The sequence below is a fragment of the Astatotilapia calliptera genome, chromosome 18 (assembly GCF_964374335.1).
Source record: "Astatotilapia calliptera chromosome 18, fAstCal68.1, whole genome shotgun sequence".
Lineage (NCBI taxonomy): Eukaryota > Metazoa > Chordata > Actinopteri > Cichliformes > Cichlidae > Astatotilapia > Astatotilapia calliptera.
In genome coordinates, this window is record NC_137439.1 from 22432270 (window position 1) to 22555815 (window position 123546).

The window sequence follows — 123546 nt, forward strand, 5'->3', positions numbered from 1 at the left end:
TGGACCATCTGGACAAAACCTGCAAGCAGATCGTCCAGTTTTTATTTCTGCAACCCCCCCCCCCCCAAAAAAAACAACAACAACAACAAAACCCAGACAGAAACAAACAAAACAAATTAAAATGAATTAAGTCAAACAAAACATTGAAAAAACAGCAGTGCAACGCTGCCACCACGTGGCTAAACATGAGATTACAAAAAAAACGTTTTAAGGGGATCCGTCTGCTCCTGCTATAGGACACAGACTCAAACACTGCAAAAAGGGAAACTTGGGCATATTTCAGTGACTTATTTAAACATCTGCATCGATATATATATATGGCTCAGATAATTACTGATCCCCCCTCCCTCCCTCTCCCTCTCAGTAGATACCATTCATGAGCAGCTGGTGTGAATGAGGACGGGTTTTCTCCTCCATCTCGCATCATCACCACCATCACCACCACCGTCGTCGTCAGTGCCTGTCACGTGGTGCGTCGGGAGCGGGCGGTGGGTGTGTCTAATCGCGTGTGGCTTCATTCATAACTACAGTCTTTATTTGAAGCCCAAATTAAAGTATGCAGACGGGGCAGGCTGCCGGTGGACCGCTTCAAACGGAGTCTACAGCCGGGTGAGTCCGATCCTTGCGCCTCACACACACACACACTGATCAGGTTACACGGACCTACAGCTGTGCTCACGGTTTAATGTGGTACTATTTCATTATGTAATAGGTGGGATAGGTGACACAGCCGACTCTAGATCGCAGCATCTGATTTATTGGGGCATGTCTGAGGCGCGGGCGGGGGTCCTCAGCTGAGCCCCCACACTCCAGCGTGTCCGGCACATGAAGGCTCCTGGGTGACTAATCGTGATTTATTCCCCGCAGGCTGAGATCAGACGTCGCAGAGATATGGGGCTGTCCTGATCCGCGGGTTTTCGGAGGAGAGGGGAAGATGCTGCCGAGGCTGCTGCTGCTGCTGATGCTGAGGTTGCTGAGCGCCGCCGGCTGCAGCGGATCGCTGTAGTCGGGCCCCACAGAGCGGAGCGAAGCACCGTCAACAACGCCTGTATAGACCGTAAGATGCATCACATCTGGAGCACATCATCGTGCAGTCACACGTCAGACTGACATCCATTACCCGCCCCCCTTCCTCCTTAGTCCGGACAGTATTTATGAAAGTGACACCATCCGCTCCATTACCGTGACATAAAGTACACCAAGACGTCGTCAGAGATGATGTTACATTCTAACATGACTTCAGACCCTGGGACTAACACGCGCACGCACGCACGCACGCACGCGTTGGATTAGGTTATATTTTTTTGCCACCAGTCGGGGTCAGTGTTTTAAACTTCAGCTTCAGTATTTACCGACAAAATGATGGTGAAGCTGATGCACTGCTACTAGGTTACAATTACTAATACTATAGCACCGAAAATTATTTTTTAAAAGATCATGATAATAACGACAATAATGACATTTTCCAAGCCTGACTGGAGATTCACGGTCTGTCCAGCTTCTAAAACTCAAGCAATCCAGTATTTTAATAAATATGTTAATAATTAGACTTGACTTAATTTGTGAAATTAGTTTAAAAGAGCCCCGTGGATTTGTCTGGATGTAATAATTGAATACACAGAGAATGCAAGAGTGCCTTCAAGGATACATTTTAAAACCATCATCCAAAGTTTATGACTGACTGTTACGTGATCAGCAGAAAGAAGACAGATGGTTTCTGAAAAAAAAAAACATCTGGAGTTATAATTAATCTAATTAATTATCTGTTCTGGTTCTGCCTGATCCCAGCGTGGTGGAAACCCTCCAAGACACACACACACACACACACACACACACACACACACACACACACACACACACACACACACACACACACACAGAGACCATTAAATGCTCACTCTAACCTCATTCCATCTCAAAATTGTGTCTTCCTGAGTTGAAATCCTCATGTCTGTTATGGGGATCTGCTTTTTTGCCCACATAAAGAAGACCCGTGTCCCACTCAGTGTACATCTCACCAGTGATTAAGGTCCCCCCACCATACCCCGACTGCTCTCAAGCACATTTTGACAAGTGCCAAGCGTTCACTGAAGATAATTCGACAGCAGAAGAATGGGCCGTGTGTGTCTGTGCGTATTCTCGCCTCAATTCAGAGCTGCGTTCACATCATAGTTACCTCGAGCTTGTTGGTTTGTATGAGCTCTTACATAAAATATGGCTCTCACATGGTGAGGGAATGTGCGGCGGTGTTATCAGCATGCTTGAAGAATGCGGTCTTGAGCCGATGTTACACAAGCTGAACTCTGTGTAAATATTAATGGGGTGTCAGCTCGTCTTCCTTTGCTCGCACCTTTCTGCAGGAGAGGTTAGTTTACCAGATGTGAGCAGATGTTTGGGAGCTTTAGCTGAGAGACATTTGTGAGGGGTTTTGTGCCATTTCGGTGGATGTCAGCTAATCTCAGCAAAGCAGTCGACCCAGTCAACTGTCAGGCTTACATTCTTGGGGATGTTAAAGGGGAATTACTCCAGTTTTGCAATATCCAGCTCAGCTGACTTGTTTTTGGAGGTTATTAAAGTCTGATGAATTCATGTTATCTCCATGATCTGTGGCTGCTGGTATGCAGACAGCCTTCATTACTAACCAGCGTATTTCAAGTTTGAGGGGAGTGGATGAGCTCCAGGAGGAATTCAAAAGAAGATTCTGCTGGAGTGCATTTTCTAGCCTAAAAGTCTGCAGCATCAAGCACCGGAGCCAGGGTTTTTAGCAATATTGAACTCTGTAGATTTCCATATTTTTCATCTTTTCAGTTTCTTCAGAAACCTCGCTTTTGGATTCCTTTGCCGCCTTAAAACCCCACCGTGTGCCATTTATCTATAATTACCACAAAGTCCGGCTCAAATTGTCAAAATGCCAGCTTTCAGAAACAGCTCTGATGGCGTGACGCACCACAAATGCACTGTAGCCGTGGTCTGCATCTTCATCTTATAAAGACATTAAAGCTGAACTATCAGGTTCTCTGCCAAACCATCAGCCCGCACACGCATCCCCAAATTATTTCCAGGCAATGAGTAACAATCATCACCCTAATGATATGAAGATGTAGCTGCACATTGCTGCTGTGCCATTCTCAAATGGTCTTTCATTTGATGTGGACATGACAACAGATAACATCCTGTGGTAAAAATACGGCTGCGAGTACATCTGTGCGTGCAAGTGAGATGTGATGACGCATAAGTTGTGAGTTCTGCGAGACAGAATTACAATAGTGGTTTTAAATGGCCCATTTGTCGGGTACTATTTTCAGCTGTGCATTAATACTCTCTGGGTGCTCTCATTAATATTTTACAGCACTGATGTATGTGGTATTTAAAATAAACTCTGCCATATGCTGACTGTAAAACAAGAGCACATCACGCTGTACAATGCTGTGGCTCTCTCAGGTGTTTTGGATGGTTATAAAGTAGAGTTATGTGGCTCAGAGGCTTATCCTACCGTGCAAAAGTCTTGAGTCACCCTTCATTTCTTTTGGTTTTGGTATGAAAATGGGAAATAGGTGCAGCGATATACTGAAACAGACTGAAGCGGTAGCTGGCGTAGGATCCGACCCCTACTTGCTTTACCTATCTCCCGACCTCCTGCACACTAAGTGACAACAGTTTCCATTCTGATGAAGCTTCAGTGAACAGTAGATGGATCAATTGAAGGATCAGATGCATCTTTGAGGTCTTGTGTCATGTGTTTGCTGGATTTTCTTTCTCATTTCTTAAGGACATGACTTGCAGACATTGTTTATCTGCTGTAGATAGTTTTGCAGTCCTGCAACTTCTTCGTTTGTCCTCCAATTGTCCAGTTTCCTCACATTTTTAATGACACTCTGCAGACCATGCTGAGATACGTCAAGTTTTCAGCTGAAATTGGAACAAACAATGTGTAAAGAAATAAGGCGTTACTCAAGACTTTATGCACTGTTTATTTGTAAACGTTATGATTAGTGAGGGCTTTGACATTTTCATATCCTTAGCATATCTTTAAAACTCCTTTGTCCAACAGGCTAGCCAGTCCCAAATATTTTTATTTTGCAGTCTTGATAACTAACCCGTTTCAGTGTTCAGGGTGTATACCAGTATTATAAAAGTTGCGCGATCAGAGCACCCTGCAGTGGAGTTAAATTCCCAGCCTAGATGATTGTTTCAGCCCAGTCTTGTGGGATCTTTCCACACCGACTTAGTTCTGGATTCGATGAGAAAACGACTGCGCATCTTACCAGTGATCACACTGTTTACACCTAAGACTTTTCAGCATAACTTAACAGGAATTGTGTTGCTGTCTAGTAAGAAGCGTCAGCTCAGTGTGTGACATTCTTCACTTTCTCATCCTCTGCAGGGTTCACTCACACCGACCTTTACCATGAGCAATGATCTGCCTGTTCTGACAACTCTGACTGAGAGCTCCACTGTGAGTACTGTCAACACCTTTGACACAAACTGGTCAGTGCGTCCACTGGTGCTGTGCTCGGCAAATTTCAGTATTGATCTAATAGCAAGTAAACACAGGGCCAATATGACTGACACCAGTGCTTTCAACTTATAAAGACAGCTTATGTAGGGGAGAGCAGTGTGTCATGATTTGATGGATCACTAAAGCATGTCATGCTAGTATCGATCTGATACCAACACTAGCATTGATCTGTATCAATTTAAAGCAATATTTGAACTGAATACAAGCTACTGCTGGACATAGATGGGTAACATCCTCTTGACTTACTGTCACCTGGATCTGGAGCTGTATTGTTAATAAACACTGAAGCCGAATTTGACCAGAATAGGAACTGAAATCTTTAACAAACTGAAGTAATAAAGTAGCTTTTGTTCTTTCCTGGCAACTAGCGAGATACCGGCAGACTAATGGCTCAGACAGGTCGAGCCTCTGTGTGACATAAAGGACGGTTTTCACTCTCTCCTGTCTGCAGTGGACGAGTTGGCAAATATAACATTAGAAGACATTAGAAAATATCACTAAAATACATTATTATTACTACTTTATTACTATAGTTATTTTTAGGCGTTTGGACCCTAAAAGGGTCTAAACTCACATGAATCATCAGCCCTTTCTGGTTTAATAAGCAGATAATGACGTTAGATTGAGCCTGTGATTGAAGCTGACTGAGACTGATTGAGGCTCATACTGAAGAGCCTCTGAGAGCATAGTGGAGGCAGTGAAAATCAGCTGTTTTTGCTCCTTTCAAACGTGCACACGCCGTTTTCTAACAGGCCGTTGCTTTTCTTTGCCTCATGTTCGGAGTAAACTGGATATATTTGGGGGTTGGCTCGCTCTTCTGACAACAACTTTAAATAGGCAGCAGCAGGCTTCGGGTTTGCTTTAATAACCTTGCTGCTGCTCCTATTAAGGTCATCATCTAAAAGTTGGAGCTTCTCCGCCTCACAGTTAACTCTAAAGCTCCATAATGGCCGTATGTCACACTTTCCTGCTGAATTAAAAAACACAAAGACTTGCAGCAGATGAATATTCTGCATGTGATGCGGGGGGGGGAGAGAAACCAATTATTTTTCCTGCTTTTTGAAGCTGACATGGGAAGAAGAGCCAGGAAAGTCTCGGTGCAGTGTGTGGATTGCTCATGTGCGTTGGAATCCTCCTCCTCTTCCTCCTCCGATTTCCATTTTTAGCCTGCTGAGGCCTCATTTCCCCTTCTTTGAGAAGAGCTGGGAAATTGAATTAAGGGTCTCGCTGACGTTTCGATTAGCATCCACGGGCTCACTCAGCCAAGACAGAGTATTAATCAGACGAACGCAGATGTACACAAGTGTGCGTCTGGATAAGAATCACTGTGAGGGACTTAAGAGAGTCTTTTAGTGTTAATTCCACTCATTAAATATTACAGCGCTTAGCTGACCGCCTAATGCCAAAGAGAGAGAGAGAGAGAGATCCCTCAGTGCTGTGAAGCTCTGAACTGTGCAGCCACCAGTTCACTGCAACACAACGTAACAACAGAGATACTGCATGTAAGCTTGTGCCTTATTGTGCTTCTGAAGGAAGGAGTTATGAGCTCCAGCTATGCCATGTGAATACAAGCGGTGCAGATTAATTTGATGTTGCGCAACCCAAATGGGAGAAGAGTACAGAGAGTACCAGTTTGACGGGTTTTTAGTGAGACGCTTTGTGTTCTTAAAAAGGGAGAAATTCAGATTTTTAAACTTGTTACTGTCAGCAGTAACACTTGTTTTTTCTTGAAGTGCAAAAATAGCTTTAGTGTTACTGTTTCATTGGTATTTGATTAACACTGCTTTTCCATTTGCACTTTTCTCTAATATTTGTTAATAAACAATGAGATGAATTAAACTGGTCACTGGATTAAACCACGAGTCGGTAAAGTGACCCCAGCCTTTCTGTGTGCTCTGTCATCTTCTTCAGCCTCAGCTGTAACAGACATGCACACTACTGATGAGTTTCAGTTCAGATTGAGACTAACAAATCAATGGCAAAAAAATGACCCTCTCGTTATGGTGTCATAAGTTGGTTGTTACACTAAAACTTTCAAATGTAAAGCTACTCGTTATGTGGAATGGTCCTTATTAATATTACACTGTGATGTATATAAAGTGGGTCCATGGTGTAAATGTTAACACATTTGCCATACACATGTCAAAGATCCCTCTGAGCTTTTGTGATATGGTGTGTTATCCTGCTGGAAGAAGCCATCAGAAGATGGAAACACTGTGGTCATGAAGAGACGGACTTGATCAGCAACACTCAGGTGCTCATTGGACAAAAATATCCCCCACAGTATTACATCACCAGCAACATGAGCTGTTGAGAAAAGGCTTGAGCTTTCATGTGGTTTGCACCAAATTCTGATCCTACCATCAGGAAGTCCATGTGAGCTGTAGCTTTAGTTTCCCATTCTCAGCAGACAGGAACCTGCTTCTGCTTCTGCGACGTGTTTAGAGATGCTCTTGTGCACAGCTTGGTTGTAAAGAGGGGGGTATTTGAGTTACTGCTGCTTTTATACCAGTTCAAATCAGTCTGGCGATTCTCCTTGGATATTTTCTCTTTTTAGAAACACTTTCTGTAAACTCTAGATCATGTGGGGGAAAAAAATCAGTAGATCAGCAGTCTGGCCCCAGCAGCAACGACGGCCACTTAAAATCACCTTGTTTCTTTATTCTGATGTTCAGTTTGAACTTCATCAGATCGTTTTGACAACATCCACATGCCTAAATGCACTGAGTTGCTTCCATGTGATTGATAATGCAGATATCTAGTCGTCCAAGCAGTTGAACAGGTGTAATTTTCTTTATATTTATTTTATGGAACTTATCCAACTTTGAAAACAAACCTTGATTTATTGATTTAATATTTGATTAATAATTTGATTAATATAAGCAAGATGTTATGGCTGATTGCCCCTCTGAAATGAAAAAAGGTTTGACCAAACGTGCCACCCTCTTTTCACGATTGCCTCCCATCAGGATGTGCCGGTGTCGGCCGGTCAGGTAGAGAACTATGTCCTGCTGTTGGTGCTGCTGAGCGTTTTCGCAGGGGGGATGCTGGTCCTGCTCTCCCTCCTGCTCCTCTTCTGTCACCGGTGCTGCATGGGTGGGAGACGCTACTCCAGGTGAGCGCTACCTTGCAAAGTGACACACTGCGTGGGGACTAGCAGGTCAGGCTTGCCTCGACGGCACTCGGGGATTACAGGGGCCGATGTGATTATGACCGCCGTGGATTAAAGCTGAAAATGAAATGGAAAGCTGCGAGGTGACGCTGTGTTTTTGCTTCCACGAGAGAGATCTGAGTAAAACTCATTTGCCTCTTTCAGAGCGAGCGATGACCCTGAGAAGACAAACACCACTTATGCTGAGGATTCTCAGCCCACGCAAGGTCAGAGCTGTGTAAATGTTTCACGTTCTTGTTTTTTTCTTTCGGTCCGCTGTCGTCAATAACTCCATTATTCCTCTCCCTTGCTGTGTCCTTGTTGTCTTTGTCACTCAGAAATCACCATTCGTCTCGATGAATCGGATGCCCTCTCAGCATCGAGCTGTCACGATGGAGAGCCAGAGCGATTCATCTCCACCGGGTCCACGGGCCGCAGAGTCTCCTTCAATGAGTCTGCACTTTATGAACAGGAGAAAACGACTCAGGACAAAGGACGCAGGTACAGCTCAACTGAGCTTGGGATTTTTTATCATTTAGATAAGCTGTTTGATGCCATGAGCTCAGGCGCTCAATCTTTATGTTCAGGTACACCCTGACCGAAGGAGACTTCCACCACCTGAAAAAGGCCCGGCTGACCCACCTTCACCTGCCTCCGGCACCATGTGACCTAAAAATACTCACCATCATGGAATGCGACTCAACAGAGAGCAGCACCATAAACATCAGTGAGACAGCAGCTCCCAAGCTACCCCTCACCATCTACCAGGTATGCTTGAAATCACACATTGTTCAGTCACTGGAGCAGACTCTCTCAAGGATAACATGCGATTCAATTCTTTCTCTCCAGCCCGCTAAGAAGAGAGTCTCTGACTGGATGGGCCAGAGCCTCAGCGGGGGTCTGCCAGGAGACCGACACCACTCCGTCATCCTGGACGAGGGGCCCAGGCAGTCTTTATCAGCCATGAAACCACAGCACACACGTTCTCAGACAGTGAGTTTGACTTTTATTCACCTCCCACTGAGAATAAAAGAAATAGGTGGGTCTTAATAAGTCTTAAAATTTAAAAATAAGCCTGCATTCAGTAAAAGGCAGGAATACAGTATACAATTAAGTGCAGATTCATCTGCTTTCATCAAACATTAACAGAGCTGTGAAAATCAGCTGCCACGGGCGCTGAAAGCTGCTGATGCGCTTTGACATCAGTCATCACTGCTACTCAGTGACAAAATGACAAACTGCTGTCCCCCGAGGACTTTGCCTCTGCCCATCACAATCCATCTTAGCTCTCCCGCTTCAGCTCCTCCTTAATGTGTCACCACCACCCTCCCCGTCCTCCTCGTCTCTTCTGCCAGATGGAGGCTATTGGCGACAGGGGAGAGGCCGAGAGCGAGACGAGTCAAACTGTGGGCCAAGCTTCAGTTCTGCATTTCTTCTCCAAACTGCGGCGTCACGCCAGTCTGGAGGGGGCAGGGCCTTACTTCAGGAGGTGGAAGTTTGACACCACGCATCGCGCTGCAAGTCTCGATGCCAAAGGTTTGTGTGCATGACAGAAATGGATCACTCAGACATGGTTAGTTCAGCCAGGGCACAAAATCAGTCACAGTTACAATCCTGACAAATACGCTGGACTCTGTTATGATGACTAAAGTTGGTGGTTTGACCCCTGGTTAGTCCAGTCTGCTTGCCAAAGATAGTGAAGCCCGTGTGGCTACAAATGTTATCATTTTAGATAAGGATCTGTTGTCACTGATGCTCTGCTCCGTCTGGGAATCGTGCTCTCATGTATGCATGTGGATGGACAGAAAAGTCCCAGATCAGAGCCATGCTGCCAAATATGTATTACTGCTGATGGGAATATCACGCTTCTTTTGACTTTAGCGGCCCTGACTGAAATAAGACTGAAAGCGTGGGTAAGGGCTAACCTTCTTATCATATGAATTTCTCACAGGGTCCCCCAAGAGAAGGCCCTTTCAGAGACAGAGAGCAGCCAGTGAAACCACTGATCACACTGAAGACGATTCCTCTCCTCTCCGAGATGAGGCCATTGAATCTTTTCCACATACACCCATCCAGACCGGAGGCCTCCAGTCACTCTCTGCAGAGTCTCTCTCTCATCCCCAAACTGCACCCACATCTTCAGTCTTCCTTAGCAGGTACACCTCTGCCTATAATACCATGACTTAACACCATGCAATTTACCGAATTGTCTGACAGTTTTCCCATCATTGCAGGCTTAATCTGGAGCCCATGGTGGAGGTAGGTGGTAGCAGCACCAGGAGAGAAGAGTTCAGTTTGCCACCAGATCGCTGCCTCGCCCAGAGGCAAGAGGAGGTTACAGTTAATGGAACAGGAACACTGAAAGAGGCAGTCGTAGGAACAGCAGCAGGATCGGGAGGAGACGGGCTGGAGTCAGCGGACGAAGATGAGTTGTTTGGGACGCAACAAGAAGCTGTCATTCCGGAAAGGTTTGAAGACATGTTGAGGAAAGACGCAAAAACAGATGGTGCGATGGCAGACGCAAGGAAAAAGAACGAGGTAGAGCCAGATGATGGAGATGAAGTGGTGTTGGGGGCAGAAGCCAGACAAAGGACCGACTCGGGCTCATCGCTTTCCTTCATGCTTCCCCAGGAGAGCCTGGAGGCGCCTCTTTCCTTGTACAGAGAAATTTGGAGCTTGCGAGCCTCTCTGGAGCTGTATGCTTCCTCAGACCAGAGCAGCACAGACCGGGAGTCCATCCGCAGCGATGCGGACAGCGTCTCATCCCTTGGCGGTGCAGGAGCTCGTTCTGGCCTCGACAGTTGCTTGTCCCAAGACCTGGATGATGAGCCTGAAGGAGATGGGGAGGGAGAGGGGTTGGAAGGGGGAACCAGAGGGGCATTGGGTTTAGACAGTGAGATGGGAAGTGGACCTGGGGGAGAGGGTGAGGGGGGGAACAGAAAGCTCCTTCAGATGGACAGTGGTTACGCCTCCATCGAAGCTCCATCCAGGGCCCCTGAGGAGATGCGACTGTTTGGGACTCCCGGTGCCCCACGAGGGAAAACGGCATCAGAGAGGAGGTTGTTTTTCACCAACTCCGGTAGAAAGGGTTCAGTATGTGAGAGCATCGAGGCCAGGCTGTTTCAGGAGGAGCTGGAGGATGAGATGGCAAACAGCACCGAGCCAGAGGAGAAACTAAAGGAGAAACCACAGAGCGGCAGCCAAACTCTCACCCTCCAAGATTCACATCAACCTCTGAAATCTCTTCACCCTCAGAAATCTCCAGAATCGCAAACACAGCTGATGTCTCCACTTGTGAAAACAATCGCACAGCCCACCAGTCCTCACCGAACACGTCTCCGCCGCCGTGACTACAGCATAGATGAGAAGACGGATGCCCTATTTAACGAGTTCCTTCGCCACGACCCACGGTTCGACCAGCAGGACTCCCCGTTACGTTCCAGGCACCGATCCAGAGTTCACCTCCGGAAACAGTGGCAAAGACATAAGCAATACAGCGATCCTGGCTCGAGCTCTGGGGGAAGATACTCCCCGTCTTTGGAGAGGCAGAGGTTCACGCCGCTGAGGAGAGGGGACAGCGCTGGTTACCCTCTGGACACCAGATACCACAGCACCCTCTCGCGCATCGCAAGTGCTGCTGATGAAGAAGCCAGCGAGGTCGCGGCTTCTGAGGAGGCAGCAAAGGAAAGAGCAGAGAGCGCAGATCCATCACACGAAGGCGCGGCAGATGATTCCCCACAAAGCGCTGCCAACAAAACATCCGAAGGAGACGAGGCAACAACAAAGAGCAGCTCTTGTTGTGCAGCTTCAGCTGGTGAGACCGATGGCTGCCAAGCCTCCGCAGAGAGACAGACAGCAGAAAGCACAACTTGCCAGTCTGTAACCACGGTGCCTGCACAAAAGAGCTTCATGGACCCAAGAGTTGACAACAAGAACAACAACAGCAGTCAGGCTATCCTATCAGAGGTCTCCCTGCAGGCACAGAGCAGTCTGACAGACAAGCTAGCTGTGTCAGTGGAAGAGAGGCTTTACAGCGGCCTGCGCAGCACAGAGATCAGCCAGGGGGAACCGGAGCGTGTGCTCACAGTGGCTCGCACAGCCTCACCTGGATTCAGTCCCACGTAACTTGTTAATGTCTGTTTTCCAGTCTGTTGTCTATAGAGCGCACACCCAGATAAACGGGTCCACAACAGTTCAAACATCCTCGTGTTTCAGATGTCTTAAAAAAAAAAGAAAGAAAAAAAAGGACGGAAGTACATTCTCGCTCAAGCATTTCCATTCACACCTCAGCTGTCACTGTGATGCCCATGTGACACGTGATAATCCCTTCCATTGGTAATCATGGGGGAAAAAAAGAAGAAATAAAGAATTGCACTCAACCCATCATAAGGAAACCTACATATTTTCAGACTTAACTGAATTCTTGGCATGCTACCGTAGGTCCGAACATCATCATATGTGAATACTGTACAGTTTACAAAAAAGCACTTTGATGGGAAGACAGACAATGATGGCGTTTGTTCCCCCTCATTTTAAAAACCATATCCTCAAGTGTCCTTCTTGTCTCGACCATCATGAGGTTAAATGTCTGTGTGAGCTGTTGTCAGAACAATGCTGACCATGTTGAAAAAAAGAAAAAAAAAAAAGAAACAGCGTAACAATTCTTCAGTGCTTGCCGCCCTCTCTTTCATGAACATGTCTTAAAAGTAAAAACAGATGGGAAGCACAATCCAGTCAGCAGGCGTTTTTCCATCCTCATATTTTACCCGTTTTTATTCTTGTTAGCCATCTGTCCCCTGTGCATCAATCAGGTTGTGTCCGGGAGGAATGGAGTGAGTGCTGCTGAGGGAAGACTGACAGATGATGCTTAAATAGTGACACAGTAGCCTCTCAGGCTTTTAGACAGATGGTTTGGTGATGGGAGAGCCGATGCTGTGAGGCACGGGAGGTTGGAATAGCTCCTGCGACATTGTCTGTCAGAAAGGCAGTGGGAGTGTGTGCTTCCAAATAAAAGTTTGGTGATTTACTGCATTTCTCAAAATCAGCAATGGAAGTAATCTTACTAAAAAATGAAGGCCGGGTAGGCGAAGTCAGATTCTTTTATGCCACAGAGCTCCATATTTGTTGTCTAAACATTATTACATAAACATCAGTGAGTCACACTGTTGGACTGTTCTGTCATTACAATGAGAGCAGCTACCGAGCCCCGCAGACATCATCCCGCTGCCATAAATACAACGCCGAGCACCAAATGCATCATTCTCCAGCTGAACGCTGCCCTGCCAACGCTCGGGAAAAAAAAGCACTTTTTACACTTGAGAGATACTCGCTTCTTTGCCAGAAAAATCTCAGCCCAATGACTTTAACCTGCATCGCACAACCATCGTAAATCTAAGCAACCCATCCAGCTGGGTAGAAAGTGACGTGCGGCTTAATTATGCAGTCCAGAGTCTCAGAGGCGTCTTCTGGTGGAAGTGGTTTAAGGCAAAATTTAACAGCTAATCTTAAGATGAGAGTCCATGGGAACAAGCGTAATTATCCTCAAAGCTTTAAGAATATTAAATGCTCGCGGATGAACTGTACAGCAAACTCTCTTAGCTGATAACTGGTTTTTATGAGCTCTTCATCCAGCTAAGGGATTTTAAACTAGTCACACAATCCTGATGTTTGGTTTATATAATCTTTGTGTTGTTGTTCTAAATAACTCCTGGGAATTATTTTTTAAATTTCCTGTGAAACTACAATTTGCATCTTTAAGGACACGTTCGTTGTCAATATATCACATTTTGTTTCGTTCAGTCCATGAGTACATCACCTCCCTTAGGAGAACCAGAAGAGACGCTACACCAAGGAATTGATCTAATATGGAAAACTAATTATCAAGTTTTCCTCTCCTGCTTTCAGTTTGTACTCTTTGTTTTGCATTCATGTGAGAAATACTTCATTTTCTAATGCGTGATGAAGACTGTCAACTGGGAAATGAAACGGTAGGTACACAGGTTTTTTTTTAAACTTCTGTTTGAGCTCAAATGTGCATCTCATGAAATTTTTAACCCTCGGTCAGGGTGAAGCGTGTGCTTTAGTGTGCAGAAAATTCAAAACGTCTCGCAGCCTCAACAAAAGCTCGACCTTGTGAGGCGAAAAATCGATTTGCACTTTAAGTTTTTCAGATTTTCCTTTTTAATAAATGAATTTTTGCTGCTGATCTGTCAGCTGACAAGAGTGAGACCAGTAACCTTAAGTGTGCCCTCACGTACAAATCACCCTCCCGTCTTCGGTCTGTTAGCGCGACATCTCTCTTCTTCATTTGTCTCGTCGTACGGAGAGCCTCTCCGTCGACCTTGCTGACGTGGGAAGCGCTCATCTCTCTCTCCCTCCCTCACAGTGGTGACTCACCTGCTCTCTGATCTATTCCCAGTGAGGAGCTGATGATGGGCCTGCCTGCGTAAGAGGGGGGTTGGGGGGGAAAAGGACACCCGCTGAAGTGATCGGCACAGCAAAGAACATCACTGCATGCCGCCCGCAACCGCAGCATCACCCTGACTACCTAATTGCTGCAGACACGAGAGGAAGATGAGTCTAATATTCCTGTCAGAGCTGTGCGCTCTTTAAAGGACACGTGAAATAAAGGGGGAGGAAAAAATAAAAAAAGGTCATAAACCAATGAGCTGTGTTTATGAAAATATGCTGAACTTAAATTCAAACAGAAAGGATCATCCAACAAAACAGCCTGTTTGGGACATGTTTTATATAAATAATAATTAAAAAATATTCATAGGAAAAAAAAAGAAAAAAAACCTAAAAGGGGAGGGACAAAATACAAATCTCAAGGCTTCAGTCCGTCAGTGCATCCACATAAAACCAAGAGCTTTCCCTTTCTTCCAGCTCTGTACAGCATGCAGCTTCTATGTCGGTGGTAGCACTACCATAATTATGCTCAGCAGAGGTTTAAATATAGAATTATTCATAACATGTGTGGGGTTTTTTTTCCTCTTTAATTTTTTTTTTTACACATCACAATGTGTTTTAAAAACTGCCATTAGGGTTCTGTAAAAACAAAAGGTAGTCAAAGAAACAAGGTGGGTTAAGGAGGGATGGGTGGGGTGGGTGGAGAGGAGGAGTGGGTAGGTGGGTGGTGGAGTCTGTAACGTCCGGTGCAACACTTGGCTCTCTGAGGAGGATGACAAGATTGGAGAGGAGGGGGGAGGGTTGGGAGGGGGAAAATGATAAGAGAGAACTGGATGAGTTTAGTTGAAAAGGAGCCCAAAATTTTGGAGAAAATAAACACCGTCTTCACAGCCTCAGTCTCAGAGCAGAAAGAACATTTCATGCTGTCCTCCTCCTCCTCGTCGCTAATACCGCATCTTCAAACGACTCTGGAGGCCAGTGGTCCAAGGAGGTTTGGGGAGGGGGGCAGGTGAAGGTGTTGGGGGGGCTTAATGTCAGCAGGTTTCTCTCACAACTGTGAGGACTCTGGACACAGGAGAACGAGGACAGATCACCCTGAGGGGACACAGACAACAGAATATTAACGGAAGTCTGACGAGGGTATTGAAAGCCCCCCCCCCCCCCCGACTTAAAACTAAACGCTGTGACAGAATTTTTTTACAAGACAAGTACTAATTGGCGCCGTTAACGCGGAAAAGACTCAACCCACAGAGTGAGAAAGAGAGAGACACAAACATCCCACAGCCCACTTTATCTCATCCAAGGATGAGTCATCGCCTGAACAAATTAATACACAGCATCTCTCCTGCACTGCACCCGTGACAAACAGCCTCGCTCCGTGACTGGTTCTGTATGTGCTGAAGACAGAAAGAGCAGCTGTGGGCGGTAACTGGAAAAAGAGAGGAGGACAACTTGTTAAATTTATGTGTACGCTTGTAGCAAAAATCTGCCTCACTCCACGTGAATGAGGGTGACTGATGAACCCTTCAAAGGCAACAGATCCGAACAGAAACAGGAGATGCATCACCGTGGGATAGGTCCGGATGTGGTTTTTTGTCACTGTATAGGAAAGTGCCCGTGTGTTTGCCAGGGGAATGGTGGTGATCCAGAGTGCTGCTTGCTGAATATCAACACAGACTCTCTTCACTCACTCATTTCCTCCCCCTCCTCCTCCCTTCCACTGCACTGTCATTCCTCCTACCTTTTATCTGGATCTGCAGCACCTGCTTTCCATAAGGGCTTCTTTATCTTTTCCCACTTTCTACTGTATAACAAGGGTGTCCTTCAGAAGCACAAATTGAGCCACAATTTTTGTGAAGCAGTCTGCACACTCACCAGGTGGGTTGCTGCTGAGGCAGAAAGGGGGAGAAGGGTCATTGCTGTTTGCAGGTGGAGAGCTTGCGGATTTTGCTGGCTGTGGAGACTCCTTTACGTGAGGGGTTGGACGAGGATGAGGATCGGCGTTCGGCTTTGGCCTTGCTGTTCAGAGACCCCCCTTCTGTCCCATTCACACAAACTGGCTTGGCTACAGCTGGACTGTGGTCTGCGTTCCCCTGATCCTGATCTTCTTCGGCCACTTGTCCTAAAGACACAAACACACACATACGAGGCTCAAAACAAACCCAATACACCAGTGTTGAGTGCTGCTTTGCTAACCAGCTGTGAGTTTGTAGTATGAGCAGACCCCTGTAGACATTTACCTTGTTTTATCCAACATCAAAGCACCAAAAACACTCGGACACTCATGTGCGACAAAAACCTTTGTGTTGCGTCAGGCTCTGAATTTCAGCACAAGGTCCAGGCTTTCTACTCCACGTGTCCAAGGAACCAGGAAGTCAAAAGATTAACTTAATTCTTAATTAGTATGAAAAAGCGACACTAATGCTATCCATTAAGGACAATAAAAACCAACCTTTACTTTTAAACCAGTTTCTAGTTTCTTCTTCTCTTTAGGCCTAAAGATTTTGTAACAGAAGGCATCGAATGTGAATGAGGAGTTTATCAGAGAAGTCAGTTTTGTGATTTTGGCTGCATTCACATGTAAAATCAACACTCTTGCTTGTTGTTAGCAGATATACAGCTGGTTTGAATGTGCTATGCTGAGTACATACTGAACTACCCTTGCTTTGTTTTCAAACCGCCTTAGAGAAAGAAGCTAAAATGGACACAAAGCATGGAAGAAAGACCTGCAGATGCACAATGTAGAATATAAAATTCTGTTTTTTGAACAGAAAAGCTCGCAAACATATTATAGTTCACCCACAGAAGAATTTATGAGTTTGCAAAGAGCCAGTTCACTAGATGATATCAAAAATGCCAAAAATAGAAAACAGCCTACTGCATTTTGTCACACATGACTTATTTTATCCATTAAAAACAAACCAACAAAACTGCACAGTCATCAGAAACCCTCACCAAAACCCCCATGATAACACAAGAAACCTGAAGCTGTGAGAACTGAAGGGGACTTAGGCTCATTTCTAATCAATATTTCTATTCTTAGATTCTACTGAAACACTCGCATGACTCACAGCTCACAAATGATCTGTATTTTTCGTATACTGGATCATACTGCAAGTGTGTATATATTTTGAGAGGGGAACGCTGAAAATCTAGTTTACCAACAGCACCATCAAAATGTCAGGTCAGGTAATGGTGAGAAGTGTGCGACAAACCGAAACCTACAACAACAGGAAATCCACTGGCTGAAAAATAGAAATTAACCTCAGTGTGACCAGTTTATTTCAGTACAGACATGTGTGAGTATCTGTGAGTGCAGCAGGCGCCAAGATAAACTTACAGGTTCCCACACAGCACAAACTGCAAGTCTGAGGAGAACATTAAGAGCAGGGACATATATATTTACTCATTACGAGAGAAGAGGTCAAACGAGTGATTTAATTTACCAAACACACCAACATTTTATTCTTGTGAAGCTTCCTGTGAGTGAGAGAGCGTGTGTGTGTGTGTGTGTGTGTGTGTGTGTGTGTGTATGTATCCTGGAAACCCATTCAGACTCCCACACTGAAACCATTTCAGCAGGATTATTTTTAGATCGCTTCATTCACATTCTGCAGCTCCATTTGGTTTTTTAATGTGGGGCACCAATTCTAGATATCCGACACCGACTACTGCATTTATTATTACCGACTGTTGCCTAGCAACAGATAAAAGATTTTAATTCCGGGGGGGGGGTGTTAAAGGAAGAGTCGGGGTGCAAATTAAATCAAATGAAAAGATGCAGTTAATATCTGCTCTTACCAGAGCCTGTCAACAGTGGGTTAAAGTTTGTACACATATCATTTAAGTGCACCTTGTTCCAGCCCTCTGAACCTTATTTCATGGCAAATCATTATGACTCGGCACAGCCTGGAGAGGAAATGGGGAATTTAAGATGCCTCAGGTTCATACTGGGACAAGCCTGATCCAGACGTCCACATTTCCGCAAAGACCGTGAGGGCAAAGAGCCATCATGCTGTCAGCGTATAAAATGCATGAGAGCAGTCTGACGCAGAGATTTTAAGGCTTTTATAAGAACTTTTCATAAGTCTCACTTCTGCAGGAAAAAGGGAATCACTCACAGCACAAAATGTAGTAATGTTTACTATTCAGGGATTTCACAAACAATGAAAAACAAGAAAAGAAGAAAAAAGGGGGGTAAATTAGCAGACGAGCAATGAACCCTCACATTTAGGTCCTGTCATACGCAGGTATTCTGGTAAACTCAGCTTACATTACATTTAAAAAAAAAAAAAAAAAAAAATGGTGCTTGAGGTCACTTAACACAGAGCTTTGGGAAAACTCGCTCCTACTGGCTCGTAAAATCAACATTTTGTCTTACATCATAGAAGGTGTGCTCCTATATTTGTTTTATTTTTGGCAAACTGGACACCATGATATCATTTGTAGGTCTGGCACACATTTCTACATGCGTAAGTGTGGATGTAGGCTTACAGGAAATCAGAGAATTGCAAGTCTATTAATTTATGATTTTTTTTTTAAACTGCTGCTTTCCTAACTTTGTTAACTTTATGACTAAAATAAGTTAAAAGGATACCAACGAATTACTTCTTCCTCCACTCTACTCAGGATCCTTTAATAGGCAGTTTGTCTACTGAGTTCCTCTGAATAATAATAATAATAATAATTAATAATAATAATATTATCATCAATAACAACAACAGTAATAACAGTAACAACAACAACTTTTAACGAGTATTTAACATGTTTTGTCTTCATCAAGGTCGTGTCAGGTAATTTGTAGTCAAGTCTGGTCCCATTCATATTCATATCATTTTAAAACTACATGAACTCACACTGCACTGCAGCTGCACAGGGCCACAACCACGAGACATGATAGAAAATGTTATAAAACAATGCACACAAATAAAAACCCTGAGACTCACACAATTCCTAAATCGGTGTGGAAATCCTAGGAAATGACAGCAGCTTCCACGATTTGAGTTCACTGATTTGCACAGCCACTCCCAAAAGGAAATCACCAAACATGAGCACGATGTCAGGCTGAATGATTGAAGTGAAATAAATGATGTGTGATTACCAAGCTACATTAAACACCACATATCTGATCATTTGTGCGCTGACCTTCACACTGAACCCAAAGCCTTCAGTTTTAGTAACATTAAGACGTGACTGTTTTATTCTTTGCAATATGGGACGGAAAGATTAGCAGTAAGGCCTTTATCAAAACCAACAGTATCTGATAATTGCAAACTGCTGTAACATACTGAATACTTTAAAAGGGCAAGTACTTAATGTGAACTTCGATTTCTATGTGAATGGGATGGAAACAGCAGCGATGATTAAGTATTAATTATTTAGTCACAGGACATTACCTAATATATTTTATCCATACCATTTTACCATTTCCACACAAATCTTTAAAACAACCCATTCTTTCTGAATGTTTGTAAAGGCACAATGAAAGGCTAGGTGCCCGATTTCATACACATGTGACTATAGGACTGAAAACCCCTGAATGCAAGGAATAAGAGCTCTGGGCCAATACCATTTTCCACATATGGCATTAGCTACTCTGCTTACTTAGCCTCTGGAGGAAACATCCAATGTCTTGTGTATCCTGGATATCGACATTACACAGAAAATTTAAGACTTCCAATGTTATGCAGTTGTTTGGAAATACGAATTTTAAAAAAGCAAACAAAACCCATGGTTTTGATACTGCAGTGTTTCCATTTTCATTAACTGACCTTCAAAGCCAAAGGAAGGAAGAAAAACTCCTTTCTTTCATTAATCATTCACTTTGTGTTATTTATGTGCATTTCTTTAATTTCAGTTCAATGTAAGTATTTATTACATTTGGAAGTTTCCTGATTTCTCTTTGCTGCTCTGTCTGTGTGTGTGTCTGTGTGAGTGAGAGAGAGGAAGGAGTGGTGGAGCACAACACAGAACCCAGCAGCAGAGGAAGAACAGAAGCATCAATTGGGCTGAAGACAACTCCTCATTACCGTACAGCAAGTGCAATAAAAGCTTCCCAACACGTGCTCCAAAGAGAGACAGACGCTAACAAACCCCAGATATCTGTAAGCCCGAGTACTGGCTGACACTCTGTCCTCATGTGAATTTTCAGTAGTTCAGCTGTAATTTTGTGTCAGAGTTTAAATGACACCTCGTAGAGGCAGAGTAACAATTATGAAATGTCCAATTTTCTTCAATACAACAAACTAGAACAATGACACAAAACTAAATGGAGGAGTAAAGCAGTGAACCTCGGGCAAACTGTCTCGGATTTCAGCAAATGCATTTCCCCTTTTTGCTCTTCACATTGACCGTATCCCTGCATGCAACCAAAGCCTGCTCAGACCTGACTGTAAACAGAACTAAGACAACCAAAAACCTTTCCTTGTCGACAGATTCCGCATATAGCATATCTGCTTATGGAGAGTACCCAACTCAAATCATAAGAATTATCTAAGCCCACTCTTACCTGGCACTGTGAAGTCCTGAGTGTATATGATCTCATCCTCCCCATCATAGAGCTCGTCATCATCCTCCTCTGTGTAGCCATGCAGATCTTCTAGATAGGGCACCACCGTCATACTCCGCCAAGGGTCCCTGCTCTCTGCGCTGGCAGGGATGGGTACAGGAGGCTCAGATGGAGGGTGTTTCTTCCGCACCCAGCTGGTAAGGTTATAAGGAGGATGGGATGGTGGGGGGGAAAGGGCATGTAGATAACAGATCAGTCTTTTATTTTTAGTGTAGAGTATAATTTTCCAAACACCTGATAATTCGTATGCTTAGTCACAGTAATACAATCAAAATACTCACTTGTGTTGCCTTATGTTTTGTATGGAAAACCTCTTCACAGGATCATACTCAAGCATGCCTAGATAAGGGGGAGGGGGGAGAGAACAAAACACAAACACGATGTCAAGGTGAATTTAATCACGATGATCCTGAACAATTTCCTCCACTCACATCTGTTTCCATGGAGCATTTAACAAACTGCTGGGAGGCCACAGCAATGTGGGGAAGGTGAACAGCAGCCAGACAGCAACCTCATTCAAGAACATCAATTAATGAAAGTGATAATCTTATTAATCATTGTATGTCAAAGCATCCTGCACAGCTGAAGAAGTCAATTAAGTACAGTAGAGAGAGAGAGGGGGGAAAAAGGACTGAGCAACAGCTGTAACAATGTAAAGAAGATTTTGTATCTCAATTATCACAATGTGGGCTGAATCTGTGGGAAAAGCGCAGTGTCAGTGTGATAAGGTAGAAGTGATGCAGTGCCTCTCCTACTAATGTAATTGTTTCCTAGTAGGCAGAAAACAGGAGTATGCAGGGTGCTGATAGTAGTGCTGCGCTGGCTGAAAGACACCTTTTTGTGGCTTATTTTAGGCGATGTAATTATGGACCGACTATTTCTCAGGTGCTGCGCCATCACACACACAGACGTCATACCGATGACGGGGGACTGAAGCCCAGTATGTTTTTCAGAAGAAACAAATCAGGGAGTTCTTTTTTCTCTTCATTGTTAAACATTTGATTCCTTTTGACAGAAAAAAAAAATGTTTAAATCGCCTCCATTTGACCCAGAATCATTTTACAGGTATAAGCCCCAGCACTTATACCCGGCGCTTTTTTCCATAAAAGGACAAAGAGAGCAAAGCTGGATAATATGCTGAAATACAACTTAGCTTTCAGCCTTCATTGAAGGATTTCATTAGTTAGTAAAAACATAATCTTCCCAACATTGTTCTTGGATTTTATAGGCAGTGGGTTTGGGCTCTTGTAATAGATTCTTTTTCTGTTCCTTGTTTTTTTCCTCCTCCTTAGTTTCTTCTTCTTCTTTTTTTTTAAAAATTTATTTGTTTTTAACTGAAGGACTCTTGCCTTTTTTGTTTTTTTTAAACAAGGGGCAAAAGCAGTGCAGTATTTCACTTGGGAAAAACAATGCCCAACTGTGAAGTGCTTAGTATTCTGCTGCTGGCTCCAGATCAATGGAAACTACGTCAACAGCTGGAGGGATTTCTACAGTTTGGTGGAAGCCTGGCATGCTGAGAAGCCACAGTGACTTCCAGTGTCACAGCACCACCTACTGGGTGCACACAGAAAAGATCACAGTGAAACTGCTTGACATTTGAGTGATTTATTACCCACTAGACTGCTGGTTTTTCTATCCTATATTCTCCTGTTCACCAATCCTAGCAGTCTAGAGGATGTTTTCAGATATGATTAATAAGCATGACAAAAACATCTACTGTTAACGCTATGATCTTTAATGGATTCATTGTGCCCTAAACTGTAAATCCACTGCCTTTTATTTCAGCCTACACCTAAAGACTGACAGGCATAAAGGACTGAAAATAAATGTCAGTTTTTTTAAGTGTGACTCATTTTGCATTTCATGAAAATTGAGCTAAATCTAGGATAATGTATAGAAAACAAACACTGTAGTTTTGGATAAGGAGGGAAGCAACCTAAGAAACAAAATAATATATAAACCTGATGCATGCCTCATCTTGCAAACCATCTGGTGTACCGTCCTCAGTGGACAGCGGTTACAGCAAAACACCTGACTGCTAGGTGGTTAGTTTTGTGATGACGTTCAACAGCTGCAAGTAATTTTAATTTTAGAAGGGGGCACACCATCTGAGATTTTAAATAAACATCTATAGCAAACTTAATGTGTCACAAGTAACAGCCTGTTTTGTATCTTTACTTCGCAGCTCCTCCTACATGTCTCAAATGGTCAAAAATGGTTGGATCCATGCATTGGATTTGGCACCGTTTTTACACTGGATGCTCTTCCTAAAGCAATCCTATTAATCCGGTCTTGGGTCTGGCACAGAGAGTACACTGGTCTGCGTCTCCTTTTGAGCTCAAATAAGGGATCTTTCATGTGTTAACCACTTCATCGTAAAGCCACAGATTGAGAATAAGAGGGTCTTCATAGGAATCAGTAAACAAGGTACATCAAAAAGGTTTTTTTTTTCCCTCCAATTATATCTACCGGTATATATCTATATCTATATCTCTAACCGCATCTGTAACCGGAAGGTCGCCGATTCGATCCCTGGGCTCTCTGTCCTGGTCGTTGTGTCCTTGGGCAAGACACTTTACCCTACCGCCTACTGGTGTTGGCCAGAGGGGCCGATGGCGCGATATGGCAGCCTCGCTTCTGTCAGTCTGCCCCAGGGCATCTCTGGCTACAACTGTAGCTGCCTCCACCAGTGTGTGAATGTGAGAGTGAATGAATAGTGGTATTGTAAAGCGCTTTGAGTGCCTTGAAAAGCGCTATATAAATCCAATCCATTATTATTATTATCTATATCTCTATATCTATCTATCTATATATATATATTTTTTTTTTTTTGAAGTACATGTACATAGAAGCTTCCCGTGCACTCGGCACATATACATATGATGGTCAAATTCGTCCCATACTTTTGCAAGCATATTGGAGTCACTGCAGCCACTGTTGCTGTTATGCTACCTGCAGGTGAACAAGTGAAACTTACAAACCCAAATCTTTCTAACAGTACATGTTTCGATTGTTACCGGTGAAAAGCTGCAGAATTAAAGCACCTCGAAATCAATTATTCTTTTTGATAGGCACTGTATATTGACACCTCTAAAATACTAAGAACACCTATCAATAGCTGTGAATATGGTAATATTTCCAGTCCAACAAACACTCAATGCTGACTTTTCACTTTAAATCTGTGTGCACACAGGGAATGAAACACCACTCTCAGGTGCTGTTCAGCATTTGCAAGGAGGCGACAGACCACTGAATTGGCAAAACAAAATGCCAAAATTCATGCAGAAAATATAAACACTTTGGCTTCGAACAACACCAACCTCGCAGCAGGTCCGACAGGAGAGGTCCACACTCCTCAGGAATAGTGTACTCTCCTTTTCCAATGTTCTCAAATAGCTTATAGATGTTGTCCCCCTCAAATGGATACAGACTTGTTGTAATGTTATATCTGATTGAAAGGAAGCAAGAGTCAGAAAGAGTCAAGGACAGAATTTAGAGCTTTATGTGGATAAATGCATGACAAGTACGCAGAGTGCCGCTCACAGTGTTACTCCAGCAGACCAAATGTCCACTTTAAACCCTGAAAAGGTGTCCAGTCCATTGGCAATTTCTGGAGGCTGAAAGGCTGGAGAGCCCTGACTAGTACGACACGTGTCATCCTCTGCAAATGGGTGAAGGGCCTGAGGAAAAACAGCAAGAAAGAAATAGATTATTTTTTGTTCCTGTATACATTTCAATGCAAATAATTATAAACTTAACACCTTTAAAGCACCAACATAAGGAACAAACACAAGCACAAGGAATTAAAGTCATACACAAAGTCTATACAAAGAAATGCCAGCCCTTTTCTTCTAATCAAGAGTAAGAATTCAGAGAGTTTACGGAACTCTGGCAGGCGATGCTTACCTCTGCTACTCCCAGGTCGGAGATTTTAAGCGAGCCATCTGTGGTCAGCAGCAGATTCCCTGGTTTAATGTCTTTGTGAACTATTCCCTGGCTGTGCAAATATTCAAGGCCATCTAAGAGTTGGCAAAAGTACCTACAAGAAGCATCAACCAGAGGGAATTTATGGACACATTTAAAACCAGCCAAAGTCAATCACAGTAGAAGAAACTTATTATTTCTGTGGTTAGATAAAGCTGCATCACATTTTGCTTCAGCGGCTTTCCAGCAGTGACCCGACATTCACACAGTCTACGGTCAGCAATTTTAACGGTAGAGGCCCTGTAGTCTCCGATCTAAACTTAGGTTTGGAGCAGCGGCTGCAGAGAGGCTCAGACTAAATATAGCAGAGAGACTCAGGGATAGAGGAAGCAGAGAGGAGAAGTAAGAGGAAGACTTACCCGTGAGCTTGAAATACTGGAAACCTTTTCTCTGGGACGCTATCCAGCATTTCTTGCATCCCACAAACGCAATACTCCATCACCATATACGTAAGTCAGGAGTCAAGAGAATTTACCAAACCAAACAAACACATTTTTTACAATTATGAACCAACTATAAAATCGGGAAAAGTGCAGAACATAAATAGAACTTGGGTACAGAAATAACCAACTGTAAAATAGACCGTCTATAATAATTAATGTCAAAAATCAACATATGCTTATTCAGTAGGTAAAAGATATATTTTCTGCTTCTCTTCATTGTAAAGAACGTCCACCAACTGAATCACATTCTTGTGTTGGAGTCTTCTTAGCAGCTGAATCTCCCTATAAATGAACATACAGAGAAAAGACATGAAAATGCATCCACTTGCTTACTTAATGAGAGAAATTTTCTATTAGTATCATTTTCTACTGGGCCATGTTAGCTGCATAATGTAGGTTAAAGGCTGGGTACCGTACATCTGCACACTGGCTTCAGTGAGTGACTGTACAGCATGGCCACAACTGTATTATTAGTTTCATTACTTTCTAATAACCTGCTAAACAATGCGAGAACTGGTGAAAAATCTAGTTGTTTCACTACATAATGCGTAACAGGTTTATGATTTACTCTATACAGACAGTCAAATTTAAATTCATCATGTGATTTAGTTCTTAATGAAAAACATTGAATTAAGAGAAAACACATTTAAGACCGACTAATAGAAGAGGATGAGCAGAGTTGCAAGGACACCATGTTATCAGCTGAAACTGGCTTCTGATGGCCATGGGTAACAGTGCTGTCTGACATTTGCTGCTACTAACTTTAACAGAACACCATGCAGAAAAAGACACTTGGTGAAATATAGAGTTGCTGTCATCACAGTTTGCCCAGCAGAGCGGCTAAAGCCCTGACATTTACAATGCTCAGTATAGGCTAAAGCACCAGCAGCAGAGCAGATACAGTTAGGCTTTTTTTGGACAGTGGCACATTTTTCTTTGTAGCTATGACTATGTAACTGGGATTATGAATAAAATGAATAATAAAAATAATGAAAATTTCTATAATTTCTAAACTATTAGTGCCTGCTAAACAATGGATTGTTAAATTCTGACATGTGTCATACTGTTCGATTGTTTGTTAATGAGACCCTAACAAATATGCACCCACCAAAAACAGTGCAGCAGTAGCAACTCCATTCTTACTATAAAGACAGATAACCTGACAGTTTACTTTGCTGCCCAAAGAGGAGATGTTCAAATCACCGGCATGGCAAAACCCCTGGAGACTGAACATTAATCAGCGAGCCATGAAAGGGAACGCTAATGAATCTGGATCGTAAGAGGGGGGAGAAAAAAAAAGAAAAAAAAAGCACAAACCACAGACTTTCCAGGGGTAATATCCAGATGCTCCCACAGGAAATATTGAGGGCTTGCTTTACAATTACAGGAAGGAATCTAAAATCAAGTATCATTTTGTATTTTTGCACATTTCGCTGAGCATCATGATATATTATTTGCACTCATAACAAGACAACTTGTATTGGTCATAATTCAAAGCAGTTAGCATAACTATGAATGAAATGCTGCTTACTTCTCTGTAATATTTTTTCATATATAGTGAAGACCGGTTTGTTTAACTGCCATTTATGTTACATAATGCAGTAGAGGTAAACAGGGTAAAAAAACCCCAACAACAACATTTTTTTGATTGTTGAATAAGATTCTCCGCCTGCTTCTCTTGATACTACATCACACAATAACAAGTCAAAGCCATAAAGGAGGGCTGCCTAAAATAAATAACACTCTTCAGTCCCTTCAGAGCTGAGACATCATCTGTGCTCTCACAAAATACACACTTCAGAGCTTTTCTGGCCGTCGTCACCCTGCAGTGTATGAGCTGCGTCAATCCTTCGTCTTAAACACAACCCCCCCTACTGACAAATGGATATTCAGGGGCTAGTCAGCCTCTCGCTTTCACACACAGACACACAAGCGGTTACTGCTGCATCACTGCACTGGCAGAAAGACTAAAAAGCTCACCCACATGTAGAACAGAGCAACATTAAAATATCGAGTCTGAAACTGGCTACTAAATGATGTACAGATGTGTGAACTGTAGGAAATCACAGTGCATTAATAACAGAGCTCATTTCCATAAAAAGTGAATCATGAAATGGAGGCAGGGCTGTTGCTTAAGGCACACTGACTGCTGCAGTCCATCCACAGTCTGAGTTCAAATGTGCACCGATGGACCTCGTGCTTTCGAGGCCTGCAATCCGCAGAGCTTAGTGATATGGCAGTGACTCAGGCACACAGCACCAACATAAACAGCTGATCAAAATCTGCATCTCCACTGTGCCTACCCGTGTGTGTGTGTGAGCCTGTCATTCCAAATGTGGGAAGGGCATTCTTGGCGTGTTACCATAGGAACAGAAGTAGCATTGCTCAATCAAAGCAAGCATAAGCATGCTTGTCCCTATAGCAACACTTTAAAAGCAGGAAGTGTTAGGCACACAGGAATGCTCAACAGTGGCTGAATAGAGAGGCTGGGGGCTACTATGACACCCAAGCACAGACAGGCATTCACAGGCTCGGGAATACAGCTTCCTCAGGCTGGAAAACGTAAGGCAAACACCAAGTGGGAGGGGTGTACAAGAAGAAAAAGTACAAGGGGGAAAAAAGCAAAGGGAAAACAATTTCACACATCAAGAGACACTGCTATGGCCCCATTAACAAAGTGACAGAACCATGTACTATTGCAGCCTATAAATATAACCAAAGAAATCTAAAATAAGAAAGTGAGAACTGGCTTTAGATGAGCTACATTGTAACTCAGGAAAAGATACACCAGCATGCAAAGAAAGCAGTTGAGGCTGATGAAGACCTGCTTCGTGAAGCTGTGTGATATTCTAACACACCTGTTCAATCTGAAGCTCTCAAGGCTGCGGAAAATGCCTTGCTTGGTTCCCGTTCCAAAAAGTCATCTCACCAACCACAATGACTACAGACCTGCAATGGTCCCCTCACATGTCATTAAGGGTGTTTTCACACCTATAGCTTGTTTACTCTGGTCTCAAACAGTTGATGCTTGTAAACTGTAGCTTTTCCTTGTGGTTTGATTTCACACACAGAAAAAATTCTGTGTGAACCAAACTGCATAACTACAAACCCTTTATAAGGAATTCACATCGTTTAGCTGTTGGATGTATAGTCTTAGGTTTGTGTAGAAGCTGCTGTGTAATTTCCTGCAAATAATTAATAAAGGATCTAACTATTTATCTAAAAAAGAATGTGGTGCAAGAGTTTAGGCATTTTAACAGATCTTAGCTCTTGGATAACTTTTACCAGGGTCTATGAGCTTAATTAGCATGCCAGGGGTATTACTTGTTCACATTTAGGTCCAGAATATACTCTATTCCGGACACAGACAGTTGAAGACCTGACGGCTGGTGGCTCATACTTCTTTTTAAGTTTCCTTTAAGTCCACTGCTTGGGGTGCTCGTGGCTCAAGAGTTGGGAGTCCGCCTTGTAATCGGAAGGTTGCCAGTTCGAGCCCCGGCTTGGACAGTCTTGGTCGTTGTGTCCTTGGGCAAGACACTTCACCCGTTGCCTACTGGTGGTGGTCAGAGGGCCCGGTGCCGCCAGTGTCCGGCAGCCTCGCCTCTGTCAGTGCGCCCCAGGGTGGCTGTGGCTACACTGTAGCTTGCCATCACCAGTGTGTGAATGTGTGTGTGGATGACTGGATGTGTAAAGCGCTTTGGGGTCCTTAGGGACTAGTAAAGCGCTATACAAATACAGGCCATTTACCATTTAGTCTGTGCATTGTAATGAAAATTCCCAGCTGACAAGTCTGCATGGTCACAAAACAAACACCTCAGAAAGAGGAAAGATCTGAAAGACCAAGAAAACGCTAAAAAACAACTTATTGTAGGATTGCTAGTTAGGCTAGCAAAAGCTGCGTTAGACCTTCAGAAAACCTAGATAAAGTAGTGGTGTACTTGAACAAATGTGACCTTCATGGAAGAGTCAATAAAAAAAAAAAAAAGAAAAACATTTCCTGTGACCTCAACATGAAACTCAGCAGAAGTTTGAAAATGAAATAAACAAGCCTGATGTATTTTGGAAACAAGTCCTGTGAACTGATGAAGTTAAACCAGACCGTTTGTAGTGCAAAGGGCAAAAGGTACATGTGGAGGAAAAGCGCTGAACATTTTTATGGCACGAACCCTTCACCCACTGCTTAGTTTGGTGGCAGACGATGGCCATGGAGAAGATTTTTCTGGCAATAAAAAAACCCCCAATGAATTCTATGAAATACCACCAAACTTCTAGAAGGAAACAACACACCATGTATAAGGCAGCTGAAGATGAATAGGGGAGACCTTAAAATACACCGTGGATTACAACAGGAACTGCAAGATTAAGGTTTGGACATGGTGCTCACAGATGCCCGATATAAAAAACAAAACAAAACAAAACAAAAACAAACCCCCCAAAACAAAACAAGCATGGATATTAAACGAACTCTGCATGCAAGAAAGCTCATAAATTTCACATAACTGGAAGCCTTTTGCAGGAAAATTTTGCAAAATTCTCTCTAACAGCATTCTAAACACTCAAAAAAACAAACAAAAAAACCCCAAAACCCTTTAAGTTGTAATACTAGCCTGAGAAGATGTTACAAAGTACTGACTGTGTATCTATTTTTATAAGATTTGCACATGTGGACAAACCGGTTTTCACCATTCTGCTTTGAACAAACTTTTCAAAGTTTATCAGGGGAGACAGGCTACAGACTTGGGACTGGACTCAGGCCTGGACGTGACCACTCAAAAATAAAACTTAAAAAAGGAAAATGAGTCAGTGTCTTAATAGAAAATAAATGTCTCACAAGTTACATTTATTTTGCCAACAGTTGGTTTTCTAAGGATTTCAAATTTTGCATTTTCATTTTAACCTCTACCATCACTTCTGGTCAGCTTGTGCGTTTTGTTTTGTTTTGTTTTTTCCCCCAGCCATCATTGACTTAGTGACCTTTACACAAGGACTTACCCTAGTGAGATACTGAAACTCTAAAAACGCTCTTGTAACATTTTCCTTATCGGGACTTTTACGTAACACTGAAGATTTGCACAAAATACTTTTTTATAATGATTTTCTTCCTCCAGAAAATCAACACCAGTAACTGGACTTTGCATTTGTAGGTGTATTTAATTTGTTGTACTTTGATTACAAGTCACAAGTGATAATTACCAACACTACACCCCAGAGCCAGTAATGGGGTAGGGAATGCTAATTTATTGTTTTCTGGTTCTCTGCTGACATTAAAACAGACTTTGTCTTAGTGGTGTTGTTAAATATTCCCACTCATATCATCGAAGACTCAACAGTGCAAAATAATAAATAAAAATCGAGCAGAAATAAATAAGTATTAACAACATTGAGGTGAACAGTGATAAATGGTGAATTGAGCCGACTGCATTCTCAAACTGCATCGTAGTGCAAAGGCAGCACTATGGGTGAACAGAGCCAGTGAAGATACTAACAGCTGAGACTACAGCTGCTGCAAGGCTCTTTTATTCCCAGCAAACTAAAATGCAGCTTTAGATTATAAAGCACAGTTTTCTAGGACAAAATTTGTTTAAGTTAGATAAAACACGCCATTGCAATACCAACAAAATGATTCTAACTGAGCTTACGGGCTTTTTCATTGCTCTGCTGCTGTTGTGACTGTGGCCTAAAAAACCCCCCAAACAAACAAACAAAAAACCCCCACATTATCTTGCAGCTTCTTTCTGTCTGGGTGAACTTGCTCTGACAGTTTTCTAAGGCTTACTCTATAATTAGCACAGGCCCAAGGCGAAAGGCTGGAGTGATATTTAATAATACTGCTGTGATTAAAACTACCGATGCTCATCAAGAAATGTGGGATGCAAAAAATGAAAGAAAAGAAAAAAAAGAACACACAGACATGACAGCTAAATCACAGAGGCAGTGAGACAAAGGAAACAGAGCCCCAAGAACAGAAAACAATTACACAGTTACTAGAAATCCATCTACTACTCACAAACAAAAACAAAACACGTTACTGGTTTGTATAAGTAATATTTGATGACTAGGGGTGCAACGATACACAAAATTCACGGTTCGGTTCGGTTCGATACTTTGGTGTCATGGTTCGATATTTTTTCGATACAAAAAAAATTGTTCATGCCTTTTTAATTTGTCATTTATTAAAATTATAAATATATATTTTAACTCAAAAGTACAGTTTTTAAATTTAACCCTAACCCTTGTGCGTGTTTTTTATTTTGACAGCGAATGCGCACCTGCGGACCACTTATGTGCAGCCCTGGTTATTTAGCTCGTCATATTGCAGCCACAGAAATTCTTTTGTCCATGAAACCATAAAGCTGCACTTTCTTTTTGCCTTATAGTCTGATTTGTCATAACTTCTCCTGCTGCTTTTACACACGCACTCACATAAGCTCAGCGATTCTCTGCGCGATCAACCTCTCACATGTTTAAGCTTGCTGCGGGAGATTTCACTTGTCATGTTTGCATAGTAAGCTAACGATTAATAAGACGATGTCAGAGGAATTGGTGCACAAATTATCATCACTCAGAGATCAGTACTGTCGCTCTCTATACACAGTTCGCACGATTGCAAAGTGAAAGCAAAAAAACAAGCGCAAATTCAAACGCGACTTCAATATGTCACATATTGACAGTGGCTCACCGATGCCAATGACATAATTACCCAGCTACATTTCCGAAAGAATGCAAAAGCATTGACATATATTTTTCCTACAATAGCCCGACGGGCAGGGAAGAGATAGATTTTGGTAGCCCGACTGAAAAAAATCGCTAGCTCCGGGACGTCGGGCTAGCGATATTGCAAGCCCTGTATCTGATTGAGGAATCACTCATCTTTGGAAAAGAGAGTTTATTACAGAGAAATGTCTCTTTCCAAAATAAAAGCTATACTATCCGCTTCTTCTGGGCTATATTCTCAGCAGCATAAGGAGAATCATGTGCTAACAGCTGTCTAAATGACTCGGCTAAAGTTAGTAGCATGCTTGTTGTTTTTGTCTTTGCACTAGGATGATGTCGGCGTAAATGTGCAGTCTTATTCGTTGTGTTCCCACTAGTGCTTTCAGGTTAATCTCGTTGAAATGACCTTAACGCCACAACACGGCAAATCTCCGTTAACGAGCTACCGCCGATCGCTCCGTGCATGGGGCTAGACGGCCAACACGTTAACGAGCTAACTGCGCTAACACACTAGTTCACACCAATGTAATTGAGCATTGCATGGCACATCCAACATACTGTTTTACTTTAGTCCATGACTCGCTTACCTTCAGGGTCATACGTCACATGAAAACCAAAATAATTCCAAACGCCAGATCTGAATGAGAGTGGGGGAGGTCCATGTTGCTGAGAGCTTAACTTCTGTCTCGCTAGCTTGCCCTGTGCTCTTCCTCCTGACTATGCTGTCTGTGTGGAGCGCTCAGTGGATCTGCGCTCGACAGTGCAGCCTAGGCGGAGTAGTCGAACACAGATTCACTGAGCGCTCAACACAGACAGCATCGTCAGAAGGAAAATTGATAAAATAAATTACAAATGTTGTATTGTTCGATACATATGCGTACCGAACCGAAAGCACTGTATCGAACGGTTCAATATCGATACGAATATCGTTGCACCCCTATTGATGACATATTTTTTTTCCTCTGTGCATGTTGTGTAGATGCACTGGAATTAAATAACCGCTTTATCAAATGGATAAGTGAAGATCTGAGCTGAAGACACCGTTTTTTTCCCCCCATCACAGGGGGGATTGCGAACAAAAAACTAAGCATTAACAGAGTACGTTGATGAAAGTAATCAGGTTTCATGTTTATGTGACTACTGCAAAAAGCTGACAATGACCTATTGATGTGCATCTAAAAATCGCTGAATGCAGCATCCTCATGCAGCCTTTCGCTGTCTCCTTCACATTTTAGCAAAAATACACAACCATTTCCTGCAGTTTTTTTTCCCCCTATTAGATAAAAACAGATCCACACATTTGTGCATCGCTAATAAATCACTCTTCTCTTTTTTATGGCTAGGTGTAGAAAGTCATCATTTAGGCCAGATCTGCAAGTTGGCCTTGCATCTACGGATGGTGTTTGGCATATGTGTGTGCGAGCCAGCTTTGACTGGGAGGTACCATTAGTGCAGCGACACAAATGCTATTGATATTACTGATATAATTCTACTATTATTGACTTTGTTCATATAAATGACAGATGGATTACCCACCGCAATGATCAACGACTCTTACATTTTAATGGCTGCACAAGCACAACCTCACTCTCAGGATTCAAGAGTGATGCTGACTATGTAAAATTATCTTTGCTATGTCAATTGCTGGACAGGTTTGGCTTTGTTAAGTGAGAAAAATAACTGTGTATTGAAATTAAATGTCTCAAACATATTACAGTATTCTGGTGTTTGGATTGAAACTAAGGCTTTGTGTCTGCCTTTTTCCCTTATCAGTTATGATCGGTAGGTTTCAAGTACAGTATCAGGTTTTTCATTTTAAAAATACAAATTAGGAGTTGTACACGTTTCGGAAAGGGAGCTGCATTTTTTTAAAGGCTATGGCACACATTAAAACTCATAAGAAACTGATTTTACTGTTGGCAGGCTAAATTAATTTTCTGTGTAGTGACTAAAATTAATTATATTTTGATCATACACTGCAGGCATGCCACCTAGTTTTACCTAGTACAACCAACTAAAAAGACCTTTCAAGAGGCATGTGTGAAACAAGATAAAACACAAATTGGGAAACACTCACTTTTTCACATTGGCTTCTCCATTGGGAATCCTCCTAAGCTTCTTCTTCTTCAGTATCTTGACAGCCCTACGACAAAGAGTCTCTGAGTCCAGCATTTCTTTCACCTTGCCATAAGATCCTTCCCCGAGTAGATCCCCCATCAAGTACTTTCCTATCAGCTTTGCCCTCTTCCTCCGAGGCTGGTAGATCACCTCTGTAGAGTCAATGCGGTGAATAAAAGTATCCATCTCCATCAGTTCATTTTCATTTAGATAGTCAGACAGGTGAGGCAACTCGCTGGCACTCATGATTGACAGCTTGTACTTCCAGGGAAGGAAACGGTTTGCTGCTGTGAAGTAACCCACTGGTAACCTTTCAGCACGGAGGTGAGTATTTTAATTCTGCAGGATGAGTTACAAAATACTGAACATTGGAGAGGGAGTAATCAGGCCTGAGAGTTAAGGGGAGGAGGTGGGTGATCAGGCCCAATTTGTAAACTTTTTCACTCAAGAGGGGCAAAAAGGGGCAAAAAACCCTTGGAGTCCAGTACCGAGTTAGTGCTTTATACTGTGCATTTTAACTACATCTACAACAAGTGCGGTTGAACAGAAAACTGGAAAAAAAAGCGATACTACAACGTTTTTCTTCTCTTTCACCAATCACCTCAGAATTAATACCATACAGTCTTAAGCAGAGGCAACCAGTCTTGATTCAAGGCCACGCAGCATGGCATTTCTGTCAAGGGTCCATGCTGGATATCAGAGTTTTCTCAGGGTACATAAGTGTTTATAGCTGGATTGGATCCAAGCACAGATCTACAGCCAGAGCATGCAGCAGTATCAGTCCAATCTCTGCTATCAGTGGGGCTCCTGGAGATCGACTCCAATGTCCAATGTGTTGAACTGTCCTCAGGTGTCCTCCATGTCACCGCGGTTTTTACTGCCCGGTGCCTGAAAATATGAGTAATTTAAACATTAATAAAAACATAAGCATAAGTTAGCCATCTTTGGTAAACAATCGACAACACATCAACACCTAACCACCTTGAAATCCCGTGGTCAAAAAACAAAACAAAAGTCACCAGGTTATTCTTTCTATATGCAAACATAACAACCTCATATATATGTAAGGATTGTAGTTTACAAGTTCTTAAGCCGGAATAAATATTTTAAGTGTCAACTGTTGGCTAGCTGATAAGCTAGTGCAGCAAGTCTGCTTGAATGAACTAGCCTGAAATGCCACTTTGCGGTCCGTCGGTAAGCACACATTCAGCAAGCACAGTAGGTTTCATCTCAGAGACATGCTTAAAAACAACAAATAGCAATTTAATTTGACAGTGAACTGACAGAGAACAGCTGGTAGGTGAGGGGGTAACCGAAACGTCGTCATCCAACTGGAGCTAACGGTGGCTGTGCACCTCCAGTACTAGCTAGCCAACTTTGCCTGACGTTTGTATTTAGCGTTAGCCAACTTCACCTCCTTTACCGGTGGAAGCGGAGGCAATAATGGGGACACACATTGTTCTCTAAAGACAAGGCATTACGCTTAGCCGACAACAGAGACACCATCTTCAACATCTTCTACACTCAGAAGAAACGCACCAGATAAATTCAGCTAACGCAAGCTAACCGGAGTTGCGTTGGATGCCAATGTAAATAGCGAGCTAGCTGGTTAACAAGCTAACTAACTCCCGGTACTGGGTCTCACCTAGATCCAAATGAACCTCCTTTTCGCTGCAAGGTTTGTCCTCTGTTGTGAGTCCGTCCCCAATGAATAAATTATTTAACTTTAGTCTGACAAAATCTCAGTGATATATTTTTTCCCCTGACTCTTCGTGTTACTCTTGCTTCTCAGGTTGTCGCCATCTTGTTTACCTACCCACCCCCCCCCTACTCGCAGGGACAGCCCATAGGTTAATGCGTCAAATCAAAGTTTTTTCTCCCCCCCAAACAATGTAGAGGAATGTCAACAACAGGGGAGTTTAATACAACAACTGTAATCTTTCTCATTTCACTTTTAATAAGGGATTTTACCCCATTGTTATCTGTGATCATTTATATTTCCCAGGAGGAGAGTATATTCTCGGCAACTGTAGTTCATTTTTCTCAAGCACTGATTACAAGAAAGAGAAATTGTTAACTGAGACAATTAATTAACCAATTAAATATCCAATTATTCCAACTAAAAAATGTCAATCATTACTTGTTTCATCTTCTCAAATGTCAGGATTTATTTGCCTTCAAGATAAATAATTTAAGTATATTGTCAAAAGCTATTTTACATCCCTATCACAATTCTCATAAATTTTAAGAGATCAAAAGATTAATGGATTATAATAATTGCACCCACTAATATCTGTCTTAAGAAATTTAATCCATCAAGAAACCCTCATGCCATTAACCAGCAACTCTCGATTTACTTTCTACTTTCACTTAAGTTGCCTCTGAGGAGCAGCTCTTGCTTAGCTGGGATTTCTGAGTTATATTTATCCTGTCTAAACCTCTCTGGAGAATGGCAAACTGAAGGTCTGGTTTCACTGATTTGTCACTCCTCACTACTGGCTGCTTGAGCCCGGTCAAGCCTGCTTAATGACTCACTGCTGTACAGAGCCATGGCAGAATGATTACCGATCAAACTATCAAATATGATTACACGACTGCCTACACTTGGCACACAGGTATGTCATAAACTGAAAGTAAGATACTCTTGACCCCTGCATGTCCTCTAATAAATAGATTATAAACAAATAGGTATAAGCAGGTGAAAAGATAACTGCACATTTCAGGTGGCTGTTTTATTGCAGAAACTGTAGCATATAGTGAAAATAATCAAAATTGTTACAGAACACAGTAAACAAAACTATACAGAAAATTGTGTGCTAAAGCAGAAGTGAGTTTATTAGATGGTAAAGCAAAAAGATGTAATGAGTTTACTTATTATAGAAGTTGGGTGAGGACAGTATTTGTTACAATCTGTAATTGAAATATAACACAGATGATCAAATACTGAAAACTGTGTGTAATTACACCAAACAAACTAGAGAATCTACAGAGCTTTATTCCATTTTCAAACTTCGTCATCCTCTTGGGCACGGGCACACACACACACACACACACACACACACACACACACAAAAAAGCTTTTTATTAAGTTACAATAAAGAAGAATAAGTATACACATAAACAGCTGTCTACATTAGTAATATGGTCTCCGTGGATTATTCTGTAAGAAGACAAAAGAAAAAGCAGATTAAATTCAAGCACAACAAAGGACTGTGTGTGGCTGTGCAGCAGAAATCTTCTTTAAAAAGTCAACAGATCATAACACGGAAACAATGTGTGGCTTTCTTTATGCAAATCCAAATTATGTAAACAGTTTAAATAAATTGGTGAAATTTTATAGATTACTTTTACAATGTTAGAAAACATAAAAGATATGTTACCAGTGGGTTGGGCCTGAAGCGGTAGGCGAGCATCATCCTCTTTCTAAAAGCGTCATATTCATCATCACCTTTCGAGAGCTCAGCTGGGCGGTCAATTCCAAATCCTGCTCCATTCATAGCCGTAGTTCCCCTGGAGTGAGACAGAGAGATCATAAAACAAGACTTTTTTGTGTCTCTCTGATACGAGTGTTACAGTCTCTAATAAAAACAACTGCTCTTCCAAATCAGAGGTGTAAATAATGAAAGTATTAATGAATGGCTACCGTGCACGTTGGCTCACTGTCAAACTCATGGCCCCCTGAGACAGCTGAATATAAACAGAGCCAGTGGTAATAATGGCTGTGTTTATATTCAGCTATTTATACCTAAATAGGTCTGCTAAGTCCTATTTAGGTATAAACGCCCACAAGATTTACAAGCACACACTGTAAACTGACTGCTAAGTAATACATTCCTGACACTGTCATTACCGGGTCATTTAACGACACCAAATTACACTTTTATATACTTACTGCACTAAATGTTGAACTAATAATTCCTGCAATGTATGTACCAAAGTACTGAAGTAGTAAATCAGGTGTAGTTTACTTACACTCATCATGGGCATGGATTTCATGGTTATTTAGAATTTTTGCAACCGTTCATCTTCCAGGATGGAGTGATTATACAGCATATATTACTCTCTATCGACTTAAAAAACAAAAACAAAAAAACAAAACAAGAAATGGTGCACAAGTTGGAATCTTTTTATAACTGCCAAAACTCAAGAACTGGAAACTGCTGGAGTGTCACTGTCCACACTGAAGCGAGTTTCACGTTGACATGGAGTGAGAGGGTACTGACCAATAAAGACGATCCTGCTCTAAAAACACCTTCAAGATTATCCAAACCAAATTTCAGTCAAAGCAGGTTAACATTAAGCCGATGGAATGGCCTTCCCAAAGCCCCGACCTCAACCTTATTGAAAATCTGTAGACTATGTTTAAAAGCTGGGTTTAAATGAACTGGTTTGCCAATACCAAAAGTGTCTGGTTGAGGTGCAACTTGATAAGAGACATTTAACCAAATATTACAATCAATCCATCCTGGAAAATTAACAGTTAAAAGAAATCATTTAAAGCCCCAATTTACCACGGCATTCATGCCCATGATTAGTATATGCAAACTTTTGCCCACAACTGTAAACACCAGAAATCCAACATGATAAAATTACGGCACTGAGTTCGGTTTAATTTAAATATTAGAAGGATGATATAAGTAGAAATGCTCACTTGTTGACAGGAGCCTTTATTCCTTGTCCTTCACTGCCGAGGCCTTCGCCTTCTTTCCAGCCCATCTTCATGAGCATTCGGAAACCGAGATTCTCCACCGTCAACTTAAACTCTTTGTATTCTGAGTAGTCAGGGTCCCGACCCTCCTGTGAATCCAGGAAAAAAAGTTGAGCATTCATAACAAACAGAAGCAGCATTGTGTTTTGATTCCACACATTTTTTATGACTGTGAGGAATCATAATTCAGTTTTATTAGAAACACTCAAAAAAATCCTAAAGATATCGCACAAACATGGAGCCAATGGGACATGGAAACAGCTAAAATAAAGCAATAATGTTTATCATCCTTGGGAAGTGCACATGTACAGAAACAGGGAGTGTATATAGTTGATTATTAGATTTGTACTGTTAAGTCATAGGTGTCCTTCTATTTTTTAGTTGTTTTAAATGTTGAGAACATTATAGATGATGTATCTCAATAACACTCAGCCTTCAGGCCTTCATCAAATACAGCCTGCAAAAACATATGTACTATAATAACCCAACAGTTATATTACATTTTCCTCAAAGACACTTGTCTGTGTTTATATGTGCTTAGACTCAAACTGTATGCCGTTTGCCATTTAAAAAGCCACATCCTGGAGCTGACTTTCTAACAACTTCCCATGCCTCTGGGAGACAAATTACATTCATAGTGCTCATTTTTTCAGCTTTGATACTTTTTGATGAGATAATAACAGTGTCAAATCACACAGATTTCTTTTTAAAGTAGCAATTACAGTCTGTTCCTAGGGGACTTTCAGAAAGGGACGAGGAATGTGCTGGGAAATGGGCAGTCTGGGTTCAACTGCTGAGGCATTTCAGAAAAACTTTAGCTCTACTAAAGATATGTATGCATTTGTTGTGGAAAAGACACTAAATATATATATATATATATATATATATATATGAAAAAACTGATTTACAAGGGCCTACTTTTGCAATCCTTTCTTTTCCCCAGAAATAACATGCGTGATGCATTAAACAAATCCTGATATTTCCTTCCCAATTTGGGGAAGTGTTGAATTGAAATGAAAACTGACCTTTAGTGCCTTGAAAGTCTCCATAAACTTCTCCAGCTCCTCTGGGGGCAGGAAGTCACCAATAAAGTGCTTCCCTTTACCCATTTCTGTCAGAGATTCAGCCCATTCTGGAATAGACATTTACATTAAAAACAAAACAAAACTAAGTCTTCAAAATCCTATAGAGTTAAAGTGTAAATGAATGATTTTCCAGGCTGCTGGTAAAACTCACCGCGAGTCTTCTCCATTTCCATCTTTCGGAGCCGATGTTCCCAGGTCCCCGCTTGCTGGTCAACCTCTTCATCGCTGTCATACTCGTGCTGATGCTCTCTTATGGCCTTCTCCCACATCACTTGCATGTCTGCCATTGCACGCTTGTGCTTCATGATCATGTCATACATCTCTTGCATCTGCAAAAAACCCCAAAAACAACACCTGCTCAGTTAGCAACACATATGTTGTTAAGAACTTCCAGGAAATTATAATCTTGTATGATCTGAAAGAAATTTAAAAGACTAAAGCAACAACACTATGTATTCTTTTTTAATACTTCCATACCTCTTGTTGTTCTTTCAATTGTCTCTTCTGGTCCTCAGATAATTCTGTCACTCCAACCAGACCAAGAGGTTTCCCTTTTTTATAACCCAGACCTCTCAGCTCCTGGACTAAAACGGGGAATATCCATTAGTATGTATAATGCTAGCAATCTCAATTTCTCATTAATTGTCAAACTATCTTGCTGGGCTCAATGTTCAGATGACTTTATGAAATATGGCTATGAGCATTAGCATGCATAAGTTGGAAAATATTTAATAATATTTGTTGTCAGCTGCAAAACACATAATACCGTCTTACGAAAGAATTGCACAAGAAAAAGGTTTGGGGTTAAATTAATATTCATCCCCTACAAATAAACACATGAACAGTACTTGCACATTTGTAAAGTAAATACCAGAAAGTGATGGTGCGTTAGGGTCTGGAAGACTGTTCTCATGAGGAACAACAATGAGAGGAATAGGCAGGTCGACTTTGTCTTCTTCAGACCCCCATCTGCTCTTCCTCTTTCGTTTCACAGGTGGGGTTTCTGACTCCTTAAAGTGAAGTGCAGATGGTTGGCTCTGTTGTGGAGAGATTTCTGGTACTGGAAAAGCAGCTGGTGGCTTAACAGCTGTCCTGGAATCTCCTGTTAAATCTGCAGAGTTCTGAGAGTTTGCAGCACGATACTCCTTTACTTTCTCTTTGTAGAAACGGTGGGCTGGACTTTGTTCATCATATAAAAAACTGAAGGACAGAAGATTCATACAGTTCAGACGAACTATCAAAAAAGAAAATGTGAGACATGCAGGACACAGGAACAGATATGGCCACTTACCTGAAGGCTGGGTTGTCTCGGTTGCGCTCAGCAGCGATGGCTTCCACCTCTGGGCCACCCTCCGCCACAAACTTGGCCAGCTTCTCAGCCACCTGCTGGGTTTCCGCGTCCACTGGGGGGGAGACTTTAAGCAGCCTATTAGTACTGGGAGTCAATTCACACTCTACTACTGTACCGTACTCAACTGGCCCTCATACACCACCAGTCTAGAGCCAATAGGGGATAAGAAAAGGAAAAGGGAAGGAGGAGCAAGGGGGACAGGGGTGGTGAATGGGGAACTGTATGGATTTGAGGCGTTTACTGTAACAAATGAAGAATGAAGCCCTGAGAGACTCCAACAACATACAGTATGACTATAATTTAAAACTTACATCTGCATTCATTACACCGTTCAAGTCAAAGTCTAATACTGTATTTATTAAAGACTTATCCAAAAATAAATCAGTATAGCACAGTCATTGTGCCAGAAAACAGATTGAGAGTCTGAAAGCAAAATCTGCAACATATTAAGCACAGTTAAAAGCAAAGGCTAGCTGTGATGTGTTGGCATGAAGTTGGAAAAAGACCCAATCAGAAGCAGAAAGTGGGTGTTGAAAAGTGCAGATCCAGATCAGAACTTTAAAATACATGAATGGTTCAGCTGCTTTCTAAATATCTCAGTTTTAGATATGCTAGGAGTAGACACAGTAAAAGTTACACATTTAAAATAAAAAAGTATTGGTGTAGATGGTAAGCTGCACTAACACTACTGAGAAATGTGAGCCTTCTGCTATGCAGTTTTCAAAACAGATCAAGTTATGATGAACTCCGTTGCAATAGTACATTAGTTACAGGCTTCTGTAGTCACGATATTAGCCATCACTATCGAGCTCTGAGTATCTCAGTAGTCAGATTATAATACCTGAAAATTGCAAGTGTATCTGAGAATGCGGTATCGGCATGCATTCCTGTGCAATAACAGTAACTCTTGAGAGGAAAGATTAAAGAAAAGAAGCAGAAAAGGAAGTGTGTGAAGTAAAAAGGCCATTTACCATTATCTGAGAGTTTCTCTGGTCTTTGCAAATCCTTTTTCCATTCTGCAATCTTTTTCTTGTAGTAGAGATATTCCACGCTGCTCTTATCATACAAAAAACTAAAAGACAAGGGCAAAAATTGTAAAACAGATATGTCTGAAAAAAACTTTCAGAGTAAAATAAGTCTTACTAAGTTAAGCGACAATGTCCTTCAAACTTACGAGAAAACAGGATTGTCCTTGTAGTCTTCCTTGGCCTTCTTCTCCAACTCAGGTCCCCCCTCGGCCACAAAAGAAGCCATCTTGTCGATAATGAGTCTGGTGTCTGAATCCTCTGGGGGAGAGACTTTAAGCACGCTATGAGTACATTTACTCAAAGGGCACAAATGACAAAATGCCAGTCACAAGGCAACTGTTCCACTGGAGTACGCAGAGGATGCACTGAAATGTCCAAGCCATGGAGGTGTCCCCTGACACAATGAAAAACACAGGCCAGGAATTACCTTTCATCTCTAAGAATTTGGAGTAATCGGCCTCTTCTTCCTCATCATCACCATCTGGAGAGCAAAAGACACTTGGCCTCTGGCTGAGAATGGGATTCTTCTTGGACTGTGAGAAGCTCTTGAACTGATTTAGCATGCTGCTGACTCCAAGGCCAGGTCGCTGGCCAACGAAAATGCTCTTTTTCTGGAGCGCATTTCCTCCTGGTGATAAAGTTGGGGTTGATGGGGTCTTGGCATCATTGATGGAACCTAGAAAGAAAGGGAGACACTTCAGGAAAACCCTTCTACTAAATTCTATTATATTTAGATTCTAATTAATTAGGTTATGCATACTAATGCAAACTGTCCCATCTAAAGCTCTGCTAAATATCATTCAATATTTTGAGTAAGCTGTGCAGAATTGGGTACTAACCAGACACATGCGCCTTTTCCTTCTGCATCTTCATGAACTGCTGTAAGAAGCTCCCATCATTTGCGAACTTATTTGTGGAAGCCCCTTGGACACTGGTAGAACTACAGGGATAAAAGTGTAAAAAGGTATTTTTAAAAATATGTTTTCAAGTCTAAGGTTGGCATCACAGAAAACATTCACGTGTACAAGTATCAGATTGTTGGTATTCAAACTGAATGTGGGCCATGATAGGATGTGTATAATTACCTTTCAGGCAGAGGCTTGCTAGTGGTTTGAACATTCATTTTTGCTTGCTCTGCCATTCTTTCTTCGATCTCTTTTTTCTTCTGAGCTATCAGTTTTTCTTGACGGAGAATAGTCATGTTCATTTTGCTTTTCTGTGGTTGGATGGGTCTGGACTTCCACCCTCCTCCTCCTCGACCTCAAATACATGACAAAATACAATGCATGTGACAACAAATCTAAACCTCTAACAAAAGATAGAGCCACCCTCTGAAACAACTAGCATATCAGGAAATCTGACACTTATTTTATAAACAGGCGAAGACTAGTGCTAGCCTTTTATAAAAAAAAAAAACACTTATTCGAGCAACAAAACAATTTTCAGTAGCTATGTGACGAACTCTGAACTGGGTTAAAGAGGCAGTTGTGTCTTTAAATATGATTGTTAAAGACTGCAGTTAAAATGTGTATTTATTGAACTGTATTGATCTTATTTAAAACCTGATCCAGCTAACCCAACAGCTAGTTAACTTAGCTGGCGTTGTACACTGGTTCAAACAAGCTAAATTAGCTTGTGAGATTTAACGGATAAATTATCGACCTTAAAGTGCAGTTTGCACGTATTTGGCGTAAATCTCACTGTAAAGGTTTACCTGAATCGCCAGACTCCATGGTCGCAGCAGGAAGAAAAATGCACTTCTAAAGAAGACGAGCAGGGACGACACAAAAGGCCTGCAGTAGTTACGGTAGAAGCGGGGCGACTTCAGGCTGAATTTCCCCACAAAACTTCCGGTTTCCACTCACCAGAATAAAAGCATAATTTTTACCTCGAGCCTTAACCGCATTTACTTTAAAGTCTATGTAGTAAATCGGGCGATCGTGGCTCAAGAGTTGGGAGTTCGCCTTGTAATCGGAAGGTTGCCGGTTCGAGCCCCGGCTTGGACAGTATCGGTTGTTGTGTCCTTGGGCAAGACACTTGACCCGTTTCCTACTGGTGGTGGTCAGAGGGCCCGGTGGCACCAGTGTTCGGCAGCCTCGCCTCTGTCAGTGCGCCCCAGGGTGGCTGTGGCTACAATGTAGCTTGCCATCACCAGTGTGTGAATGGGTGGATGACTGGATGTGTAAAGCGCCTTAGGGACTAGTAAAGCGCTATACAAATACAGGCCATTTACCATAAATAGGTATAGAATAATTAAATAAAACCATGCTTTCTTAAATTCCGAATCTTAAACAAGGTATATAATTATCCTTCATCTTCAAACCCCTAAAGGAAAACAAAGAAATAAACAAACAACAACAAAACAACCTGTAGTAAGATTTTTTTTCTTCACATCTCCCTGCCCTATTGAAATTGTTTGGACTTGTAAAGAGGAGGGCTAGTGAATATATTGTTACCACAAGCTCTGACTATTGAGCTATCAGGCAGGAAGAAGATGGATGCAGTGAAGGAGGACATGCCGAGGATTCGTGTGACAGAGGAGTAGGCAGTAGTCGAAAGAAGAATAAAAATACAGTAATTATAGTCCAATACTTTAATCATTTATTAATTGTTATCATTCAGCTTCTTTTCAGGTTCATTTTTATTGTTTAAAATGGGTTAGTTCTCTTTCTTCTTTGCCTTCTTCCTCGTATTATTATAAAAATGATCAGGTTTAAAACGTTCTGAAAAGGTAGTACAATATACAGATAGACAAAACACTTTGTCTTATAGCCATACCAATGTAGGTCAAAAATGCACCAATAGGGCCTCCTCAAATTTGACAAAACTGACAAAAAATAAAACTAAAGACTTGCTTCTATATTATATATTCGTTTAGTTCGTTTTATGGTAAGATAGAAGAAATTATAATTTGGAGGTAAATACACCGGAAATCATTTCCTGCCTGTCGTGTCAGGTGCGCGTTAGTTTCCGTTTCCTGTTGCAAGAGCCGTCGCTGTTGTCCCTTGCTGCTACCCGTCCGTACTGTGCGAACTGCTCTCCTGCTCAGAAATGGCTGAAGCTCCCCCACGGCCCTGCCGGTTTTTTTGTCACCGGTGTTCAGCAGAGATTAGTCCGCGTTTACCGGTAAGGGCCGTAGAGACACCTTTTGTCCGCGTGAAGGATGATGAGTAATATCCGACCTTGTCTTTTTTTTATGTGGGTTTGGCACTCAAAGAGTCTCTCGACTCATTTGCTGCTGTTTAGCTGCGCTAGTTCGGCTAGCCCTGTAGTAAAGGACGGGGTGGTAGTCAGGTGTCACTAATCAGGCTGGCGGATACGCTTGGGTTGAGATGTCATGTTTTACCCTTATTATATCGAACGTCACTAAATGACAACCAGGTAGAGCTGACGTTAAGGGCTTGACAAGTTCAGCCGCGGTAGCCTTTTGACATTAACGGGCAAGCTAACGGAAGACCGCGGGCTCACTTTCGATTTAGGGGACTTGTTCTTTTTTTTACTCAGGAGACACCGCTTAGCGGGGAATGCTTTCCAGTAAAGACTGTTGTTGGCTGATTGTAGTTGTTAAATCATTACAAAGTCACTCTCTGTCGGCTCTGCTGTTGTGTCATCAACAGCACTGTTGTCAAAGCCTTTCACATGAAGCTTCTTGAATGTTGCAGTAACAGTTTCTCTTTAGTCAGTCTGCTGCTCAGCTGTGTGACACAGTGCCCTTTAAATGTAGGAAACTTCTGAAGCCCTGCTCAATAAAGTTGCACTCCATAAACGCTCCTAAAGACAATTAAAAAATATATATATATATGGGTTGCAGAAGTATATAATGTTGGCGTTCGACCTAATAAAGAGACAACTTTGTTTGTGTCAGGGATTCAAATTTACATTTTCATTGTAGGACTACACGTGTCCACGCTGTGAATCTGGTTTTATTGAGGAACTGCCTGAAGAAAGAAGGTAAGGAGGATCAATCTGAAGAAGTCCACTGAAACAAAGTTTCAAAACAAACATTTAGTCAATGAATCAGAACATCAGTGCAAAATATGAGCCACCAGTAAATCTTGACCATAGGCAGAAGGGACTTGTGTACTGATGCTCTGATGATAAATCGGTGTATCGCTACTTAGTTTAATATTTCAGTACATTTCTACCTCTTAACGTTTCACTTTCTGTTTATGCAGTGCTGAAAATGGGTCTGCCTCTACTTCCTCTTCCAGTGATCAGTTCCGCCCAGTCTTGGAGGTAAGTGTGACGTGATAAATCAGCTGGTTCTGAAAATTTTTTTTTTAACACCCTACACCAGGGGTGTCAAACTCAAATACACAGTGGGCCAAAATTCAAAACTGGAACAAAGTGGCGGGCTAACATTAATATTTATTGAAAAAAAAAATCTTCCTCCAGATATAAAAATGAATCTTTTCTTATGGACTCAAATAAGTTTTGCTGGAAAACTGAATATGGAACAAGCAAAACTTAATACTAAACAATATATATATTAGCTGTATAATACCAGTAGGCCAGCTCTAATGGTAATTTGGTATGGCTTCGCGGGCCAAATGTAATTAGGCTGTGGGCCAAATTTGGCCCACAGCCTAATTTGACACCTATGCCCTACACTATATTTTGACATTGTCTCTGTCTCTACCACTAGAACGTGGATCACCAGCACTTATTCACATTTCCCCCGGGTTATGGTCCGTTCGCCCTTGGGATTTTTGATGAAAACTTTGACCTTCGGTTGCGGCTACCCACAGAGGACAACCGAGAGACGGAAAACAGGAGAGAGCGGGAAATGGCATCGCGGCAAAGATACGGTGCACGGCAACCACGGGGTCGGCATGTTCCTCGGCGACAGGGTACGCGACACGAAGGAGTGCCCACATTAGAGGGGTGAGACATTTTCAGCAGTAGAGCGTAACTGAGAAGAAGTGACAGGGGAAACAGCTTGGCTTGTTACTGTGTTATGTGCAAACATTATATGTCACATGTTATGGTAACAGTATTAATGCCACTGTTTCTCAGTTTGAACCCTGTTGCTTGTTGTAAGTAGTTTGTTTTTGTGATGTTTCTTTTTTCCTGACTAGAATTATCCAGCAGCTAGTAAATGGAATTATAGCACCTACAGCCATGCCAAATATTGGGATGGGACCTTGGTAAGTTTAAGAATGTATGATAGACACATTGCTTACTTATTTCAGGAGACTTTTTACTTTAACATCCTTCTTAATTTGCAGGGGTATGCTACATTCCAATCCAATGGACTATGCCTGGGGTGCCAATGGGCTCGATGCTATCATTACGCAGGTATGTACAATGTTTTTCTTTCACATGAAAATAGAGATAAACTGAAACAGAATTTTATACTTGGCTTTCGAGTCCAACAAATCTATTCAACAGAGTTGCAGGAATACTGTGATCTAGTGAATACAAGACCTGGGCCCTGGATTTCAGAGTGGGGTCATTTTAGCAAGTTTAGCACTTAAAAATACACTGAAACAATCTAAAAGTGTTGAGCACAACATTTGGAACCTCCGTCTGGTGTTTCAGGAAGTCTCACTAACGTACACAGAGAGGCTTCAGAGATTTGACCTTGAAGGCTTTCAAATTTGGATCACTAACTAAAATGTAAATCTGCATCAGCTGATTTTTTGAACAAACAAAAATTACTCTGTGGGAGATGGGAGGGGGGGCTGACTACAACGAAGAACGAGGACCTAGGAGGGAAAAAAACTCCCAGCATTTTTTTTTCTATCGGCTGGCACTGGATATGAAACATCAGGACATAACCGCATGGTTAACACGTAACACACCAGCATGCCCCTAAATGTCTTTGCAGAAGTCCAAAACAGACATTATTGTAATGTTATTAAGGTGAAGTCCAAAGACAAAGCTCTAGGCTAACTGGCTCAGAATGTATCTGTGACTTGAACATAATTTAGTGAAATGTGCAGCTTGGTTTTTAATTCATGGTGTTTAATGTGACTGAGGACAGGATAAGAACACAGAGGCGCATGGAGGCAAAATAAAAGAGCCACCACAACAAACACAGAAATGGTAGAAATTACATCAGTGTTGTAGCTTAAGGAAATGGCAAAGCACAATGCAGGCCTGAAGTTAGGGTCACAAGCAGTATCCCCCTGGAATTGTATAAAACCTTCAGTCTAAAGGAGCATCTTCTGCAGCCCAGCATCACTTCTAACCTTCCTGCAACTTTCACGTCCAGGTCACGTTCCTGACCTGATATGCTGCCTTCAGGCTTGGACACTGTGGACTCATTCACTGAAACTTGTGGTTTGGTCCCTGGGTCATAGCTTTCATTGACCCGGTTCCCATCAATATTAATGATCCTCAACATGAGGGTCTGGTCAGAACAGGAATTTCAAGGTTCACTCTAAAAATAACAGTGACAGTGGGAGTGGAGTCGAAAAAAAAGGAGAAGGTCCAAATTAAAATTTTTCTTTTTTTTTTGTGTCTAGAGTCAAAGAATGCACGTTTGCAACTGCCTAATGAAGCACCGGTGATCAGGCATATAGAAATATGAAAAGAAGTTTCCTTTGATTTGATCGGCCTTGTTGTCATTCTGATTTGGTCACAGCTGGTCATTGTGAGCATGTCTGTTTTTCATTTGTAGTTATTAAACCAGTTTGAAAACACGGGTCCCCCTCCTGCAGACAGAGAGAGGATAAAGAATTTACCCACGATTTCCATCACAGAGGAGCACGTCAGTAAGTCCTCTTCTCATTTTCAGTGTGGTTCTTTGTACATTTCACTGCAACCTGCTCAGCTATGCACTCTACTTAAAAACAAATAAATAAAACATCTGTGTAGACAGTTCTACTGATTCAACAACAGTATGTGGTTTTTTTTGTTGTTTTTTTTGAATAATGAGAAAACAGCCTTTGAAAAGTGTCTCTTTTTTGGGACATTTGGCTTTGTCACAATTGCTCAACACTACCTAAACTCAAATAAACTATATCAGCATGATCTCAGTTTTCCCTGGGGCTGATGTGTGTGTGAGCACAGACAGATGGTGTGTCGTTTGCTGTTTGCACAGGTGCTGGTTTAGAGTGTCCCGTGTGCAAAGAAGACTACAGTGTTGACGAGAGTGTAAGGCAGCTACCCTGCAATCATTTGTTTCACAATGACTGTATAGTACCGTGGCTGGAACAGGTATGTATATTTAATGGATGATGCAAACAGAACTATAGAGCTGATTGAAACATTAATTGTGTTATTTCATTGATATCAACCACTTGCATATGAAGCCAGGTTTGTTTTGGATCACTTGATTCTTATATAACCTTTGTACTTCATAAACTACTAATGTGGTTGCAGCAGATGGCTGCCCCTCCCCGAATCTGGTTCTGCTGAAAGGTTTTCTTCCTGTTAAAAGGGAGTTTTTCCCTCCCAATGTTGCCAAGTTCTTGCTCATAATGGGTTGTGTGATAGTTGGCTTTTTTTTCTAATCTTCTAGATTATTTTCCTTAAAGTATAAAGTGCCTTTAGGTGAGTGCTGTTATGAATTGATGCTATATAAATACAATTAAAATGTTTCTGATGATACCGTAAACAAGTTAACTGCTAAATCATAGCTTTACAGTTTTAATAAAGACTTTCAAAAGCAGCACTGATTCTCAATATTCTCTGGTGGCTCTCTTAAATCTTGCTGCTTTGAAACTTTAGTGGTTTTCTGTATTCCAGGAGTAAAGAAAAACGCTCTAATCCATGCAGTTTTACACATACTGCATCATTACACGGTAGTTTGGAAAAACACACAATATTTCCCCGTCTTACACTTAGTTGCAGGCCATATTATAAATGAGTTGCATTTTTTTTCCCTTGGTGCATATCATGTGTCTCTTCTGGTACTTTCAGCAATCTTCCAGGAATTTGCTGACATTTGTGAGCCAATCTTCACCCTGGAAAGATTTTTTTTCAGAAGCTCTGTTTTACTAAAAGGCCAAAACAGAAAAAGCAGTGTTTACCAAAGTACCTGTGTATAAGTGGGCACGGCTTACAAAACCAGTCGGATGCATGCTGCACTGTCTTATTTAAGAGCTGTCATTCATCCTGCCATTGTGTTGAGGTCAGATGTTTTCTGGTTGGTGGGGGTTATTTAGTTTTATTTTGCTCTAACTTGAGCAGCTTATGACGTGTGAGTCCTGAAGAAATCACCTTGTCACTGAAGCTGTGGCTAGAGGCAGTTGAATTACATTGTTTACAGAAATATGTCAAATTGAATTGACAATAACAAATTCCAACACTAACTCTTTGGTTGCACTGGACACAGAGGGTTTTCAGACCGTTTGCGGTGATTTTCTCTCTTTTTACTGGCTACATGCAGTGCTTGTTCAGTTCAATTCAATTTTATTTATACAGTGCTAAATCACAACAACGTTCACCTCAAGGCGCTTTATATTGTAAGGTAGACCCTACAATAATACATACAGAGAAAAACCCAACAATTATATGACCCCCTATGAGCAAACACTTTGGCGACAGTGGGAAGGAAAAACTCCTTTTTAACAAGAAGAAAGCCCCAGCAGAATCAGGCTCAGGGAGGGGCGGGGCCATCTGCTGCGACCGGTTGGGGTGAGAGAAGGAAGACAGGATAAAGACATGCTGTGGAAGAGAGACAGAGGTTAATAACAAGCACGATTCAGTGCAGAGAGGTCTATTAACACATAGTGAGTTAGAAAGATGACTGAAGAATAAATACTCAGTGCATCATGCAAATTTCCCCAGCAGCCTATTGCAGCATAACTAAGGGAGGATTCAGGGTCACCTGATCCAGCCCTAACTATATGCTTTAGCAAAAAGGAAAGTTTTAAACCTAATCTTAAAAGTAGAGATAGTGTCTGTTTCCCGCATCCAAGCTGGAAGCTGGTTCCATAGAAGAGGGGCCTAAAAACTGAAGGCTCTCTTTTGCATGTTCTGAGTAAGGCAGTTTGACTGAGTTTGTGGGATGGCCAGACTACACTGGCTAAATAAATGTTGGCATCAAAGGTCATTTATGGAGTTAAAAAAAGATTTCCCAACCCAACAGCGTCGTCTATTTTTACGTTTTTGGAGTGGCTCTTTGTGGCACACTCAGTTTACTTATTGCTGTCACGCCTAATGTAGGCATTTTCATTGATTACAGTGGAAGCATACACCCAGTGAAGAGTCTGCATTATGTCTACAGTGTAGCCACAAGGCTGTTGTCTGGAACCAGGCTTCTTTCAGTTGTTTAAATTCAATTCAATTGTCCATTTTACTGAATTATTAAGATTGTGGGTGAGAATAAAACTGCTGTGTCCATGTATTAAAGCTGATCACAGTGATAACTTCCTATGCCCCGTCTCTTACAGCATGATACGTGTCCTGTGTGCAGGAAGAGTCTTAGTGGACAAAACACAGCCACAGACCCGCCGGGGTTATCGAGAATGAACTTCTCCCCCTCTTCCTCCTCCTCTTCCTCCCCAAGCTCACCTAGCAATGAAAATGCTGCCAGCAACTCCTAGATTTTCACTGTTTCACAAGAGAAAACATCACACCCTTCTTAGACCCAGCAGCTCCTCTCTGCAGCTGAAACCAGGACATTTTTCTGTCTCAGGTGAACGGGACAGTGAGACGAGGTAAACTCAAATTTTAGGATTTTTTTTGTTTTGTTTTGTTGTTTTTCTCCCTCCTTCTGTGCTGAACGGATATTGGGACCAGCTCCCGCTGCTACTGTTACAGAATGTTTGAGGAGGTGGGAGTCAGAAAAGATGGAGAATATGATGACGATAATAATAACAGTCCACTTATGAGTGGGATTCTTACAAGACCCGGAGCAGAATTGAAGCCAGATTGGACTGCTTTTTGATGAAAACATGTCCTTGCAGCAGTGCTTGGACACATTTTATATTTAAAAGACAAGATGCTCTTTTTTTTTAAAAACATTGCCTGTGGTGGTGGAGTCCGTAGATGTGTAGAAAGAGAATTCCTTTTTGAACTGCGAGCCACTGTACAGCGAATGGATCAAACTAAGACCTTGCGGGAAGGAGACTGAGAGTGTGCATCTGATTTTTATTTATTTGCACAGTTTTTGTTTTGGTTTTTTTAGGTTTTTTTCTTCTTTTTTTTGGCACAAAATCTCATGTTGGGATGTGAATGTGAGTCAACTGCTGAACAAAAACAAGCAACATTTCAACCTTTTGCATTGAATAAATCTTTGAAGATGTGTTTTTTCTTTTTATTAATTTATTTTTTTAGAGTTTGATTCAGTGTATTTGGTGCATCTTGGTAAGTTGAACATTGTTACAACTTAGGAGGGGATATGTAGTGAAAATGTTCACAACTGTGTGTTTATTGGACCCCTGCAAAGTAAAAAAAGAAAAGGCAAACAGGCATGGGATCATCTTACCTCTGTGGAACTGGCCAAATGTGTTTCACGAAAACAAGTGTTTTATTATTTTATTTACTGAATTTTTGTACAGTCACAATAAAGTGATTGAAAACAAATTTAAAGGTTTTTGCTGACGTTGTACAGAAATATGACAGCTGACAAAGTTACTCTGAGGTTCAACTATACAGTATACGTTAAACTATAGGTTTAGGGGAAAAAAGGATGTTAAAAAATGTAAATTCCCTCATTCCCTTTTTCAGGATGAAGTGTTTTGAGGTTTGATTTCTTTAATGGGTCATAACAAATGTTAATGTGTTTTCTCACCATGTGAGATTTGAAACTTTTGGTTAAAACAATGTCTTACATATGTCTTGAAACTTTTTTTTGATCATGTAGTAAAGTGATGGTTGTAAATCAGCGTCTTGTTTGCTGCAGCAATGCTCGTTTTCAGCCACGTCGCATATCTGACCTTATATGTGATTGTTATACAACACTGAATCAGTGTAGATGATGTGTGGCTTAATAGAAACTGATCAATGGCTTAAAAAAAAAAAACTTGATATGGTGATGCAACAAATTTTAAACTATAATATTTCACTCTCTGTATTACGGCACAAGTCAAAGCCTTTCAGTTATGATAAACAACCAAAGGACACTTTATAAGGTACTCCTTCTTAGGGCTGCCTTAATAATTTGTGGTTCAAGAATCCAGTTTGAGATGATATGAGTTTTGTGACATGGTGCGTTGTCCTGCTGGAAGCAGCTATCAGAAGATGGTACACTGGTGATAAAGGAAAAGGACATGGTCAGCAACAATATTCTGTTTTTTTTTTTTTTTGTTTTTTAAAGAAGCCCTTTTGGTACAGGAGGTCCAGATTGTTCCAAGAAAATATCCCCCACAGCAGACTGAAGCAGAATGAATCCATGATTTCATGTTGTTTTCACCAAATTCTGACTAATATCTGGATGTTGCAGCAGAAATCGAGATTTGGCACACCAGGAACCACTTTGTCAATCTTCATTTTACCAATTTTGTTGCGCGTATGTGAATTTAAGCTTCCTCCTCTTAGCTCACAGGAGTGACACCCAGTGTGGTCTTCTGTGGCTGTAGCCTTTCTGTCTCAAGGTTTGACGTGTGATACCCTGGTTTTAACAAGTGGTTATTTGAGTGTGGCAGGATGTGGTCTGCTGTTCAGCTGCAGGGAATGGATGGGGCAGTGCCAGGGAAGGCTGGCTAGCACAGGTGGTGCCCATGTTCTAATTGTGCGTCCACCATTTAGCACCTTGGATAGCACCTTGGGACCCAGAGAGCAGAGTATGAGTAGCTGGGAAAACAAGCTGAGGGAGCTGACAGCATCAAAGAGCAAGCATTTAATAGAACACTAGAAATCATCCACCAACCCATCTTTATTATTACATTGAGTTACTGTGGCCTTCCTATTAGTTCAAAGCATTCTGGCTATTTTCCTCTGACATCACCCAGAAAACTAATGCTCACTGGATATTTTCTCTTTTTCGGGCCATTCTCTGTAAACCCAGGATATGTTTGTGTGAGAACATCTCAGCAGATCAGCAGTTTCTGAAATACTCAGACCAGTCCATCTGGCACTAACAACCATGCCACATTCAGAGATACTTAAATCACCTTTCTCCTTTCTGATGCAGGTCGTCCTGACCACGTCTACATGACTAAACGCACTCAGTTGCTGCTATGTGATTGGCTGATTAGATATTTATGTTAAGGAAATAAGTACCTAATGAAGTAGCTGATGAGTGTATTTATACATATCATGAATGACCGTGAAGGCAAAATTAAGAGCACGAAGATGACTCTGATAGATCATTTACAACATTACAAGTTCATTTGAGGCTTGGTGTTCATAAAACCTAAATCTGAACTGATAAAACCTTCAAGCCTTGAACTACTTCCCTGAAAGGAACATGCCATTCTTGGATTTCTGTCAATGTGTGAAAAAGACATCAGACGTTCCCATTGAATTAAGCAGCCCTTAATAATCAGGTGGCGTCTGAGTCACTGCAGCGCCCTGTGAGGTTTTCAGATTCAAGTAAATGAATATAAGATTGCTAAAGGACTCCAAGTTGTTGGTACAAAGTAATGAGGTGCCAGCACGTCAACGCAATTACAGAAAGCTTTTGGTGACTTATTTACACAAGCTCGACAGAACTGCTGTAGTGGAGAAATGTTGTATCACTAAGCCTTAGAACTTTTGGGAAGACTTACAGATCATGTGATTCCTCTTTAGTTTTTAGAGTTCTTACCTTATGGGCCACACAAATAAGGCCATCACTTAGTCTTCCCAATATGGGCTAACACATGTGGTTTGATTAATGGATCAACCTTTATAGCATGTGCGTTCTGCTCTTGTGTTCACCAACATGTTTCTGGGCCACTCATATTACCTACCTACTTGTTGAGAGTTTCTTTTCTGCTACCTACATTAATTTTCCTGCCTCCCTTTGGTCTGGAATTAGCTGGAAACCATTTGAGAATGTCAGACCACTACATCACCACTACCAGGAAATTAAACCGAACCTGAGTGCTGCTGCACATTTTTGACTAATGATGCAAGGGGAAGACGGCAGAAAGAGGGAGACAGAGAGAAAGACGACATGGGGGGGGCAGAGATGACTTCTGAGCACTGATAGTAAAAGATAAGAAATTTCTGAGATGTCGCAGATCAGATCTGCTAAGTGGGATTAGTTACTGTATATTCTTGTGTAAATGCCAGATTCTGTGAAGCACCACAACCATTTTTTTTAAATATATGTGGCCAAAATTGCACCCAACCAAAACTAGAACAAAGAAAAGAGGCTAGCTACTATCTCTCCTCTGGTGGCAGAACACTCGATTATCGTGGCCTAAATCTGTAGAGATGAAGCTATACCTCTGTGGCTTTGGCTGGTGTTACATGTGGGTTCAGACTATCTGCTAGTCTGGAACGTGGTGATGCCAGTGGATATTTACTTGTTCACTATGTGGAAGCAGCTGGTGTTGTGCTCATACTTTGCAGGTGAAACCACAACACAGTCGTTGCAGTACATGACATCTGCTGTGTATTCTTGCCGACCTTTGTCACAGGTAGTCTCTGCCAGATTATGCAGTAGCTGACTCCACTTCTGAGTGTTAAGTTGTTCTGTTTTTGTGGGTCAGGTGTTGGAGAAGGACAGGAATAATTGATTATTCCTTGGTATTTCCTTTTCATATAAGAGTAAGCATTTAAAAACAACAACAAAAAAAAGGGCCAAATGTGGACAGCACCAGAACAGAAGTTTTTGTTTCATGAGCTGTATACTTGGCAGTGGTTAGCACCTCACAGCTAAAAAGTCCTGGGTTGGAATCCAGCTTGTATCCAGAGACTTTCTGTGTGGAGTTCCCCCCGTGTCTGCGTGGGTTCTCTCTGGGTACCCCGGCTTCCTCCCACAATCCAAAGACAATCAGTTAGTGGGGTTAGGTTAATTGGTGATTCTAAATAGGTGTGAAAATTGAATGTGAATGGTTGTCTTCTCTCTGTGTTACCCCTGTGACAGACTAGTGACCTGTCCAGGGTGTAGCCTGCCTCTTGCTCTATGGCAGAAGAGAATGATGGATTGTATGTTTTGAATGTAAGAAGCTTTATACTGGACCCATTCATATTTTGGATATTTTTTACTAGACTCAAATGTGTAGCAATAAATAAGTTGAATGAATAAGAAGAAAAAGCTTTTAGGACAAAAATCAATATTGTGAGTTTCAGCATGTCCCCTCGGGATCTTCAATGCACTTTGTTTTTGTAGAGAAATGAGTCCAGACTGTAGATCTGTTGCTGGTTTTGAACATGTGCCATGGATAACATTTGAGAGCTTTGCCAGAATCATAAAGTGAATTATGACCACTAGAGGGTGCTAAACACCAGCTAAGGCACCAACATGCTTTAAGGAAGATTGACATTGTCAACGTCTTACAGAACACATGAATTAATTTCAGTTTGCATTGACGTTCAGGGAAAAACATTCAGTAATTGGCAGCATGTCAGGTATTTTTTATTTTTTTTTTAGATTTAAACATGACGCTTAATTCATGTTTAAGGTAATGACTGAGAGGCCTCAGCTGGATGCAGGCTGAACTGAATTTAGAAGAGCACAGGCTAATGCTGTAATGACATTTGACGCAAAGAACCCAATTAATTTGATGCTTAATCATTTCTGACACAATGACTAGTGAAAATATAAGTGCAGTAGTTTGCAAATAAGTCACGTCCACCCCTCCCTCTCTCCTTTCTCTCCCCCCCCATCTCTCCCTCTCTCTCCCCCTTCTTCTCCTCTCCTTCCTCGCTCTATCTCTGATTGGCTTTCTTCAAAGATAATTGGAGGCAAAATTTGATATGCTCAATGTCATGGACAGGAATGAGGTTTCGCCGGCGTCTGCTGCCACCATGAAAAAGAAGGCGGAGGGCGGCACTGGATGCAGCCACATCAGCGCAGCCAAGGCTGTCTCATCCAAATGCACGCGGAGCAACAGCGGGCAGAACTGTCTGGACCCTGGCTCTCCCGGGGCAGCGAGCGCTAACCTGTCCGGTGTGCCCAGCAACGTCGTAATGGACGAGACCGAGGACGGAGAAGAGGAGTCCAAGTTTCAGCATCCGCGGTTGCGCCGAGCTGGGGGGAGCGGCAGCGGCGGAGGCGGAGGAGGAGGCGGCAGTATCAGGATGAAGAACTTTACGCCAGGAGGGGGAGCCTCGTCCTTGGCTTCCAGGAGAAACTCCAACAAGGAACCCTGCCTTACGCACACAGAGGACGCTCCTGCCGCCCCACGGCCCACTGCTGCCTCCAGAGCTACCGAGACACCCTCTCCGGGCGATGCTGCCCAACGCGGCGAGACCTGCAGAGCTTCTGGGGTGGAGGCGTCGGAATCAGCGGTCGCGGTAGAGGTTTTAAACGCGACAGCGGGTGATGGTTGCAACGGCGTCGCTCCAATTTCCAGCATGAAATGCAACAAAAACGGAGAATGCAGGAGGGACTCGGGTACCGGGAGCCTGCGCTCAATCATCTCCAAGACGGAGAAGCAGACCGGGGGATCGGGGAGAGCCGAGGACGGGGGGAGCGCCAAGCGAGGAGCCTGTAACTCGACCACCGCCAGCATGGACGGCTCGATCACGCCAGGCGGATCCCTGACCGGGGGGCACGGAGGAGAAAGCGCAAACCCCGTGTCCAGCGGAGTCCCCGAGAAAAAGGACTCCAAGGTGTCCTTCTCTAACGCACCAAGCCGGAAAGCCTCGTCCTCGCTACACGGCCCGGCTCAGACTCAGACCCAGCAGCCGAGGAACTCTGTCACTTTCCAGAAGCCGGAGGATGGCCCGGCAATTGTGCCCGCCGAAGATGCAGAACCTCGGGGAAGCCAAGCCAGCTTCATGCAGCGGCAGTTTAGCAGTATGCTGCAGCCTGGAGTTAACAAATTCTCCTTGCGCATGTATGGTAGTCAAAAAGCAGTGGAGAGAGAGCAGGAGAGGGTAAAATCAGCTGGAAATTGGATTATCCACCCTTACAGCGATTTCAGGTAAGAGCTGTGGGTGCGATTGGTTACATGAGGGGCTCGCAAGGGTCCTCATTGTCATCTACAACTTACTTTGCAGTGAGTAGCCTAACCACTGGGACTCCTTGGAAACACATGCATTTATTGTTCGGGGCTGCCAGCTGCTGGTTTTTTCATGCCGTCCCTTATGATTGAACCCGCAGAGATTTAAAACGATGCATTGCATCGGACCGCCTGTAATCCCCCCGCCAAACAACCTGTTGTCAGGCAAACCGACTTTAGCGAAGAGTGTCCTTTCAAGGTTGTAAACAAACCCATTGTAGTCCACACTATAGCATGTCTGGGGTGCTCAACAAGCTAGGCCTGCTAATATACCTCGACTTTTCGTTGCAGTGCGATCTCATTTAGCAAAGGGGACAGCGCTCTGAAGCTGCCTTCATTTAAAATGCCATTATTTCTTTGAGGATCCGGATAAGGTGTGCAGTGTAGGCTCTACCACAAAAGCTTGCTGACAGGATGTATATGTATGTATGTGTGTGTGTGTGTGTGTGTGTGTGTGTGTGAGTGTGTGTGCCTGCGTGTGTATGTGATGCACTCAGTAATGGAATGTCACCTTGAGCCAAGTGTGCGGAAACCTCAAGCATGCTCACTGGAGACATATCCGCCTGTAAGACTCCCCGGATTGTGCATTATAATGACGGATGCGCTCTTTTGTATTGCGGCTCAAACGCCGATGACCCAGCTGGACATCCAGCAGCTATTTTGTCATTCAAATATTTTGGAGGAAGCACCAGAGAAGAGGGCTCCTCGTGATTGAGGCTTGCCTTTCAGCGTTTTATTATAAACGTATGAGTCGCCTGATTGAATTTGGGTCAAAAAACCAGCAGGTTTGACTCTGGGGCTGGATGGGTTGGTTTCAGCACCACAGGGAGTGGACAGCTCCCATCTCATTTGGAGTCGGCTCGCGCGTGTGAGCGCTACGTTTAGACCCCCATCACTCATCATCCACGCTTGGCCCTTTCGTATCACGTAACACCGTGTCAGGATACCAAGCATGAGACATAACTTCAGCAGCAGAGATGCAATTTGACTTTGTAGACCTTTGTTTAGCTCGCAGACTCCCACTCCGCGAGAAGCTAGCGGCCTCCCCTGATACTTATGCTAATCAATGTATCTTAAAGCAACAAAGTTGCTTCAAATATCATCATCGGGGCGGTTATTGTTGTTGTCGTGTGGTGGGGGAGTCAGTTCCTGTTGCATAAGTCGCAGTGTAATGACTCAGCGCTGCACCTGTCCTGCAGAGCTTCCTGTGACGGGATCAAACCTCAACACTTTGCTCTCTGTCCCATTTACCAGCCTGTCACATCAGCACTGGCAGTAAGTAAGCGAGACTGTCGTCCTCTTGATATCAATACCGTAATATTGTTGAGAGTTTCGTATAAACGAGCCCTCATTTTCTGTTGTTGGGGCCCAGGAGGGCTCAAAAACACATTTAACACAATCTATGCGCGACTTTTTGTGACAAGAGAATACAATCATGGATTTAAACAGATCATTCAGAATTCAGAAATAAAAAATAATAAAAATAGTGAGAAAATCCCTCTGTTTGCAGTCTCTCAGACTCCAGATGTAAAACCTGAGAGAAAACAATCGATATCTACTTGCTGATCTTAATAATAGGCTACTTCCTATGCAGCACTTCCTCACTCAAATCCTAAATGCATGCATCTGTGTTATTAAATTAAAGTAAATCAAAAACATGAAACATTTCCTTGTTTGTTGCTGGTCGCAAATTCAGCTTATATTCATACATATCCGGTTTTAATGAGGTCTGAACAACAGAAAGAAATTAAAAAGGAATTTTCTGGTCATTTATATTCCCTAAATACTGATTTTTAAACATGCAGATGTATAAGTGTTGGCAGGACCCTAAACAATGAAGACGGTCCTGCCAAATGCAACATTAACAGATTACATCCTTCTCTTTCCACCCAGTCTATGTCCTTTCTTGTCCACAGTCTTGTTACCTACCGTATTGACTACTGCAATTCTCTTTTGGATGGTCTCCCCCCCAAAATCCCTCCATAAGCTTCAACTGGTTCAGAACTGCTGCTCGCATTATCACCAGAACCCCCTCCTACCAGCACATCACCCCTGTTCTTCAGGAACTTCTTCTGCTAACCTTCTCTAACCTTCTCTGCTCCCAGGCTGTGGAACTCTCTACCCCCAGATATAAGAAACATTGGTTTTCTCCCCCAGTTTAAATCTCAACTCAAAACCCATCTGTTCAAATCTGCATATTCACTGTGAACCCACTGTTTGTTAATTTTATCTTATGCTTTTGTTTTATTGTTCTTCATTGTCTTTGTTCTATTATGTGTTTTTATCTATTGTACAGTGTCCTTGGGTGTCTTGAAAGGTGCTTCATAAATAAAATGTATTATTATTATTATTAAGAGGCAAAGCCAAAATAAAACCCAGTGGTTCAGAAACGAAGATGAAAAGGCCTTCCATGGTTTAACCCATCATTTAAACATTTGCATTTAAATTTTTGAGTTATTACAGGAACAGCAGTGCTACATGTCCTTACTCACACAAACAGTGATAATCATTAGATTCCTTTTGCTTTGTTACAAAAATCGAAAATGTGTAAAGAAATCGGTTTAATGCTGATTATAATTCACATCAGTATCGGAAAAAGTAAGTATCCCCCCCCCCCCCCCCCCCCCCCATTATTCTCTGCATGCTCATGCTGGTAAAAAATACCACTTTGGCTGCACTTTGTTTACACTTTTCCATTTTGAGCCAGGCAGTCTCTTGTGCCTATTGCGTTTCCACAGCAAATCCCTCTTCTCATCTGACTCTATTTTTGTCTTTTCTTCCCCTTTCCCCTCTTTTCCCCTCCTGTACTCTGTGCACACACCCATCTAAAATGCACTGTCACGCACACACATCCACTTCCACTTCACACACACGCCTGATAGGTTCTACTGGGATTTTACAATGCTGCTTTTCATGGTGGGCAATCTGATCATCATCCCCGTGGGCATCACCTTCTTCAAGGACGAGACCACGACGCCCTGGATCATCTTCAACGTGGTGTCCGATACCTTCTTCCTCATGGACCTTGTGCTTAATTTTCGCACTGGAATCATCATCGAGGACAACTCAGACATCATTTTGGACCCTAAAACCATTAAGAAGAAGTACTTAAAAACTTGGTTCATTGTAGACTTTATCTCCTCCATCCCAGTGGATTACATATTCCTTATAGTAGAGAAGGGGATCGACTCAGAGGTGTACAAGACTGCTCGGGCCCTGAGGATCGTCCGCTTTACCAAGATCCTGAGTCTCCTGAGGCTGTTGAGGCTCTCCAGATTAATACGCTACATCCACCAATGGGAAGAGGTAAGGGCACACATTTCATAGCTGTCCATGAGCTAAAACATTATCTCAAAACTCACAGCTACACAAGAAGAAACCCCTAGCTTAGTCTGTGAGAAAAGGTCAGTGATTTTCCTCCAATATGCTGATGTTGGCTCATGGCCAAACCAACAATCTGCTTCTCTGGCCTGCTCTCCTTCACCTGGAGGCCCAGGATCAGTGTTCTCACCTGCCACCTGGTGAGAAAAATATAATGTCTGCAGGATGTTTGCGCGCTAACAAAGTTTGCATTCTAATTACTGTTATTGTAACACCATCCTCCTAACCTTCTGTCTCCATCTGACCTGGCAGTCCCACAGGTGGCACTTAATAAGCAACCTATTACCAGGGCAAACATAGTTAATCAATTAAGAGACCGGAGGAAGAGCAGGTGAAGTAGAGACAGCGATTATCATAAGCAGCACTAGGGGGGCTATCGACTGTGATTATGTGACTAATTATTCATTTAAAGTGATTAGAGTTAGGTGAGATGGCAGGTCTGCACAGACCTGACTGGTAGACTCTGCATGTGAGGATGGGTGCTGTTGCTAGGATGCTTCTTGAAGACAAAACCCAAAGCACCAGTCCTGAACTTCCTGGCCACTCAGCTATTATTTACTCCACGAGAGGGATACACCTTTGTGGGCCCCTGCCCCAGCCCCTCACCAGACTCTCCTCCTCTGCTTTAAGAGGAATAGCCTGGGAGACAGGAGGTCCAACAGTGTCATAAGATCGCTCTACTTTTTATTTATGCGAGTATTGGCAGCCTGGTGCTGGCATTTTGCAGTAGTGAGCAGCACAGTGGGGCTTGGTTGCTCACTTGACCTTTGGATAATTGGATTTCTGAAGATATTATGTGATATGCACATAGAGTGGTGCATGATGGGAAGTAATACTTGCACGTGCGAAGAATAAGAGCGGCGATGTAGTGGAGAGCGAAACACTGGCACATGCGGGAGATGCCCATTTCAAATGCCTGTTTCCAGTTTATTTTGAAAATCCAAGAGTTGAAGCTGTGAGCTGTTTTTAGTTCCTGTAACGTTCTCGGTGCTGTCCGCGGTTCTGAACACCTCAGTGAGCCAGCACAACATGACCGTGTAAGTCGGCTTTCTGTCATCCATCCTCCTTGCAAAAATGATGACCAACTGCTCTATTTTGTGAGTCGCTGATTGATAAAAAGTGACAGTGAAAACCTCATAAAGGTTAAAGCTGCATTTAGAAAGATCAGCACATGTGATTCATGTCCAGTCTCATTCCTCATCACTCCAGTCATAGAGTATCACTTCTCCCTCAGTTGCACTGAGTAAGAAATGACCCATTTCCTGTTCCTTCATAGTACACTAATCAGACCATTCTACGTGTTTTATAATGAAACGTACTGTCACTTCTGCACATTAAGATCTCATACCTATTATTAGTGCTTTTAAGCAGCTATTAGATGCTAAGCAGCATCACAGTTTTGATTCTTGAGGTAAGGCAAGTGATAGATGATTGGCCTAAGTGACTGTCCAGTGATGGAGGATGATTGATGTGCGAGACGACACAGACTATCAGTTGTTAAGGCTCATGATGGTCCCTGTCCATCACGCTGTGTGCATGTGATGGCACGTCTGTCTCCGCTGTTAGTGTATCTTTTGTGCCCGCCGGCTTGCGTGAGTGTTTTGTATATGGGCTGGGCCCCATGCGTGCTGGCGCCTCAGATTGATGTCACATATCTCGGTGTAACGAATGCGCTGCTCGCTCCTGCTGTGTTTGGTTTGAAACTGATGGGAAGCTGTCTCCCCTACTCATTGATTAAACTTGGTGGAATCCAAAGAAGAGTGTGAAGCTGAGCAGGACGGCAGCTTCCCAATAGGAAATGAATTTATAGTAGATTCTTAGCAGAGGGGCAGTTGACATGGTCAAGATTGAGGTTCAAAAGTGGACACGGTTACTGATACACACACACACAGCACACACACAAGAAGACAAACTGGCTGGGGTTATGAATACCAACATGGAGAATGAAGAGGCTGCAGAACAAAAGGAAGCTGTGTTGACTCTGTGACACAGAGTGAAAGAAGACACACAGAATAAAGACACGGCGAGGAGGAGGTTAATAAGGTACAGTGGGATGAATCAGACACTAACAACTGTGGACAGAAAACAAAGGGAGAAAGTGAAAACAAATAAAAAGGAAGTAGCACAAAGGGTGGTGGGTCAGGTAATCAAATCTGCTCAGGACCATTCCTGAATGTGTGAAGTGACCAGGACGCATCCGCACGGCAGCCATAATAAGACCACATGATACACTGAAGCATCTTTTATGAAAAGAAAAAAGATCAAATTTGCTACTTATTGAGATTTTCCCTTGTGTGAAGATTTACATATAAAGGAAAAGCTTAATCGAAAACATGTTTAAAGTTTACTACAATTCACTTTGTATTAGCTGTATGTATCCTTCTGTTTTCAGCTTTTTTTTTTTAACATCCACGATTTTAAAAATTAAAATTGTCATATATACGAACTGCCTGAAACAGCACGCTGGAATGATGTCCGATAGGCATTTTGTAGCCCATCTGGGCATTGTAGTTTCAACATTGCAGTCATTTGTTCAAGAGTGCAGCACTACCAAGTTTTTCTTTTACGAAGTCCTTATAAGTTCCCCTTTCCTTGTCCTCATGATGTTTTCCATTAAGATCAGAGTAAAGCAATTATGAATTGGAGGTAGGGGGAAATCATTTCGACTGGTTGAAATGCAGGCAGCTGGAGAACACATAGCGCCGAAGTCTCATCAGATAAAACTTACGACACTGTCAAGAAAGCCATAATTACTGCGTTCATGTTCCAATATAATCTTACATATAAACTCCTCTCCTTGCCTTGCTGTCTCCAGATCTTTCATATGACCTATGACCTAGCCAGCGCGGTGATGCGGATCTTTAACCTGATCGGTATGATGCTGTTGTTGTGTCACTGGGATGGCTGCCTACAGTTCCTGGTCCCCATGCTGCAGGAGTTCCCATCGGACTGCTGGGTGTCCCTCAACAAGATGGAGGTACGTATGAGGGAATCATGACTAGGCACGTAGGACTGCACATATCAGACCAGAACTGGGCTTGCTTCTTGTAACCCGAGTGAACAAGAACTAACTGTGGTCACAAGGTATTGATCGAAGCGTCTCGCTGTCATCAGAAAATATTGGCAAAATCTCAGTCAATATTTTGTGACCATGATAAGCTCTTTCTTGTCTTTCACTGCGCAGGAAACCCCGGTGCTTTAGAAAGGTTATTTGGAGAAGGGAAGCCTCAAATTGGCCTCAGAGATTTTTAATACTTTAGAGAGGAACACCACCAATTTTCCACTTGTGTTTACAGGACCTTGCTAAATATGTTAAAGAAAGTTGCACAGTGCCCTTTGTCACTTCACAAAGCCGTGTGAAGTGTGATAAATGTCAAGTGATGGCACTTGAAGTTACCAGATATCATCTGTCGCCCACTCCTCAGCTCAAAGCTACATCAGGCTCCACCAGCATAACACAGCTGATTCTCCAGTGTGGGTAATATGGGCAGCAGGAAGGAGGCATGCAAGCAAAATGACAATATCTCTGTTGTGCTGCCTCAGTAGCTTGTTTTTATTGGTTAATCTTTTTAAATGATGTGAGCACAAAAAATATTAAGACATGAACATTAAACAGATCTTAATCGTGACCAAACTACTTTACAAATAACCGTGTATGATTCAATAATTTATAATATTAAAATTAATTAATATTACTGATACCAGGGCAGAAAATCATTATTAAGCTTAGTGATCACTGCTGTGTATGATTCAGGAGGAAAAGTGTGTTCGCCTTTCAAGAAAATCAAGGATATTACTCATATCACAACCTTGTCATTGGCAGAAAACAGCTATAGCTTACCAACAAAGAGGCTGTTAAAAACAAACCTGTGAGATATAAGTGCACCTCTACATCTCTCCGTGCCTCCTCTTCAGCACGGTGGGGCGATGACAGGAAAGATAAAAGGGGAAAACAGAGGGATGGGGGAAATATGGCCAGGCAGCTGGGCTCTTTGTTGCCATGTCTCTCTCAGAGAGATAAAAGCTGTTTGTTTATAGGTCTGTCTGTCAAACCAGCCTTTTACTGAGCAAGAGGAGACCACACCAAACCCAGACACGAGGCACAGGTCCAAATGGGGTTTTAAACAGATTGGGTCCTGCTCCCAGACACCGTCTGGGTCAGCCACGACGGCTTGTAAATTCAGATTTTAAGTATTTCCTGGATGAGAGGAGGGACTCTTGTTTTTAGTGCTGTACAAGAGTAATTCTGGTTGGAACAAGTTAATGGGATGATGAGGGTAAACATCCTCTTTGCCATATTGCTGAGATGAAAAGGATTCACTTTTTGTTTGATGTGTCAGACTGAAACCTACTGCAGTTTTACTGATGTTATTTTGTAGAGCTGGGTCACCGAAGACAAAGGATATATGTATATATATATATATATATATATATATATATATATATATATATATATATATATATATATATATATATATATATATATATATATATATATATATATATATATATATATATATGAAAGAACAATAAATTACCTCTTACTTTTTATTTTGCTCCTCTAAATAAATGTAGGTACACATATTTATATGCAGAAATTTAGAGACTGTAATGAGTGGAGGTGTGTTCGCTCACCCCCGAGGCTGACTATATCAAAACCAAGCCTTTGATGTTATAGATGATTAAAAATCCGTCATGCATTGCCTTGACTGTATCAGCTCTATGCCCTACACTGAAATACACACCACAGTACCAGTATAACAAACACCCCTGCTTCTTTGAATTTATCCATCCATCCTTCCATCTAGTTTCTTAATCACTTGTCCAATTCAGGGTTGGAGCCTATCAACAGCTGTCATGTCAGAGGGTGAAAGGCAGTGTGCAGAGAATAGGAATAAGACAGTCAAATTGAAATTGCGACGATTTATTGGATCTGAAATGATTAGCTCCATTTGTCGAGCCACAGAAAATTAAATCAGCAACTTAATGACAACAGATGAAATCTTTTGGTTAGCTGTAAGTACCAAATATTCACTACTTCTGTTGCTCACATGACTTATGGCTAATCTCTTTGTTTTACATAACTGGACATTCCTGGTAAATCAAAATAAGAAATTTGAAAATGCTGTTTTGGACTCACAAAATAAAAAACTAACGACTTTTGTTCATATCGGCCCACAGTGAGATTTAAAAATGTCTATCAAATATTGATAACATCATAAATTAGAGAGTACATAACGGCAATAAAACTGTGTCAGTGACACAGATGATTTTGGACCTGTTGTAAAAGTTGTCGACTGCACTCGACCAACTTTGATACAACGCAAATGAACCACAACAAATAGTACATCCATTTTAATCATAGCAGGAACAGGGGCCTGCTCAGTAAATGTACTATGGTACTTTGGAAGACACGGACCTCCAGGGTGAAAGAGGTTAAAGGCCTAAAGAACTCACCAACAGAATATCCAAGAGATCCTTCAAATTAGTGCACCAACATGCAGCTGCTATGTAAAATGTAAAACGCGTATCTAACAATGACAACTAAGAAGCACCACAGATGCAACAGCAACACAAGTTCAAAAGTATTTCAACTTTTCTAAACTTATAGGCTGCACAAAAGGCAATCGTGCTCAGTACACGCTGCAGAGTTTGAAGTCCATGATGATGGAGTCTGGGCCTGACAGGACACTGACTCCTCCAGTGTTCTCTCCTGCTGTATAATCAAAGACAGCCGGTCTCCAGAGAGCCGTCACTCTCAAACGAAAGGGCCGCTCTGGCATGGGCTACATATGGCCACCTGAGACCACCCCCTATTGAGTGGCTGACAACTTGTAACATTAGCCATTGTGTTGCAGCCAGGCCATCCATCATGGCTCACACCCTACAGTGGCTCTGGTGGTGTGGAGCCCACAGGCAGGACCCATGGAGGGCGTTGAGAACACTCTGTAACTCTGAATGACATCCACCAGCTAATAATTGGATTCAGTCAAACTTGTACTACCTCAGGGAACATAGGTTGTTTTAGCAGTACACCCAACTTCCACCCCTGTATTGAACTCAGGTTATATTTAGCATGAGCTTTACTCTGCTTTATCAGCCACTAAGTTAATTTCCATGCAAGAGTGCTTATAGAGCTCGGCTGCATTATAGAGTACAGAGGCGACTGGGTAATAACAGTGACAGTCATGCTAACTGACAGAAACGGGGTGTATACTTTCAACTCTGTAATTACAGCTGTGTGTGCACCCATCCCTTCCAGTACCCACATCACAGAGGCGTCTCTTTCCCATTATCCTCCGTTTCCTTCAGCTTTGCAGTACAGTGGTCTGCTTACTTTAGTGACAGTAAGTCAGTAATCACTGTGTCTGGTGTGAAATCATCTGATTTACTCATTGCAGTTAGTTTGACCAAACACCATCACAGGTTTGCTGTGGGATATTTCAGATTTGATTTGAAGTACTCATTAAGCCAGTTATAGCAATATACACATGAAGAGCTAAATTTGCTGTCTGAGCTCTAAATTAACTCGAAATTAGTTGGTGGTGTTTGTTTCGTGGGAGAGGAGAGGGAAAGATGGGATTATATCGCAGGTGTTTTTGTTTTGTACAGCCTTACTGAGCCGAGTACAAGGAATGCAATAATATTATAGCCTACTAAAAGAAGTTGTATTACTGAACAAGTAGCTATGACATCTAATTATGCTGAAAGCCACTCAAGAGGAAATATTTTGAAGCCAGTGTAACAGGAACTTTCCCTCACGTGGTGTTGTTAAAAGGACTAAAGTGGGCTCCTGACTCAACTTATTTCCCTTACACACACACACACACACACACACACACACACACACACACACACACACACACACACACACACACACACACACACACACACAACACATTTTCATATCTTAGTGAGGACATCTAATTGCGATAATGCTTCCCCCTAGCGGCTTCCCCAAACCCTAACCATCAAAAATGAATGCCTAACCATAACCCTTAGCCTAAACCTAACCATAACCTAATTGTAACCCTGACACTAAAACCACATTTTGAGTCTCAAAAATTCCTTCAAACTCGTGGGGACAGGCATTTTGTCTGCTTAAGTCACCGTCGGTCCTCACAAGTATGGTAGAACTACAATTTCATGGAGGCTTTTCACAAAGATGACAGTTGCCGTGGCCACCATCAAAAAATATATGTACACTTTATTAGTTCCACCCCTCTGGTATTGGTTTGTACCCCCTTTTCCCCTCACAGCGGCTTTAATTCTTTATTGCACAGATTCAACAAAGTGCTGGAAACATTCCTCAGAGATGTTGGTGGTTACTGACATGCTAGCATCACACAGTTGCTGCAGATTCATGATGTGAATCTTCTGTGCCATCACCTTTCAAAGCTGCTCTATTGGATTGAGATCTGGTGACTGTGGAGGCTATTTGAGTGCAGTGAACTCACTGTCCTGCTCAAGAAACCAGTTTGAGCCATTGGTACAATGTGGTCATAAAGGGATGGACCTGGGCAGCAACAATACTCAGGTATGCTGCACCCTTTAAACATTCAGTTTCCTGTTTTTAACTAACATGAATGGCACCTGCTGTGGTCTTCTGCTGCTACTTCTACTTCAAGGTTAATGATCTTGTGCGTTCAGAGTCGTTCCTCTGCAAACTTTGGTTGTGTTGAGTGGTTATTTGAGTTACTGCAGCCCTCCTGTCAGCTCAAAGCAGTCTGGCCATTCTCCTCTTACATCAACAAGGCATTTCACCCAGAGAGCTCCTGCTCACTGGATATTTTCTCTTTTTCAGAACATTCTCTGCAAACACCAGAGATGGCTGTGTGGGAAAATCCCAGTAGATCAGCAGTTTCTGAAATACTCAGTGTAGCTTGTCTGGCCCAACAACTATGCTAGATTCAAAGTCTCTTAAATCACCTGTGCTCTGATGTTCACTTTGAAATTATCAGGCCACCTTGACTTTTTTTAAAAAAAAAGTATTTATTTATCCAGGTAAAAAATCTCATTGAGATTAAAAATCTCATTCCCAAGAGAGACCTGGCATCATGGCAGCAAAAGTCAAAAATACATGTACCACACAAGTACATAACATTTAAAACAAATACAATATCCCGCTTGTCTCCATGTTTTAGTGAACTAAGTTGCTGCCATGTGATTGGGGGGGTTGATATTTGCATTAACAAGCAGTTGAACATTAAAAGTGACTACTGAGTGTATGGATAAACAGTATACGTGTATATATCTATATCTATATCTATCTATCTATCTATCTATCTATCTATCTATCTATCTATCTATCTATCTATCTATCTATCTATCTATCTATCTATCTATCTATCTATCTATCTATCTATCTATCTATCTATCTATCTATCTATCTATCTATCTATATATATATATATATATATTTTTTTTTTTTCCAGTTTCTCTGAATGACTTTTGTCAAGTCCAAAAAAATAAATGATGTTAATGACAGGTTAATAATTTTAGCACACAACCAGTACTAAGAAAAAAAATCAGGGCATGTTGGCCTCTGCTTCATCTGCCTAATCCTCTTTAATCTGTCGCTCACAGGTATACCATTTCATCACACTGAGTACAAAAAATGACTTATAAGTTGCATTTAATTTAACACAAAACCTTTGCAGGAAAAGCTTGACCAAGGGTTAAAAAAAGAAGACACGTATAAGTCTGAGATATGTACCATGACGATCAAACTCTAGTGGAGACGGTGAAATAAGATGCTGGAAACAGCTAATCTGACTCTGTCCAAAGAGTAATGTTGATACACTGAACTTTTAGTGTTATGTACTATTTTTGTTTGCATGAGCCCCTCCAAATGTAAACATGAGCTGTTCGGATTTGATTGATGTCATTGGTATAACTAACCAGCTGAGCAAAAGTCCTCCTTCAGTTTCTGGGCTAAAGGCTAAACAGAGTAAGCATTTTCTCACCATATCTAACTCATGAAACACAGTGTATAACAAAGTGTCTCCGGTTCTTTTCATCTTCTCTAAAGTTGGCTTAAATTAAGTAGCTCCACTGGGCCAGGCAGCCATCAGCTCATATTGGACAGAATACTGAAATCCAGCTTCTCTGTTGACCTTACAATGAGCTCTCTGTGGAGCATGCTTTGCCCTCCACTTTCCAAATAAATACATTTCACTGCCCAAACTGCAGATCATAAAGACACCACGCACACTGAGGCAGACAGGGAGAAACAGAAGGAGAGGAAGCACCAGACAAAGCTGACTGTACAATGAACTCTGATAAGCTGTTGTAAACTAAACTGGTGGGCGTGTGGCAGGACCAGGGCAGCGACTTTCTCAGACGGTTGTCGATTATCTTTGAGATGTTTGTTCAGCTTATCGGGCATCCAGCATGCATAGTGATCATTCAGTATGATATTGCTCCATTTTCCACTTCAGTATTACTGTTGTTTTTCATGCACTTTGTGTCATTTGTAACATTGTAAGTGATTTGGATCAGGGAATGGGAAGGTCTGTCTGTTGCTCTGCGTAACACTTTGATTACAGAATTTAACAGATTGCTATCAAATTTTCATTAGACTATAAACTTTGTTATACATCATATATATATCTATATATCTATATCTATATCTATATATCTATATCTATATATATATCTATATATCTATATATCTATATATCTATATATCTATATATCTATATATCTATATAGATATATCTATATATATATATATATATATATCTATATCTATATATATATATATATATATATATATATATATATATATATATCTATTAAATATATATATATATGTATATATATATATATATATATATATATATATATATATATATATATATAGATATATATATATATATAGATATATAGATATATAGATATATATATGATGTATTTTGACACCATCCGCAATTACGGTAAACGTAACAGTTTTCATATTGCACTTTTCTGCTCTACCCAACCACTTTCAGCCATTCACACAAGCACTTTTTTTCTATCGGGCTCTGATGGATGCACTCGAGAACAACTTGGGGTTAGGATCTTGCCCAAGGATATCTGGCAGCCAGGGATCAAACCACCAAACTTCTGACTGGTAGATGACCTGTTTTACCCCTACTAGGAGTAACCCTTGCAGCTCCTATCTGAACTGGGTGGTTTCTGTCATATTTCAGACTTGCTTACAGAAAAAAATTAATGAGTTTGCATCAGAGGTTAGTGATGGTGCTTTCTGCCTATGAACAAAACCCAGAAACTATTCTAGTTCTTGTCACACCACATCTTTATTGATATATACCGAAGTGTCATAACTCGTCATTAATGGTATAGGGGAGGTTGTCAAATGTCGCCTTTATGGGGGAAAGAATTAAAAGCATCCCACTGCTGCTAGCATGGATAAAGTGCTGATGCATACTGATAATGTGAAGGTTTTTTTTTACAGCACACGAGTTACATAAACCTGCCCAAACTGTTTGGCAGGTGCGTTTCACATCTGTGTTTGCGAAGCATCTTGCACAACAAGGTTGCTGCAGGCTATTTAAAGAAGCATTTTAGGGTCCCGCAAGATAAATTTAAAGCCCCTGCGTTATCAGTCAAGTTCAAACAGACTATCTGCGGCTAATGGAGATGGTGATTACCATCAAAGCAACGGATAGTTCCCAAACTGAAATCTCTGAGGAGAGTGATTGAGACTTACGAGGATATGGAGTCTCTCCTTCTCTCTTGCCTGTTTCTATTTCAGAATCAAAGTGCTCATCGTTCATCTATTATTCAATCTGCTTCACTCCACTGTTTCTCTTTCTGTTTTTACATATACCATTTAGCCCCAGCCCACTTGGTGGAGCTATATTTATTTTGGGAGTTTTGATTTCCCTGACCTCATATGGAGAGCTCTTTCTATCACTTTGTGGCCATTTAAAGTTATGCTGTTTGGATGTTAACAAACCTCTATGGTCAGTCTCTACCTGTGATTTTTTTTTATACCTAGTGATTGTTCTCGTATCTAATCTAATAGAGGAATCAGATAAAAACAAATCAGAAAACAGCAAAAAACCCAACAAAAAACCCCATATGTTTTTTTTAGTTTTCAGGTTTGGGAGTTACCAGCACTTAGAGAAACTACATTTATTTGCCCCAATTAAGCCAAATATTCATAATGAGAAACATTTGTGCATTAATCTGCTAGACACAGTACTTGTTGTATCGTCAAATTGTTAATATTTGAATACACACAACACATTTTGCATCGCACTAAAAAGTTTTTTTTACATGAACTTAAAACAATAATGTTAATTTTTGAGATTAAAACATTGAATAAGTTCAGGTTTTTCATAAAAACACTACACTTTGGTTAGTTTCGTTATAGGAAAGAAACAGAGAAGAACTGCACACTTCTTAATATAATGCTGCAGTAGAGTGCTGATGCACTTCTCTGCAGCAGGTTATGGGGAGGATATAATGCAGCTGATTGCCTTTGTTAAGTGCAGCCTGTGACCTCTGTGTAGCTGGTACATATTTAGTGAGGCTAAGTGTGTGTGTGTGTGTTTTTTAGTGTGTGTGTTTCTTTAAGACTTGAGGGTCTCAGAGGTTTTCAGGATGCTGTTTGTAACTTTTTTTCCCTGTGCGCTGCTTTAGTAACACAGCTTACACAGATAATGAGTTTCTTTAGTAGAAAAAAGATTAAACATAGCTAAAAATCTAGGATTCTGATCCTACTTTTGGCTTTGAATTAATTGCATCAGCATCGTGTTCAGACTCAGGTAAGCACAGTAAGGCCAAATCAAGACCTTTTTCATCTGACTTTTCTGTTAAGGGCTGTGTTTGGGGACAAAGTTACAGTGAAATAAAACATTGAATAAGTGTTCATTACATGTATTTAAAGTGGGCGGAAACATAGATGTCTTTCTAAGTCACAATAAGAGTTTGGAGTTGCCGCACAAGCAGCTTGGTGACTGCTGCCCCGCTGTAGTAGATTCCGATTCACACAGTTCTTCAAGTGCATATTTAATGACCTCTCATTATAATTCCTCTCTGAGGAAATAACTTTCAAACCGTCTCTACTTTCCTGATTAGGCCTCGAAGGAATCCCTCGGTGTTGTTTCCCCTTCCTCCCTCTTTCCTTCTGTGTCCCTTGAGCTCTCATTTATATAACTGTTCCTCCATGACCCCTGTCCCCAAAGCTTTTCTTCTAGTTACCTACTCCATGGCATCACCCTCGTCTGAAACATATATTTGAATGTAACATTTGTGTGTTTAACTCCTTGTTTATCTCCTTTCTTGTCTTTCCACAGAACGACACCTGGTCAGAGCTGTACTCCTTTGCTGTTTTCAAAGCAATGAGCCACATGCTGTGCATTGGTTATGGCCGCCAAGCCCCAGAGAGTCTATCAGATATCTGGCTCACTATGTTGAGTATGATTGTAGGAGCTACGTGCTATGCTGTTTTTATTGGCCATGCAACAGCTCTCATCCAGTCCCTGGACTCCTCCAGACGGCAATATCAGGAAAAGGTGAGGAAACAACTCCATCCCATGATTTCAACACTTTTCTGCGAGCTGTTTTTCTTTAGATCCAGTATTTCCTCTTTATTTGTCCTTTAAAAGCAAGTTATTCACCTGCTTGCAAAGTGTTGGATAAGAAAATGAGATGAAACATTAAAGCTGAAGTGGTGGCCCATCAGTTGAGTAATTTAGCCTAGCATGAAACAGAGAAGCAGCTAATCTCACTGATCATCTACCAAAATTTACTCACAAGCTTCTGTGGAGCTCCTGAGCTTAAACATTATGTTGTTTTTGGGGGGGTTGTCTGCCAATCAGAAGGAGCACAGCTTGATCCCTGGCTCCTTCAGTCTATGTGCTGAAGCATCTTTGGGTGAGACACTAAACCCTGAATTGCCACGATGTATCCATCCCGCACCAGATAACGACAGCTGTGGTTGGAAAAAGTCTTTGTTCCAGTTGAAGTCTATGGGAAAACAGCTTTCTGTCTTGACCTCTTTAAACACTTTCCTGATGAGTTCATGGACTCAGTCACTCATTTTGAGTCATACTGAGTAAAAAATTAAGTCTGGTTAGATTAAAAAAATGAGGATTAACCATCATATGCTTACTGGCTAACAACTTATGATTGATAAGTCACCTCACAGTCAAAGACTCATCCTGATGCGGTCAGGACCAGCTCTATAGTCCAGAACAATCATTGTGTAAAGTGTAGAAGTAAATCTAAATCTACCTTGATATACAAAGAGGTGTTTACAAAGGTTATAAAGCTAGTTATGTAGCTATTTGGTGGTTACGTGTTTTGATATTTACATGTTTACATGTTTGAATGTTTAGACATGCATGTTCAAACCAGTAATAAGTATGTGTTATATCTACCTGGTTGTTTTCCCTGTTTTGATCTGAGTATAAGATTTCCTGGCTTCTGAGAGGCCAGTGAAGTATTCATGAGGGCGGCACACAGGAAGTGTGGGTTGTTGTTGCAGTGTGCTAAAAGTAAAGAGGCTGCTAAAAAGTTATCCGTCTCCGTCTTGCTGTTCCTAATTATTCAGAGAGATTCCCAACCATCTAGTGAACCCTCACGTTACAATTGTACTAATGGAACTATGACCAGCAAGATACAAAATCCAGTAAGCAGTAATATGTGTTCAAACAAGCCTACATTTTTACACTATTTGTTAACTAAAATGTAAAAATGTAGGCTAATAAGATTGCTAATATGCATGACTAGCAAGTGTTACCAAGGATTAATCTCATGTAGTCCAAGATCTTACAGAAGAAAACAACTTTATGTTCATGTTGAACAGAGCTGGATAAAATAGAGAGGTCCTTATGGTTAATGTCAGACATGCAGATGCTGACATTGCTAATGATTTGACGTAAAGATCACTGGAGACAGATTGGTAGTTAGTGTCAAGGGAGGAGTTAGATCAGTTTCACTATATCTGGAAGAGTATTTTAGTAACTGAAGGTCAAAAAGGATCTTTTTTTTTTTACAATCCTCATTTTGTTTGTAGCCGATTTAGATATTTACTGCTCATTAAATGAAAATTAAACCATAAGGTCACGTAATTAGTTATCAATAATAGATAATACATATCATACAACAGGCTGTATGTGTGTGAGGAAGTGTAACAGCAGTGTGTGGCATCAACCTACTCCTAAACACTTCAGGTTGTGACCTTAACGGCACACCATCAGGCGCCATTAAAGCACCCGTATATGCTGTCATAAGGACAATGAACCTGAGCGCGGATCAGAGCAGCGCTGCAGCAGTGGCCTGTCGTGGTAGCACAGTCACTCTGTTTCCAAGCAGAGTCTTGCCGGCTAGGGAGCAGTGGGAGTGCTGCCGGCTTTCAGCAGCCAATCAGAGGCTCCGGGTGTGTTCGGCCAGGTAGAGCCACATTGCCAGAGGCTGTGGCTGTGCCTGTGTGTGTGTGTGTGATTGTGTGATATGATGTCCCCTTGAGCAGCAGTAGAATTGATGAGGCAGCGGACCTGTGTGTCCCGGCAATGTCATCCTGAAGGTGACGTAAGCCATCATGGCCGCCTCCCTCTCTCAGAGTCTCTCACTTCCTGGTCACTCACTCACTGGATCTCACTCTGCCTCTGCTCTATATCATCTCTTATGCATCTTTAACTATCCACTTTACATGAGCTCCACCCCTCCTTTTCCTTCCCCTGCACTGCTTAAATGTCTCCACCTGATTCTCTCTGGCGTATCTCCTTCCTGATCTCTCGCTCTCCTCACCTCCGGATCTAAATTTCTCTCTTTTTTTCCCCTTCTCTTCCTCTATCTCTATCCTTTCTGGTGGTGGTGTCCTTGAAAGGTGCAGTGCTATTGCTAACTGGCTGCTATACAAAGCAAACTGAGGGGGAGGGTAAACCTGTGGGAGAGACAGTCCTGGTGCACTGCAAGATATTTGAATGCTGTGTATTTCACATTGTTTGGAGTTTTTCTCTCTCTCTCTCTTTTTTTTTTTTTGTCAGTTTGGTGTCTGGCTAGCATTGTGCGGCTCTCCGCAAAGAGTTTTATTGCCATGTGGCAGGACACTTGAGCATAAATCATGTCCAATAAACGGTTTAGAAGAAAACAATTCAGCCAGCAGAGTGCTGACTGAAGCTCTTGTCGTCACAGTTTGCCCAGGATGATGAGAGTTTTCTGTCTGAGGAACAAGTCACCCAGATGTGCAAAGTTTAAGTTTTCCCCCCAGTTTTAAAAATCTTGTCGAATTTGCACCACAAGCAGGATGAACTCAGCAAACTAAAACCTTAAAAATTTAAGAGCTGTGATGAGTTGTCTAATCCTAAACCAGCCTGTATGTTATCCAGTTTAAGGATGAAGCGAGGAGTACGAAACCTACATGCCTTGACATTAGAATTTTTTCATAATGCTGTGCTCTTTATGTTTATTCTTTCAGATTTAGACATTTTCTAATACGTCCTCACCCTGTCCCAGAATATACAGCTTTTCTGCTGAGGCCAAGAAGTGCATTTCCCTTAAAAACCTTTTTTTCTGACCAGTTGTCATATTTTTTTTCTGCTGCTCTGTGAGGATTAGTATTTGAGCTGCAGGCATGTTTATTAAAGAAAAAAAAAAACTCAGAGAGCAGAAAAGTGCCATGCATGCCAGTGAGGCTGATGCCGATGCTGCCGGGTGAATTTGCAATGCTTCCAGATAGGACTGTGAGTGGCATTTTTATCATTTTGGAGAGTGTTAGCAAAACACGTCTGCTGGCAGTCTGTTACAGCCCCAGTGTGGATTGAGCTAGCATTGTGTGAAGGGTTCCTTTTCAACCCAGAAGAAATGTCAGAGTCACAATTCATGCAGGTTAAATTTGGCTTGGTGGCTTTGGTGCAGAGACCTTTGTGTTAGTTATACATAGTAACAGTGCACAGTGACACATAGCAGAGGGGCATAGAAAGAGCAGCAGTTCTACTTGTGCCTCTTTTTTTGAAGATTCAAATCTGATACATCAATGAAAATGATAAAAATGATGAATTCAGGGATTCTAGATTCTAGATTTGACCGTTGATTTGGGATACCATATAACTGCACTGTCCTCTGATTCCTAGCTCAGTGAATATGCTATATGTCATATTGCTATAGTTCTACAATGACATACCAAAAACATGCATAACTGCTCATTTGGACATCTGGAAAATCATGTCTTAGGTGCAGCATTTTGTGATTCTGACTTTGTGGTTCTGAGCGTTTTGTGTAGCGCTGTATGAGGTGTATAATCATGGTAAAAAGAAAGTAGACTTCAATTCTAAGGTTTTGGGTATTGGGACATAATGAAAGTAATCTGGTCCACAACAGATCTTAAAATGAGGTAAATACAGTCTGAGATGAATTACAAAACAACACATATTACACCCTGTCATTATTTATTTAACAAAAACAACATGCAGATGCAGTGTGTGAAAGATGAAGTACACCCTTACTGGTTACAGGAACCAAGAGGGTAGAAAGCAGCCAGGCGCTGTTGATCAACTGCAGTTGATGAATTGATTGTTGGAAAGTGTGAGGTTTGTGGAGTTTGCAGGAGCATTCAGATGATTGTTACCACAATGCCAAGGAAAAAAGACATCAACAATGATCTTGGAGAAGCAAGTGTTGCTGTTTGTCAATCTGGGAAGGGATATAAGGCCATTTATAAACAATCTGAAGTCCATCAGTCTTCAGTGAGGTCAGGCCTTAGCATATTAAATGTTAAAGTACAGGACAGTTAAAGGACAGTACAATTAGAAAAAGCATGGCTTGTTCAAAAGTCACCAGGAGAAAGCTTCTTCTCTCTAATATAAACATGGCAGCATGGCTTAGATTTGCAAAGTTGTATCTTCTTGTTATTGGCTTTGGACATGTGCACCTTGCAGTCGCTGAGTGGATCATGAACTCCCGTGTATACTAAAGTATTCTAGAGTCAAATGTGAGGCAGTCTGTCTGACAGCAAAAGCTTGGCTGAAACTGGATCATGCAACAGGATAATGATCCCAAGCACAGCAGCAAATCTGCAACATAATGGTTAAAAAAAAGAAAAGAATCAAGGTGTTGCAATAGTCCAGTCAAAGTCCAGACTTCATCGTGATTGAAATGCTGTGGTGGGACCTTGAGAGAGCTGTGCATAAATGAATGCCCCAAAACGTCAGTGAACTCAAGCAATGTTGTAAAGAAAAGTGGGTCAAGGTCTGTATGAATGCAGCACAAGGAATTTGTAGACATGACCTGTGATTAACATGTCTCAAGCTTTTATTGTTTTCCCCCTTATACTTGTGTCAGTGCTAAACATCACACTTTACTAAGTGTGGCTTGTTAATAAAGTTGTTTCTAGTTGCAGGAATAAGTGAATCTGTGTAGAGGTGGAGAATCTTTAAAGATCAGACTGGATTTTATATTTATATATACTAGATACACTCTTTTTTACTTATAACACTAAAAAGGGGTTTTACGTGAAATAATCATCTCTCCCTTGTAATCATTGTAGAGGCTGATCTGAGTCAGTGAGACAGAAAACACACAACAGTGCTCCACCACCACTAACCTCCCTTCCCTCATCTAGGGTATCAAAAACTATTTTCTACAATTTTTAGTCATCCCCCAATTACCCAGAGGCAGGCGGGCTTTGTAAAGAGATTCCTGCACTCACATTTACAACAAAAACCATCCTTTTTTAGCTCTATCTGATGGTATTCATTATTTTACATTACTGGTTTTTAAATAAAAGTTTCTATTGAGTCAAGCCTTGGCTGTCTCTGCCTTTGACTGAATTATATGATTTCCTGTATTTCTTCAGAAGCTCAGTTTCGTTTAATGAGACTGTGTTCTGTGTGAGACCCCACAGCGTGTTTTTCCTCCCTCTGTACACATCTCTGAATTGAAGACAGAGAAGTCAAGTTCTTACTTACTGTTATCTGATTTCCTTCTCTTTGGTGAATGTGCTTCATAATGTAATGAGGTGATTTAGCCGGGGATGGAGTGAATGTATTATACATCCACATGTCCGTTCGGGATGAACCCGAATTAGGATGGAGAGTTTTTGGATGAATGAGAGGAGGTGACTCAAGCGAAAGGGAGAGAAAGGAGTAAAAACCTGATGCTGGCTCAGTAGTTCATGGGTTTGAAAGCGGGAAAATGTAATCACAGACAAAGCGCTCCCTAAATGTCTTTCCGAATAACAAATCACGAAAAGCAAATAGATCCCAAACAGCGGTTTAAATGACAAAATGTCAGTGGAGCGGTTTGCTGCCGCATCATCAAAGTGACACAGAAAATGGATGTCATTTTCACTCTCATTTGGGTGTTTGTCAGTCCCCTGTGGGCGCTGTGACGCACTGGTCAGAGGCTTGTTTTCTCTCCTCCGTGACACTGGAGAGATTTGACGTTTGCCCGGCGATGATCGATACGCCGCACTATGACATGGCACTCAAAGCCAAGTCATTAAAGGCCACCATCTCAGTTCAATCAGATAAGCTTTAGCTGCCTTATTCGTTCAGCCTTATCCGACTCAAGCTGCGGGACTGAGCTTCATGCGTAACCGCACACGGTCGCTGCACCTCTCCCTCTGTGAGGTTTACCCTCACTGCCACCCCCCCCCCCCCCCTCGACACCTACTCTTTTCACACAATCAGCATTTCCTATTGTGTGGGCTGCTCACCAAGAGCGCAGTGTTGGCATGGACACTCCGGGTAAAGAGTTGTGACACGGGGTCATTTCTTCAGGCTGCCCTCCATCTGCAGATGTCAGGAAGCAGATTCACTCATGCAGGTGAGACTTCGTGTTGCGTAACTCCGTCAGAATTGCTGTGGAGCTGCGCCGGCCCAGGAGACTTTTCTTTATGTGGATGCTGAATAATTCAGATGTTGCATGTTAGGTTTATTTATGTTTATTTTTGTTTTCCTTAAGGAAGCTCCGAGGATGACGCTATCAGTCAGAAGCACGCATTGCTTTTTCTGGGCATGGTGACAGTACATTTTCACTACAGAACAATCTGCATTCACTGCATTACCATTTCCTCTCTGCAGGAACAATAGTTGTGTAGTGTGAATCTGGAGGGGTGATATTAAACCTACACAGAACACAGTTTCATTGTTTGGCCTCCGTGCATTTGAAATATAGCAGGTACTGAAAGTACATAGAAAAATCTTACAGTCAAATTTCGTATTCCGTTTTTAGACTTTTGTGTTTTTTGTCACGAGTTACTCATCAGAGAGGCCAATCTTAAAATATTTACACATTCTTCTTCTCCAGAGTGCACAGGGAAATAGAGGAGTTTACGGCCGTTTTGCTGGCAAAGCATACCCAAAGACCGAAACTGTTTTCAAGCCCATGGCACCGTCTCATCTGGACAAGGTTTACAATACTGTGCAAAAGTCTTGAGGCACCACCTATTTCTTGATATTTTGCTCACAAGGAGCCAAGCGTTCCTGTAATTTTTGAGCAATAGCTTTCCAGGATTTCTGAAGGACACTGGTCATTGGCCATCTTTGGACATCGTCTGCTTTTTCAGTCCAGTTCTTGTACCTTTTAAAAGCAATCTTCTTTTTCTTTAAGCCATTTAACACCGACCAGTGAATTGTTCAAACATAAAAAAAGGCACCTGACACAAGGGACGAACCACTGTTGTGTCTACAGATAACAGACAGGAAGCAAAGAGTCAAATTAAATCCCCTTTCTCTAGTTCTAATATATGAAGAGTGAACGGGTCACCAATATCCACAGAAGAGGTCAGAACAGAGATTCAACAGTGAGTGTCTATAGCCAGCTGTAAAGCACTGCGGAGGCCCTGGCATGATTTGGGTCTGCCTTTCAGCCGGTGGTTTCAGGGATCCTCTAAAGCAGGGGTGCCCAATCCCAGTCCACGAGGGCCGGTGTCCCTGCAGGTTTTAGATCTCACCCTGGGTCAACACACCTGAATCACATGATTAGTTCATTACCAGGCCTCTGGAGAACTTCAAGACATGTTGAGAAGGTAATTTATCCATTTAAATTAGCTGTGATGGATCAAGGACACATCTAAAACCTGCAGGGACACTGGCCCTTGTGGACTGGGGACCCCTGCACTAAAGAATGATGGAATTATGAACATGGAAAGTACCATCAGACTGACAGTGGCTTTATTTTCTAGTATGGTGATGATCCTGGACACACTGCCAGTGCTTTAAAACCATACCCAGGTAGAAAAACACCCAATGAAACACTATCATTCATGGATCGACCTCCCCAGGGCCTGGAGCACTATTCCTGAAGACCACTTAAAGAAATTACAAGAAAAAAGCCAGAGACAGTTTAGGCTGTGCTTAAGAATAAAGGTGGTCATGCTAAATACTGACCTTGTTAGAACTGTACAAACTCTGATTTTGCGTTATATGCTGTATATCCAGGTATGTTTGCATGTTTCAATAAATTGCTGTAAATGAGGGGTTGCTTAAGACTTTTTTCACAGTATTGTATGCTCACTTCACTGACTGCTCACACTTGTGATGTAATCCTGAATGTTGCATCACTATGCACTTACTGAGAACTACATTGGCAGTAGCTAATGTAGCTCCTTTTGCATATTTCTTCAATAATGTGCTGAAAATTCCTTAAAGATTTTGGTCCATATTGACATGATGGCATCACACAGCCTCTTACATACTCTGAGCAGCCCATCTGGCACCAACAACCATATCACGTTCAAGTGACTTAAAACAGCTTCATACCTCAATCTGATGCTCTGATCTGATGCTCGGTCAAGGTCATCTTGACCATGTCTCTGCTGAGTTGCTGCCATGTGACTGGCTTATGAGATATTTGCTTTAATAAGCAGTTGAACAGATAAAGAGTGTGTCAGAGGAAAAAATGTCCCAGAAAAGGGGAAAAAAGCAAAAATGTTGCATTTACTTCTGCACTGTGGTGTCAGTGTATGCACATCATTATTTATTATTCAGTTTTAATAATACGAGCATATCTGCTCAGTTTATTAGCTCTGAGATCGTCCCCCGCTGTCCACTGTTTTCCCCCTGAGAGTTTCATTCACATTACACGAATAATGTAAAATATTCAGCCATTAGCAAGGGAGATAATTCAAAACAAGTCTTAACAGAAATAAAGCTCCATGTTTAAGCAATGTGACCCTAGTAGAGTGAAATGGTACTCATCGGTGGGGTCTGTTTGGTTTCTTGTTTGTCATTCGTCTCTTATTAGCGTGTTAGTGTGACCAGGATGTTCACAGGATGTACTGCTGTCATAAAGCCTGGGAATGAAAAAAGGGAAGCTTTCGTTCCATTGTGCAGCTTGGATCTGAGACAATAATTCTTCTAGTACAGTACACATGCATTCAGTTGTGTACATCTTAAAATCATTGTTTGCTAACTGTAATTTTCTTCTGCAAACCGAGAGCCAGGCAGTCTGTTCCTGACAGCAAACAATTTTCAGTTAAGGAGTTTATACGTTGCACTGGAGGATTCAGAGCTTGCAACAGTGTTTGAGCAGGTGGCACTCATTGTTTTGCTCGGGGCCTCTGGCAGGACACACAACATCTGACATACTGTTGTCTGTGGAAGAAGTTAGCCACAAGCCTTTCAGGTTTTTTTGGGTGGGGGTGGGGGAGTGGGGGGTGGTGGTCTTGCGAGCAAACCTTCTCAGGGGACGTTACTCGATACTTACAGAGTGTGGCTTTATCCACCGCACAGCAGAGTTTAAGGAGTGCTGGGATTGGGGTGGTATGGATGATGACTTCCTCAGCTCCTGAACGTTGTGAGTACACAGCACCTGCCAGCGTGCTGACCTCTCAAAATTGTGGTTTGGACAGCTTTATAGGCTGAGTTGAGTTGTGGTCTTAAGCTTTCCAATTGAGCTGGGTTGAAGTGCACAGAGGCTGACAGCAGAGTACAAGGAGAAATCTTTTTCAACCAACAGTTCACTGTCTGCTCTGTTTACTGCCACGTCTATCACTCCTCTCTCTGCAGCCCAGCCACGTTGTTTCTAGTTTCTCTGTGATCACTTTGGAAGGACTGAAATTTGCATATCTAAACAACAGAAGCTGCTTGTTTGACTTGCAGCTATGTTGAAGGGAACCTTTCACTTTTTTATTGATTTGGCATTGATTAACTGCTTGGTGTGTTCATTTCAGCTGCATGGTTTGTATATGTTTGATGACACTTGACAGACTTTTGCACAGACACTGATGTGTAGAGATTTATAAACCTTTCTAGCGCAAAGTGATGCTTCTATTGAGAAGTTCTTGAAAAAATAGTTAGTTAATTAGTAAATATTCAGTAAAGCATTTTAGTCCATGAGAGGGAGAAGTGGGGTGAAACACTAGTTGGAGCATAGAGGACTTCTAAGAAGCTCGAGAGATTCTGAAGCAGATAAAAATTATTTGTAAGAGGAAGAGGCATGAGAAATATTCTATAAATGCTAAATGAGAGTGGGGCAGTAAAATGCTACAGGTGAATTTTGGCCTTTTCTAAAATTCATAGGTGACATTGCCTAATCATAGCATGATGTTTGCTTATTTTGCCCTTTGTCTTAGTTTATTTTAAACTTTGAGTGTGGTGGTATTCTGGTTTTTTATTATCATCAAAATCCTGTTCACTAGAAACATTTAGCACTTCCTAACTCTGTCTTTCACTAGAGCCCTGAGCCAGTTCCTTCCTCCTAGATGTATTTATTTATGAATGAAATGCAGTTGTGAACAAGTTTTCACACTAAGGACAGGTTACTGCTTCTTAGGAATTAGGAGGGTAAGTAGCTGCCAGATGCTGCTAATCAAATTTACTTGACTAATTGATCATCAGCAAGTCTGAGTGCCTGTATGAAAGCAGAGGTTTTGGCTATTTGCTGGTCTGAAGCATTCAGGTGTATGTTAACACAATGACATAATCTTACCAGGAGATCAGAAGAGTTTCACCCCGAGGTCAGATGGTGCAATGTTCAAAGAAACTGCAAAATACTCAAGAGCTACATCTCAGACTCTACAGGCCTCAGTCAGCATGTTAAACGTTTGTGACAGCACAATTAGAAAAAGACTGAAGGAGTATCGCCTGTTTAGAAGGGTCACGAGGAGAAAGTCTTAAAAGAACAGCTTAGTTTTCCAAAGCTGCATCTGAACAAACCACAAGTGGGGATGTTTGTCCCTAATGCACAGCAGCATTTGGACAAAACTAAACACAGCAAATCAGCACAAATACCTCATACCAACAGTCAAGCATGGTGGTGGAGAGGTGATGACCTGGGCTTTTATTATCCTTAAGAGGGCTGTGGATAAACGAGTGCCCACAAACCTCACTGAGCTGAAGTGGGACAAAATTCATCCAGAGACTGAGAAAGTAATGAAGTAATAGAAATGAAAATGATCAGTTCATGCTATTGGTCTAGTAAACTAGAAGGCCACAAGAAAATGCAACAAAAATAAAATGAAATGCCCACACTGGACAGAAACAGCTGTTTTGCAGATCGTTTTGAGCGATCACCTGTCGGGAGTTTTCGTACTGAGTTATAACTGCAAAATATTGAGCAGTTCTTTAAGGATGTAAAGTTTTTCAGCCCTCTCTGGCCATTAAAATGCCTCAAGTCTCAAGCAGTTGCCTGTTGACAAACTTGGATCTTGAACAAAATTTAATGTGGTCTTTGTGCACCTGCCTAACTGGAAGTAGTAAATAATAAAGTCCAGAAACGAGTGAGCACTGCAAGTTTTCACAGTTTTTAGCTTGTTACTCAAACAGGTGTGAATGTGCATTTTGGGGGCTGTTATCAGTGGCAGGTTGATACACACTGCTGGTGTTTCAGTGCGTTTTAGAGAAGCAGGTTGCTATATTTGGGATTTACTGACTGTGAACTGAAAAAAACATGTTGCGCTGACGTTTTTCAGTGTTTGAACAGGTCTGTGATGAGAAATAGATATAAAAACATTTTTAATGGCTCAATTAATTGCTGCTTTCTGTATTTTTGGCATTAAGAAACATGTATAATAATAGTTGAACAATTGAACAGTGTAACACTAGAAAAGCAATACGATGCACACTTGCTAAAACTAATTTGCCAGTCCCATTACTGTTGTGGTTTTTAAATGCAATTGCTCGCCTCAAGGTCAATAAAACCTTTTTTCTTTCTGTTGTTTTTGTTTGCATTAACAGGAAGTAAAAATCATCTCTCTTCTCTCTTAGTACAAACAAGTGGAGCAGTACATGTCCTTCCACAAACTGCCTGCTGACTTCCGACAAAAAATCCACGATTACTACGAGCACAGATACCAGGGCAAGATGTTTGATGAGGAGAGCATCCTGGGAGAACTCAGTGAGCCCCTGAGAGAAGTGAGACAATAATGCACATTATTCCCATTATTATATGAACCATATATTATATTAAAAAGTCTTTACTGTGCACATTTTTACTGTTCTTCTTTGCGTCTTGTCTTAGGAAATTGTGAACTTCAACTGTCGCAAGCTGGTGGCGTCGATGCCGCTGTTTGCCAACGCAGAGCCAAACTTTGTGACCGCCATGTTGACTAAGCTACGTTTTGAGGTATTCCAGCCACAAGATTACATCATTCGGGAGGGCACTATTGGCAAGAAAATGTATTTTATCCAGCATGGAGTCTGCAGCGTCATCACCAAGGGAACGCTTGCAATGAAACTCTCTGATGGCTCTTATTTTGGAGGTAAGATATTTTTTTTATGGTGCCATTGTTTTTTTTAACCCTTTTGTAAGCGGTGGCATTTTCTGTTTCCCCGTTTCAGAGATCTGCTTATTGACGAGGGGTCGTCGAACAGCCAGCGTGCGAGCGGAGACTTACTGTCGACTTTACTCTCTGTCTGTTGACCACTTCAATGAAGTGCTGGAAGAATACCCCATGATGAGAAGAGCCTTTGAGACTGTTGCCATTGATCGTCTAGACCGCATAGGTAAAAAATGATTTAGATCATTTTCATATGTATCATAATGTATTATCATATAATATGTTGGGCATGAAATTATGCAAATCTCTAAAACATCAGCTGCTAAGTGTTTCTGCTGTCTTTTCTTTTTATGAAAGAAAATGAAGCCGTGAACAAAAAACACAAAAGAAAATGTTTCCCGAATATTAAAAGAAGCAGTACAATAAGCTGTGCTCTTTGCTCAGAATGGCATAGGATGCTGTAACAATAGATAAAAGTACAGGGTGACACGTATATTTCCTGAGGGCTTGTTCTGCTAGAGGATGTACCTGATTTGAAGGGCATCGCATGCTATATCTAAATCGCATTGTTCTCTCGTTATACGTCCTCCTGTTTCCATGTATTTATGCATTATTCACCTTTATGTACTCCTTGTCCTTTCCTCAAACTTTACTGCTTCTGCCTTTTTTTTATCTTTAGTAATTAGCCTGTGCTTTTATTTCTCTCTGCAGGTAAAAAGAACTCCATCCTGATGCACAAGGTGCAGCATGATCTCAACTCTGGTGTCTTCAACAACCGGGAGAATGAGATGATTCAGGAGATCGTCAAGTATGACCGTGAGATGGTAAAATTAGTAGACCTGCAGCGGCCACGAGCCATGTCTATGACCCCTTCGCTTGGCGGCATCTTTGCCCCTCCGGGTCAGCAGCAGACGGGCTCTGCTATCGCCACCCTCCAGCAAGCTGTGGCCATGAGCTTTTGCCCTCAGATGGCAAGTCCTTTGGTGGGTCCAGGGACTCTGCAGTCTCCACGCATGGTGCGAAGGTTTCAGGTGATGCAGAATCTCTCCAGTCCAGTCTCCATGTCTCCTCTGCAGTCTCAGCCCCCTCTGACGCTCGGAGGGGCATTTGGATCGGCAATTTCGAGTCCCCCAGTCCAAAGCCCGCTTGCAGCTTCAGGACGGACTTTCCAGCACATTGCAAGCGTGGGACCCTCTGGGTCCCAGCTGTCCCTAGTACAGCATCATGCACCAAGCCCCACACAGACCCAGCAGAGGCCTGCCTCACACAAGAGCACCCACTCCCTGCATATGGGGAGCTTGAGTCAGGACACCCGTGCCCTGTCGGCCTCCCAGCCTTCACTCCCCCAGGAAGGAACACCGCAAGCTGCCTCTGCAGCCCCTAGCCCCCCGCCCTCCACTCGCACCTCCAACACCTCCATCGGACCTCCGCAGCCCCCTCACTCCAGCATGCCAGGGCCCTCAGGGGTGGGGAGATCATCGGGAGCCCAACAGAGGGTGGCATTTGCCTCCACACCTCCTCCCACTGGACCTGCTGGAATGGGGGCAGTAGCAGCAGCTGCTGGATCAGGACCTCCAGACTCTGGAGCTCCCAAGAAAGATTCAATTGTCAGCCTTCCAGAGCTAGACTCTGCCAGATCCCGGCTGTCTTCCAACTTGTGACCCTGGTAGAGTTCGAGAAAGAGGCCTTTTTTGTAGGAGAATCCATTCGGTTTAGGTCAGTCTGGCTGATCTGTCAGCTTGCTGAATGACCAATCAGCTACCGCCAGCGCTACCAGTTATTGGACCTGGATGCACTGTGTGCTGGTGCCAGCAGAAGGAAAAGAGCTACTCAAAGTCTTGAGACACTTTGGCCAGGAGGAGTCTATACAATTAAGCTAGTATAACTTAAGGTTGAACTGGTCTAGTCTACTGTGCCAGCACCTTTAGTCTTAGTATCACCCCTTTCACTCTGCTTCCAAACACCTACTGTATATCGCTGTCTTTTCTGTAAAGATATGAAGAAAAGTATGATTGATGTAACTATTGCATACTGTGTAGAATCCATGCAATGCAATCTAGCAGGAGCTGGACTTAAACTGAAAATCAGGGACTTGAGGTCAAATGACAATGACATTTTAAGCGTCCAAAAGTGTTTTGAGTGTAACTTTTCTGTATAAGCTGTCGTAGCAAAAGAACACATTGCTCTTCATATTGTTTCAAATAGTAATGGGAATAGTGTTTTAGACCGCTGGTCGATCTTACATCGATGTGTAAATAGTTGATGAAAAAAGTACGGAAGGATATTATATTCATCGTATCTACCCAAACCAAAGTTGAGCTTGAACACCAAGTCTGGTTGTGTCTGTATCAACTAAAAAAAAAAGAAAAAAAAAAGAAAAAAAAAAAAAAAGAAACATCGACGAAAATGCCATTTATTTAACTGCCTTGATTCAACATTAGAAGCCATATATTTGGTTTGTGTGTATGTATACATGTGGGTGTAAGTGTGTGTGCGTGAGTTTGTTGATATGTTTTGGTTCTACTTTCAGAGAATGGACTCACACTCTACACTGCACGGTTGGTTTGACATGCCGATGGTGGTGCTGACCTGCTTTCGTCAAACACCTCTGATGCCGGTCGGGTTACAATCAGCCACCCACCAAAGCCGGTTTGGTGGGTGGCTGATTGTAACCCTGAAGGCCAAGGTGGTTAAAATATCTGAGCTTTACTCGAAGGAAACATTTGTGAACAACCCATACTGTATACTTGCTTGTTTCTGTCTAGGTTTATTGATTAACACATGCAATATAATTCTGCAATACTCTACCCCGCCTATATATATAAATATATATGAATATAAATATCTATACATATGCTGTACAGGAAAGTGAACTTCTTTCTTTTTCATATTGTTTTGTTTTTAATGTGAAATCTTAAAGAATCCAGCAGCTATTGTGGCTTCACTTGAGGTATTGTAATCCAGTGACCATGTTGTTACCTTAACCAAAAATGCTTGAGAGAATGAAAGGACTTGTAGTGTAACTCTTATTTTGTTTTGTTTTGTTAACACTTGAGAGGAACAAACTGTTTAATTCTGGTTTCACGTCACAGGAAGAATCCACGCTTTGAGTTCAGCGGGTCAGAACCTTAAAAAGAAGAAAAAAAATCAGTTTAGCTAAACTAATTCTCTCTAATGTTCAATTGTGAGATAAATGGGGGTTGAGGGTAGGCAATATGAGGGCATAAAATGCCTCACATGTAAAGAAAAAGACAAGAAAAAAAGAGAAAAAAAACATACTTGCTCTATATCAAAATCTTTATGTGTCCCATTTCATCCAAAACTCCCATGAATGTCTCAACATTTAGGGTTGAGGCTTGGATAGCTGGTTATATTTACTCAAAATACTCTGATCCTGTTGAACCTGAAATACTTCTCTTGCTGAATGTACGCCATACGAGAAGGAAGACAGCTAATCAGATATAAACTGCCATGTAAATAAAGGGACAGTGATTTAAAGAGGCTTTTATGATGCAAGGGGGGGTTGTGGGCATTGCTGTATGTGTTGCTGAGTGTCCGTGTGATCTTTTTTTTTTATGGTTTAATGATGCTTCTCTGGGTTGAACATTGCTATATTTAACCTGTACCAGATCTACCACAAGAGGATCTTTCTTCTTCTTCTTCTTTCTATTAGTTTATTTACTGAAGTGGGCGTGAACAAGAGTGAGTCATAACAACTTTGATCTCCTTGGTCCAAAGTGAGCACTGAGGACGTCCAATTAAGCACCTTGTGTTGCACTACGACCTTGTAATCAAAATGAAAAATCGATGCTCCATTCTCTTAAAATGGTTGCAGTACTTCTCTCGGATCCATTATCTGGTTAAACTGTAAGGAAGGAAAGTGAATCCAATTGGGTTAGAAAATAGGCAGCTGATTCATTGTGTTAGACAAATACCATGTCCACCTTTTTCAGCTCTGAACATCGACAGACTCTAATTGTAAAATCGATGCGATGGACATTTCACTCAGGTTTGCTACCTTTCCAGAGAGATGTATTGATTGCCGCAGCGTGGCTTTCCATTGATTTATGTAGACTTGTCTATCCTCCCATCATCCACTTGTTGATTTAACCGTGCTGAAAGGTTCCCCTTGAAATCTGATTGGCTCAGATAAATATGGAGGATCTACTGAAGTCGTAACCCTGAGATTGTTATTAGCGTAACACTCTGCCCGTTTGGTTGTGATCACTTATCCTGCGAGCTGTTTGAAACAAGGCGTAGGTGATTGTTTTTATCCAAGGGCTTCATTATATGGCTTGTAAATCCTGGCTCATTGTTACTGTAGAGCAGCCACATGTTCTCTTATCTGTTTAATTGATAACATGCACTAAACCTCGTTGTTTGTCATACCTTGGTTACAAAGCTGTGACCCTCCTTCATCAGCAACACTCTTTTTGTATTGCTTTTTTTTCCTATGGGAAAGGTACATGCCAAAATGCCAATATGATTGTGAATGAAGTCCATTTGAGTCAATGGCTGTTGTGCGCTTCAGTACTGTTCCAGTGCAATCAATTGGTCCTCTTCCCCAATCCTTTGTGCTAATACCAGAGTTTGCCCTATTAAGCTGCTATCAGGACTGTGCTGATATTATTTGAATGAGACCACAGTCAGTGAGAGCAAGATGGAAGGAGAGTTAAAGAGCTAACGTTTCAGGCAATATCAGGCGCCGTCTCTGTTTCATTGCATCCAACCGGTAGGATATGTGTGTAACTCACTCCCACTCAAAGGATGGCGTCCCAGACACTTTGATCAGTACCGCTCTGTTTGAACCCTCGGCCATGAGGCGGCTACAGCCCCGGCCAAGCACATACTTCTGTCAGTTATCTGTCTAGTGTTCAGTCTGCTGGCTTAAAGCCACCATCAGCATGTTGTGTGAGTGTATGTGTGTGTGATGTGGCGCTGTATTTGCCTGATGACGGGGGGTTCAAAGTGTGATTGTTTAATGGTTCTTCTACTGGGCCTTGCTATTTAGTGGGATTGAAAGCCCTCATACATGTTTGACACTGACTGACAATTATTGAGAATCCCTAAGTTTCAAACCTCTCATTCTTGCTGTACCAGTTGTTAAGGGTACCGAATGCCTTGGTGTTGACATGTTAGCAAATCAGGGTATTGTTTTTATTTGTAAAACTGTCTTTGAGTTATCAGTCTCTTTTGTTCGGTTGTTGTTTTGCAGTTTGTTTTTACAATGTGCCCCATGCACACGGACTGTATATACCTTGTGCCTAGTACATCTAGTTTCCACATAGTCTATTTTTGTGGTTTGTATGTGCCTGTAAAAATGCAAATCTGTGTTCTTATTTTCAACTTGCAATATATGTAAAAAACAAACAAACAAAAAAAAACATTAGAAGAGGATTAGTATTGCTGAATTACGATGACAATGTCAGTATATACAATTTTCCCAGATACGGGAAACACAAAATTGCACATTTTTGTTGGTTTGAGCCTTCCAACACCATGCGCGCTGTACTCTGTACTCTCATGTTCTGTACATATGGTATACACAGAGATGTGGGGCACATTGTTGTGTTTTTACCACAGCCAGCTGTATAAGATACATTTTTTTTACAGTGAGAGGGTGAGCTCTGACAGGCTTCTGGTGGATATCGGCAGTCTAGACGTTAGCTTAGATGATCCGCTCACTGCAAAGAGCCAAAAACGACAGAAATGGTAAATGGCCTGTATTTATATAGCGCTTTACTAGTCCCTAAGGACCCCAAAGCGCTTTACATATCCAGTCATCCACCCATTCACACACACATTCACACACTGGTAATAAACAAACTGTGGAGATGCTTGCACAATATCAATACAGTAACAGAAGTTGGCTGTGCACGTGCTGGAAACAACGTTCTTAAAACATATTGTTGCACAGCTATTTACACTCTGATGCTGGTTGCACACTGATCAAGTCTTTGCCATTTAAGAAAAGCTCTCTCTTAGGCTGAATTCGACTCATGAGCAGTCATGAGCTTGACCTACCATACCTTGGCAGATAATAGCAGAGTGCATGTTTGTATTTTTCTTATCTAAGCAGAGTTCTGTGTACAATTCTTAGTGGGACCTTCAAATCTAGACATTGTTGTGTACCAAACTACTGTACAATGATTTTATTTAGTCTAACAGTTAAACTTTTGTGTCGTAGCTACTGTAGCCTGCTTAGCTTACCTAAGCCTTCTCTCTGCTTCAGGACTCTGTGTGCTTGAGTTTGTGTGTGCGTGTGTGTGTTCCTGTGCCTTTCCTTCTATAATGTTGGTCCCACTTGAGAATATGATGCCATTTAGGGGGTTTTAAAAACCCACATGAAGCCGAGAGAGATGTGTGTTAAATGGTCACAACTACATTTGTTCTACAGAAGAGGAAAAAAAAAAAAATGAAAGAAACCACTGTAATGCTCCAAGAAATCACTCTAGCACATCCCTAGACTTAGTAGCATTCCACAGCCTGCACGAATAGCTCAGTGTGGGCATCCAGACACACTTTACCAGCACCATGTAGACGACAGCACAGATATCTGACACAGCATGTGTTCTCTCTCTCTCTGGAGGCCAGTCTGCAACCATCTCAGGCTGTGCTCTGCTTCTGCTCTTAACAGAACGGTTTAAGTATTTTGAAACTCCAGCTCTGTCTAAGTTGATGTCTACAACCCAGGACAACTCAGCTCCCAGCCCAAGCTGCAGTGCTACCAAATCAGTGTCAAAGGATTTCGATGGATACTTGGCATGCTTGTAATATTTGCCTGCATCCAGTCCTTGCGGACCGAGATGCTGGTGGCGAGGGCATGGGGCTGATTTGAACCTGTTTCTGAAAAGGCTGTCTTGTCCACCACCTCTGCTGGCCAAGAACACAGAGCCACACCCTGGTGTCTCTCAATAAGCTGGTCTGTCAGTCAGTGGCAATGTTGTTTAAGCATTCGTAAACAGACAATACATTGTTGTGCAATAAAAAGATGAGCGCATTGGCATACTTATCTCTGGGTGTGGACTTTTATTTGTCATCTGTCTCTGTTGGTTGGTGTTCTGTGTGCGTGCATGAACCAAACTGCTGGAGTTACACTAGTTACTACCCGCCCCACCCCCCACCCCAAACACACAGACACACACACACTCGCATATGTGAACACACACACGCTCAACCTTAATCAGACAACCAGACCTTTCCACCTCATTCTATCCCACATCAGATGAGATCTCTCTCTCTCCCTCTTTCTGCAGACAGGGGCTCTGCTGCATCCCTGATGAGGTGTCTGCGCTCAGTCTGAGAGCTTTCTGCTCTGTCTGTGTGTGTGTATACGAGTGAACACACGCACACAGCATTGCACAGCATTAAGTTCAATTTCTCTGGTACCTAAGAAGGTGTGCATGCACATGCAAGCCCTAGTTCTGTATTTGTCTGAGGGAAAGAGAGAGAGAGTAAATGAACCGGTGCTAGGAGTGTGCGCGCGTGTTTCGATGCGCGTGTCTGAAAGGGTGGGTGGGTGCGTCACGGAAGAGGGCAGTCCAAGGACACACTCCTCTGGCAGCCTGGGAGCGCATCCACCCATTCCCTCTCTGTCTGTTTCTTTTCCTTTCTATGTATGCACACACACAAACACACTGCTGTCTGTCTCCTCAGTGATTATGCATGGCACAGTGAGATAGAAAGATTAAAATTACATGCAAGGTGAGATTTCACCACAGTGCTCTACACTGTTCATCTTGCCTCCCCAGCTCTACATGCAGGTGGTACAAATGCGGGAGAGGCCATCCGCACTGCGTGTCCGCACTTTTACCTTGATGTGACATAATGTCCTCTCTCTTCCGCTCTGTTGACACACACACACACACACACACACACACACACACACACACACACACACACACACACACACACACACACACACACACACACACACACACACACTCCCTCTTTCTGTTTCATTGTAATTCAATGAACAAGCAATGTACTGGTAGTGGCTGCCGGCTGATACTACACCAAGTTGTGAAGCTATGTGAGTATATAGTTTCAGCCTTATATGGCCGAGGACTGTCCTCTACTTTGTTTCCTCTGCAGTGCTGGTCCTCTACTTTGTCCCTGGCTGTCCTACTTCAATTAATCATATCAGCATCACCCGCACTACCCACCCTAGCTGTTTACCTCCAGAGGGCAATTTGCTTATTTAGCTCCTTACCGGTATCCTCGCCCCTTCCCATCCATCTCCTTCCAGTTTGCCTTACTGCTCCGCACCCACGTCTTCGTTCACGTCTCTCCCGGGATCTTCCAAGTAAGCAAAATCTACATTTCAGCTTTTTCAGTCTGCAGTAACAGGTGTAGCTGGGTATTGCTTAAACATTTGCAGGTGTTCTAGTGTTATGCATAGACAGCTGTGTGTGTATTAAAAGCAGATACAAACAGACAGGCACAACAGTGCACCCCTCTGCCCCCAAATTCCCTATCCTCTGATGCTGCCGCACCTGCTTCAGCCTTGTCTCTCTGCTAAGGGGAACATCTAGAGAGCACAGCTCAAATCTGAATACCAGGATTAGCATTTGGTCCAAGCTCTGACTCTGTGAGCGAGTCAGTGAGCTAGGCAGAGAGAAAGAGAGGGGGATACAGTAAATCATCTTACAGCTGCTGGCAGCTTCAGTAACATCACAGTTTGCTGGACAGCGGGTTGGTTGGAAGTGAGAAGTGCGTCAAACTGAAATGATCAATAAAAAATAAAGCAGAGAGAGAAACAGGAAGAAAGAATCATGTGATCTTCTACAAGCTATGCCATTCATTAAAATAATAGTTTAAAACATAGGTGTCAAACTCTGGCCCGTGGGCCAAATTTGGCCCGCAGCCTAATTACATTTGGCCCGCGAAGCCATACCAAATTACTATTAGAGCTGGCCTACTGGTATTATACAGCTAATATATATATTGTTTAGTATTAAGCTTTGCTTGTTCCATATTCAGTTTTTCAGCAAAACGTGTTTGAGTCCATAAGAAAAGATTCATTCTTATATCTGGAGGAATAAATATATTTCAGTAAATATTAACGTTAGCCCGCGACTTTGTTCCAGTTTAGAATTTTGGCCCACTGTGTATTTGAGTTTGACACCCCTGGTTTAAAAAATCTTGAAGCATTTGCTTTACTTCTCAGGAAACCATTGAAATGACTCCATGACACTTCTATGTCTTGTTTACATGAATGTTGCTAATTTACTCACAAAATTCTGCTATATGCTAATGTTATTTTAGTCCATCAATTCAATTTTATTAATATAGCACCAAATGATAACAACAGTCACTGGTTGGCACTTTATATTATAAGGTAAAGATTCTACAATAATACGGAGAAACCCCAACAGATGACCATCAGCATGAGCAAGCACTTGGTGACACTGGGAAGGAAAAACAACCTTTTAACAGGAAGACAGCTCAGGCAGAGCCAGGCTTAGGGGGACTGACATCCACTGTGTCCAGTCTGGGGAGATGGGAGTGAGACAGGGCAAAGATGTTGTAGAAGAGAGCCAGAGATGAATAATAACTAAGGATTAAATGCAAAGAGGTGTATAAACACATAGTGAGTGAAGCAGAAATGCTGAGTGGGAAGACCCCAGCATCCTAAACCTATGCAGCTTAGCTAAGGGAGGAATCAGGGTCACCTGATCCAGTTCTCACTATATGCTTCATCAAAAAGGAAAGTTTTAAGCCTAATCTTAAAAGTAAAGAGTCTGCCTGTCTCCCGAATCCAAACTGGATTCCTCAGATTCCTGGTTTGCCTCCCATTCTACTTTAAATACTCTAGGAACCACAAGTAAGCCTGCATTCTGAGAGTAATGTGCTCTAATGGGTCAATGCGATACTATGAGGCCTTTCAAATAATATGGGGCCTGATTATCCAAGACCTTGTATGTGAGGAGCAGGATTTTAAATTTGATTTTGTATTTAACAGGGCGCCAATAAAGAGAAGCCAATGTGGGAGACACATGCCCTCTCTCTTTTTAGTCCCTTTCAGTACTCTCACTGCAGCATTTTGGATCAAGTGAAGGCCTTTCAGGGAGTTTTTAGGCCAGCCTGATAATAATAAGTTATAACAGTCCACCCTAGAAGTAATAAATGCATGAACTGTGAAGAAAACAAACGTTTAAAATGTGATACATATACGATGCATTATTTGAATAGTGGGATCAGAATTGAAAAAGCTCACAAAGGAAAACAGCTCAACTGGATAAGTTGCCCTTTGCACTTGAGTATTCAACAGTGTTTCCCATCAAGTAGTGTATATTTGCTTTAAACAGCAAATTATATAATGAGCAATGTGCCTGTTGGGGAAGAGAAGGAGGATGAGGAGGAGGACAACAGCAGTCATAAGGGCACAGTCTACACATATATACAAGGTTTTATGTAACATTTTATATAATCTTTCATGTAAATTAAGTACTGGTTTTATTATTGTAGTTTTCAGACTAAAGTCCCTGAAAACTGCTTCCATAGTAGTTATAATCATTTTACATTTCAAGACTCAGAATACTTTATTAATTATGTGGTCATAGTACCCCACATAGACACAAAAGTACTTAAAGTCAGTCTGGTTTTGTATAAAAACAAACAAACAAAATAGAAACAAACCAACAAAAGAGAGAGAGAGATAAAGCAGAGCAGAAAGAGTACGTGCTGGGAGCAGTTGACCTCAGCAGCACTCAGTATCATCTGCTCTGCTAAACTCTTCCTGTTACAGGAACATCCATGAAGCCCCTGGCTAAAAGAACAGAAGAAAAATACAGATGGGGTTACAAATGGGGGAGATTTGGAGAGCTTGTTGCTGACATTTTAGAACTGGGAAGAGCAGGACACGATTCATGAAATGAAAATGAAAAACTTTTTCTCTAGGTAGATGTAATAACTATCAGTTTTGATAAGCACTTTTTCCTTTTGTTCGTATAAGAATAGCAAACCCCCGCACTTTCTGCTTTGGTGTTAGGTCATGCTCTGTATATTGATAAATTTACTTGGTTTATTATTTCCTATTAGATGTCATATATTTAACAATATAAATATGCAAAATGAGGAATATATTTGTCATGACTGCAAAGCCGGTGTGTTTAAGGAACGGACAGGCCCTCCCGGTGATATGCATGTGTGGTATAGAAGTCAGCTCCACCCTTTCTCACCCTCTCCTACTAATTCCCACACACATTAATATGAGTGTCTGTACAGTAATCTCCAAAAGTGTGTCAGTGGTGGCTCACCTCCAGTAAGTAGTTATAAATGCAACCAGACCACATTATCTTCCAGGTGAATGTTGTGTGTAACTCACAGACAGTATAAAAATGGTTTTGAAGCCTTGAGATACTCCTTTTAAACACCAATAGTGGCAACAATTCACTTACTATTTCATTAAATATGACCTAAAACTAATGCTTAAGACCAGGTCAGACCAGAAGGCTGTTCTTAGATCTATGGGTCTTTCTGGAGCCATGGGTATTTCCTCCCTTATGGAGACAAAGTTAGCAAAGCAAGGCTGAAATTATTTGGACATGTGCAGAAGAGAGATGGAGCTGCCAGGCAGAGGTTAAAGAGGAAGGTAAGAGGAAGACCGCAGAGAAGATTAATCGTAGTGAAGGAGGACAGGCAGAGGGTTGGTGTGACAGAGGAGGATGGTAGAGCTTAGGTGAGCTAGCGGCAGAGGATCTTCTGTTGAGACTCTTAAAAGCAGAAACCAAAGGAAGAAGAAGAAGAAGAAGGTACCTTCAATTTGTTGCTGTTAAAAATAATGCAGATTTGAGGTAATTTCACAATGGCAACATTTGCTGCCCCCCCTGGCAGGACTGTCCTATGTTGGTAATAATGTAATAAGCTTGCAGAAAACCTGGTGCCAATCCCTGGACAGATCTGTGGTGCATATCAGGACCAACATAGACACAGGCATCCGTTCTCACTCTTACAAAGTAATGGTTGGGACAATCAATCAATCAATCAATCAATCAATCAATCAATCAATCAATCAATCAATCAATCCAAACAGATTATTATGAGTTTTAAAATTTTATTTAGTTTTCATATCTACCTGTTTTCAGTGATATCAATTTTAATACCAGGGAAATAACTAAGCATATAATTGTTTTCTTTCACTCTTTTTTGTAACATGTGTGTGACAACAGCACAATAAAACTGGAAGTTCTGTTGTTGTTGTGCCACTGCAATATTTTTAGTGGGTGCCATATGGCCACCACTGTGAAAAAATTCTGGAGGCACCCCTGCTCACAGCAAATCTTAAGTCAAATTAGTAAATCCATTTCTGGCAGGCTGCAGAGTGTTCTGGATTTTTACATTAGAGATTTGCTTCTTCTGGATAATGTAATTTATTTCTGCGTATGCATGCTTTTGTTCAGGTAGTAGCTGTCGATTCTATGTTGCTGCTGCTGATGTATAGGTAATACTTCAGGATAAATTAAGTCTGGCTGTTTGCGTGGTCTAAAGCAGGCTAGGTGCACAGAATATGTCTCCATGGTAATTTATGTGCCACTGCTCTCGTGAAACCGAGTCACGACTAAATTCAGCCAGGATACCTGGAAAATCCCACTTTAATCTACTATCTGTGTTATGTGAAAAAGCCTCCAGGTCTTTACTCTCTTTCAGCTGTGATTGTTTTGCAAAAGGAAAAGGAGGCCCCCGCTCAGTAATTTTACTCCATCATCCACTTCCACCAATAATATTAGCTCTGGGCCGCCATCTGAAGTGATGAGAGCCAGAACAATGCTTTGCTTCTGAATCATCTCATCTGTTCTGCTCTGTCAAGGTCTGTACTCAGTGACACTGTGGGCTATTCATCAGAGTAGACACACTCACACTTTCACACATTGTCACACACAGAGCGAAAGACAAAAATATCCACCGTATGATTGCAGCGCTTCTATTGACTGATCAGATTATGCACATTAAGATTCTAACAATTCTCTTTGTGTTAATAGGCATTTGTCGTTAATGTATGCAGCAAAGTGTCAAAAATCAAAGGAGAAACCAACATGAAGAGACTTAGTAAGGTTTTTGGGCCTCTTCACTTCAAAACGCCTTACCATTGATTCTGCAAGCCTGGATCTCTGATGAAAGGACTGTCATCAAAACAGAATTGTTTTGATGACAGTGGTAAAAAGCGCTGTCTGATGTTGTGAAAATGTTCTACAATACAGTAATCACAAAGAGCTGTTTTTTCTGGGATTTATTGTCACACTTGCCAACAGGCCTGTTTCCAGCCAAAAGAGTGCTTTCTGATCCTAAAAAAGCAATCCATCTACTCCAAGCATCCTTTTTGTACATGTATTTCAATAAAGAGAGATCCTTAGAAGGAACTGAGTGCGATTTATTGATGTACAGAATTCAATTTGAGGTATTTGGCGGTTAGACTCCGATGGCCCAGCACAGCAGAAAGCAGCGGTGATGGGGATTAGGGCAGGACCCCCCAGAGTCAGTGGTGAGGAAGAGGTGGGTCGGACAAAGGTGTCTGCAAGAAAAAATGATAGCTGCGCAGTGAGATTTAAAGTACATGCTGGTTGGCCTGAAGAAGGCTGGCGGAAATATGATTGGACTAGACCCGTGATGTCACAAGCAGCTTGACAGCATGGGAAAGTGGAAGTGATATAAAGCTTAGATTAGCTGCTAATACCTGGGAAGCAGACAGATGTGTGACTACAGAGCTTCCTTATAACTTGCGCATAAGCTTCTTTTTTTTCTGCAAATGCATCCAAATATCAGTGACAGGTTTTTACATAGGCGTTCGACTGTTGAACTGGTGACTGTGAAGTCCATAGCACATGATTCACACATCTTCATACTCATTCGGTGACCCCCACCCCCCTCAGGCCCTTTAAATGGAAGCATTGCTGTGTTGGAAGAGAGCACTCCCTTTGGGACAGAAATGTTTTGTCATAAGACAAAGGTGATCACTCAGAATTGCTCTGTATTGACTCGCAGTGACCTTTCCCTCTAGGTCGGAACACACCAGCAACGTGACCCCCACAGCATAACAGATCACACTCATTGTAGGGGTCAGAGTTCACATTTTGCTGCTGATGTTGTATGTGTTGTACTGCTGTGTGTAATTTTGAATTACGTGGCTTTTTTGCTGTTTGTAGATTTCATGTTTTGTATGCTTTAGTTATAAAAAGAGACAGAAACATAGAGTCAAATGACTACGTTTATTTTTAATACTATACTATATGTGTTCCCTTAGAAATAAAATATCTTATGAATATAAATAATATGTGCCCCTCAACTATAGTAAACAGTTCTCAGATCTTGATGCAGCTTTTTTAGGAAATACAATGCAAAAAATTACTTTACTGAGCGAAATACAGCTCTGAAACAGTGTGTGTTAAAAGCAGCCAATTCAGATGCTGGGGGTGACTGGAGGCCGAGAGACAGTGACAGAAAAACTGAGAAAACTATGAACACAATAAACAATTTGTCACTGTGACCCTTTAACAGAGCTATTTAATTCTGTCTGTGTAGGCCTTTCTGTTGTTGTTGAGCATTAGCTCAGGGGCCAGTCTGTTCTGCTCTGTCACTGCGTTTGGCTATGTGACCATAATCACTAATGAACTGTTGTGGGGTCTTGCACTCTCTAGTGGAATCCAGCATTCAGTAACATAATCTCTAGTAGTGATTTTTAAGTGGCCTTAGCAAAGAATGATGACGGTGTGCCGCAGCATCTCAAGCAGGCATATGTTTCTGGGTGAAAGGGAGAACAACAACGATGCTCTAATTGTCATGAGGATATAGAAACTCTAAAGCATCCATCACCTTCACACAGAACACCCCTGGGTCCCTCGTTTCTCCCTCTCACCTGGGAACAAACAGACCTTCAGTGATTCAAACTAATGCAATATAAATATATTCAGGGGTCTGTGTTCAGGATAGTATCTCATGAGCCAAAGGTTGTTTGGTTTTCTTAAGATTTCAAGACGCGTTGCTATTTGGTTTTGTTCAAGCTACCAGTTTCTGGGAATTCAGATACTCTGTTTTGTTGTTGATGTGTAAAGATTTACACAACGATTGAAGGAAACAATGCTTTTTATGTCATTTAATCCTTTCTGTTCACATTATATTCTGATTCACTGAGAGTAGTTGGCCAGTAGTGAGTGAGTGTATGGATCACTGTCCTCTCTGTTCTTTGAGGTAGCTGCAGCTGCAGAGTTCGGTTTGTTCCCCATCTCAAAGGCTCTTCTGGGACAATCGGCATGCAAAGGGTAGCGGTTTGATTGCCCAAGCAGAATTACAGAATTACAGAGCAAAGTGACAAAACTAAAATTTAAGCATAAATGCAGGGCGTCTAACAGCAGGAATGTAGGCTGCAGTCATGCAAGTGCAGCTATTGATCTTTTTCTACATCCTAATTTTCATCCTATTCCCCCCCCCCTTTTTCTGAAGTATATAATACACTTTAGTATACTATTAGAGTTACTGATAAGCATTTTTAAAATGTTTCCCATAAAGAGGCAAACCTCAGTGTTTTGTGAGCGTTTCTTTCATCAACAGAGCCCAGGATGGAGTTGGCAATGCTAATGCCAACAGACGATGCTGTTCCATCTATAAAGGCCATTGTTGAGAAATCAAAGCTGCAGACTGTAAGTAACATGATATAACTGAAATGCTTTTTGTTGTACTGACAACTGAGCTGAATGGCTTGTGACGACAGCCTTAGTGAAGACGATGGGGATGTTCAAAGTGTAGCTAAGCTACACTTTAAGCTACTCTTTATTATTCTTGTGAGACTTTACAAGTCTGGTGATCTGTTCTTAGTGTGTATAAAGTGATTTTAGGCAGTCACTTTGCACCGCAGTATAACATTTTACTCGCTACATTAGCTTCAGTAATTCTTGATAGCTTTCCACTTCATTTGGTATTTTATAGCATTTCCCTCATTTAGGCTACGTCATTTAACTGGAACATATATAGACACTGTTTCATACAGCTACATACTGAAAGACTAAATCTACTGTTAGTTTCTACAATGAACAGAAATGAGCACTCCAAAGAGACAACCTGGCACCCTTTAATCTTTATTGCTGAGGTGGATTTTCTTATCACCAGTTTGTGTATAACTGTATAATTGTGTATAATTTTGCAAATACACATTAGTTTGTATTAGTTTGCACATGTTAGTTTTCAGAGTTTGGCTAGTCTTAGCAGTGCTAACAGCAGTAGCCATTTCTTCAATGCACCATCTGCATCCCTGTGCAGCGGCTACACCTTTATTCTGACAAAGCTGACACGCAACTATTTTTTCTTGTTTTTGTTTTTTTTTAACGTCAGCACCATGGCTGTCATCTGTTTACTTTCCCCTGCATGTATTAACATGTTCCTTTCAGACAGGGGAGGGCGCGTGGGAGTGGGTGCAGCCATCTGACAGGACTGCAGCCAGTGTGAGTGACTGGCAGCACCAGAATAATATGTTGATCTGACCAGTATTTCTCGAGCAGACAAGCTGTGTTTAAATGTTTAGTTGACTGGTCGCTCACACTTTGAGAGTTCTGGATCTACAGCTTCCAGCAAATCTGGAAGCATATGAAAGTGGGAACAGAGAGAGGTCAAAAAGACAAAACTGTGGTCATCTGTTTCACCCCAGTGATCACAAAAAAATGAGTTTGACTAGAGAAAATATGAAAATGCGCATTATGAAACAGATTACAGGGGCTGTGAAACATTTGAGGAGATTTGGGGGGCTTTTTAGTCTTTGTTATGAGAGGACAGTTTGAGAGTGGACAGGAAAGGTGGGAGAAAGAGAGCAGAGGGAAACACACAACAAATGGCCCAGGCCTTTACAGTAGCCTTCTGGCACAAGAGTTACCTGTTCAACCCAGGCAGCTATACCAGGACTTGCAAACACAAAAGATGGTGCAATAGCTAGGTAGAAAGAAACAAAACATTACTGTGCTCAGGAGGAACCACAGTTTAGATTGTTTTTTCCATATCGGCAAGCATTATGAACGGGACATAGAGCTGTGAAAACCATAAATGACTTTGCTTAAATTACTGTTAATACTCTTTTTGGGATCTCATATCATGTACGCACGCTCAGTGTTGTTGTTGTTTTGCATTGTATCTGCATCATATCTGACCTTCATTGCAAGATAAACCAGTAAAAATAAGATGTGAGTAATGGGAATGAGTGGGAGTGAGCTCTGGGCACAGTCAGCTTAGAGAGGAAAAGTCAAAGTAGCAATGACAAACCTTTGTTCAGTGTAATGTGTCTGGTGCAGGGCTCCCACTGACTTTGAACTGCAATGTTTAGAGATGTAATTTTTAAAACTGAGGATGCTGAGTGGGTCTGATCAGCTTACTGGTGTTGTCATCACAGGTCACAGCTGAGGTAAAAAATAGTTCCTTCACCCCCTTAACCTAATTCCCACAGAGTTACGAAGGTTAGCCTTTTTTTCCTCCTGCTATTTAAAGGCGTCTGATTCTGGGTGATTCTGGACTCCGTTGGTCCATTTGTTAAAAAGAAACACTGCCTAAGATACAAAAAGAATATTTCTTCTAGCAGTGACCAGGAGGTCTTGCATGAGGGAGTGAATTTCCACTAGTGGGGCGTGAATTTTCTCATAGTGCAATTCTTTGCATGACAAAATTTTGCTAACATCAGGGTGGCCACCTCTTAATTAAAGATATAACTTTTCTTTCTTTAGACTACTTGAACACACAGGTTCCTAAAAGGTGGTAAATACAACACATGAACTCTAGGTGAAAATAGATCCTCGGTCCGATAAGGAAAACTATATTATTTTAGAAAAACAGAACAAGCCAGTTAAATTGTTAAAACTATTTTTCCTTCAAGGTGGATCTTGCTCCATACAAGTGAGGTTTCCAATTCAAAGCTACATATTGCTGTCTCAGTTTGAATGGAAGTAATGAACTTGTCTGCAAACACTGTCCCGCTACTTTCCGAGCTGTGAAACTCTGAAATGTGCAACACAACCTGGAAACGCAGATCGTTTGGCCCTTTGAAAGATGTTGGTTGCAGTGCTGAAGAACAACTTAAGTTTTGAAGGTGAACATTTTCCATTTCTGGAGAATTTGTACTACCGCTTGGCTAGTAGTTAGCAAGTATTTGCAGACAAACATGAAAAACTACACGCAAATGAGACAGTCTGCTAGCAACCAATAGTTTATTGGTGCAGACATTCTTTGCCTAATACTGGCCACCATAGCTCGCTGTCTTTTACCGATCGGTGCTTGGAAACATGTTTGCTTTTTGGATAGACTCCTAATGGGTCAGAAAATTTGTTTAAAACCTGGATCATTGCTGTTATCCAATCCTATGTTGGAAGACACCAACATCGTGTTGCATCAACCAGTCCTGAACAGCTCACCTCAGCTGCTAGCAAAGACAACAATGTCATCAATGTCTGTAATTTCCATGTTGGATTAATCACTGGTAGTTATGGATTATGTTTGTGTTTTCTTCAGGAAAAAACTCCTGTAGGGACCGATAAAGCCTAAAGAGGCAGCAAACAGGGGTTTTTGCATGATTGTATTCAAAAGTCTCAGATTCCACACCAAACTGAAACATAATCTTGGAATTGATATTATGTCTGCAGAGTTAAGGCTCCTTAAAGAGAGGAAAAAAGGATTAGGGTTATGGGTTTAATATGATGCCAGCCCAACCTTTGCAGCTATAACAGCTTCAACTCTTCTGTGAAGGCTTTCCATAAGGTTAAGAAGTGTTTATGGGAATTTTTGATGATCTTGGGTGAGGAGGCTTGGCTTGCAGTCCCAACTTTAATTCATCCCAATGATTTTGTCTGGTTGAGTTTGCAGGCCACTCAAGTTTTTCCACACCAAACTTGCTCATCCACGTCTTTAAGGAGGTTGCTTTGTGCACTCTTGCGCAGCCATGTTGGAACAGGAAGGAGCCATCCCCAAACTTTTCCCACAAAGTTGGGAGCGTGAAATTGTCCAAAATGTTTTGGTATGCTGAACATTTAGAGTTCCTTTCACTAAGGGGCCAAGCACAACTTCTGAAAAATAACACCATAATCCCCTCCAAACTTTACACTTGGTACAGTGTAGTCAGACAACCTGACAACCACCAAACCCAAATTTGTGATTCCTGCTAGATTTTATTTCTCCATTAACATCTGAGCCATCTTCAATTTATGACCAACATATGCGTTGGTCATTCATTGAAGGTCAAGTGTGCAAATACTTCAGTCACAGTATTCACAAGCAGAAATCAGCCAAACTGAACATGATATCAGGCAAATAATGAAGGAAAGTAAAATCGCAGTATAAGCTGAGGTCAATCGTTAAAAACAGTATGTGTTTGTAATTGATACATCTTAGGAAAATGAACACTGCTGGCTTCACATTTTACACCCCCTGACATGTGCTCTTGCATTACAAATGTCCTCCTGCATCCCCGTAGTCCTTGCAGACTATCTTCCTAAACTAATAAGGTTAACATGAAAGCTCATTTCCTTTCTCCTGCCTCTGTTGTCTATCAGACCACTGATGCTGCTGCTGGTGTTGTGACCACCCCATGGCTTAGAAACACACACACACACACACACACAAGTTCAAAGCATGACCCGCTACACGCTCATACTCTCCATTGTCTCTGCTGGCGTTAATTCTCCACCCCATCAGGCTCAAGAGTCGGTGTTATCTAGGATGGCAGAATACCCAGGGCCTCTCCCTTCTCCTCCACTCCTCAGATATCCCAGTATGGTCTATTTCTGTCCCTGCATCTCTCTGCTTTCAGCAAAGTGCCTCTGACGTCTCCCTCTGCAACAAACAGATGAGGGCTGTCAGTGATGGGTAGCTGAAGATCGCACAGCAAACCAAAACAATTTAAGTAATGCCTCCCACCCCCCGCCACCACTTTTTAAAAAAATATTTTACATTTTACTGAATCATGTAGAACAAGAGCCTCACTTTTCTAGTAGAGGAGCAATAATAGAGCAACGGATGTCTGGTGATGATGACTTTTCAAATCTCCTCTCCCTTTTTTCCCTAATTGAGAGTCATTATAACAATGAGATGTTATTTTTATGTACGAAAGCAATTAAGTAATGAGACATAAATGATTATTGGAAGCGAGGAGGCAAGGGGAGGTGATGGAGTGTGAAAAGGGCAGAGGGGATAAGGGGTGAAGAATCATAAATGGGATGAGGGGATTATTTACAAAAAAAAAGAAAAAAAATTGTCTCTGAAAGTGCTGAGTCACTGGAAGGGTAAAGCTGCAGACCAGCTCTCTTTCTCCTTCTGTCTCTTCCTCACCCACAAGCTCCACACCAAGACACACAGCATGTCCCCACCCCACTGCAAAACAGTCACACACACACGCACAAAACTCAAGAGGAAGGAGGATGAGGCATATTGTTACTGCAGAGCTAGCCCCCCGCTATCAACGGTGCTGTCGTCATCCAGATTTGTTACAACAAACCAGATCACAGTACATGTGGAAAAAAGAACAAAAAAAAAACATCCATTGATTAAAAACTATAGCAACAGATTGGGGGCCTGGTGGCTAGATGACGTGTGTTTGATGTGACGTCGAAAACGGGCTCTGCATTGTTGCAAGTTCCAGTATTCACTCATAAAAATGCATGCTGAAGATTAAATGCCATTTTAAACAGCCACAGCCTCTGGTCATAGATGGCATTTTGTTGAGTTTACCACATTTCCATTGCATGCATTTTCATTTTGTTTCTGCATTGTGAGCAGGATGCTATGACATTTGCCCTGACTGACATGTCTTGCCATATGTTGTGCTGAGAGGCATAAAACCTCTGACTTTGCATAAATTCAGTCATATGCTCCACTTACTGGAAAGGCTCAGAGCTCCGGAGCAGAAGTGAGCGTGTGAAAATCTGTGATTGGCAAAGCTTGATAATCCTATCTATTACACTGTTCAGTGGGCAGAGTGCATTTATTTGATTGGTCAGGATGGATTATATTTATAGTAGTACTTCTTACCAAGTGACAATATAACGACTGCAGTAAATTCAAATCTTGGAAAAGATACAAGAGGGAATATATATATATATATTAGGGGTGCAACGATACACAAAATTCACGGTTCGGTTCGATACTTTGGTGTCACGGTTCGATATTTTTTCGATACAAAAAAAATGTTCATGCCTTTTTAATTTGTCATTTATTAAAATTATAAATATATATTTTAACTCAAAATTACAGTTTTTAAATTTAATGTTGCTGAAACAAAAGTAATTTAAAAAATAAATATATCTCAGGGCTCTCAAAATTTCAAAATCCCTGGTAGCCCTTCGGGCAGGGACTCTTCAGTTTTTGGTAGCCCAAAATAAATGTAAGTAGCCCGAATAAAAAAGAGAGCAATTTTTTGATTGATGTTTTGTTTCCTTTACAATATTATACATTAAAGTATAATATTGTAAAGGAAACAAAACATTAATCAAAAATTTGTTGAAAAACAAATTACAACATTGTATAAAAATTACAATCATCAACTCAAATACTTGGTTCTAATTGAACAGAAATTTCTATGAACTTGTAAGAACTGTGTAGGACATGAATCCGTCTGTGTCAGATCCTGAATTTGAAATTTCCACTGAAGTCACAGGTAAGAGGCAAGTGGAACCAAGATCTAGGCCATTTGCTTTTTGAAGTTTGCAAAGACTGCTAAATTTTGCCAGTGGTAGTTCACTCTTTGCAACATAGTACGCTGTTCTAAACAGATTTTTCAGGTTTATTTTTAGTATGTTATTTGCAATTGGTGTTTGTTCTGGGAAAGATATTGCAGACTGAGCAATAATGCATTTCTTGCATTTCTCATGGGTTCTAATGGGGGCATTTCTTAAAATGACTGGTCCCAGTAACAAAGGCCCTTGTCGACTCAGAAATCGAGAGAAAACCAACAACACACCCGGCAGAACATTATGTTATTTACACAGGTGCACATAAGTGGTCCGCATGTGCGCATTCGCTGTCAAAATAAAAGACGCGCACCAGATAAGAAGTTGCAACGCGCGTTTGCCTCCATATAAAAAGCACTGTTTTTGTCCGCTAGAGTGGGATTTTCACGGCACATTCCGCACCACATCTCTGTGCGTTCATCATTTGTTAGAAGCCAGCTCACCTCCTGCAACCACTTTTCCGAGAATACGCGCTTCTTTTGTGGTTCGGACTCCTTCTGACATTTCTTTGGAGGTAGAGGAACACCAAAGTAATTGCTTAAAGGAGCTTCTTCGACATCTTTAAGAGTCTTAAACAAATGTCTGTCCTCCTCCAGAAAATCTTATGTATGCAAACACGCGTTGCAACTTCATATCTTGTGCACAGTTTTTTTTTTGGGGGGGGGGGTTGACAGCGAATGCGCACCTGCGGACCACTTATGTGCAGCCGCGGTTATATAGCTCGTCATATTGCAGCCACAGAAATTCTTTTGTCCATGAAACCATAAAGCTGCACTTTCTTTTTGCCTTATAGTCTGATTTGTCATAACTTTTCCGTTTTGTGGTAAGCTTTTCTTTGGCTGTCACTTCTTCACCCTGACCTCTCTTATTTGGCTCAGCAGAACTAAAATATAAATCCTGCTGCTTTTACACACACACACACACACACACACACACACACACACACACACACACACACACACACACACACACACACACACACACACACACACACACACACACACACACACATAACGGTCAGCGATTCTCTGCGCGATCAACCTCTCATATGTTTAAGCTTGCTGCGGGAGATTTCACTTGTCATGTTTGCATAGTAAGCTAACGATTGATAAGACGATGTCAGAGGAATTGGTGAGCAAATTATCATCACTCACCAATCAGTACTGTCGCTCTCTATACACAGTTCGCGCGATTGCAAAGTGAAATCAAAAAACATGCGCAAATTCAAACGCGATTTCAATATGTCACATATTGACAGTGGCTCACCGATGCCAATGACATAATTACCCAGCTACATTTCCGAAAGAATGCAAAAGCATTGACATATATTTTTCCTTCCTACAATAGCCCGACGGGCAGGGCAGAGATAGATTTTGGTAGCCCGACTGGAAAAATTTGCAAGCCCTGTGTTACAGGCATGGCCCTTTAAGGATGAAGCCTGATGGGAAATGTATTCGGGATGTGTGTAGCGGGACTGCCTGGTGTGTGTGTGAAGAGAGAGAGCGGAGAAGGGGAAAAAGTAACGGTTAGCTACAGAAGAGACGACAAGAAAATAAATAAAAGGAATATAATAACTCCCTCGACAGCCAGAGTTGTGTCGGCGATGCTCGCTGTGAGTAAACTGTTTCAGCCCACTGTACGCTGTGTTCGTGCCTTAGAGAAGAAATAAAGTTCGGTGAAGCAGTTTCCTACGCCTCCTTCGATCTTTTTGCTAGCGGAGTTGACCTGTATAGTAAGCTGTTGCCGGCTACGAGTCAGTTACGGAACCTTCAAGTAACTGCCAGAGGTTTCCTTACTACGGTTCGGGGCCGTGGATCTGGCGCGGTAACACCTGTATCTGATTGAGGAATCACTCATCTTTGGAAAAGAGAGTTTATTACAGAGAAATGTCTCTTTCCAAAATAAAAGCTATACTATACGCTTCTTCTGGGCTATATTCTCAGCAGCATATTGTAGCGGGTCAGGGCTGTTCGGGGTTCTGTTTGTACAGTTATGTTTTGTTTATGTTGCCATAGTGACGGGTGACGCCCTCTCGCTGCGACGGTGTGTCCTTCCGGGGTCAGAGGGCGCCCTGTGTGTTGTTGTTGTTGCTGTGCGGTTGCCGCGCTGAGCAGTTAGCTAGCGGCAGTGTTCTTCTGCAGATGTCAATAAACGGCTGTGCTCCCTGGCTAGCTCACGGGAAGCAAGACCAAACGACACCTCCGTCTCCTCGTTGTCTGAGCTCGCCACATTGGTGTCAGAAGTGGGATGATGGTGGCACCCCATGTTCTGACCCGAGTGACTTTTCCCCCGCCGGTCGTGACCGGCCGGTGCGCCAAAAGAAGGCACCTGGACATTTGCAGGACTTTGTGTGGGGCAATGGGGTCGTCGGGGACGACTGACCCCTTAGGTGGGGGGCTATGTAGCGGGTCAGGGCTGTTCGGGGTTCTGTTTGTACAGTTATGTTTTGTTTATGTTGCCATAGTGACGGGTGACGCCCTCTCGCTGCGACGGTGTGTCCTTCCGGGGTCAGAGGGCGTCCTGTGTGTTGTTGTTGCTGTGCGGTTGCCGCGCTGAGCAGTTAGCTAGCGGCAGTGATTTCTGCAGATGTCAATAAACGGCTGTGCTCCCTGGCTAGCTCACGGGAAGCAAGACCAAACGACACCCCCGTCTCCTCGTTGTCTGAGCTCGCCACATTGGTGTCAGAAGTGGGATGATGGTGGCACCCCATGTTCTGACCCGAGTGACTTTTCCCCCGCCGGTCGTGACCGGCCGGTGCGCCAAAAGAAGGCACCTGGACATTTGCAGGACTTTGTGTGGGGCAATGGGGTCGTCGGGGACGACTGACCCCTTAGGTGGGGGGCTATGTAGCGGGTCAGGGCTGTTCGGGGTTCTGTTTGAACAATTATGTTTTGTTTATGTTGCCATAGTGACGGGTGACGCCTTCTCGCTGCGACGGTGTGTCCTTCCGGGGTCAGAGGGCGCCCTGTGTGTTGTTGTTGTTGTTGTTGTTGTTGCTGTGCGGTTGCCGCGCTGAGCAGTTAGCTAGCGGCAGTGTTCTTCTGCAGATGTCAATAAACGGCTGTTCTCCCTGGCTAGCTCACGGGAAGCAAGACCAAACGATACCTCGTCTCCTCCTTGTCTGAGCTCGCCACAATATTAAACATATCAGGTCCCCATAAGGAGAATCATGTGCTAACGGCTGTCTAAATGACTAAATGACTCGGGTAAAGTTTGTAGCAAGCATGCTTGTTGTTTTTGTCTGCTTCCACTTGTCTTTGCACTAGGATGATGTCGGCGTATGCGTACCAAACCGAAAGCACTGTATCGAACGGTTCTAGTTCAGTACCAGACAAAGGAAACAACCAGTAAAAAAAGATTACAAAATATAACAAAATTAATAAATAAAAATCAAATATTCAATAAAAATCAGAATATAAAAGGAAAGAAAAAATAAAACCTCGAAACTATGGGTCTAAAATTCAGCAATAGAACAGAAAGTATTAACAAATGATGTTACAAGGACAAAGCCTTGAGGCGACTTTTGTTGTGATTTGGCGCTATATAAATAAAATTGAATTGAATTGGACATTTTATCCACACTAGGCTGATTGCTAAATGACTAACAGGAAGACAGAAATACCATTTGAGATTGGAAAGATACCAGTCTTACTATGAAGAACATAGTGTATAATCATTATAGTACTCTCCTCCTTAATGGGTGACCAATTGGAACAAAACTTTGTACAAACATTAAAAGAACTGGGATTTATGATAAAAATTTTCAAAAACATAAAGGCTACTAATCACAGCATGTGTGACATACAGTGATTAAATATACAGCTATTAGCAAGGTTTATGTTTTTGAAAAATGTTACTATAAATCTCAATTCTTTTGATTTTCCTGTATATTATGTCCATGTTGATGTGTTTTTCTAGGGAAATGTGTTGCAGCTTCCCAAATAACCCTAAGTTATTTGGGAAGCTGCAACACATTTCAATATCATCTCTACAATATCGGTTCTAGTGCAAAATAACATACTGACAAATAACATACCCATTGTCTTTTCATGTTGTGGCAGAAGAGAAGTAGTACATTTGGCATAGAGGCAGTATCAGCAGCTGGTGAAAACATTCATGGTTCCACATTATGGGCATAGTTAATGAGTGAAATATGCTTCTAGTTTTCCACTCCTTAGACAGTACAGATTTTTACAGCAAATATGCCCACCCATGGCTGCAGAGCAACAGCTCCTGCTGGGTTACAGCAACACTCCTCGTACAAACCACCTGTTAAAGTGACTATAGCTTAGAAAAGAAAGCGTCATCTTCTAATTGGAAGGTTGGTGGTTCAATCACAAGCTTCTCTGGCCATAGTGTCCTGAGGCAAGATGCTGAACTCCAAATTGCTCCCAGTGCATCCGGTGTACATGACGGCTAGAAAGGGCTTAAAGGAGTAGATGTAGGTGTAGCCGTGTGACTGGATGAATGAGGCTCATAGTAAAAAATAAAATTACCGTATTTTCACGACCATAAGACGCACTGTACTAAAAGGCGCAGTCTCAGTTATGTGTGCCATTACTGTATTTAACACACACATAAGGCGCACTGGATCATAGGGCGCATACAAGTACCGTATGCGTATTTAAAAATAAAGCGGGAGCAAACCTGAGTTCGGTACCTTACTCACATTTTTATTACCAGTAATGGTCATCATCAACAACACACAAGCATACAAGTGTGCATATTTAAAAATAAAGCAGGAGCAAAACAAAGTTTGGTACTCACATTTTTATCATCAATCAAACCCATCGAAGTCCTCATCCTCTGTGTCTGAATTGAACAGCTGCGCTAAATCTCCATCAAACATGCCAGGTTCACTTTCTTCACTGTCAGAGTCACTTTCCGTGCCGTGCGGCTCCTCGGAAATGATGCCGGCTTTTGCGAAAGCTCGAACAACAGTGCCAGCAGACATGTTAGCCCAAGCATCTACAATCCATTCGCAAATTGTGGCGTAACTCGCCCGGCGCTGCCTTCCACTCTTGGTGAAACTGTGGTCTCCATCGGTCATCCATCGCTCCCAGGCCGCTCGCAGCCTTACTTTGAACGGCCGGTTCACACCGATGTCCAGTGGTTGGAATTCCTTTGTCAGGCCTCCCGGAATGACAGCAAGCTCACAGTTCCTTTGTTTCACTAGTTTTTTCACATCGGCTGTGAGATGGGCACGCATAGAGTCACAGATCAACAGCGATGGTGATGCGTGGAAAAAACCACCTGGTCTCCTTACATACACCTCCCTCAGCCACCCTTTCATCATTTCCTCATCCATCCAGCCCTTTACATTTGCCTTAATGATGATTCCTGCTGGAAACTTCTCTTTAGGCAAAGTCTTTCTCTTAAAAATCACCATAGGCGGCAGTTTCTGTCCATTAGCATGGCAGCCAAGCACAACAGTAAAAGAAGACTTTTCGTGCCCCGTTGTGCGTATCGCTACCGTGCTGGTCCCCTTCTTCTCCACAGTGTGACTCACCGGGATGTCAAAAGTGAGCGGGACCTCGTCCATGTTTGTGATGTGGCTGGGCTGGATGTTTTTGTCGCCGATGTGTTTGCTGCAGTAGGAGCGGAAGATGGCCAGCTTTTCCTTATAATCCGCTGGAAGTTGCTGCGCTACCGTAGTCCTGGTCCGGATGGAAAAATGGCACCGTTTCATAAAAAGTGAAAGTGAAACTGCTTTTAGCCGAATGGTGACCGTCGAAACGCTTCTCCCGCTCGTTCTTTGCTCGATGATCCACCGCTCGAGTCTTTCCTCCAACTCGGGCCACCTCGCCTTATGTCCGCGGAAACTCAGCTGCGTTTTCTTGACCTGTCGGAGCTTGTTTTCTAGCTTCCTCCATTTGCGAACCATCGATTCGTTAATCTTAAATTCTCTCGCCGCTGCTCGATTTCCATGTTCCTCCGCGTAGCTGATGGCCTTCAGTTTAAACTGTGCTTCATAAGCGTGTCTCTTTGCCATTTTCAGGGTTGCGCCCACACTTCACCCTTTAGCGTTCTCATGGTGTTCTCTACTACGTCCTCCTTACATCACACAGGGCGCACTGCGCTATAGGGCGCGCCGTACTTTTTGAAGAAAATCTAAGACTTTTAAGTGCGCCTTATGGTCGTGAAAATACGGTAAATAAAAATGCTGTTTTAATTAATTAATACTTTAGAAAAACACTTAATCTACTTTGAATTACTTAAGAAGAGATCAGCTGATTATATGAATGCAGCTCATGTGTAAGTGCAACGAGGAAGATCTGTAATCGCTCATCCTTTTTTACATCACTTCCTGTTTCCCACGCTGTCACACTGAGTGCCGACATCATTACTCCGACCCAATCATTTTCTTGCATACCTTCTTCGAGCCAATCAGCCCCCACTCTGCTCCTCTTTTGTTCTGCTTTTCAGAGTCAGACATTCGTGCAACCTCCCTATCTCCGCCTCACCTTGATCTCTCAGAGCCCCATGCGAGCCTCCATCTTCATCTTCACCAGCGCTTAGACTCCAGGATTGGTGGGAGGGGGTAGGGGGCCCTGTCCTAATTCCTACCATTGCTGGGACTATTTTCTGCTGTAATGGTTCATCATAGCAGTCTAATCACCAACTAGCTTATTAATCGAATTCTGTAGCAATTAATCATGTTCAATTCTTCCAAATGATCTCTCCTTATTGAAATAAATGCTCCTGCTAATTGAAATCTTGGAAAAACATTTTTTCCTTTGTTGTTTTCTGTGTTTTCTGGTGTCATTATTGTCTATGCATTACCTCATCAATGGGAAAAAAATACATTTGTACACACACACACAACCCTAAGTACACAGACAAGAGATAGGCTATCATTTAAGCTTATATGGCATCGGTAAGCAACATCAGGAATCAATCGACAGACCAGCACCCCCTGTTGTTTGTGTCACAGTGATAGGAGGAGAGGAGAGCGGAAGAGAGGAGAGGAGACAGATGTGATACAGTATGACTCAGGGCTATGAAGTCAAAGTGGGTTTATGCAGAGATTAAAGGATTGAAGAACAAGGGAGAGAAAGTGTAGGCAGGCAGACAGAGAGTCCATAAGAGTCCAAAAGCCTCCTGGAGAGACTGCAGAGAGTAACACAGAACAGTTACTCATCAAAATAAACTGCAGACTCAATAGTACGTCTGTGAAGTGGTCTGATCAATACATTCAGCGCTGTTTATTTTCTCTGTGAGGGGATATAAAGTGCAGATCAGATCATTCGTGTGAGGTGGTTGCCACATGTCAAACTGCCCAGTAAGCAGACAGTGTCAGGTGGCATCTCCACCAAAGCTACTGATCACCACTAACACAGAGTTTTTGTCAAAGCGTCCTTGAGCAAGACACTGGAACCTTCCCATTCATAGGAAGTGGACAGCTATTGAAATGATATAAAATAGCTAAATTTGTTCCTAAAAAAAATACAACTATGTATTTTTAGAAAAACACAAATGCTGTGTCATCTGAGCAAAAGAGTAGATGGACCACCCAGCATGATAGAGCAAAAACACTAAAGAAACAACAAAGAAGACCCAGGACTGTTAAGCAGCTTGAGTCCTATATTAGACAATAAAAGGACAAAAGTCCAGCAGCTGGTCTGCTCAGCTGCCAGATGTTTATGGACACAGTGGTAAACATTGCTCTGGCCCAACTTTCTTGAGAAATATTGCTGCCATCAAATTCAAAATTACCTTGTTTTGTCTTAAAATTGTACATTTTGTCACTTTTAACATTTGATATGTTCACTGTGTTCTGTTGTGATTAAAATATGGCTTTATTAGATTTGCAAATTGTTGCATTCTTTTTAATTGATATTTTAAACAGATTGCATAAATACATGTAAATGAAGATGTTACTCATAGTGTTGAATGCACTGAAAATTTGCACTCTGTCAAAAGTCCTTTTATGTCATTACTTCACTTTAATGACTTTAAACATATATTATACATTTTGGTTCTCTCACACTGATCTTGTTGTTTTGTTGCTGTTGTTGTTTTTTGTGTGACAGGAAGTTGTTTTCAGTAAAAACAAATAAGCCCCACACCTGACTACCTGGCTCACAACAAACAGACAAACAAGCAGGTTTCTGGTGTGTCGAGAGGTACGCTACTTTGATAAAAGTATTCGCTAGTCTGCCTTCACATATGAACTTGAGTGACATCCTACTCTTAATCCACTGGGTTTAATACTGTATGATGTCAGGCCACCCATTGCAGCTATAACAACTTTAACTGGTCTGAGAAGACTTTCCACAAGGTTTAGGAGTGTTTATGGGAATTTCTGATCATTCTTCCTGAAGTGCATTTTCGATGTCAGACAGTGATGTTGGCTCAGAAAGCCTGGCTTGCAGTCTCTGCTCCAATTCATCCCAAATTATTCTGTCTGGTTGAGGTCAGGACACTCAAGTTTTTCCACACCAAACTAATCCATGTCTTTATGAACCGTGCTTTGTGCACTGGTGCACTGTCATGTTGGAACAGGAAAAGGCCATCCCGAACAGTTTGCGCAAAGTTGGGAGCATGAAATTGTCCAAAATGTCTTGATATGCTAAAGTGATAAGAGTTTCTTTCACTGGGACTAAGGGGCCGAGCTCAACTTTTGAAAAACAATCCCACATCATAATCACCTCTCCACCAATCTTTACACTTGGCACAATGCAGTAACACAAGCACTATTGTCCTGGCAACTGCCAAACCCAGACCTGACCATCAGATTGTCTGATGAGAAGCATGATTTGTCACTCAAGAGAGCAACTGCTGTCTTCACTGCTCTGCAGTCCATTTGCGTTGTGCTTTACATCACTGTGCCAAACGCTTTGCATTGCACTTGGTGATGTAGGGCTTGGATGCAGCTACTTGACCATAGAAACCCATTCACTGAAGCTCTCTACGCACTGTTCTTCAGCTAATCTGAAGGCCACATTAAGTTTGGAGGTCTGACACGATTAACTGCAGAAAGTTGGCAACTTTTGTGCACTATGCGCCTCAGATTTCAAGTTGCCTACCACTTCGTGGCTGTTGTTCCCAATCGCTTCCATTATCTTATAATACCGCTAACAGTTAACTGTGGAATATTTAGTAGTGAGGAAATATCATGACTGGACTTGTTGCACAGGTTGCATCCTATCATGGTACCACTGTGGAATTTACTGAGCTCCTGAGACTGACCTGTTCTTTTACAAATGCTTGTAGAAGCAGTCTAGGCAGGCCACATGGCTGCACATGACAGGCCTCAGTTTTCCCCCTGACCTGAATCAGTTGTGACACTTTCATAGCAGATGATGAAACTGAGAGTGAGCAGAAAAATAATTAGCAAGTGAGCAGAAAAGCTTATACATACACCCTGTTTCCTCAGATATTAATAGGACAAAAGGCACCTAATATCAATAATCACTGTGACTTGTACAGGGATACAGTCTGTCTTCATATGCAGTATTTTTAAACTGTACATGAATGCTTTGTTTCATAATATGATCTGGCTGGCTTGATTGGGGTCATGAGATCTCATGTCTCACTCTCTCTCTCTCTCTCTCACACACGCACATATGCTCACACACGCAGATGTACAGTATACACACACTCATGCATTCCTTTCTGGTTCCGGTGGTCGTGTTAATTAGAGCTGTGGATAAAATAAGGCAGATGTGTTCCACCTCATTCTTGGGGTCAATTAGCTGTGACAGCAGAAGGCTGCAAAGTCCTAAGACCCAATTAATGAGAGGATTTACTTTCTATCACACAGGCTGGATATAATTACACTGAAACATTTAGTGTTATGGGTGAGTTTTGTTTGGCAGATGCTATGACTACCTCGTAGTAGTGACCGCTGTTAATTATGTGATTATTTCTGTGGAACTTTTTTCACTATTTATGACATTAAATATTACTTAAAGTAGCTTAGATATTTTTGTTTGTTTGTTAGTTAGTTTAAAAATAAGTGTTTTTTAATGAAATTAGCCAGGTGTTGCCTGTGTCACTGATTGAACGTGCACCACACCAGCCTTCCAGTGACCTGACACACAAACAGGCAAAAAGAAAGACAAGGTGGAGTGGGCTGCCAATCTTAGTTTTTTTGCATATTTGTCAAACTTGAATGTTTCAGATCATCAAATTTTAATATTAGACAGAGCTAACCTGAGCAAATCTAAATGGAAAGAAATGAAATGCAGTTTTCAAATGATGATTTTATTTATTTATGGACAAGTTATCCAAACCTTCCTCGGTCTATGAGGAAAAGTAATTGCCTCTTAAAAATAATAACTTGTTGTGCCACCTTTGGCACCAAGAACTGAAATTGTGATCACATCACTGCGGATGGATTTTGGCCCGCCCTTCTTTGCAGAATTGTTTTGATTCAGCCACACTGGAGGGTTTTCAAGAATGAACGGCCTGTTTGACATCATGCCAAAGGATCTCAGTCTGATTTCAGGCAAGACTTTTACTAGGCCACTCCAAACCCTTCATTTGGGTTTTTTTGTTTGTTTTTTTGTGTGTTGTTTTAGGCATTCAGAGGTAGACTTGTTTGTGTGTTTCAGGTCATTGTTCTGCTGTATAACCTGAGTGTGCTTGAGCTTTGGAACACAAACTGAATGCTTTGCTTTCTCCTCTGGGTTCTTTTGTGACCTCCTGTATGTGTCGTCAATGCGCTGTTGGAGTAACTTTGGTAGGCCGGACGCTGTTGGGGAGGTTCATCACTGTTCCAAGTTTTCTTCATTTGTGGCTGATAGCTCTGACTGTGGTTCACTGAAATCCCGATGACTTAGAAATGGCTTTGTAACGCTTTCCAGACTGATGACTTTGTTTCTCAACAGTTTCTTTAGACTGTGGGATGATGTGTTGTTGTTTTTTTTATCTTACAGTAACCTGTACGACACATCATGCCCCACTGAACTGAAGTCTGTTCACCACGAACATTTCTGTTCTGATCCGGATAATTTTCTGGATGGGGATAAGAAGTTCTTCACAGGAGTAACCACCATTTGTGTTGGACATGGTTACAACACAACAATCGTTCTTTGGCAACAGGATAATTCAGTCTGATCATTTTTGAGAGCCATATTTCTCTGCAATTTGAGAGTGTGAAATAATATAGAATTGTTTCTGTGAGACAGAAGCTGAAATACGTGGGAGTGTGGGAAAAGACAGGCAAAGTTAGCCAAGGCCAATAAAAATAATTAATTACACAATTTTATTGAAAATGGGTCCCACAGACTTGAACAACAGTTAAATAAGTTTGTTGGAGAAAAAGCAGATGTGTGCTCCTTTCTTTTATATTGGAGTTTGGATGTATTTATGAATGGTGACACCGTGATAAAAGTGGGAGAATAATTTCTTTATAAAATCTATAATGGGGGGGGGCATTTTTCATGTTTCTGTCTGGATTACAGGAAATGCAGTAAAGAAAAGATGACGCAGCTCTTGATCATCTCCTGTATCAACAGATGAAATTATACACATGGATTTAAAAGGTAATTTTTCTCTCACTAGAAAAGTGCAAACTTCGACTTTTGATATTTGAATTTACTAAACTATTTGTTTAAAAGTGAGCCACTCAAAGCTAAAGACAGGTGTGGCCTGCAGTGAACCTGCTGAAAAAAACCCTCTTTCCACAGTTCTATATGAATGAAATTTCTCCTTAGATAAATGTGACCAAAGACGCTGTTTGAAAACTCTATCAGACCTGTGAAACTGTCTCTCTGAAGGGGAATTAGCTTTCATCTTAACATGAAAGAAAGCACAGGAACAGTCAGCAGCCTGCTGTATAAACACACCCATGTGTAGTTCTGTATCTTGTGACCTTACAGTCTCTCAAAACCCTTTGAAATCCAGTTCATAATATTCGAGACACTGTATCATCATGTTTGGTCTTGATATGTCTCACGGGGTTGTACCAAGCATATTTGCAATTTTATCCTCAGAGAAAAAGGCGAACTGTGATCCAGATAGGAAGAGAGCCCATCTAATTAAAGCTGCTGATCAGCAGCACGTCTCTTTTAGCCCAATACTCTGCTCTCTCTCTCTCTCTCTCTCACACACGCACACACACACACACACACACACACACACACACACACACACACACACACACACACACACACACACACACACACACACACACACAGGTTTAATTTCAGACATGCATGACACAGCCATGATATACCTTTAGCTCTGCCTTAGCTCAGGTTGCATAGAGATGGTGCTAATAATAGTGATATCTAATCAATGCACACACACACTAACCTTGAGCTGACTTTGTAACTACACTATGCAATCTCCCTGCAAGAATTGACAAAAACCATCCAAAGTATTTCTCAGCAGGATGCAGATAATTTCTGCTCAGGAGAGCGTGCTTGATCTGTGAGTGTCTCCTCAGTCCGATAAAGGAGCACACAGAAGAGCTGAAAAGTTGGAAGGAGAGGAGGATACCTCTATTTTTGGAGTCTGTATTCTCATGGCGTCCCAGGGGAGAGAGCCGCTGTGGGCTCCCCTCCTGTGATGGCAGCGCTGGTGAAACCTCCAAGGAGCACAACGTGTCAGTCAGTCAGACAAGTAAACATGGGGATTTGTATTTTGGAGCTTTGTAATCACACAACTTTCAGCAGAAATCAACAAAATCACGTGGAAGAGATACTGAAACTGGTTTTGGAAATAATTTACACTCACTCCAAACTTAATTTTGCCCAGAAAACTGTGTGCGTTGCACTGATGAACTGAAGGCCTTGTTGAAAAAGAAGCCGGACCACTTCTCCAACATGCGGGCATTTTCTGTTGCTGTGACAACAGCAAGGACCAGAGGAGGCATCCTTGGATGCTGGACAGCTTTTGTGTCTATACAACACTGGCTTTCTCACAAATGCTGTCAGCTTTATGGTTCACCGTTTCTGACTCAGACTGCACAGTGTTCTCGTCTGCGGTGAAATGATCTGGAATATATGCGGTCAGAGTGTTTTAATCTAGAACAGGAATTTCATAATTAGATTAAGGAGCTCACTCAGATCACAACAATAGCTGCTAATGGAGGATAGATAATGACTTCCATCAAATCAGCAAATCCAGTTGAGAGCTTATGGTTTTTAAAAAGCCACTGTGGAGTTTGCATCCGAGTGGGTGACTGAATAGACAAAAGTACTGGACCACACCTCATAATCTTTAAATTCAGATGCTTCCAGTCCCACAGATTTATAAAATGAAGCACCTAGCCATGCGGTCTGCCTTTGCAAACATTTGTGAAAGAAGGGGTCATTCTCACTGAATTTGTGCATGCTGCTGTAATAAGATGCAGGATGTTGCAACAATTTAGTTTGCAAAATTTCTTCCCTCCTAGTTACTCCATGATCAGCTGTAAATGGCATTAAGTGTTTAGGAGCTACAACAACTCAGCCAGGCAGCAGCAGAACACGTATTTAGAGAGTGCTGAGAAGCAGGGTGTGGAGAAGTCTCCAATGCTCTGCTGATTTGGTTACTGCAGAGTTACAAACCTCCTCTAGTATTAACATCAGCACAAAAAGTGTGCACCAAGAGCTTCATGGGTTTCCACAGCAGAGCAGGCCTGTAGGGGTAATGTGGAGGTGGGCTGGTGCTTTTGTCCATATAGTGCAAGTCCAAGGAGTGCAGATGAAGTTAAACATATGTTTATCCATTTCTTTAAGAAGCAGAAGCACTAAGGTTACCCTGCCAATATTAGGATCATTAATGCTGGCAATGCTGTAAAGCTTTGACAGTGCCAGTAACAGGTGAGCATTACAAATCCTCTTTTTTTTTTAACATTCCCAGTTGGTTGGTTACTTCTGTGTCCTGTTGGGGGGAAACCTCACTCTAAGTTAGATTCAGTTCAATTCAGATTAAATTTGGTTTCATTTGTCATGCAGGAAAAATAAAGAAATGTTGCTAGTGCTGTTAATTATATTGTTGATGTGTGCATTTTAAATTTCTTTCTGTTTGAGATTTTAAAGGTCTAGAACAGGTATATAACCACAAAAACACTTTGATAGCAGTCAACTGAAAGCAGTGTCACCCACATTTGAAGCAAAGCATCAGGTAGCCTGCGTGAGAAATTTGATCAAACTAAAGAATAAAACTAAGTTCAGTTTTCATTACAAAGATCCAAATCACAAAGGCAGTCACCTCAAGGTGCTTTATTTCTGTGGCTGGTTGTGGGTGATGAGGTGGAGGACATTTACACACACACCCTCCTCTCTCCCCCTTTTTTAATGTAATTGCTTTTGTAAGTTTACAAAAAAACTTCTTTTTTTTTTTTAAGTTTTAGTAAAAGGATGCAGAGGCTTCAATTAAGATGCCAAAACAGTTCGTATTTGGTTAGGTGCCACATCTGGCTAATTATTAAGAATTTTAATGAAATGATATAAGAACGAAGAAGGATAAGAAGACAGCGATACATCAGCTACTGGGAGACAGCCAACCACCACTAGACATACACTAAATATACATACAAGCAGATTTTACCGTAAACAACGAGTGAACTCCCAGCATGCTGACCGGAGGCAGCCATTCACAGGAACTGTAGAAACAAAGAGAACAGAACAACCGTGTGAAATACTATTAAATAGATAGAGACAAACAATACTTTAAAAGAAAGCTAAAATAATCCCAGAATAAGCAGTGGTGAGTACTCCGCCTACACACAAACAGAACAATGTTACACATATGTACTCATTTTCTGTCCACAATAACAGTTATGGCAATTATGGCTGTTTAATCCTTTGTATCTGCCATGTGATTGGCTCTCCCCTGCTACGTTTGTTTTTCTGTAATTTAATATAAGTATGACAACCTTAGCGTGTATTACATTTTGTGAATAATAAATGGTCATTAGTTTGTGCACTGTTTTTATTCACCTTCTGATCACATGAGTCATGCGCATACAGGTGGTTTGGCACAAGATAAAACCAAGAGCTTTCACCCTGAAAATGTACGCACGCACACTCTCTCTCTCTCTCTCTCTCTCTCTCTCTCTCTCTCTCTCTCACACACACACACACACACACACACACACACACACACACACACACACACACAGCGAGTGAGAGAGAGAGGGAGAGAGAGAGGTACTCTATCGTTCTCTCTGCAGAGCAACGAGTCCATCGCTGAAGTCTGTTAAAAGCCCAGACACAGTGGCAGAGAGTTTATGTTTAGTCTGACATCTTGTGGTGGAATTAAACACTTCACCTACAAAAACGACCAATCATGCCTTTCGTGTAGCACTTACTACATTCACAAATAAAAACTGCAGCTCTTTTGGTTAAAAGTTAACGTGTTTTAGATTGTTTCAAATTCTTGGACATGGCTTGAAATTTCTCTCAAATGTTACAAATATCTTTTGATCAATTACCAAACCATTAGTTGCAACAGTTGAATTATTAAAGCAATAAATATCAAATAAATACTGTTATGGTAAAATATAAACTAAAAATGAAAAAATTACATCTATTATACATAATAATTTATTTTATCCACTAAAATACCCGATATACTCAGACGTGTGTCTCAAAACAGGAATGTAAAACTATGCCTTTGTGCCATCAGAAACTGAATTTGAATAAGTTAAATTCAAATCTGAATTGCTCAACTTAAATAAAAGCTTCTAAAACTGAATTTGAATTAGCCTAATTTAAAATCCAATGTATTGGTTTGAAAATGATTGTCACTAAATTGAAACTGAATTTTTTATTTTGAAAATGAATTAA

The 123546-nt window shown here is 41.9% G+C and overlaps 5 protein-coding genes across 5 annotated transcripts; 3 read left to right on the forward strand and 2 right to left on the reverse strand.

Moving 5' to 3' along the window:
• The first annotated feature begins 458 nt into the window (after positions 1–458).
• cbarpa (CACN subunit beta associated regulatory protein a) lies at positions 459–14935 on the forward strand. The gene is made up of 11 exons (XM_026148840.2): positions 459–609; positions 868–1057; positions 4385–4456; positions 7489–7634; positions 7836–7897; positions 8009–8171; positions 8258–8438; positions 8520–8663; positions 9026–9206; positions 9622–9826; positions 9905–14935. Exons 3-11 carry the CDS (start codon positions 4409–4411, stop codon positions 11793–11795), a joined length of 3021 nt encoding a protein of 1006 aa, XP_026004625.2. The 5' UTR covers positions 459–609; positions 868–1057; positions 4385–4408; the 3' UTR covers positions 11796–14935.
• On the reverse strand, positions 14401–35740 carry stk11 (serine/threonine kinase 11). Its single transcript, XM_026148841.2, has 11 exons — positions 35551–35740; positions 33865–34793; positions 25272–25355; positions 24990–25079; positions 24553–24685; positions 24190–24326; positions 23967–24094; positions 20928–20985; positions 20587–20780; positions 15954–16200; positions 14401–15173 (listed from the first exon to the last, which is right to left on the reverse strand). Exons 2-10 carry the CDS (start codon positions 34149–34151, stop codon positions 15992–15994), a joined length of 1320 nt encoding a protein of 439 aa, XP_026004626.1. The 5' UTR covers positions 34152–34793; positions 35551–35740; the 3' UTR covers positions 14401–15173; positions 15954–15991.
• An 886-nt stretch (positions 35741–36626) lies between these two features.
• Positions 36627–44159, reverse strand: sugp1 (SURP and G patch domain containing 1). The gene is made up of 14 exons (XM_026150465.2): positions 43792–44159; positions 43163–43337; positions 42917–43017; positions 42505–42753; positions 42224–42347; positions 42021–42121; positions 40990–41113; positions 40570–40898; positions 40176–40282; positions 39850–40027; positions 39639–39745; positions 38557–38702; positions 37286–37415; positions 36627–37065 (listed from the first exon to the last, which is right to left on the reverse strand). Exons 1-14 carry the CDS (start codon positions 43808–43810, stop codon positions 37039–37041), a joined length of 1917 nt encoding a protein of 638 aa, XP_026006250.1. The 5' UTR covers positions 43811–44159; the 3' UTR covers positions 36627–37038.
• Positions 44160–44660: 501 nt separating this feature from the next.
• Positions 44661–52854, forward strand: rnf126 (ring finger protein 126). Its single transcript, XM_026150734.2, has 9 exons — positions 44661–45203; positions 45970–46028; positions 46253–46313; positions 46723–46961; positions 47156–47224; positions 47306–47375; positions 48703–48796; positions 49126–49241; positions 51422–52854. Exons 1-9 carry the CDS (start codon positions 45129–45131, stop codon positions 51572–51574), a joined length of 936 nt encoding a protein of 311 aa, XP_026006519.1. The 5' UTR covers positions 44661–45128; the 3' UTR covers positions 51575–52854.
• Positions 52855–53006: 152 nt separating this feature from the next.
• On the forward strand, positions 53007–93144 carry LOC113010778 (potassium/sodium hyperpolarization-activated cyclic nucleotide-gated channel 2). The gene is made up of 8 exons (XM_026149982.2): positions 53007–57994; positions 60955–61378; positions 64269–64430; positions 73762–73980; positions 85621–85767; positions 85874–86114; positions 86194–86358; positions 86844–93144. Exons 1-8 carry the CDS (start codon positions 56823–56825, stop codon positions 87791–87793), a joined length of 3480 nt encoding a protein of 1159 aa, XP_026005767.1. The 5' UTR covers positions 53007–56822; the 3' UTR covers positions 87794–93144.
• Positions 93145–123546: the final 30402 nt, after the last annotated feature.

What these genes read in the sequence shown, in the direction of transcription:
- cbarpa (XM_026148840.2), top strand. Translation starts at nt 4,409, where the DNA reads ATGAGCAATGATCTGCCTGTTCTGACAACTCTGACTGAGAGCTCCACT. An exon ending in GGTGGGAGACGCTACTCCAG is followed by an intron (nt 7,635 to 7,835) that starts GTGAGCGCTACC and finishes TGCCTCTTTCAG; the next exon opens with AGCGAGCGATGACCCTGAGA. An exon ending in TGCAAGTCTCGATGCCAAAG is followed by an intron (nt 9,207 to 9,621) that starts GTTTGTGTGCAT and finishes AATTTCTCACAG; the next exon opens with GGTCCCCCAAGAGAAGGCCC.
- stk11 (XM_026148841.2), bottom strand. Translation starts at nt 34,151, where the DNA reads ATGAGTGCCAGCGAGTTGCCTCACCTGTCTGACTATCTAAATGAAAAT. An exon ending in AATGAAGAGAAGCAGAAAAT is followed by an intron (nt 25,080 to 25,271) that starts ATATCTTTTACC and finishes CTCCTGACTTAC; the next exon opens with GTATATGGTGATGGAGTATT. An exon ending in CCGACCTGGGAGTAGCAGAG is followed by an intron (nt 24,327 to 24,552) that starts GTAAGCATCGCC and finishes GTTTTTCCTCAG; the next exon opens with GCCCTTCACCCATTTGCAGA.
- sugp1 (XM_026150465.2), bottom strand. An exon ending in CAAATTCTTAGAGATGAAAG is followed by an intron (nt 42,348 to 42,504) that starts GTAATTCCTGGC and finishes GCGTGCTTAAAG; the next exon opens with TCTCTCCCCCAGAGGATTCA. An exon ending in GGAAATGGAGAAGACTCGCG is followed by an intron (nt 39,746 to 39,849) that starts GTGAGTTTTACC and finishes TGTCTATTCCAG; the next exon opens with AATGGGCTGAATCTCTGACA.
- rnf126 (XM_026150734.2), top strand. Translation starts at nt 45,129, where the DNA reads ATGGCTGAAGCTCCCCCACGGCCCTGCCGGTTTTTTTGTCACCGGTGT. An exon ending in GGAGTGCCCACATTAGAGGG is followed by an intron (nt 46,962 to 47,155) that starts GTGAGACATTTT and finishes TTTCCTGACTAG; the next exon opens with AATTATCCAGCAGCTAGTAA. An exon ending in CATCACAGAGGAGCACGTCA is followed by an intron (nt 48,797 to 49,125) that starts GTAAGTCCTCTT and finishes CTGTTTGCACAG; the next exon opens with GTGCTGGTTTAGAGTGTCCC.
- LOC113010778 (XM_026149982.2), top strand. Translation starts at nt 56,823, where the DNA reads ATGCTCAATGTCATGGACAGGAATGAGGTTTCGCCGGCGTCTGCTGCC. An exon ending in CACCCTTACAGCGATTTCAG is followed by an intron (nt 57,995 to 60,954) that starts GTAAGAGCTGTG and finishes CACGCCTGATAG; the next exon opens with GTTCTACTGGGATTTTACAA. An exon ending in ACATCCACCAATGGGAAGAG is followed by an intron (nt 61,379 to 64,268) that starts GTAAGGGCACAC and finishes TGCTGTCTCCAG; the next exon opens with ATCTTTCATATGACCTATGA.